This window comes from Alexandromys fortis, unplaced genomic scaffold (genome assembly GCF_014885135.2).
Source record: "Alexandromys fortis isolate MF-2015 unplaced genomic scaffold, M_Fortis_MF-2015_v1.1 scaffold_158, whole genome shotgun sequence".
Taxonomy (NCBI): domain Eukaryota; kingdom Metazoa; phylum Chordata; class Mammalia; order Rodentia; family Cricetidae; genus Alexandromys; species Alexandromys fortis.
Genome location: NW_026068039.1, coordinates 3,851,173 through 3,992,614, shown reverse-complemented (window position 1 = coordinate 3,992,614; position 141,442 = coordinate 3,851,173). Strand labels below are relative to the sequence as shown.

General features: G+C 50.8%; 4 protein-coding genes across 7 annotated transcripts in view; 3 read left to right on the top strand and 1 right to left on the bottom strand.

Annotated features, from left to right (window-relative positions):
• The window catches only part of Podxl2 (podocalyxin like 2), a 32,690-nt gene extending 14,476 nt beyond the window's left edge, over window positions 1-18,214 (top strand). Inside the window, exons 3-8 of the mRNA XM_050165463.1 lie at window positions 10,006-10,799; window positions 11,180-11,254; window positions 15,224-15,380; window positions 15,691-15,752; window positions 17,113-17,292; window positions 17,798-18,214. Of these exons, the coding sequence (XP_050021420.1) occupies window positions 10,006-10,799; window positions 11,180-11,254; window positions 15,224-15,380; window positions 15,691-15,752; window positions 17,113-17,292; window positions 17,798-18,010 (1,481 nt within the window). The 3' untranslated portion in view covers window positions 18,011-18,214. The remainder of the gene's footprint in view (window positions 1-10,005; window positions 10,800-11,179; window positions 11,255-15,223; window positions 15,381-15,690; window positions 15,753-17,112; window positions 17,293-17,797) is intronic.
• Window positions 18,215-18,573: 359 nt separating this feature from the next.
• Window positions 18,574-25,041, top strand: Abtb1 (ankyrin repeat and BTB domain containing 1). 2 transcript variants are annotated; one of them, XM_050165464.1, is made up of 12 exons: window positions 18,574-19,002; window positions 19,873-19,935; window positions 20,009-20,064; window positions 20,977-21,121; window positions 21,253-21,412; window positions 21,513-21,558; window positions 21,824-21,940; window positions 22,028-22,146; window positions 22,283-22,381; window positions 22,476-22,643; window positions 24,179-24,379; window positions 24,468-25,041. In XM_050165464.1, exons 1-12 carry the CDS (start codon window positions 18,947-18,949, stop codon window positions 24,672-24,674), a joined length of 1,437 nt encoding a protein of 478 aa, XP_050021421.1. In that variant the 5' UTR covers window positions 18,574-18,946; the 3' UTR covers window positions 24,675-25,041. The 2 variants fall into 2 exon arrangements, with proteins under 2 accessions (XP_050021421.1, XP_050021422.1); XM_050165465.1 differs by lacking the exons at window positions 18,574-19,002; window positions 19,873-19,935; window positions 20,009-20,064 and adding an exon at window positions 20,077-20,312.
• Window positions 25,042-31,794: 6,753 nt separating this feature from the next.
• Mgll (monoglyceride lipase) lies at window positions 31,795-133,772 on the bottom strand. Of its 3 annotated transcripts, XM_050165468.1 has the most exons (9): window positions 133,000-133,164; window positions 132,398-132,542; window positions 96,176-96,282; window positions 54,883-55,019; window positions 53,434-53,544; window positions 48,526-48,609; window positions 41,825-41,914; window positions 36,928-37,143; window positions 31,795-34,537 (listed from the first exon to the last, which is right to left on the bottom strand). In XM_050165468.1, the coding sequence occupies exons 1-9, from the start codon at window positions 133,007-133,009 to the stop codon at window positions 34,412-34,414; spliced, it is 1,026 nt and encodes a 341-aa protein (XP_050021425.1). In that variant the 5' UTR covers window positions 133,010-133,164; the 3' UTR covers window positions 31,795-34,411. The 3 variants fall into 3 exon arrangements, with proteins under 3 accessions (XP_050021425.1, XP_050021424.1, XP_050021423.1); XM_050165467.1 differs by lacking the exons at window positions 48,526-48,609; window positions 133,000-133,164 and adding an exon at window positions 133,608-133,772; XM_050165466.1 differs by lacking the exon at window positions 48,526-48,609.
• Window positions 112,077-113,606, top strand: LOC126515642 (guanine nucleotide-binding protein G(I)/G(S)/G(O) subunit gamma-2-like). Its single transcript, XM_050165469.1, has one exon. It carries the CDS (start codon window positions 112,360-112,362, stop codon window positions 112,573-112,575), a length of 216 nt encoding a protein of 71 aa, XP_050021426.1. The 5' UTR covers window positions 112,077-112,359; the 3' UTR covers window positions 112,576-113,606.
• Window positions 133,773-141,442: the final 7,670 nt, after the last annotated feature.

Sequence of the window (141,442 nt, the reverse complement as noted above, 5' to 3'; positions counted from 1 at the left end):
CAGACAACCAAGTGGGGTGGGATGGGGGTGTGGGTGGAGTTAAAGCAAGGTCAGTTCATTCCTCACTGCTAGTGGTAAACAGCTGTGCTGTTTTGTCCAGTCGTAGCTGCTTTCTGTTGTAGGATTAGAAGGTTCTGGAAGCCAGACCTCCACGGTGGGAAGGCTGCACCTGGGAGGGTCTTGGGTCTCATGGTCCTGTGGAAGAACAAAGCTGGAGGGGCAGGCCTGAGCTGCTGTGTGACACTAATGTGTGGTGGTGACATTAAGCCATCCAGAAGGTGGAGCTCCAGCCCTAGTCATTTATTAAAGGCTCACTCAGTCCTGTCATAACCGCAATTAAACCCGCTCCCTCCACGTAGGTAGCCCACACTGCCCGAAATCACAATCCTCCTGCCTCAGCCTCCTAAATGCTTCTGGACAATACATTTCAATGTTGAGTTTCAGAGGGGTTCAGCCCACGGCACATCGTCTCAAGACTGCCCCCGCCCCGTCACCCTCTACACACTTCCTTTTCTGTTAAGACAGGACCTGTGTTAGGTAGTGAGGTCCTGCCAGAGAGGGGCTGGATGACCCCCGGAGGCCAGCAGGTCAGGGAAATCCCATGCACAAGACTCACAGGCTTCTGTGGCAAGGGGACTCTACGGGCTTATGGGACAAGGAACAGAATTGCAGTACCAGCAGGAGACTCAACGCGCCAGCCTGGCTCTCTGGGCCATCCTGCTCCATCCTGTTCTGTTGGCTTCAATCCAGTTAGACTGCCTAGGAAAATCATTGTCCCTTCCCTAGTGACCACCATAGAAAGTGAGCTCTGTATTCCCAGGACCAGGAGCGGGTCAGGTTGGTTCAGATTGGGTCCTGAACTTTGACTGTCCTGCCCCAAGGCCAGAATTCTCTGATTGGCAAGGGCTGGGGTAGGCTACCCCTAAAGCCAGTGTGTGGGGTCCCTTAACTCCAAGAAGAGGGGAGGTGTGTCCCCAAAGGCGAAGTGTGATCACACTCACGGGAAGAGGGGTATTGGAGGGGGCACACACAGCAGTGCCTTGGGTAGAAAGATTCATAATGGCTCCACTTGGAGCACCTCATGGATTGCAGAAGCAGGGCGGCCACTATCACTGTTTCGTAGCTCAGGAAACTGGGTCAGAGATTTAAAAGTGGCACTGTATTACCCCGAGAATAAGTGGCAGAGCTAAATCTCAAGTCAGCCACCCTTCCCTAGATGGAATCTTTCTTACTAGACTTCTTTAATTACGCCTGCCTGGAATGGAGCCTGTAGGAAGCAGACTCCAAGGCAGCTGTCTGCTGGGACCTGGAGGTGGTTTTCTCCCGCAAACCCTTGCTGAGCCCTAGCTGCTGCTGCGTGGCCTGACCCCACAGTTACTGTGCCCGCATAGTCTGTTCACTGGGATGGATAGGCCCATAAGGCAGAGCCAGCTGCCGAGCGCTGGAGGGACACTTGCACCCCGACTGCAGGAATAAAGCTCTTCATTTTTATGCTTGTAATAAATACTAGCATATCAGTCTTTTCAAATGCAAACAAAAGAAGAAAATAGAATTGGGCCACAGTGTCATCTCCTAAAGGTACCAAACAATACCGTGTTAGTGTCTCTTCAGACTTTATTTCCCTTATAGGAAATAGACTTTAAAAAGGCTTTGGCATTAAACAGAGTTGTGGTACACACTCCTCTGGGGTCTAATCATTAGCATCAGTGTCCTGTGCCAGCAAGCACTCCTGCAGCTTTGCAGTGAGGGCTGATGGTGTCCCGGGGTCCAGTGAGGGCTGGTGACGCTGTCCCAGGGTCCAGTGAGGGCTGACGGTGTCCCAGGGTCCAGTGAGGGCTGACGCTGTCCCAGGGTCCAGTGAGGGCTGACGGTGACCCGGGGTCCAGTGAGGGCTGACGGTGTCCCGGGGTCCAGTGAGGGCTGATGATGGTGTCCCAGGGTCCAGTGAGGGCTGACGGTGAGCTGGGGTCCAGTGAGGGCTGATGGTGTCCCAGGGTCCAGTGAGGGCTGACGGTGTCCCAGGGTCCAGTGAGGGCTGATGATGGTGTCCCAGGGTCCAGTGAAGGCTAATGATGGTGTCCCAGGCTCCAGTGAGGGCTGATGGTGTCCCAGGCTCCAGTGAGGCACTGTCAATCTTCCCCTTGCAGGGAGCTGGAGGGGGTGTGAGGTTTTGTTTTGGATCAGGGTCTCATTCAGTATCCCAGGCTGGCCTTGAACTCCAGCAGTTCTCTTGCCTCAGCTTCCCAAGTGCTCGGTAGAGGCGTGGGCTCTATGCTTTCACTGTGTGAACCGAGCTTTAACATGGGTGTGAGCCCCTTGATTGATCTTAGGAGGCTAGAGTTCTAGGTTTAGATTTTTAATTGTATATTTTTACATATTTATTTTGTGTACATGTATGTTTTTGCATGTTCACATGGATGTGAGCATGTTTGTGTGCATGTGGAGGTCAGAAGATAGCTTTCCAGAGCCAGTTCTCTTCCTTCACCTTGTGGTCCTGGGGATAAAACTCAGGCTTAGTGGCAAGTGCCTTCACCCACTGAACCATCTAGACGCTATAGGCTATTTTCTTTTCTGTGCTGGGCATGGAGCCCAGGACCTCCTGCATGTGAGGCCAGTGCACCACCAAGTGAAACCCCAGCCTTGGCTTCTGTTTCTTTTAATACTGTTGAGCCTGGTCATTAGAAAGTCGTTTTAGTTGTACTGACGGCCTCTCTCCTTCGCCCCTATGTTCTCTACAAATCTCCTTTGGCTTTTGGGTGTTTCCATGTTAACTCTTGCTGACTCGCAGGTGCACTAAGGGGACAATTTTCAGGAATTTGACATTAACCAGAAGGGACATTTAAAGTGAACTTTCAAGGTCTCTGGCCCTCTTGTTCTAATTCCAGGCCTTGAATAGGAAAGGCAGTCCATTAATATTTCAGCTAATGTCAAATGTCTTTAGTGCAAACACTGCCCTGGGGAGTGGGCTAGTGCACGGAGGGAGAGACTTGTGCAAAGCTCAGATGCAGCCGAGGAAAGACGTACAGCATGATATATTTAGAAAGCAAACACCAGCACAGTGGTGAGGTTAAAAGACAGAAATAGAAGGGAGCAGAGGAGCAGAGTTCACAGAGCATGTTCCGGCCGCCTGTGAGGCCGCAGGCTCTCCCAGGAACTGCCATGTGGTGCCCGCCCTGCCTTTCTGCTCCAGGGAGCCCCCAGCTGGTGCGTCACACAGCAAGGTCAGAACTCATTTGGCAGGCACTGTTGGGTCTCTGCTCTTAGATAGTTCTTAGATTCAACGGTGTTGAATCCTAGTGGTAGTGGTGCACTTCTTTAACCCCAGGACTCAGAAGGCAGAAACAGGCAGATCTCTGAGTTCAAGGCCAGCCTGGTTTACAGAGTGAGTTCTAGGACAGTCAGGGCTACCCAGAGAAACCCTGTCTTGAAAAAAAAAAAAAAAAACAACCACAAAACAAAACTGTTGTAAGCGCCACATTGGGCTGCCATCTGTCGTAAGCCACCTTTTTGGGGTGACTTCTACCACAGTCCAACCCAGGTTCGTATGCTCAAGGGTAGGGGCACGAGGATTAGAAACTTTAGGTAAGAGAAACAGAGATAAGAAAGAAACACAGAGACAGAGGATAGTACCGGGAATACTGCATGCTGAATTCTGTTTTCTCCCGTGTTTGATTTCCATGCACTTTTATACCCCAATACAAAAGAGGAGGAAGAAGTAAAAGACTGCTTTAACACCACACAAAGGACATTCAGTACTTGAGACATCAAGCCGCTATTTCTTGAGTAAAGTATTTTATGTCACGGGCAGAAATAGGCAGTGAACACACCCTAGACCAAGTATCCTGTAGGCAGCCACTCCCTGTGTCAAACCTCCTATTTTAAATGAAGGAGCATAGGAGTGTGCTGGAATTCTCCGACCTTTGGTCAGGGTGGAGTGGATGGGCCCTCTTAATGTCCAAAACACCAAGTAACCACACCCTAGGCCAGGTGTGTGGCCACACTTGTCAACATCTTTGAAAGAGCAAAAATAAACTCGAATTCTCTGAACTTCAGACAAGGTGAAAGAGGTTCACATCTGTATGTGTCCCAACACGAAACAAAAAAACTCACTGGGTTTCCAAGGACAGGAATATCAACAGAGAAGCTTTACGGGAAAGAATAAGTCTAGTAGTTTGGCCTCAGGATGAGATTGGTAAGATTGGAGCAATTCAGAGAATATGTACCCCCCACCCAGGACACTTACCAGGTGCTTCTCACTAAATAAAGAAGAAATTGGCCTAAGGGAAAAAGCATCCCAGTTGGGATAAAGAAGATAGGAAGAAAGAGGCAGCAAGGAGAGAAAGGCTTTTTAAAGGCGGCCAGGAAAGTTCCAGAAGGTTCCAGAAATTGCAGCCAGTTATCCTGCCAGAGGGTGGGACTTTAGTAGTCCAGTGTTAGATGCCCACGTGGCTGGGACCACCTCATGCTAGTGGTGACTGTCACAGCTGTCCCTGCAGCCACTGCTCTCTTTCAGTGGGGTGCAAGGGGTGTGCAGTGTGACTCCAGGAGATTTCTGGGAAGGCCCAGGCAGGGTTTCATTATGATTCCTGTTGCTATACAAAGTGCCTGACAAAAGCAGCTTGATGGGGGAGAGGGTTGATTGAGGTGGGGAGGACAGGAAGGGAGGGGGTTGATTGAGGTGGGGAGGACTAGAAGGGAGGGAGGGTTGGTTGAGGTGGTGGGGAGGACATGGTGGCAGGAGGCTGGGACAGCTGGTCACATCCATGCGGTCAGGAGGGCTTCAACTCAGTTCACTCTTTTTTATGCAATCCGGGACTCCTGCCCATGGAATTGTTTGTCCAAATTTAGAATGGGTGTTCACACCTCATCTAAGTCAATCTAGAAACTCCCCCACAGTCACATGGTGTATTTCCAGGGTGGTTCCAAGTCCCATCAGGTTGGCATTTAAGATTAACGTTCACAGACTCCCTCTCATTTGTGATGTCATCTTGGGAACATTATCCCACCATGGAGGGTAGGTGTGGGGTACATGGACCCCAGGCCATCTCCCTCATTTATGGCTCCTGCCTGCATCTGAAGCAGCCCCTTCTGTGACAGCCCCCACTGTGGCTCTTCACCTGAGAAGCAAGTCCCCAGTCTATAGGGTTAGGAAATCATGTCTAGACTTAGGGAAGCGTTAGTTTCACACCAAAGCCACCAGATGGTGCTGTAACTTTACAATATTGTTCCCTAGCAGTTCCAGAAGAAAGGGAGCCTCTGGACTGCTTGGGGGGGGGGGGGGGGGGGGGGGGGGAGCCTCTGGGGGGGGGGGGGGGGGGGGGGGGGATGTCTGATCGTTCCAGATCTGCCGTGTCTTGTGACCTAGCTTGATGTTTTCGTGATGGGACAAGTCTGAGAGATCATTCACCTCTTTTGAGTGGCCCCTGCTCTGATGACTTCCTGAGCACTGGCATCCTGGGAAGAGTCCTTTGTCTCCTGGGCAGTCCTACTCGTCAGCTGTGACTTCATCTAGGTGCCTTGGGCACTCTGATGTGTCTCAGCATCAGGCAAAGGGGCTGCTGCAGGGACTCTAGTGACCTGAAACTCCTACCTGGAGCAGATGGACAAAGACAGAGCCGACCTGGAGCTGCTGCAGTTCACAGATGTGGCCCTAGAGGGCGATCACAGGCTGTGTCTGCAGCTCTTTCTCTGGCTATCCCTCGCAATTATTTGTTTTTATTTGGCTAGTCCTTTGCAGTGCTGGTGATGGGATGGAAGAGCCTTGTGCCTACCCAGCAAGTGTCTGCCCATCTCCACCTCTCTTCTCTGTAATTCTTTCGTCCCGTGACAGAGGCATCCCCTCAGGATTGCTTTAGCATCTACAAACCTGATTTTTGTTCCAGTCTGAACCATTCAGCTCTGCCAGAGCCTCCACTACCTCATAATGATCTCGCCCCATCGTGGGGCTCAGCAAAGCTGCTAGATGTCATCACCAATTTGTGAGGTCCCAACTTATCTTGGTCTGCCCTCTATTGCAGTGATGAGCACCCTGGCCAAAAGCAACCAGGGCAAGAAAGGGTTTATTTGTCTTACACTTATACATCACAGTCCTTTCTTGAGGGAAGTCAGGGCAGGAGCCATGGAGGAAGCTGCTTACTGGCTCGCTCCCTATGGCTTGCTCAGCCTGCTTTCTTACACAACCCAGGACCACCAGTCTAGGGGTGGCACTGCTCACAGTGGGACTAGGCCTTCCCACATCAATCATTAATCAAGAAAATGTTCCACAGACACAACCACAGAACAGTCTGATGGAGCCAATTCCTCAGTTGAGGTTCCCTCTTCCCATGTGACTCTTAATTGTGTCAAGTTGACAGACTGCCCAGCACACGGCCCAATCAACTTCTTAACACTCCCGTAACCGCGGTTCTATTCAGCCTTCTCATGTCGTCAAACCCTTCTCAGGCCCAATTCCCCTAGGAAAGCCAACCCTTTCCCCTTTGTCTTCCAGTTTCTGGTATTTATAGAGACCTCAGCCAGCGATAGCCAAGTGTCTACCAGGGATTGGCTTCCCTTGCATTGCTTAACTTTTGTCTGGAGGGGTGAGTAGCGACACTATTCAGTTCCTCTGCTTCCGCAGCACTCGGGCTGATCCCGTCCCCCTTCCCACAATGCACCCTCCTCCCGCCACCTCAAAAGCCAGACTGTGGGGAGCTCTTTAACTTAAGAGTCCTTTCTGAACCTCACAGTTCAGGGGTAGCACACTCCATAATCCCCATAGATTCCTATAAGCCAGTAGGAAGGGCCTGTCTGCATGTTGAGTCTTAGCGTCTCCCTTCCTCTGTATCAGAGGTTGGACCTGGAAGCCGTCACCCCTCCCTTCTGTTTCCCTCTCCTCCTCGCTGTCTGATTCTCCCCCAAGTTCTCAGGAAGAGCTATTTAGCACATACCTAATTTGTACCCCCTCTGCGCTGTGTCTGTCTGTGTGTACAGAACAGCAGCCAACACCTCCAGCTCCTTCTTCTCCCCCACCCCCACCTATTATGCCAGATCAGAGGCTAGTGCAGAGGACAGTGTCTGTGTATCCTTCCCCACTGTCATTCTTCCCTTAGGCAGGACAGTCCTTTCTGGGCAGATGGGTTAGCTTCAGTTGCCTGTCTGCTGCTACAGACTACGCAGGCTCCCATCTCGTTCATGCTGCTGCCAGGATCACCGTACACTCACTCTCCAGTCCGTTTTCTGTGTTGGGAGCGGACCCCATTCATCAAGGAGCCATTTCACTCATGCAACATAGGCAAAGGCATTCTCCCTGGGATTCCTCAGGACTTTTCTCAGGGAGCGGTCTCGGTTTGTCTAGCTCATCACAGTGCTGCCGCCCTCCCCCAAACACATCTTTGGTTTGTGTCCCTGCTCCCGAGTGAACCAACAGATCAGTGAAATGTACCCACCCAAGTCCTCCCGAGTTTAACTGGGCAACTACATCATGGAATGAGTCTCCTCCTGCAGCAGTTGTTAACTGCTTATATATTCTCAGAGTGGGGAGGGACTCGGGTGCCTCACGCGGCCTCCACTGCAGATGTGAATGGGTCTGGTACCGTGAGAGTCTACCGTAGGTAGTCACAGACACTTGGGTTTCAAGACAACAGGCCTTTCCCCTCCATACTGCCCCACCTACCCTATTCAGGGATTACTTTAGTCACCAAGTCTTCTTGGGAACTTCCTCACCTGATGGAACTGGGATGACAAGGCCTTGCTACCCACTGGCTGCCTCAAGTATTCCCTGAATATTGACAGAGCTTTCTGTCCTGCCCGGTCCCGCAGCAGTTCAGTCCCAAAGAAACACACAGAGGTCTACATTAATCATAAACTGGTTGGCCTATTAGCTCAGGCTTCTAATTAACTCTTTCTTACATCTTAAATTAGCCCATAATTCTTGTCTGTGTCAGCCACATGGCTTGGTACCTTTATCAGTGAGGTATTCTCATCTTGCTTCCTCTGTGGCTGGGTAATGACTACAGACTCATTGTTTCCTCATCCCAGAATTCTGTTCTCATCACCCCACCTCTACTTCCTGCCTGGTCACCCCGCCTGTACTTCCTGCCTGCCTACTGGCTACTGCCCAGCAACTGGCTAATTAGCATTTTATTAATACAAGACCACTTTCCCCCAGCACCTGAAGGCTCTTTTGAACCTTCCTCTGGACTTACCAGCTCTGTCAATGGCCATAGCACTGAGGTCTATCATATTCTTGAGTTTAGCTTGAATAACTCTCTGAGAATTAATGGAGAATAAACCACTTAAGTCCTTGCATGTATTAAGTGCCTTTATTTTGCAACCATAATTGAAAGATAGTTTAGTTGCATATAAAATTCCTAGTTTAGAACAAACTTCCCGGTCTGGGAACATAGCTCAGTGGTAGAAATCCGGGGTCCCCCACTGGGGCAGGGGGCATGTTCATATGTGTACACTTGGTACATACGCATATTTGTGCATGCGGAAGCCAGGTGTTGATATTGGGTGTCTTCCTCAATCATTCTCCACCTCGTTATCTCCTTTTATTCCTCTCTTGGGGTGGGCGTCTCTGAATCCAGAATTCACTGACTTGGCTAGGCCGAATGGCTAGTGAGCACCAGGAATCATCTGTCTCTGCCTCCCCAGCTGTGGAATTACAGATATACATCATCAAACTTGGCCTTTAAAAAGATTTCATTTTATAAGTGTGTGTGTGCTTGAGTATATGTGTGTACCACATATGAAGGTCCTACAGAAGACAGAAGAAGGCATTATGTCTTCTGGAACTTGACTTCCAGGCAGTTGTCAACCCCCTGATATGGAAGCTGGAAACTAAACTGCCGTACTCTGGAATAGCAGCCATTGCTTTTAACTTCTAGGCCGTCTCTCCAGCCCCATACCTATCTTTTTATGTGGATGCTGTAAAGTCAAACACAGTTCCTTGTGGTTGAATGGCAAGCCTTCTGTCTCTGCTTCCTGATCCACAAAGAAATAACAAACTGCTGCTTCCAGCTCCCGTTACTATGGAGACCCTTGTAAACAGAGACTGCTTGTTTTCCCAGCTGCCCAGGCCCGAATAATCACACAGAAACTATATTAATTACAATACTGCTTGGCCAACGACTCAGGCATATTTCTAGCTAGCTCTTACTTACATCTTGAATTAACCCATTTCTATTAATCTGTATATTGCCACGAGGCTATGTCCTACCAGTAAGTTTCCTTCTCCTTCGGCAGCTACATGGCATCTCCTTGACTCTGACTGCTCTCTCTCTATATATATCTCTTCTAGCCTGGCTTTACTCTGCTAAGCCACTGGCCAAAACAGCTGTATTCATTAACCAATATGAGCAGCACATATACAGAAGGACATCCCACATCAGACCCTCACGGCCATGGCCCTCTTGCCTTGATGATCTGAACCCTTCAAATTATGAGTCAAATTCTCCTTTAAGTTTCTTCTGGTCAAGTTTTTGATCACAGCAACGAGAAAAATGACTAATACAGTATCATGGCCTGTTTCCATCAGTCTCGTCTTGTTTTGTTTGAGAGATTTTATTTATTTTTATTTTATACGTATGGGTGCTTTGCCTGCACATATGTCTGTATACCATGTGTATGCAATACCCTTGAAGGGTAGAAGAGGATGTTGGATGGATCCTCTGGAATTGGAATTATAGGTGTTTGTAAGCTGCTATGTGGGTCTTGGAATTGAACCAGTGCTCTTACCACCAATCTACCTCTCTAGCCCCTAAGTTTGTATATTTTTATTACCATAAGGGAAAATGTGAACACCCAGCTCCCTGTGTCCTTGTGGGCTGGCTTCATCCTCCTCCCCAGCTTACTTCCCATTCTTCTCCAGTGCTGCCAATCATCTGGTATCCCTGTATCCTTCCGTCCCCATGGAAACACCACTCTTCTTTTATTCCTCAGTCCCACTTGGAGTCACTATTTGTATAAGGGTCACTCTTCCTGTGACTGATGAAGCCTTTGAGTTAGCTCTCCATCTTTCCTTAGACTACGTCTTCCCAGACCTGACTGAGAAGGTGGCTTCCATGGAAGATCCAGGTCAGGCTCAAGACCTGCCAAACTTCCCCTCCATCCTGCCCAAGACGGATCTTGCTGAGCCTCCCTGGAATATGCCTCTGGAGGAGGAGGAGGAAGAGGAAGAGGAGGAAGAAGAGGAAGAGGAAAAGGAAGAAGAAGAGAGGGAGAAGGCAGAAGCAGAGGAAGAGGAAGAGCTGCTCCCTGTGAGCGGGCCCCCAGAAGGAACCACCATGCAGGCCCATGACTCTTCAGCTAGCATCAGCAGCACCAGCAGCCAGGGTCCTGGGGCCACCAGACACAGGCAGGAGGATTCTGGGGACCAGGCCACATCAGGCTTGGTGGTGGAGAGCAGTGTGAAGCCCACCTTGTCAGTGCCCTCAGTTACCCCAAGTACAGTGGCCCTGGGGGATCAGAACTATAGCCAGGAGTTTGGGGGCACCGAGTGGCCAGCTGGAGGGCTGGGGGTACAGTCTGAGGTCACCCAGGCAGCTGGTGAGGAGGCCACCCTGGGAGCAGCTGACTTAGATGGCCAGCAGGGGGCACTGCCATCCTCCTCATTCCCACAAACAGTGGCTCCAAGTGGGACTGAGGTCCCTGGTGAGGGTCACCTTTACCCCAGAACCCCAGACTCTTTCCCACCTGGACCGCAAGACAGAGAGTCAACCCCTTCCTCTGCTACCTGGGGACAAGAAGGTCTCAGTGAGCAGCCCCTGGAGGGTCAGGCAGCGGAAGCTCACTCACTAACACCGTGGGACTCTACTCAGGTAAGACAGAGGTGCAAGCTGCCCTCCGTGTAAGAATGCCTGCTGTCCTCCGGGTCCTGTGGCTGTCAGCAGCAGTGTGGTGTGGTGGGGGCTGACCAGACCTTCCCCACCTTCATAGTCAGCGCTCATGCACCCAAGTCATCCTTCGTACACACAGGCTGCAGGAGGAAGAGGTGTCTTCAGTCCCCAGAAGTGCCAGGGCAAAAGGGCATCACCAACAGTGAAGCCTCTGGACGGGCCAACCTTTCATTTATGACACCTGTTTAGTCTTAGGCCTGTGGGGTGGGGTCCCTGGCATGGCAGTTCAGGCCTGCACCTCCTCCTGCCGTCCAGAGGCCTCTCCTGAGGCCTCCGTGCCCTGCTTTCTGTCTCCTGCACAGGTGATCTGCAAGGATTGGAGCAACCTGGCTGGGAAGAGCTACATCATCCTGAACATGACGGAGAACATAGACTGTGTGAGTGCTGAGCTGGCCATGAGAAGGGGAAAGGGCAGAGAGAGGTGCCACAGCAGGGCTCTTGTGGGGAGGCCGGCTCAGTCCAGAACTGAGCCAGCACCTATGACTTACGGAAAACCAAAAAGAGGTCTTTTCTACTTAAAAATTCTTGTTTTTTTCCTCCTTGATTCTTGTAGTTTTGAGTTTTGTTTTTTCTTTCTAGCCCAGGTTACCTCAGACATACTATGTAGCCAAGGGTGAGTTTGAACCCCTGGTCCTCCCCAGTGTTGGGATTGCAGGACTTGGTTTTATTCAATGTTAAGGGACCAGACTCTGGGGCACATTTTACCAATGGAGCTGCAGCCCTGGCCCCTCCCCATCCTTCTCTTCAGTTTGAAGGGTCTTTGTTCCTGTGTGCTACATGCCTTATTTCCTAATGAGATTGAGACTTGTTGTTTTCATCCAGAGGGTTTTGGTGAGACAGGATCTTGCTGTGTTGGTCAGGAAAACTTGGAATTTCTGGGTTCAATCACACCTCCTATGCCCACCTTCCAAGTGCCGGGGCTACAGTCAAGCACTGTTGTTGCCCAACAGTATCTTTTTCAGAGTTATTTTCGTGTGGGGTGTAGTGACACAGGCCTGCAATACCAGCAGTGTGGTAGCTGACAGAGGAATCAGAGGTTCAAAGCCAGGCTGAGCTACACAGTGAGACACTGTCTCTCACAAAGGATGTTTACCCCCTTCCTAATTGCTTCTGAAATTTGTTCTTAAGCTTTTTCATAAGCAGCATCTGTTGGTGTTTGTTCATAGCTCTCCAGGGAGGCATCAACAGTTGTTTTTGGTGTGTGTGAAAGAGACAGACAGACAGAGACAAAGACAGACAGAAATGCTCTCAAAGCCTTGCATAGCTCATGCACTAGGCCATCAGTCACGGGGCCAGTCATGCTTGGGCCCCGATGGGATGTAGAGCCTCCAGGTGAGCAAGATGGTGTACTGTCTTACTCTCTTGGGGTGATAAAACATTCAGACGAAAAGCCATCAGTCACGGGGCCAGTCATGCTTGGGCCCCGATGGGATGTAGAGCCTCCAGGTGAGCAAGATGGTGTACTGTCTTACTCTCTTGGGGTGATAAAACATTCAGACGAAAAGCCATCAGTCACGGGGCCAGTCATGCTTGGGCCCCGATGGGATGTAGAGCCTCCAGGTGAGCAAGATGGTGTACTGTCTTACTCTCTTGGGGTGATAAAACATTCAGACGAAAAGCAACTGGGGGAAGAAAGGGCATTTGGCTTACACTTTCAAGTCACAGTCTGTCCTTGGGGTAAGTCAGGGCATGATCTAAAACAGGAACTCAAAGCAGAGTCCATGAAGGAGCACTGCCTGCTCTGCCCCCACCCCCTCCCCAGCCAGGCTCATACTTAGCTAGCTTTTTTATACAGCCTGGGACCACCTGCCCAGGGAAAGGTGCAGCCCACAGTGGCTGGGCCCTCCTGCATCAGTTAATAAGACAATCCTTCACAGACATGCCTACAGACCAACCTGATCTAGGCATTTCCTCAACTGAGATTCCTCCTCTCATACCCCAGACTGTGGCTCCTAGATGGTGGCCTGGCAGGGCTGCTTCACTTGGGAGTATCTAAAGTCAGTGGCATTAGGTCCTTCCTCCAGGGGTGACTAGATTGTCCAACTAGAAGTATGAAGAGCTGTTGTCAGTGTTCTGGGAGCCAAGCAGGGCAGAGGTTGGGCGTCTCCATATATTAGATACGCTTACATGAACACCAGTGCTCATTAACTCTGGGGTGCAGGAAGGCTAACTTCCCACACAGCTGGGCTAGACATCCTCATGGCCAGAGGCACTGTGTTGTACTCGCTTGAAAACATGAACTCCCAGGGCTAAGGTGTAGCTCTGTGGCACTGCCAGCACACTCAAGACCCTGGTTTATTCCCAGGGTGGGCTGTGGGGGAAGGGACTTGAAAACAAAACAGAAAAGATGTACCTCTCCAGGCAGAGAGACAGTTTGCTATTGGTGCATCTATCTCTAAGCACCGTGTAGACTTCAGATCTCTCTCATCCAGTAATCAATTTTTCCTTTTTGACCTGTATTTGAAGGGACAGTGTGTGTGTGTGTGTGTGTGTGTGTGTGTGTGTGTGTGTGTGTGTGTGAAAAGTGGTGGGCCACACTCAGCCCCCTGTCTTCAGGAAAAGATGGGGAGGAACGTGCCTGCTGCCCCTCGGAAACAGTTTTACAAGATGCAGCTATGGTTTTCAAATTTTGCATGTGAGATCTGGAAGAGTGGTGCAGACTAGCCAGTTTCTCCTGGTTTTACCCAAGACAGAGGAGGCAGGAAGGGAGCCGGCAGAGATCGGCAGGCACAGGCACAGAATGGTAAAACAGTAAATGCCAAGCTGATCTTGAAGTTCTAGAAGCCAAGAGAATCTTTGCTCTAGAGATGAAGGATCCAATTGTTTGCTTAGCACAAGAAATACTTGGAAAAGAGACGATTGGGAGGACCAGAGTTCTGGCCTTTGCTTTCGTGCAGAGGGCTGGATTACCAGCAGGGCTGACCCAGGGGGACAGCTACTGTCCCTGAATCTGTGATTGAGTGACTCCAGGATGATAAGTAGCCCAGATCTCAGATGGAGAAACTGAAGTTCAGCGTGTTACTGAAGGTCAGAGCTAAGAAACCACAGGATTTGTACCCTGGTTCATCTAGTTCCAAAGCCAGGGCTTTCCCTTCCTTAGCTAACGCTGAGTCTGGCAGACTTTGCTACCCTGTAAGAGGTAGCACATGTGTACAGGGCAACTGAGGGCTTCCGAGCCCCAGAACAGGCAGGTAGAAGCCTGTCCTGCCCCCCCCCACATCAGTGAAGACACTGACCCCTTGGCCCTGGGCTTGCCTCATTGTGTGGGACAGAACTGCTGGCCAGGAAGCTACAGAGTGTCTAGACCTGAGATGCACCAGGCATTCACTGTGGTAACAAGGAACAAGCCCAGCATGAAAGTCAGCCTGGTGGATTTCAGGTTGGCATGACAACCAGGGGACAGGTCCTTATTCTAGGCAGGAACCCAAAGGTAGCAGTTCATCTTTGCTTCAGGTGTCACAAGAAAGGCATTGGGCCTGCACTCGGGGTGGCCTGTTGAGATGTCTTCTGACAGCCCAGCTCCCTAAGCACCCTGGAGAGCTGAGCTTCTGGGAGAGGGGTCTGGCTGGGACTCTTGGAAGAAACGGGGTCGAGGTTTTTCATATAAAAGAGGATGAGCTGCTGAAGAGGCTCTGAGGACCAAAGGAGGGTCTCTTCACAAACAGTGGATTTGAGCTTCATGGCAGCAGCCTGGCCTCCAGTGCTCCTGCACTAAGTTCCTATGGAGGGCTGGGCTCATTTTCATGTTACATTCAATAATTATGTTTGACATTATCATCTAAACAGTGAGGTAGAATCTGAGGGGAAGGAAACCATTTTGCCTCTTCTCGCCTCACCCCACTCCTTGGCCTGTTCCCAGGTACTCTTAGCCAGTTCTATGGTTTTTTAAGTCCCTGTGGGAAAGGGACTCCCATCACTCTCTCAAGGCTCAGTGCTGACCATGTGGTGAGATGACCAGCAAAGAAGCCCCGCCCACCGTTCTCAGCCTTCATGCTCTTTGGTGGCTATGGGGATTTAGTGTTGTGTCTTTCCTTCAACTTGCCATGGGTATCATGTACATATTCCAGGCCTCTGGAAGCACCTCAAACCCCAGTTTGTCATTGTCAGAGGACAGATCCACGTTCCCTCCACTTGAGTGGCTCTGGGGCAGGCACACACCTTTTCCATGTACCTGCAGATGGAAGTGAACTAACAAGCTGTAATCTATCTGCCTATCCCCTGCTCTCAGGCGGTCCCAGAGCCAACCACGCTAGCCAGAGGGCCATCTGGGCCTTTGGGAGATGGGTTGAGGGCAGATGAGGACAGACCATCACCATTCCTTGAGTTTCGTTCCTTTGAACCCCTAGGAAGTGTTTCGGCGGCACCGCGGACTACAGCTTCTAGCCCTGCTGGAGGAGGTCCTGCCACGCCATCGGAGTGGGCACCGTGGGGACTGGCACATTTCTCTGAGCAAACCCAGTGAGAAAGAGCAGCACCTGCTGATGACACTTGTGGGCGAGCAGGGTGAGCAGGAGATGGAGAGGTGTCCCACCACAGGCTCAGACTGTGGGCTCAGGAAGGAACGGACTCTGGGTGGAGCAGTGCTGGGTTCTGGTGATGAGGAGACAGGTATAGACATCACACACTATGAGGGCAGGACCCCTGAGCTACAGACACTTCTAGCATCACCCGTCACGTAGTGTTCCGTGGGAAGCAGGTCAAGCAGGGAACATACATGGGTGTGATTAGAACCAGAAGTGTAGCAGAGGCGGCTCAGGCAGGCTGCCCTAGGAGGGGTTTGGGTGCTGTGGTGATGATGGCATTTCTTCTCCAGGGGTGGTACCCACTCAAGAAGTCCTTTCCATGCTCAGTGGCATCCGCAGGAATCTGGAGGAGGTAAGCATACAGGGACTTGCCTTGGAGGCCACTGCAGCATCCTTTCCCACCCCTGACTCTCAAAAGTGCTGAAAGAATTCACAGCCTGCTCCAGGACAGGGGTATGCCCTGGCCACCCCAGATATAAAGAGCATGTGCAGGCAACCAACTGAGCAAAAGGACTGTACACCCCAGGCCATGGTGGGAGAGGGGCCAGGGCAGAGGGGATTAAGTAGGACAGTGTCTGAAGTATCATACAGAACCTAATGGAGGGTGAACAAGATAGGCCCTGTCCCTACCAGTGCCCCTCCAGGGGAACCGGAGATGCTGGGCAATGTCTGGAACTGGGAAACATCCCTCTATTGTTAGATGTGGCCCTGATCAGTTGGTCTTCTGGTCCCTGCTGGGATACAGAACATATGGAGGTCCAGATATCCAAATACTCCTGATCCTCACCCCTGCTTCTGCTTTCTCTCCCTGACCCATGACCTGTTCAGTCTTCCCTTTGGAGGGTCTCTGCCGTGTTTGATGATACTCAGGATGTCATAATGCAAAGGTGCTCTGTGTTTCTGGGCTATATACAATGCTGACAAGGTCCAGACTACACTGGATTCTCCCTTGGTCCCTTCCTCCACTCCATGGGGGTTTTAAGGATTAAATGAGGAAAGCTGGAGCCCAGAGAGGTCAGGTGCCTTGCCTGAGATCATCCAGGTTGCAAGGACCAAGCCTACCTGATAAAAAGCTTCCGCGCTACCTGGATGACTCCCAAAGCTCCCTTTCAGCCTTGAAAATCTGGGCTCCTGAAAACGAATGGCCACTGTCTTTCACACAGGGAAGAGCCAAAGCCCAGCCTCTGCCCCAGGGCTCTCAGATAACCCTCCCCTTCCTTGGTTCCCTTCTTTTGCCTGAAGCTGGTCCGCAGGGAGCTTTGCCCCTGGACCAGAAGCCCAGCCAGAGCAGTCTGCAGCAGGCAGCACGTGCCACCTGTGATCTTACCACTGAAGTAGGCGGGCATCTCCACATGGCCCCCTATGATGCCAGGCTGCCTGCCTGACACCACCTACCCCTAAGGTGGAAGCTATGCTTCAGGGCACCGACTTGGAGGGGTGGACTGGGAGGGGTGTCTCCCAGATGTCTTTTTGCTTTGTGTATTTGATGGGGACAGGTGTGGGGCCCCATCTATTCGGGCCATGATTGTCATTGCTTGGCAGGGCAGAAATCAGTGAGGGTGTGAAGGAGTTCGGATGTGGCCACTGGGAGAGGCTATTCTTAGATGAAGCAATAGAGGCAGAATAGTTTGGCCCGGAGCACAGGTCCAGGCCCAGGCCTGTTGGGGATACTCCGACTTCACTTGTGCTGAGGTCCTATTCCACACCCCCAGATTGGCATCCAGAACTACTCCACCACCAGCAGCTGCCAGGCGCGGGCTACCCAGGTGCGCAGTGACTACGGGACACTCTTTGTGGTGCTGGTGATTATTGGTGTCATCTGCTTCATCATCATTGTGCTTGGCCTACTCTACAACTGCTGGCAGCGTCGGCTGCCCAAGCTGAAACACGTGGTGAGTAGGCTAGGGAGGGTTTGGGACGGGTGGAGTGCTGTCAGGATCAGCCAATGCCACACAGCAGCCTTACCTGGTGACCTGTACCAACTCAGCTGTGCTCACTGTCAGGCTGGGACCTGCACCTACCTCTCTCCGAGGCTGGTACTGTGACGGGGTGCCAGTCTCACCGGGGTCCCCTCCTCTTCTCCAGCTCCTCCTATCCCCAGTGCCCCTCGCTCCGGGGCTTAAGAGCAGCTGCACATTTTGAGTCTCCTGTAAACTGCACTAGAGAAAAAGGACAGGCCCTGGTCATCCCGCCCAGCTCACTTGCCCTGAGTTTCGGGGAATCTCATATCTATAAAGGGCTGTTGGGAGGAATCAGGTGACTCCAGGGAGGTCACAGGGTTTACAGTGAGAGAATTAAAGCTAGAGCTGCAGGAACCTGTCTACTGGGCCCCAGAGTACTGGGGGCGTGGCGTAGGTAGCCACCGGGTGTGCCCAGCTCCCTCTCCTGCTGCCGCAGTCACACGGCGAGGAGCTGCGCTTTGTGGAGAACGGCTGCCACGACAATCCCACGCTGGACGTGGCCAGCGACAGCCAGTCGGAGATGCAGGAGAAGCAGCCCAGCCTGAACGGCGGTGGGGCCATCAATGGCCCGAGCAGCTGGAGCGCGCTCATGGGCAGCAAGCGCGACCCTGAGGACTCGGACATGTTCGAGGAGGACACGCACCTGTGAGCGCCGGGCCACGTGCAACTGCGCGGGACTGCCCGATGCGGCGGCCCCGTGCCCCTCCCGACCCTCCACGTAGGACCTCTACGCTTCCCCACCGCAGCAGGCGACCGCGGCGCAGCTCCCACCCCGTCCCGCCCGGCCCCGAGGGCTGCCAGCTCCCCGCGCCCGGACTCTATTAAAGCCGCCAAGACGCGCGGGCCACTCTGCCTCCACGCGTGTTTCTTGTTTCCCAAGGGCGACGCTCTGGGGGTGGGGCGGGGGCGGGGAAGAGCAGGCGGGGCAGGGAGGTCACGCGGGCTGGTGGGCGGGGCCAATAAGGGGTGGAAGGCAATTCTGTGGGGTTTGTGGGCGTGGCTAGGGTCTTGTGGGTGGAGTCTAGGGTGTGTATCGTCCTCTGGGGGAAACCCAGGCGGGGTAGGCTGAGCCTGGAGCTGGGAGGGAAAGGTCCTAGTGGGCGAGGCCCCGGCCTGTGGGCGGGGCCTAAGCCGCACACGGGCGTGTTTAGGGATCCCCGTGCCTGGCCTGGGGGCGGTACTGTCCTCAGGGCTCAATCAGGGCAAGGCAGGCGGGGTCTGGAGCGGACTGCCCTTCGGGTGAGGCTCTTCAGGGGAAGCGGGGCCTTGGTAGTGAGCTATTCTCTGGCGAATGGGCGGAACCTGGGGGAGTTGAGTTGTCCTCTAGACGTGTAGGTGGGGTTCAGGCTAGAGGGCCCCTAGAGGCTAAATGGGCGTGGTCAAGGTTGATGGGTGGGGCTTTGATGAGAGGTCTTCGTGACGTGGAGGCGGGGAGCAGCGGTCCTCCGGACGCCAGGCGCCGCTGCAGAGCCGCAGTCGGGCATTGCGAGGTGAAGCCGCGAGGGGCGGGGCCGTGAGTGTTTACATCCGGCCCGGCACAGAGGTCTCCAGACATCGTTCGGCCGGGGGTCCAGCCTCCCTAGCCATGGACACCAGCGACCTGTTTGCCAGCTGCAGGAAGGGTGACGTGGGCCGTGTGCGGTGAGGACCTGCAGTGCAGGAGGCGGGCGGGTTTCCTCAGGGTGCGTCGGGCATGGGTGTGCGGGGCGGGCGCCGTGGGGCTCCCGAAGCTGACCGAGCCGGAGAGATCGTTCTCCAGGTCCCTTACCTAACTCGGCGCTGGGAAAGGACTCCCCTTCACGGAGGTATCAAGCGTTGCAGATACTCTTGATGCAGCCAGTACGAGCCTGGCACCGAGATCCTAGTCTCCTTGGGCAGGCAGAGAGAACGGATACTGGCCCTCACTCTCTTTTGATGGACTCCTTTCTTCCATGGCCCTTCTTTCCTAATCCCCTTGTCCTCATCAGAGCAGGCCAGGCTGCAGCTCTGTCCCAAAGCCTCCTTAGGACTGTCTGTAACACCAGGTGTCACCTCCGAGCTAATGACCCCTCCCTCAATGTAACTGCAACTCTGAGAGCCCAGGCCCTGTCTTGATATCCTCTCTGGGCTGCCGCGTCCCTGTGATGGCTTCCTAGTTCATGGCCTCTTCTCCTCAGCATCTTAACATTGTTCTTTCCACTTCTTCCCTAGATCTGCCCCTGTCTCCTGCTCTCCACTCCCAGAGTGCCTGCACCAGCTTTTCTCTGGCTTCTCTGCCTTCACCTCCCCAGCTGAAGTAGAGGCCCCATCACCTTCTCTCCCCCAAATATTACAAGACCAAATTCTCAGCCTTCTAAACCTGGGGCCGTCACCCAGCTCGCAGTTGCCGATCCTTGTAGGCCTGTGCACTCCCAGCCCTCGCCCTTCCAGAGGGGTCTCTAGCCCAGAGAGATGTGGCTTCCTTCCCCTCTACCTGGTCTCTTCTCCCAGATCAGACGCAGTTCTGACCCAGGCTCTGTACTTCCTGCCCAGGTACTTGCTGGAGCAACGAGACGTGGAGGTGAACGTGCGGGACAAGTGGGACAGCACCCCTTTGTGAGTGTGAGCTGTGGGGTATCTGGGTGGGTAGGGTGGGGCTACGGTGCTGACAACTGCTGCCTTTTCCTAGGTACTATGCCTGCCTCTGTGGGCATGAGGAGCTGGTGCGCTACCTGTTGGCTAACGGTGAGAGAGGGCCAGGGTCTGACTGGATGTAAGCTCTGAGACCTCGCTACACATTTGCATGCACCCTTGATTTCTTGTTAACACCCCAAAGTCAACAAACAGTACTTTCTAACCCTCTGTCCACTTCCCCATGTCACCCTTGACACCAGACCAGTTCCGGTGGGGTGTCTGGACCATATCACCATTGATCTGCTAAACTGATCTCTTGGCCCCCATATTGCAGGCGGAGGATCTTTTCCACAGCAGAGGTGAAGGGAGTTTGGGAGTGTTTTGCGGGGGGAAGCAATCGGGCATGGTTGCTCACACTTGTGATCCAATCACTGGGAGAGAGAGTGGAGGTAGGGGGATTATCTCAAGTTCAAAGTTAGCCAAGGCTACCTTTTGAGACTTTGTTTCAAATAATAGAACAAAAAGACTAAAATCAGACTTGCCTGTGAAAACTCCACTGGACTCACTCCTTAGGCTCCACCTGCTGGCTGCCAATCAACACCTGGTCCCTTAGTGCCCCACTAGCCGAAGCCATCTCCTACCTCAAGTCTTTTCCATTACAGTACCTCCTGCTTAGACTGGAGTCCCTACCTAGATCTGTGCACCTCTCCCTTCATTCAAGGACCTGTACTTAACCACTGTACTGGCCTTGACAGCCCCACCATGTAGCAGCCACTACCATTGTCACTATGGTCCTGTTTTGTAATAATCGCGGCTGTCTCATACTAAAGTGCTCATGTGCCCCACGAGTGTAGGTTCATTTGGGGCAGAGATCTGCCAGTCAGGATGGCTGTACACCAGCCCAGCCGTCCAGTCTGCACTTAGGCTGCATACCGTCTGATGTGTACGCGTGAATATGCCTATGTTTAAGCGCGCGGATTGTGTGTCCTTTGCCTTCACTGACTGGTGAGCACTGCTTCGTAGGAGCCCGCTGTGAGGCCAACACTTTCGATGGAGAACGCTGTCTCTATGGGGCGCTGAGCGACCCCATTCGCCGTGCGCTGCGTGACTACAAACAAGTCACCGCATCCTGCAGGAGGCGGGATTACTATGACGATTTCCTGCAGCGGTGAGCTGGGGGTGGAGCGCTGGTGGGGGTTACTGTGCACTCTCAGTGGGTTCAGGTGGGCGGGGTGTGCTGAGTGGTCTTGATGCACCTGCTTTTGCCTAAGTGATGCATCCTTTCCTGGCTTTCCCCAGGCTTCTGGAACAGGGCATCCACAGTGATGTGGTCTTCGTGGTACACGGAAAGCCGTTCCGGGCACACCGTTGTGTCCTCGGTGCTCGCAGCACCTACTTCGCCAACATGCTGGACACCAAATGGAAGGGCAAGAGCGTTGTGGTTCTCAGGCACCCACTGGTGCGTCTGTCTGCCTTGGCTGAGAGTGCTGACCTCTGGGCGAGCAGTTAGCTTGTGCTGGGTGGTACCCTCTGACCTCTCATTTTTGCTTTGCCCACAGATCAACCCGGTGGCCTTTGGGGCTCTGCTGCAGTACCTGTACACAGGTGACTGACCCCCTGGGCTGGGACAGCAGCACACCCAGGGTGGCCTGGAGCTGACGTGCCCTTTCTGGGTCACTCACCTTTGGAGAGGAGGGGGTGTGTCCAGCATGCAAGCATCCTGACTCAGACTCGGTGCACTGACTTGCTTGCTTAGAAAGAAAACATCCCATCCACAAACTGAGCAGGCCTCAGGGCCTTCTGGAAAAGAAAACCAGGGCACTGAGTAGAAATCACTCTTGGGTCCTGATCCAGCTCCCTGTACCCCCAGGCCGCCTCGACATCGGTGTGGAGCATGTTAGTGATTGTGAACGCCTGGCCAAGCAGTGCCAGCTGTGGGACCTGCTTGAAGACCTGGAGGCTAAATGCGAGAAGGTGTCTGAATTCGGTGTGTATAGGGCCTCAGTCCAAGGCCTTGGGTTACAGCCAGTAGCACTGGTCAAGCTCTCTAAATCCCTGCTGTCCTCTCCCCTAGTGGCTTCCAAGCCTGGCACGTGTGTGAAGGTGCTGACTATTGAGCCCCCTCCAGCAGATCCCCGGTTGCGGGAGGATCTGGCACTGCTGGCTGACTGTGCCCTGCCACCTGAGCTGCGGGTACTGAAGGGCATGCTGGCCTGGTGGGCAGGAAGGGTGTCTAGGAACGGGGCTGGGTTCCCCTCCTAGGCCAGCCTGGGAAGCTGCTTCCCTTTCATGAATAGCTTTTCTCTGATGGGTACTTTTCCTCTACCAGGGTGACCTAGGAGAGCTGCCCTTCCCCTGTCCTGATGGCTTCAGCAGCTGCCCTGATATCTGCTTCCGAGTGGCCGACTCCAGCTTCCTTTGCCACAAGGTGCCTGTCCCCTCCTGTCCCCTCTTGTCCCCTCCTGGGCTAGCACCTGGGGGCAGATCCGAGCACTGGTTCCCTCTGAACTCTCCTCCCTCAGGCTTTCTTCTGTGGCCGCAGTGACTACTTCCGGGCCCTGCTGGATGACCACTTTCGAGAGAGTGAGGAACCTGCAGCCTCTGGGGACCCCCCAGTTGTCACCCTGCACAACATCTCCCCAGAGATCTTCACTCATGTGCTATACTACGTATACAGTGACCATACTGAGGTGTGGCACCCAGTGGGAGGGCAGTGGGGAATAGAGCCCTGGGCTGTCTGCCTTAGGGTTGTTAAGGTCCTTGGGGTTCTGGGCTCTTGGGTTATTCCTGTCCTTAGCTGCCCTAGAGTTCCTGACTCAGGCCTATGGGTCTCAGGAGGCAGTGCCAAGGTTCCCTGTGTTGGTGCATGTGTGTGCACAGCGCTGTAGCAGGGCAGTGTGCAGGAGAGGACTATGTTTTCATTGGTCTGAGGGACCGGGCGTCCCACTCTCTGGCCTCTCCAGGGCGTCCCTGCAGATCTTTCCTCAGAAGGTAATGTTTGGGGCCTGGTGGGCCCCATGGTATCTGCAGAGCTGCTCAGCTGGGCAAGCTGTGCTCCGGGAATGTTCTGTGTAGGAATGGTGGCCCTGACCTTCAGGCTGTAGCTTCTGTCCACTACAGCTGAGATGGAGCCATGGGAATGTGTGTACCTGTACCACTTCCTGTTGACCCCAGACCTGGCCCTTCGACTCCCATCAGCCTCCCTTCTGCCTCCTTCCCTCACTTCCTTTCTCATGTTTTGCTACTCACTCTGTGGTTGAGTCTGTCATCCTGAGTCACAAGCTTCCTCCTGAAGAGCCTTTGTACCCCAAGAACAGTTTTTTTTTCTTTTCTGCTTTTGTTTGTTTGAGACAGGGTTTCTCTGTGTAGCTTTGGAGCCTATCCCGGCACTTGCTTTGTAGACCAGGCTGGTTTCGAACTCACAGAGATCTGCCTGCCTCCGCCTCCAGAGTGCTGGGATTAAAGGAATGTGCCACCACTACCTGGCTCCCAAGAACATTCTTAATAGCTCAGAGTGGGGATCGACTTCTGAACATGGTCTCACAGTGGATTAGTCTCTTGTGAGCTATGTCATCTTAGGCAGGTTATATACATGCTCAGTGCTTCAGTGTACCCCTAAGAAGATGGAAGATAAATGTGTTTTCCTGAGTCTTATGCATGTGACCACAGGACCATAGTCAATTAGAAGGCATGGTGGCAGCCTGAAGTGTAGTGGCATTGTCCTTTTCCCCCTCTGCCCAGTCCCTGGGCCACCCAAGGCCAGGCTGAAGCTGGACCCTTGGTCTTTCCCAACCAAGACCTTAACTGTCCCCTGCTCAAATCTGTGTGGTCTCACAATGGAAGGAGCCATGCCCATGCTTGTGAACTGGAGATAGACATCTCCAGCTCACTTTACAGTTTTTCAAGGTTGTCATGAATCTCTCTACTTCACAGATGAGGAAACAGGCATGAGGTGAAGGGACTTGTCTGGAATTTCACAGCTGGAGGTGGGGTACTCAAGTCTGTGACTGAGCCCACACGGCTTTTCTTAGAAGGCCTCCAACCCTAAGCATTAGTCTGCCTTAGGCACAGGACCATCTCCGCCCAGACTCTTCTGCCCATTGCACCCTCAGGGACCTGGGCCAGCCTCCAGAGTTGTCACTCCTGTCCCCACTGGGGCCTCCACCCTGGACCCTGGGATCCCTTAGTGATCACTGGTGTCCCTGTGACCCTTCTTGTTCCACAGCTTCCCCCTGAGTTGGCCTATGATGTGCTGAGTGTGGCCGACATGTACCTTCTACCTGGTCTGAAGCGACTCTGTGGCCGCAGCCTGGCTCAGATGCTGGAGGAGGACAGTGTGGTGGGTGTCTGGCGCATAGCCAAGCTGTTTCGCCTGGCCCGACTGGAGGACCAGTGTACTGAGTACATGGCCAAGGTCATCGAGAAGGTGGGCAGGGGTGCAGAGAGGGGAGGCTGTGAGGGCAGGATCCAACCTGCGCTGGGATCCAGCCTGCGCTGAGCCTGTTCTTCCGCAGCTGGTAGAGCGAGAGGACTTCGTGGAGGCAGTAAGGGAAGAGGCAGCAGCTGTGGCTGCCCGGCAGGAGACAGACTCCATTCCACTGGTTGATGACATCCGCTTCCATGTGGCTAGCACAGTCCAGACCTACAGTGCCATTGAGGAGGCACAGCAGCGACTGCGGGCACTTGAAGACCTGCTGGTGTCCATTGGCTTAGACTGCTGAACCCTTGCCTGCAGCTAGGGCTCCAATGGTGACAAGCATGTGCAGTGTGTGCATGCAGAAACTGTTGCTCTTGCACGCTTGGTGGCATTACAGTGGACAGAGGGGACTCATTGGGCTCCTGGGGACCTCACAAGTTCTTGGGATGAGCCGCCTCCCCTAGTGCACAAATAAGCCCCGAGACTTGGGGCTGTCACCACTCAGGGAAAGCTGGGGTGTGGTAGGCTTTGAACTTAGTCCCCTGTCCCCCAGCAACCCACCTACTCCTTCCTGGCACTTGCCCAGCCCTGACTTGCTTCGGCTACTTCCATGTACAGGGTTGGACAGGAAGCCAGGAGTGTGTGTGGCAATAAAGCTTGAATTCACTGTGGAGACCCGAGCCTTTGTTGGGGTGCAGCTTGGGAGGAGAGGCTTTGGGAGGTGGAACTGGTAAGGAGGGAGAGCTGGGGACTGTGGTTGGGGGTTTGGGTATCCTCAGTGGGACACTCTGGAGGGTAGCCCCGAGGCTTGGCAAAGAGGCTCTGAGTCAGTAGGCATTTACTCCTGCTACTTAACCACAGCAGGTCTGCTTCTGTGGCCTAATTACACAGACCAAGACTTTAGAGACATACGGTATTCCCTGGATGACTTTCGGTCTATGGACCATGACCCTCTGACCTGCAATGACCCTTGCTTTGACTCCAGTCCTGGATAGCCATCGACCTGTGCTTGTTACCCTGAAATGTTATAAATCTCCCTGTCTTTGTGTTTGTCATTTTCCAGAAGTTTCTAGATCCCTCCCCCCTTTCCTTCACTAACACCTTTTCATTTGTTTTGCTCTCATATGTTGGCCATACGGAGGAAGATCTGAAGCTGCAGCTGGGACCAGTTGCCTTCAGTCAGGCTTTTCTAGGGATTGGTGCAAAGATGGAAGGCAGGTGCTCCAGAGCCCACCGCGAGCAGAGGGGAAGACTATATGGGTGACGGGGTCTCGCTGGCCTGGGGTGCTCCAAGCTGGGGAGATGAGTTTAGTGTGTGCTTATCTGAGAAGGCTTAGGGTTACCCCTGGTCTGGGGTGAGCCTGGGTGTTTGTGAAGCATCCCAGGAGCCACCTGCTGGGAGGTGCCAGCCCAGCAGGGGTGTGGCAATGACTTGCATCTTTAAGCTTGTACTTTGAAACCACAGGGACAGGGAGGATGGGGACTCAGGTCACGGACAGTTCAGGATGTGTGGGTTTAACTTCACCAGGAAAAGGGAGAGCTTTAAACTATCATGCATTTCTTTCCGTGTGCAATTGATTATTAAATCAAGTCCATCTTTTGAAAAAGATGTTATTTGAAATCAGTTTCCATTTTCCATTAGACATTAATAACATGAACATAGGAATTTTAAGTAACACAAACATAGGAATTTTAAGTACCCTGGAATCCATATTCTCTGGGTTTTTGGTGGCCCATTGAGGTCCCCATGGAGCCAGGCTGTGGATGAGAGTGGAGATGGGTTCCCCAAACACAGCACACGTGCCCAGTTCCTTATTTTAGCGTAAGGTAGAAACCCTGAGTGTTGCAAGTCGGAGACACCGGCCTTGCTACTATTATGCAATGGGATCCTTCCTGCTCTGCCCAGATAGCAGTTGTGAGCAGGTGAGATGGTCTCCAGTGGGTCATCTAGGCACTAGACTGGCAGAGCCAGAGGCTGCAGAGAGCTGGGGTCTGGTTGCTTTAGGCTGTAGAAGCAGAGAGCCAGGACTCCAGGTGCTCAGGTTGGGGACTCATTGCTCTGGGCTTTAGCCCACAGTGGCCTGGGTAGCATATAGGTCCTATTAGTGTTTCTGCTCAGCAGCTGGCCAGCGCCCTTTTGCTGAGTGCCCAGCTAGAAACCATAGGAAATGAGATGCTCTTCTAGTGTTGGTCTTGGTTGCTCTTCTTCCTCGGTGTTTGGCAACAGCTGGCAGCCGCACATGGTGCCCACTATCCCTGCAGCCTTGGCTATCACGACCTGTAGCCTTGTAATTGGCACAGCTCTTGTGTGCACCCTAGAAATCCGACTCCTCAGCTGTTAGCAGCAGCCATTGTTGCCCTCCTGTGTAGCCTGGCAAGTCTGGAGTACTTTTAACACTGTCTTGGCTCAAGGTTTGGGACTCTTGGTCCTGAAGCCAGTTCTTGGGAACTCTGCTGGTGGCCCGGGCCTGCAGTTTCTCTTCCCTGGTTCCTTCCAGCTGTTGTTCCTCGGTCTCCATTCTTCACAGCCTCGACTCTTACTGCTCCTTTCCCTGCCCGGGCAGCTCTTGAACTAATGGATGGATCGGCTGCTATGTCCCGTTTGCATCGCAGCCTGTTGACCACTCACTTGTCATGTTGCCGCTGTTGCCTCTGCCTTCACTCTGCTGGGATTTCTGATATCAGCTCACCCCACACTACTGACCGTGGACAAGAAAAGACCACTTTGAAGAAGCCCTTTACAGGGACTAATGCTGTACCACCTTGGGAGGACGTCTCCCTGCCACTCACGAGTGAGCCTGCGCAGCCTGCTTATACAGCTTGAGGCGAGCTGTTTGGGCCAAGCACAGCCCCTTCTCAGTACCAGACACTGCGGTCCGTCTGCTAGACCACCAGGGGATGTGCTTAGGTGGACATGGCCACAGGGTCTTCTAGAGCTCACCCAGGCTCACACAGGCCTGGCTGAAGCTGTGCTTCAGGAGCTGGGACACTTGCACGTGCCTGATTGGGAGGGTACTGGCATAGTTGTCTTAAGGTGTCTGTGGAATGTTCCGGATGGCTTGTGCTGACAACGGTGGTGGAGCTGACAGTTCTTTTGTCCAGAGCAGCCAGGCATACTTCAAAAGCAAACTAGCCAGTTAGGGTGTCACATTGCTTCCATCTCAAAATGTCTTTTAGGTTTTGTTTATAGGAAAATGAACATGAGAACTTATCCCCACAAACAGTGGGTTTTAAAAATATCAGTTTCTTTTGAGACTGGGACACGTAGCCCCTCGTGACTTCAAAACTGATCATGTAGCCTAGAACAGCCCCGAACGTATGATTCATTTGCTTCCACCGCCCCAGTGTTAGGATCAGAAGCAAACGGTTCCATGCCTGGCAATTTTAATAGTCTTTTAACAGCTACCCAGTGTTCCAGGAAGAGGTGCGGCCCTCTCATCTGTCCCTGGGCTGCTCCTCCTGAGTGGGGAGCTTTGTCTCTACAGTTACAGCTCAGGCCAAGAGTTCGAGACCTCGTAACCTCAACAGCACTCCCGGCACAGCGTGCACCCCGTTTATAGATCCAGAAAAGGGACATTTGCACCAATCAGGCCCACGCTTTGGCCATCATTTGTGTAAAGAGTTCCATTTGAGCCAATCACAGCTTTCTGTCGACCACCAGAGGGCGCACCTCTGAGCACTAGGAGGGTAAACAGGTCCCTGAGGTCCACGTGTCATGGAACCTGCTGACCTGCAACCATGGAGGCCTCAGCTGATGGCGAATCATTCAGCAGCCCTGGTCAAGGTGTGGTTTCAGTCCTGATTGACAACAGTGTTATCTTTTGAGGGGACCAACCTGGTCCTATAGGACAAACATTTTTGCTCCTGGGTACAGCCTCTCTCTCAAGGACAACTGTCTTCATCTGAGGGATGGTGTGCCCTGGGGGCTGTCCTGTCTTGAGGGTTGGCCTGACACAGAGGGGCATTCTGTCCTTCCGGGCTCTGCCGTTCCCGAATTCCAAAGTCAAGGCAGTTTTAGGGCAGTAACCATTTCTGTGCCTTTGAATTTGAAGTAGGTTGTTATTTATTGTTGGGGTACAGAGGTGAGCTGCCAACCAAAAGGAATGCAGTCACAGGATGAAGGCAGAGATGCCAGGCTCTCGCCCTGCTGCTCTGTGGGACCAAATGAGGAGCCAGAGCTGTTTCTGCAGACGCGGTTTCTAGAGACCTCTGACGATGAGGGGATGGGCCTTAGGATGACGGAAACACATCTGTCTCTCACTTGACAGTTCATACTGTTTATTTCATTGTGATGGAACCCAGGACCTGCACTCCTCTCCCAAGCCATACCTAGCCCTTTGTTTATGTAATGAACAGTTTTAAGGCCTTGTGCATCTGGGGAAAGTGCCTGGTTTCTCTGGTCGGACATGAATGACGGGTTGTGCAGGTCACCCCCTCTCTACAGGGTACGTGGGTACACTGTAAGAATACCTATGGTGGGCTTTCTTGGGTCCTTGGGGAGGGGACATCTGTCCAGGTCTGGGAGACAGGTTGAAGGTCCTGAGGCCTCAGTAGTTTTCTGTGATGCTGGCCTTTAGGCCTTGCTGTGGGGGCAGAGGGGTGTGTGGTTCTGCCCCGGCTCTGCCTCAGCTGTGGTTGTAGGAAATCATTACACCCTTGGGTTTCCAACTAGTCACAGAAGCCCACCACTCATGGGGCCATGGTGGGGTTCCACCAGTCATTCATGTGACCCCTTCCCCCCGGGAAGCAGAACCAGAACTCTAGAAAATGGATGGTTAGCAGCATGGGCCGACTGGCAGTCTCCTTCCCTCCAGTACCCAGAAAGGTGGGCATTCTCTTCTCTCCCAGACCCTGATACACCCATCACCTACCTCTTGAGCAGCTTTGTCCCATCTGTCAGACACTGCTGGCTGGGCCCTGCCCCGCTCTTCTGTCCTCTGCCCATGCTGCCATGCCTTCTCTCTCTGCAGGCCTCCTCATAGGCAATAGCCCACTGTCTAGTCCCTCACCCTTCCTTTCTCTGGCTGGTGCCTCATTTCCCAGCCTCCCCAGCTGTGGCCATGCCACAGGCAAGTGGTCCTATTATAAAGAAGTACTAGATGCAATTTCTAATTTCTGTTCTGTTCTTTGAAGGGTGCATGCTGACTGCTCCTTCCCCAGCGCCTCATTCTTTCCCTCTCATTACTGTGAGCCCAAGTTCCTGGAAAGAAGCTGTCCTTTCCACTGAACTTTATACACGGCTGATTAGAACGTCAAAGGCCGTAGAGAGGCTGAAACAGTCCAGAGGCTAATTTCAATTTATTGTGGGCTATCTCCAGCCTCTTTTATAGCCATTTCTTACCCATCTCTGACCAAACATCCTTGTGATTAATAGGCAAAACCCTTTGAAATAAGTTAACCTAAAAGACCAGTGGCTTCCGTCAACCAAAAGCTAAGATAGCTTCTGAGGTCTATAGCAAAGTGCTGTGGAATATTATTTTAAGATGTGTAACATTGGTTTAACCTGTGGAATATTTGTTTAATGATGCAAGGATGTGTCGCATTCTTTTATGTTGCATTTGTTTAACTCTGTAAAGCTGTCTATTTAGCCTGTCTAAACACCTGATTGGGCTAATAAAGATCTGAATGGCCAATAGCTAGAGAGAAAAATAGGTGGGGCTGGCAGGCAGAGAGAATAATTGAGAGAAGAATGAGAAGAGGGAGGAGCAAGAAGAGGAGGAGAGGAAGACAGCAGGGACCAGATACCCAGTCACACAACCAGGCATGGAACAGTAGGAAAGAAAGGTGTATAGAATAAAGAAAGATAAAAGCCTAGAAGCAAAAGGTAGATGGGATCATTTTTTCTTTTTTGGGGGGGGGGACAGGGTTTCTCTGTGTTAACAGTCTTGGTTGTCCTGGCACTCGCTCTGTATGTGAACTAGGTTGGTCTAGAACTCAGAGATCTGCCTGCCTCTGCCTCCCGAGTGCTGGGATTAAAGGAGTGCACCACCGCCGCCGGGCTAGATGGGATAATTTAAGGAAAGCTAAATAGAAACAAGCCAAGCTAAGGCCGGGCATTCATAAGAGTACATCTCTGTGCACTAATTTGGGAGTATGACACTTGCAATAGAGACTGCCCTGATCTGCTCTAACTTGCTGTTTTAGTTGCTTTTGGTTGCTGTGATAAAATACCATGAGTGACTTCATCCATCCACAGTGACACACGGCCACAGTGACACACGGCCTCAGCACCATGAGTGACTTCGTCCATCCACAGTGACACACTGCTTCCAGCAAGACTCCACCTCCTAAAGGGTCTGCAGCCTCCCCAAACAGCACCACCAACAAATACCAGAGCCTACGGGGGGCATTTCCTGCACAAACCACTACATCTCTGCACATCATGTTTCCATCAAGGTACTTGAGAAGTGCCTTGATTATGACTTTCTTAGTTTGGTTACTATAAAAACTTCATGAAACTTGAACATTGGAGCATAGAATTCGGAGTGACCTGAATCCATATTTCCAGGCCATCACCAATCCTAGTAAGCTCCATAACAAACTCTTTTATCCTCTTTGAGGTGAGAACTGTTTTATTTTTGACACTCCTTCTTTCCTCCTTGCTCACCTTCTTCCCAGGCCCCTGCATTCACTGGCAGCCATTCTCTCACCCCTGATGCTCAGTTACTTCCTCTCTGACCTTCCTCCCATTCCTTCTCTCCCTCCATCTACAGCCCCATGTCACAGTATTTCTGAGGAGCCTCTGGACAACAGATGGAACACGTGCTTCTCACCTCGCAACCCACGTGGGAGACAAAGCAGTGTGTCATATCCAATGGCACGGGGGCAGTGAGAGAGAAAGCAGGGACAGGGCACGGATAGGCTGTCTGTGATGTAGTTCAAACCTGCTCTCAGTAGGGACCTCAGCCTCTAGTGAGCTGGAGCCACGGAGGCCTTTGCATAGGGATGCCCGAGGAGGCTGCTGTTCCCCAGCAGTTACAGTGACAGTTCTGGGGAAAGTGGGGCAGTCTGAATTTGGTGACATTCTGAAATCAGAGCTGTTAGGTCAAGAGATTATGGGGAGCAAGGGGAGGTGACCGGGACACCAGCAATAGATGTTCTGGATTCCCCTCAGTCAGGGAGCAGACGTGGGTGAAGATGGGGCTTGGCAATGCTGGGCACCCAACATGTCAGCAACAGAGCACCAAGCTGTTAAGATTGCCTGAGCACTGGAGGTGCTGAGGGGATAAATCTGTGCTCCGGCATAACCTCCCCGGGAACGGATGGGAGAAGATAAAATCCATGCGTCCAGTTGGCATTTGGCCCTGGAAGGGCTGCTGAGTTCACATCAGGTGACTAGCGCATGACACTTCCAGCACAGGCCAGCAGTTCTCTTAGCGGAAGGGCTGACACACAGGACATGATGCCAGGCACACAGACACGGGTCTCTCCAAAAGCACATGGTTTATTATGGTGAGCTGTAGTGCACATCGGTTTCTTTAGTAGTTCTAAGCCGGTACAGGTTCCCCACTAAGAGTACACATGGGGAGTGACTGAGCGTGGTGACAGCAACAGACCAGTGAGCCACTGTGATCCCTAGAAAGTTACAATAGCAATCAGGAGAGAGAGGGAAGTGTGAGGTGGCCTGGGGGTGGGATATGAGTAGAGCCCTGTGGTATTAGAGCACCCCGACTGCTCTCATGGTGGTCCCCAGGACACCCAGAAGCTGAGGGGGCCATGGTGGAGGGAGGACGTTCCCCATTCTACTGAGGAACTGGGACTTAGTCGTTGAGACACCCTACTACCTGCAGGTGGCACCCTTTCCTAAAAAGCTTTTCGGGCACTAAGTCCGTCCTTGTTGGAGAAGGTGCTATGTTCTTTAGGTGCTCAGGTCTGATTCCCCTCTCCTTCACCTGGGGCGGGTGCACTCTCCTGGCCCCCTGCTGGCTTCTGCCTTCTTCAGGCCAAGCCTTGTGCATCTTAGCTTCCTCCCACACCCCAATCCCTCTGTATCCCGGTGGTAGGGTGACTATGAAGCCCAGCCTGTCAGGCTTCCTCCAGGGCCAAGGGCAGAGCCTGCACAAGGCTGGCCCAGTTCTCTACAGACAGCCCTGTGCTGGCCCCGACTTTGTCATGCAGGACATGATGCAGGGACATGATGTCCCTGTCCCCTCTTCCGGGTTTCACAAGACAGTCCCTGTTTCTGGTCTTTTGCCCCCTTTTAGTGTTAGTGGTTCTTTAACCAGATGCACACGCATCTCTGTAAATGAAGTCATGCACGAAAGTTACCAGCCCAGGTGGGGCATGTGGTTTGGAAAGTGGCATTGTCAGCATGTGCTTCTGGGAGCAGCCCTGGGTGGCTCCGGGCCCAGGGGCACAGTAGTCTGGAGTGGGGTCCTTTTTTTTTTCTTAATGGAGAACAGAAACACCCCATGCCTGTCTGCTGCTGACCAGGCTCCCTGAGCAGCCTGGAGTGCTGACTGACCCTCTTAGCACACTTTTATATCTTTATTTTCTAAAGAGATGCAGAGCTAAGAGGGGGCTCAGGACAGCTCCTGGGCCCTGCCTTCCCTGCATGAAGTGCTTGGCCCTGATGAGGGGCGTAGTGTCCTTATGGCCTGTAGTATGGCCAGCTTTTGACTGCCATGCATGGTCAGGGCCACTGGAGAAGGCACAGAACCCTCTCCAGGACCTAGAAAAAACTCTAGAAAGGACGGGACCTAGGTGGACAGGTGCCCTTCCAAGACCACAGGGCCCTGGTTGGCAGCTTCCTGGAGGATCGAGGGCCCACCCTCCCCTCCCTGCAGCCAAGCAGCTCTCCCCGGCAGCAGTGCCCCTTCCCAGGGCCCCATGTGCACTAACAAGACTCCTGAGGTAACAGCAAGCCCCTCTGCGAAGATGAAAGTGCTCCAGGAGGGCAGTGAGCCCCAGTTATTGCTGGCACTGAGTGAGGCCTGGGGCAGGCCTCTGGGCTGGCACCTGAGAGGGCAGGGGCTTGCACTTCACTGCTCCAGGGTAGCCTCCTTGAGGCCTGGCTGGGCCATCCTGCTGCAGCCTGTGATGGGGTGCAGACAGCTGTGGTCCTTGTCTGCAGGTGGTCACTGAGTGCCTTTGCTGCCCTGGGCAGGCAGCCAGCACCATGGCTTCATGAGAGTCCCCCCTGCCACCAGAGGTAGCTGTGCTACTGGCAAACAACTCCCAGTGGCTCTGGACAGAGGGACAGCCCAGGCTGCAGTCCTCTATCCCTTGTGCTTTCTCTGCAAGAAGAGCCAGGCAGTCTTCAGTCAGGGGACTGGCCCTCGGAAGACCAGCCCTGTGTGGGGTACCAGTTCTTCTAAAGCTGTCCAGGCTTCACCCATCCACCCATATAGTCTTTATTTTAGAATATACCATATATATTAAACGCTTATCTTTAAAGCCACCCTCCTCAGCATGGGGTACTTAGTGACCTGAGAAAAGGTGCCTCTCTGGATACACAGACCTGCTGAGGGTAACCCAACTCCCAGCCCGGGGAAGAGTTGTGTGGGGAGAATGGCCTCCCTCCCTCCCCACAGCCCGACTTCCATCTAGAAGTCGCTGACCAGGTCATAGGGTGGCTGCCCATTTTGAGGAAGTGCCTCAGAGGGGCACATGAGCCTAAGGAGCTAGCTCTGGGGACACAGGCCACCTCGTCACATGCCAAAGAACAGCCCGTCAGAGAAGGCTTGGGAGAGGAGGAAAGAGACCTCTGATTATTGCAGGCTGGGACATGGGACTGTAAGAGAGTCCCTGAACCCCATGGGAGCTGGGAGAGGTGGGCAGAGGCTGAATTGTTTATTCATAGGACATTCCAACACAGTCTCTGTGTAGAAAATATACTCCTCTTTCATAAAGTGCCCACCCTCTCAGGTGGTAGAGCCAGTGGCCAGTAGCCGTATATATAAAAAATTAGCTTTTTTTGTCAGAGTAAATTGCACTAGGGTTCCCTCCAATTTGCGATTATTTTTTTTTTCGAGCCAGTCAGCACTGCCCTTCCTCTGCCTGCTTCCCCCAGACCACAAGCTGGTTGCCTGGCTGGCACATTCAGGGTGGGCACCCAGCTCCTGTCGTTGCTATCCTGTGAGAGACCCACGTATTTATTTCATGGAGGACAGAGTTGGTGACTTCTGGAAGCTCCTTGTGGAGAACGTGGTAGGCACCTTCATACATCTGCAATCAGAAGAGCCAGGGAGTTAACCCCGTGTGTGGGATAGGCAGGGCCCAGGAGTGCGCAATGTCATACTTCTGAGCTCACGTGGCAATCATTCCCAACGTTTCCCCTAGTTCGTTTTCAGGCAGAGCACTGCCATGTTGCTTAGGCTAGCATAAATGTCTAACCCTAAGTCATCCTCCCACCCTGGGCTGCTGGTGGCTGAGAAGGCAGGTATGGCTCGCCTCTGCCCTGCTCCAGCCAGCATTTTCTAATCACAATTACAATTCTGCCACAGTCTGGACATTCCATGCTATTCCCAGGGCTGCTGGTACAGCTTAGATCCCCAGAACCTTCCTGCCAGGAAGCTCTGCCCATCTTCACGCCCCCACCTTCCACCACTTCCTTTCATTCTCTACTCCTCCCTCCCCACAACCCAGAGCGGTGGCCCTTGGCAAGGTCTCCAGGGATCTCACTTGCCCTACTCAGAGCCACTTGATGCTTGAATAACTCTGGACTTCCCAGCAGTGTCCAAAGGCAGACCAGTGGCCCTCAAACACACCGTGGCTCTGGCCTGTCCAGGTCAGCCCCCTCCCTTGCCCGTGGCTCCTATAGTCCCAACAGTCTAGAAACCACTCACTGATTGGAAACCCTGTACCATGCAGCTGACTAGGATGTCCCTTCGGTCAGCCCTCTTCAGAAGTGAGACTTAGCTACTTGCCATTTGTCTTAGGATTTCTTCCTGCTATCTGCTGAGGTCACCTGTCTCGGAGGTGAGTCGCCTGCTTTTAGAGACCCCAAACCTCAGGAGCATCCGTCAATACTGTGTCAAGCAATCAACATATCCTTTACTTCTCTGTGCTAAGAATACTCAACATGCCTCTTCTGTTCTGAACTATTCAGTGGGCTACAGAACCTCAGGACATAGCCACCTGACTGCATTTGCCTCTACCCTACCAGTCCTCCTGCCTCTCCCTCCTCACTCCCCCAGCCTTGGGAATTGAAATTTAAATGTTTACAGTGCAGGCTTTGGGGATTTAGTTTACACATGTCCATAAGTGCACGCCACTCTTGGCTTTCCGAGCCTGCCTCATTTTGATTTCGATACATTTACCACCCTCCAGAAGCCTCCATGTGGTGCGGGCATTCGCTCTTTAGGTGGGACTGTGCTCCAGCGGGCACAGGCGTCTCCCATCTGAAGGCGACACGCTTGTTTCCTCACCTCAGCTGTGAACAGTGTTTCTCATGAGCGCCTCCTCCTGTGCCAGCCTTGTTCTCATAGCTGCTCCCTGTGCCAAGACCAAGGGCCTCCCCCCCCATCCCCACTTCCCTTGCTTGGTTGGTTTGGAGTGTTCTTCCATGGCTGCTCTCCCTCTAAGTCCATGGGAGGGGAGTGCTCCGGCATCCCTCTGTCCTGCAGACCCCGAGCCCTATCTGCAGCCGTCCTGAGGACCCATTTGCTCTTGGCTCACCCACAGGAGTACAGGCTCCAGGGGAGGGGAGCCTTTGTCAAGACTGTCCTCAGGATCTCCACCAAGTCAGCACTCAAGAGACAGCAGCTGAGCGAGTGAAAAGCTAATTCTCCTGGGAGCGTGGAGCTGGGCCCCTTGAACGAGGCCAGAGCTCCGCCACTGAGAAGCCCCTGACAATTTGCCAAGATACACTTCTCTGCCAGAGCGGTGCCAAGCTGGGAGGGACTGCAGACTCAAGCCCAAGGACCTCAGTTCAAATACTGACTCCACCACTTCTGAAATCACCTGTCTCTGTAACAGTGAGGATATAGTCCAGATTCTGGGGCACCCCACCCCACACCTGCCCAGGCCAGGAGCCCAACCATGTGGACAAGAGGGTGGGTATGCTTCAGTTTCAGGGTTCCACGTTGTCTGACTGGTACCTTGGGTGGGTGCCTCCTAGTTCGATGGGACAAAAGGCAGTATATCTGGACCCCAAACCCTATGTCTTGAAAGCCACTGAGTGGTAGGTACTCTGACTGTTCTCTGTGTCAAACAGGTCACATCATTAAGTTGTGGCCTGTCCTCAGAGACCCCAACCATAGGGCCAACTCCTGCAGATGCCCTTGCAGACAAGACTCATCCAAGTGTCCAAGAACCTGCACTCCCTGACCCCACAGTCCCTGTGTGTCCTGAGGCCCCAGGACCTGTGGACTCTGGGCAGGTACAGAGGCACTGGGGCATCGCAGGGAGCCCTGAAGCTCGGAGAAGACAGTGTCTCCTGTGCCCAGCTACACGCCTTTCTCCTGCCCATAGCATCATATTATTCTCTTCCTCTGTGAGGGTCACTCTTGTGAAGCGAGGGGCTGGGGACCAATGCGCTGTCAGAGTTCATTTGCCTCTAACCCCGCACCAGTGCTTCCCAGCCAGGCTGGGGGGTCATGTCTTCTGTCCCTTACCTTGAGTGTCTTGTCCTGACTCCGGGATGATTCCATGAGCAGGTAGGCACCTTTGCTATCGCACAGCCGGTCAGCAGAACCCTGCAGCAGCAGGAATGGCAGTGTCAGCTTGGGCATTGCGCGCTCCACTCTCGAGACGGCGTTCAGCAGCTGTATGCCAAAGCACACCTTCACCCCTGCGCGGCAGTTGAGTGGGTCCGAGTCGTATATGTCCACCTGAGAGGAGGAGCGTCTGTCAGTTTGTGGGCTCCAAGAGGGTGTCCTTCTGCCTGCCCAAGGGTTGTGGAGACTGGCAATGTGTTCAGCTCCTGGAGAACGGGGGTCTAAACTGGGTTCAGAACCTCTGCACTCGGACCTAAGTTTCCTACAATCTGACTCAGCGTACACTGGGGAGCAGATTCAGAATCCCCAAAGTCTGAGATGATCAGGTACCCCATGTAGTTTGATACGTATTGTCTGAGTAGAGCCTCCACACACCCTTCCCTATGCTTCAGTCATCTCTGGAGGCTCAGATGAAGGCCACGGTCAGCACTAGAGGAATGCAGGGCTTTGCAGGACAGATAAGAAACGGCTGTTTGGATTCTCCCATATGGAGTCCAAGGATATGGAGGGCTGGCTGTCTACAAAAAAGTCTGTAGAAATTTTCCAATACTAAGGTGGATTTTTACAAATCGGCAACATGGAGGTGACACATGCTTATAACCCCAGTCCTTGCCAAAGCAGGGGGAGCTTAAGTTCAAGGTCATATTGACCTTGTCTCAAGTTTAAAAAAAACACACACACACATACAAACAAAACAAAACCAAAACACAAGAACACTGTGTCATCTACTCGGGTTATTTGGCTCGAGCAGCTCTGAGGTACCAGAGAGGGTTTTCTTGTCCCCATTCCCAACACTGTGTCTATACAGGGTAAAGGGCTGGGGATTACGGGTTGGAGCAGAAAGTCCCCCTCCCATAAGTCTCTTAGGCTCCCAAGAATAGCTGTGAAGCTCTGACACCTGTTGCTTAATTTTCTCCTCGCAGGTAGACTCTGAGCAGGTTTGGGACAACCAGATGGTGGGACCAGCGTGAGGGGAACGGAATGCTACTGGGCCCGGTACGGCAGGGGTCTCTGAACCCTGACTTAAGATCATCCACTTCTGTTGCCACCCCTCTGAAGGTGGCCTGGCTAGAATTCCAGACCCATGGACGAAGGGCCAGGCTGTCCTGCAGTCACCCTGGTGTCCTGGATTTGAGCCCCACCAAGCTGACCATTTGTGCTGAGCTGCACGAGACAGATTAAACGCTTCTTGCAGCTGAGCTGGCGAGAACCCCACAGAGCCAGGCCATCTGTTCAGCAGGCTAAGAGAGGACTCGAGTCTGACGGAGCAGTGCAGGGGCAGTGTGGGGAGAGCTGGCCATGGACCCAGGCCACCATAGGTCTCTTTCAGGGACTCCAGGGAGTCCTACCTGGAGGAGGGTTATGGGGACACCAGAAGAACCCTAGACTTGAGGTTGGCAAAGTCTTGATGGCAACAGTAAGAGTGGCAGCAACAGCTGTGCCACCTATCACAAACACACCACCATTGGCATAGCCTGGTGTTGGGGGTGCCATCCAGGCCCCCACTGTGTATACAGCTCAACAGCTGCCATCTCAGCTCCTACAGATGCAATGCCTCACAATGGAATCAAGGTGCTGACTACCCATGTGATACAGGCGAGGAAACTAACGTACTGAGAGGTCTACTGGCATTACTGCCTCAACTCCTGTTTTCCTTATAGAGCCCTGGGCATTGGGCAGGGTACATAACCTCTCATTTAAAGAATACACATCTCAGCCTCCCTGGCAGTTAGATGTGGTCATGTGATCATATCCTGGCCAATAAGAAGCAAGTAAAGGAACTGGCCATGTGCTTTGGGTCAAGGATTTGCTTTCTTCTCTAAAGAGTGAGAGGAAGTACTAAGGCGAGGGTCACCCTTAGGTGTGTAGAGCAAACAGAAAGGGTGTCTTGACTCTGAGAAGGCAGGGGGCAAAAGAATGAAAGGAACCAGCTCCTGCCTCCCAAACTACTGCTTCTGAATACGTTCATGTTGCATCTATGCTAATCTCTTCCAGGAGCTGGGGATGGTGACCTTGTGGGCTCCAGTCCACCTGATGTACAAAGTTCACTATTAATATCCTTCCAGAAGTTTCATCCTGCACCCCGGGGTGTCCCAATAGGAATCTACTCCTGGGTTTAGCTGCTTCATGGCCCCAGCCACTTCCTGATCTTGGCTTTGTTTCTATTTCCTGGTCACACAGACATTGTATACACAATGGCACCTTCTGGGGAAGGAACACCAGCAGTGTCAAGGAAAGGCAGGTCCCAGATAGAACTACAGCAAGGACACGAGGGAGGGAGATACATGTGCCATTCAGGGAAACTGAGGGAGGCTCCGAATCCTTTGGTCTGGTCACTGTGTGGCTCTCTTATGGCTCTAAGAGTGGAAGTCAGGGCTTCACGCCCATCTAGAAAGAGCGGCACTGGGTCAGCTTGGCTAGCATTTTGGAAAAATTCATGGTTGTCAGGGCTAAAGATGGGCTGAGCACGGGCAGGGTGTGACTAGCTAGGGTCAACACCCGGCTGAACGTTGTCCTTCTTGTTGTGGGCTGCAGGGTGACTGACACATGAAATGTTGGCGTAGCTCAGTGATTTTAATAAAAGAGCCCCCCCCCACATCTCTCTCCCTCCCTCCTCCCCCATCTCTCTCTTGATAGTTATGTTTTTGTTCCCAATGTGTTAGTATCAAGCGCATTTGGCCCAGAGATAAACTTGGGCTCAAATCCTGACTTCCTAACTGTGCTGTTGGGTGAGTGATTTGCTTTCTTTTGACCCAGGCAGGCTTCCATAACTTCATGATCACCAGGAGACAGAAGGGGCTATGGTGTCCAGAAGATGTGAAAGGAAGATTATAGCTTCAGGAAGCTCCACGGAGAACAAGACTCAGGGCTGGCCATAGTAAAGCGGCACTAACAGCATTGGGTGGGCTAGAGGATTGTGGCATGACAAACCCAAGGAAACATCTGCTGTCAAGAGAATCACCTGCTTCTCCCAACCTCACCTTCTGCCCTTTCGCCTTTCCTCCTGTGCTATCCCCCAGCGCCCAGCTTCAGTCCTTCAGTCCCCCAGCCTGCACTGGCCAGTTAGGGGAGCATTGTTTGGTGTTTGGAGGCTTTCCTAACTGTAGGGCGCTATGGGCGATGTGCCCTACAAAGTTGAGCCTCAAGACTCCCTCTGTGCGCTGCTGGGTGGGGCCTCTTCTCGCCGTTCCTCATGGGTGGGTGGAGTGGCTATTTTTAAAGCTCAGCACAGGTTGAAAGGCAGCGAGGAGGCAGAGACTCCAAGGATGGGGGCCAGGAGAGCTCTAGCCACTTGAAGGCCGAGATCTCCAGGCTGCCCAGCACCCCCAGTCCCATGTCCCCTGCAGGGAGACATCTTAAGTTCTCGGCTGGCCCAAAGTACGCAAGAGGCAACTGGGAGCTGTGGAACCTGAGAGCACCTCCACAGTATCCTACATTCTCCATAAGACCTCAGAAATGACTTGCTGCTTTTCAAGAGAGGGCCTTGAACGATTTCTTCCTCCTTTCTTTCCCTTTGCCATTTGTGTAGGAAGATAGACAACCCGGCTATTTGGTGCAGACGTCCAAGGGAAGCCCCTCATTGCCACCCTCTTTGATTGGGCTCACCAGCCAGCACCAATTCAAGCTGGGCCCATTATTTGAGATGCAGGTCAAGGAGTCCCTGCCTGCCATGAAACCCCCTTCACACAGTAGTCTCTACCACAGAGCAAAGGCCCCTGGAGTGGGCTGAAGGGCCCAGCACAGCAAAAGGAACAAGTTTTAAAAGCTGATGCCTATTGGTTGGTGTTGGCCTCTGTAGGTCTTTTCAAACATTCAGAAAGACTAAGGGTCATACAAGCTGCCCACCCTCTTCATCCCCTGGCAGTTAAATTTGGCCCCAGAATGTGGGTTTGAGAATCACTACAGGTTTTTAGAGTAAAGCTGTATTAAAAGTTTAAGGGAAGATGAACAGCTCTCTGAACCGAAGCCCTCAGGTTTCCTGGAATGCCCCTGCCCTGAGCTGAGGATAGGAACCAGGGTTTCTTGCTCTCCACCCTGTGCAACACCCCAGCCCCCTACCTGTCTCTTACACAGCTGGCGGGAAGCCTGGGGCTTTCCATTTTCCAGCATGTCAAGGGCATTCTCTGCCCCCAGACCTTAATGTGCCCCAGGGTGGAAGCCGACCAGGAAGCCAGAGTCTGACTGCCCTGGAAAGCAGGCCAGGGCACAGAGGTTGCCAGAGTCCTCACCCTGGTGGGAGGGGTTTAGGGTCTTTGGGGAGCTTGTGATTCAAGCTCCTAAGGTAAGAAAAGAAACAAAGGCAGAAAAGTGGCAACCAGTTTGCTTAGTTGTCAGGGTAATTCTGGTATCTTCTACATATCCAGGGTTGCTCCTTCAAGCCTTCAGGTTTTCACGATCAATCTGCCAGCGGGCACTCCCAGCAGGATCTCAGGCTAGCCCAGCAGTGGGACCCCTAAGCAGGCCCTCCATCCTAACAGCACAACGTGTCCTCCATCCTAACCACACAGCGTCCTCCATCCTAACCACACAGCGTGTCCTCCATACAGCATGCCCTCCATCCTAACCACACAGCGAGTCCTCCATCCAGTTCTCTGGTTGTCTGGAGTGGAGTTGAGACTCTCCACCTTCCCCTAACCCAAGACAAGGACAAAACTTCTCACTCCACTGTGTCCCCATCTTCCTACCACCCAGAAATGGCAGCAGAGTGGCGAGGATAGAGCCTAGGTCAGATCTCCCTGGGCCCTGCCTTCATCTGCGTATTGTTCCCAACATCCCAATGTCCATCTGCACTCACTTCCGACTTGTTCCGAGACAGCACGCTGGAGTCAATGCGCCCCATGGACATGTTTGGCAGGACAAAGTTGAGCACTTTGGCAGCAAGGACCTGGGCAGGGAATTAAAAAGAGAGTCATGAGTGCAGGCCATCCACGCTGGAGGGCTAGAGTACCACCTGGGCAAGGAGCTGGTACTCCTGCTGAGTGCCCTGGCCTTGATGCTCCGGACGTGGGTCCCGACGCAGGGCTGCTCTCCTGTGACCACCGCGTCTGTTTTCTTGCTCTGGATTCTGTGCAGATATAACCACGCATCAGATGTAATTGTGAATGGCTTCTGAGAGCCACTGATGAGGCTGTGCCCTGGGATGCACCCCTTCTCCAAGGCACCACAACGACGCAGCAGAGTTTGAATCATTGTATCAGCTGTCAGCGAGCAAAGAAAGCAGGGCAGCTCAGATCAGAGAGAATCGCTTGCATGTTATGTTCCACCACATGGAAAACAAACCATCACCAGCCTGAACAGGAAGTCCTGTGGCAGAGGGAAGGAGCCCCCTATCTGGTTCCCAGCTCTGTGAGCCAGGAACATAGGCTGGGACCTCAATACTGAGCTCTGTTGGCACAGCTGCCGGTGAGGACCCTGTCATTCCCCCAAACAGACCACAGGGAAGATTAATAACATTCTGTGTGATAAAGCCTGGCATTCTATACATGCCCAGCCAACAAGATGAGCCTGACTCGGTCTCAGCCTAGCCCCCCTTTGGAGCTCAGATATTCTCAGTCTTGCACGTTTGCCTTCTGAGAGAGGCTGTTTAATTTCACGTCTGCAATGAGTGCAGACACTTCGGGCGAAAGAAGCTATGTCAAAAGTGAAATGCTGAAATTAGGAGCTGGCAAAGGGTGAGTTCTTAGGTGTGGAGGGCGCTTGGCACACAGGTTGATCTCTTGATGGTGGGTGAATTGTTTGTGGCACGGGAAGCCTCCGCTAGGTGATATTGACTAGATCCTTTGAGTGAGGCTTAACTGTCATCCAGCATTTATAAAAAAAATTATTAGAACCTTGGGATACTGGGACAATGGAGGCTTGGCCTCCCTGTGGTCAGGAGGGCCAACTGGAAACACACCTGCCTTTTTTTTTTTTTTACTGTGCCTCCCTTTCTCTTCCTGCCTCTTTTTCCATGATAGCACCTGAGCGTTCTAGCTCTTCCTTCTGATGCCTGCAGCAGCCACTGATGTTCTCCAGACGATGCTGTAGCCAGGACTCCCTCAGCCTCATTCAGCCAACTTGCCTCCTCTGACCAGGCAGAGTAAGGACACTGTGCTGGAGTGTGATCTGAACACCCTATCTTGCCTGACCATAAAGGGCACTGCCAACTCCTACCTCTGAGGATATCTTAGCTCAATGCACTCTGGACGCACCTTGGCATCCAGGCAAACAAAGCTCACTGGTGTTAACTGCTGCTGCTGCTACTGTGTCAGGGTGCCAGAGCCCTGGGCTCCAGTGCCGGACAGTCCAGTGTAGACACAAGAGGACTCCGTCGGTACACCCTGTGTCAGGTGTTAATAGGTTTCACTCTGTGAAGCCATCTGGGGTGGAAGTATGAGTGATTAGTGTGTGTGTGTGTGTTTGTGTGTGTGTGTGTGTGTAAGAGATGGGTTTTATGCAGCAGTTCAGCACTTGTGCTGAAAGGGAAGGGATTAGGATCTGGAAACGCCGACAAACGCTTGGAGGAAACATCTGTAAAATACAAGAAGCAGGGGCTTTCTTGGAAGCCCGAGTTCTGGAGTTGGAAGCTGTGCTTTCAAAAGTTACAAAATCTAAGGACAAAGTAAAAACAGCCAGTAAGTGCAAGGAAGCTGTGGGCTGCGGCCTTGTGGCCTTCACTGAACTCAGACTGAAGCAAAGGGGTGTCCAGGGCCACAGCCTCCTTGAGCACTGGAGTCCGATAGCAGCATTGCTACGGGGAAATCTTCACACTACCATCAAGTTTCATAGAACTGACTTCCAGACACTCTGCTGTTCTCCACGACTTCCGTCCCAGCTCCTGAATCCATGTGAGGGCTGATGGCTGGTCCCCTCTATCCCTGCCAAGGTCCCAGGCTACAGAAAGACAGGTGTGCTTATACCACTATCCCAGGCACTGTCCCCTTCTGCTTGATCCAAATGATTTTTTTGCCACAGCCACAAGCCAGGGAACAGCTGGCAACCCACTGCAAAATCCTTCCTGCAAAATGGATGGATCAATTGATAGACCGCTTGACTGTCCACCGTGTCACCACAGGGAGCACTCGTGGTTGCAGTGGTTGACTGCTTATATATGGTACAGATTAGCGCTCTCGGCCACATTCACGGGAGACAGTGAGACAGGACCAGGAAAGAGGGACAGCAAAGTAGAGGGGCAGAGACGGCCTTAGCACTGGCCTGAAACAGAGAGAAACCGCACGGTGCCTCTCCCTTTTGACAGCTCCACCACCAGATCCCTCTCTCGCTGCCATGTCACCTGACTCCATGTGGCCCTGGGCACAGAGCTTCCGGTCCTATTCGGTATTGCTCATGGAACAGACAGGGCAACCTGCTGTGGCCCCACCTAAACCAAAGCAGGATGCCTCCAGGTACTGCGGCCTCCACCCCAGGCTTTCAAGCAGACAAGGACATTCAAGATGGAGACAAGGGCTGGGACAGCTGGAGCCATTTCTAGTTCCACAAGGGGCTGCAGAGAGGGGCTCTGGTGCCAGGCAATCTGCCTCCAAGGGAGAGTCACAGTGAAAACATCTCTTGTCTCCTCTTGCTAGCCAGCAGTCTTCTTCCTCCATTTGCAGGGAACATTTGGGCAGCTAAAGGAAGCTTTTTGGGAAAACTGAGGGGTTGAGGGAGAGGTCACTACCTCCTGAGATGTGTTGCTTTAAAATAGGCTGCCCCCCCCCACAGAGATGAACAGTGGACTGTGGCCTCACCTCCCTTCCCAATATAGAGGCCGTGTCCTGACAGTCATTTCCTTTTCCCCAGCAGCCTAAAGCCCAGTGGGAAGATGTGGTGGGAACACACCGGGCCTGGCCTCAGCCTGTATGGGGGAGGTGATGCCATAGTGGCCGCTCAAACACAGTCGCTCCTGCCCCCTGGAGTTACTGTGCTAGCCCTCAGGATGGGGGAGTACACTGCCTAAGCACCAACTCCTAACAATGAATGTCCAGTGCTGGCTGTATAGATGAAGATGCTGGTGTCCTAGCAACAGGACTGGCTGCCCACTCACAGACATGAATGAGGGCCATAGCCTGCAGGGATGCAGCCTTTTGTCAGGGTCTGCCCCACGGGATGCCACCCAGAGAACAGAAGTGTCTCAGTATATTGGTGGCTGTGGGAGATCTGGGTACGAGCCAACTCTGGAGAGAGAATGGCAATGCCCGGGGCAGATGCCCCATTCCTGGACAGGGATGGAAGAGAAAACTTTGAAAGAGGGGTTTGCATGTGTCGTGGCGATGTGACAGTATTTATTCGTTGTCAACTTGACAGCATCTAGAATCACCCGTGAGACAGCCCCAGGGGTGTCTGATAGGGACTGTCTTCATTGNGTGTGTGTGTGTGTGTGTGTAAGAGATGGGTTTTATGCAGCAGTTCAGCACTTGTGCTGAAAGGGAAGGGATTAGGATCTGGAAACGCCGACAAACGCTTGGAGGAAACATCTGTAAAATACAAGAAGCAGGGGCTTTCTTGGAAGCCCGAGTTCTGGAGTTGGAAGCTGTGCTTTCAAAAGTTACAAAATCTAAGGACAAAGTAAAAACAGCCAGTAAGTGCAAGGAAGCTGTGGGCTGCGGCCTTGTGGCCTTCACTGAACTCAGACTGAAGCAAAGGGGTGTCCAGGGCCACAGCCTCCTTGAGCACTGGAGTCCGATAGCAGCATTGCTACGGGGAAATCTTCACACTACCATCAAGTTTCATAGAACTGACTTCCAGACACTCTGCTGTTCTCCACGACTTCCGTCCCAGCTCCTGAATCCATGTGAGGGCTGATGGCTGGTCCCCTCTATCCCTGCCAAGGTCCCAGGCTACAGAAAGACAGGTGTGCTTATACCACTATCCCAGGCACTGTCCCCTTCTGCTTGATCCAAATGATTTTTTTGCCACAGCCACAAGCCAGGGAACAGCTGGCAACCCACTGCAAAATCCTTCCTGCAAAATGGATGGATCAATTGATAGACCGCTTGACTGTCCACCGTGTCACCACAGGGAGCACTCGTGGTTGCAGTGGTTGACTGCTTATATATGGTACAGATTAGCGCTCTCGGCCACATTCACGGGAGACAGTGAGACAGGACCAGGAAAGAGGGACAGCAAAGTAGAGGGGCAGAGACGGCCTTAGCACTGGCCTGAAACAGAGAGAAACCGCACGGTGCCTCTCCCTTTTGACAGCTCCACCACCAGATCCCTCTCTCGCTGCCATGTCACCTGACTCCATGTGGCCCTGGGCACAGAGCTTCCGGTCCTATTCGGTATTGCTCATGGAACAGACAGGGCAACCTGCTGTGGCCCCACCTAAACCAAAGCAGGATGCCTCCAGGTACTGCGGCCTCCACCCCAGGCTTTCAAGCAGACAAGGACATTCAAGATGGAGACAAGGGCTGGGACAGCTGGAGCCATTTCTAGTTCCACAAGGGGCTGCAGAGAGGGGCTCTGGTGCCAGGCAATCTGCCTCCAAGGGAGAGTCACAGTGAAAACATCTCTTGTCTCCTCTTGCTAGCCAGCAGTCTTCTTCCTCCATTTGCAGGGAACATTTGGGCAGCTAAAGGAAGCTTTTTGGGAAAACTGAGGGGTTGAGGGAGAGGTCACTACCTCCTGAGATGTGTTGCTTTAAAATAGGCTGCCCCCCCCCACAGAGATGAACAGTGGACTGTGGCCTCACCTCCCTTCCCAATATAGAGGCCGTGTCCTGACAGTCATTTCCTTTTCCCCAGCAGCCTAAAGCCCAGTGGGAAGATGTGGTGGGAACACACCGGGCCTGGCCTCAGCCTGTATGGGGGAGGTGATGCCATAGTGGCCGCTCAAACACAGTCGCTCCTGCCCCCTGGAGTTACTGTGCTAGCCCTCAGGATGGGGGAGTACACTGCCTAAGCACCAACTCCTAACAATGAATGTCCAGTGCTGGCTGTATAGATGAAGATGCTGGTGTCCTAGCAACAGGACTGGCTGCCCACTCACAGACATGAATGAGGGCCATAGCCTGCAGGGATGCAGCCTTTTGTCAGGGTCTGCCCCACGGGATGCCACCCAGAGAACAGAAGTGTCTCAGTATATTGGTGGCTGTGGGAGATCTGGGTACGAGCCAACTCTGGAGAGAGAATGGCAATGCCCGGGGCAGATGCCCCATTCCTGGACAGGGATGGAAGAGAAAACTTTGAAAGAGGGGTTTGCATGTGTCGTGGCGATGTGACAGTATTTATTCGTTGTCAACTTGACAGCATCTAGAATCACCCGTGAGACAGCCCCAGGGGTGTCTGATAGGGACTGTCTTCATTGTTATAGCCCCCAGGGGTGTCTGATAGGGACTGTCTTGGTTGTTATAGCCCCTGGGGGTGTCTGATAGGGACTGTCTTAGTTGTTACAGCCCCTGGGGGTGTCTGATAGGGACTGTCTTCATTGCTATAGCCCCTGGGGGTGTCTGATAGGGACTGTCTTCATTGCTATAGCCCCTGGGGGTGTCTGATAGGGACTGTCTTGGTTGCTATAGCCCCCGGGGGTGTCTGATAAGGACTGTCTTGGTTGTTATAATTAAGATGAAAGACCTGCCTCCTGTGGACGGGACTTTCCTAGGATCTGCTTAAAATGAAGAAGGGAGCTGAGCACTAGGGAGCACTAGCAAGCTTCCCTTGCTGCGCTCTGCTTCTTGACTACAGATGCAGCACAACCAGCTCCCTCGACCTCTGCTGCCATGTCTTCGCCACCATAATGGACTGTAACCTGGAACTGAGTGCTAAATAAACCCCTTCTCCCTTAAGTTGCTTTAGTCAGGATAGTTTTCTTTATCACAGCAACAGAAAAAGAAACAAAAGACAGTGATGTCTGAGGACCAGGGTTCACACATACCCAGGCTACCCAAAGATCTCTGACCTCTGGTCCCAGGTATGGCCCAGCAAATCCCACCTGAATCTCCTGAAACCTCACTGACCCCAGCGCACAGGCAGAGTAGGAGGCATATACCAGCCCCCTTCTGCTGGGCAGGCTGATGCTTGCCCAGTGCTGGCCACCAACTTTCTAACATGTGTCGGAAGGTCTACATAAGGTTTCTAATGGGACCCGTTCAGAGGGGAGACAGCCTTTGGACAACAACCACCACAGGGCATAAAGAGATTAGGTACGTTAGCAGCTGCTTCCACCAGGAAATCAAGGCAGGCAGAGGGCTGTTCCTGAGACACAGGGCACCAAGCATCTGCGAGAGGCCCTTCCCCACCCTGCACGCAGCAGGGATGGAGGCTGGGAGGAGGAAGACCTCTGCAGTGAAAGGGGGCTGACGGGATGAAGGACAAGAGGGATGAGCGGCAGACAGGGGCCCAATGCCGAGGAGGCAGAGAGAAAGGCGGCACCACAGTAGATCCCACAACCTGGGGGGCGAGGAGTCAAGGTTGCTAGATGGCTCCTGGAAAGCAGCTGTGATCACATCTGTAAGCCTTGGCTACAGAGCGAGCCATGCTCCTAATTTCCCCAGGAGGTGGAGGGTGGGGTTGTGCTCACCCACAGGTGGAAGGCATACGGTATCCAAGCAGTCGTCACTTTAGCTGCCTTTTCAATAGGGCTCTTCACGTACTTCAAGGTGTCCTGCAGGCATGGAGACAGCCGTGGGCCCAGCTCAGGAAGAGGAGACTATGAGCTGCCTGCCTTCCCCACGATCCCAACAGGCAAGCTGGACCCAAGTTAGTCAATTTGGGTGTAAACTGTGGGGCTGAATCCTTAAGAAACTCTCTTTAACAACTTTTATTAGTATATGTTAGCATATAGTCATTATAAAACCTGCTGGGTTTTGTAGACATTTCATTCAGGTAGACCATGTATTTTGCCCCCATTTCTCTCCTGCTCCCACATTCCTTTATTCATTTATTTATTTATTTATTTATTTATTTATTACTGAACTCATTTCTTTTTTTCAATAGTACCCTTTTTCACATTATATGTGTCTGCATATACATGTGTATGTGTGGTAGACGCAACCCTGTGTATATGTGTACATGCATATGTGCATATACGTATGTGCATGTGTTTATGTTGCATGTGTATGTGTGTGCTATGTACCAGTATATGTGTATATGTGAGTAAGAGTCTGTGTGGCTGTGTGTGTATGCTGCAGGTCTTGTATACGAGAGGAAATGTGACATTTGTCTTTCTGGGTCTGGTTGATTTCGTTCCACATAATGATTTCCAGGCCCATCCACTTTCCTGTGAGTGACATAATTTTGTTCTTTGGGGCCGAGTAAAACGCCGTTGTGTGAACAGACCACACTTCCTTTACCTAGTCATCTGGTGATGGGCATCGAGGCTGGTTCCATATCTTGGCTACCAACTACTGCAGTGGCGAACCTGGTGTGCAGATGTCTCTGTGATAAGCCAACTTGGATTCCTTTGGGTAAGCTCCACGAGGGGTGATGTCTAGATCACATGGTTTCTTCATTTGTCAAATGGGGTCAGTAAAGGCCACCTTAAGGATTCTTGGGGTGTTTCTGAAGACTGACCCCCGGCAGAGCTTGGCCCTTGGTCCTTGCTTCTCAATTGAATGAGAAGCAAACAGCACCCCTAGTGGAGACTCTGGAGACGTGTATGACCTGCAACTTTTATGCTCATAGGGTAGCTCAGGCTAGCCTTGAACTCACTACTCTTTGTCTCCATTTTCGAGAATTGGGGTGGCAGGTGTGCGCTCCCACGACTAGCTCTGTGGCTGAGCTGCCGGTCATGATGCAGCCCCTATAAACAGAAACTCCGCTCCCACGACAGGCTGCTCTCCTGATGAGCAAGGCCTGGAGGAGGGTGTGTCCTGAGTCCTGTCACACCCTGGGGACAGCTCTGAATCAACTGCAGTGCCCGTCACTGTAAACAGCAGAGACATGCATAAATGCCTTTATTGATCCAAAGGCCTTAACAGCTCCTGCGATCATTTTTAAGCTTCTGCCTGTGAAGAACTTGCTGTGAGAAGTAATTGTGGCCCCTTCGTTCTGACGTGGTTCCCGCAAGCTGTACTGCATTCAGGAGGCCATGGGATGGCGCATCTGTGATCTGGCAAGGCTTTCTAGGGTCGTTTCAGGTCGTTCTGGGGAGGAATGCAGCTCGCCAGGCAATCGTGCAATAGAAATGTAGCCGTCCCATGCTTTTCCAGGGACTCAGATGACTCCAGGGTGGAGAGCTTGCTTTCAAGACACAGGTCTGGAGATCTAAGCCCCAGCTCTCAGAGAGCAGGTGCCCATGAGGGGTAGTCACACTGAGAGCTTATGGTGGCTGCTCCATTGGCCCCAGGCCACTCACCTGCAGCCCTGTCCCATCCCCTCTCCACTCCATACTCTTTCCAGCTCACTGGATGGAGTCCACTGCCAAAAAACAGGCTTGGCGTGTTCAGATGGGAAGTAGGATCTAGTCACAGGAAGATGACCGAGGTCACGGTTTAGGGTGAAAGGGGGCTCAGTAGCAATCAAGCTGACCTTGAGGAAGACAATGGCCTCACTTCCTCTCCTGTGAATTAGGAGTCACTTCCTGTCCCAGCAGCTGGTGTTCTCTGGGAGACACAGGGGCTCCTGGAGATAGCCCCTCTCCATACTTTGGCTAGGGACCCTGCAGAGCCCTTCTCTGGACTCCAGGGACCTCAGGCAGGGACATGGTTTCCACTGATGACAGTCCTGGCAGCCCCAGCCCAGTCCTGCCTAGGAGTTTTGCTTTCCTTGAGGCTCCTAGAAAAAGCAGAGATCCTAGAAGACACGCGAGACTGAGGCGACAGCCGGGGCAGCGGCTCAAACTTGTTCTCTGCAATTTTGGTCTCTAAATTTCTGCTGCTGCCGTTTTCTCTGTGAAACCACTTCCTCAGCAGAGAGCGCTGGGCGCCGCTGTCTTTGTCCCCAGTCTCTTCCTCAGGCTAAATATATCCCAGCTTGTCCGAACAGAGCCTCAGTGGAAAAAGCAGATGGTTGTGACTGGGCACCCTCCCATCCCAGGGGTGAAGCTGGTCACCTTCCACACCCACATGCTTACAAAGACGGAAGACGGATGCTTTATCTGGGACCAGCCGAGGTTAGGCTAGTACTGGCTGGATGATGCAGTCTGAGGACCTGGGATTTCTCTTCCTGTGTTGGGTTCCGCTGTGCGGGTCCCACATTCGCTCGCCGGAGGCCAGTGCCCACCACCAAGCTGCATGCCAGCGCCATTAAGTGAGCTCAGGATCCGTTTGGCTCTGGGGCTACTCCCAGGACAAGTGGGGAAGCTCCCCCTCCACCCCTACCCTTCAACTCTGAGTCCTCACTTCCTCCACCCCTCAGAATCCCCTGCCTGTGAACCCCACCTCCATTTCATTTCCCAGAGCACAGTCCATCTGTGAGGCTCACAGGAGCAAGTGACTAGAAATGGGGGGCGGGGGGGGGGCAGGGGACTAGTGTTTGCTTTTCCGGGAGCTCTAAGCCAGGATCTGAACCTGTTGGTAGATCCCATTCAGATTTTGATGAAGAAAGACCACCAAGACATATAACAAAAATGACAAAACCAAACCAAACCCCTCAAAGAACAAGCAGACCAACCAAAGGAACACGTAATAATATTCCCCATGATATGTGGAACAAGCCCCCATCTGCAGCCAGAACAAACGACGCATGTGCACACCAACTGTATCTCCTAAGCGAGCTCTGTCAGCATGACTGCTGCTCGCTCCCTGAGGCAGGCTTTTTCTCCATACCTTTCCCCACCTTTTAGTATTTGAATTCTGAATTATTCTTCAATATTTAAAATTACACTGAGAAAAAAAAAGATGTGGTGAGTCCCTCTCAGGGAGCCTGAGGAGAAGGCCGTGTGTGGAGATCAGCCGCATGACCCAAGCAGGTGAACCGGGAATCACACTTTGTGCCAGTCCAGGCTTCTTGCTGAAGCCTGGAGGCAGCAAGAGACATGGGTGGGGTTGGCCCTTGGCAGGCCAGGGAAAAATCTAATTTGTCTTGGTAAATCAGAGGAGACCTGTGTCCCCCTAGAGACCCTGGCTCCTGATTTGACAAGGTGATCTATTAGTACCAAGCCTGAAAGGTCACCAGCTCAGAAGTGCGGCCACTGCTGGTCCTAGACGGAGCCCTAGGGGACCCTGGGAGGAAACCTTGGCGGCCTTCCTCTGGGCACAGCTGCTGTGGTGCACTTTATCTAAAAGGCTCTGTGGATTGTCTCTAAGGGGAAAAACATCCATTTTCTTCTCTGTGGGGGCAGCCCCACCGGGGCTCACATCTACCACTCACTAACCCTGGCTAACTACCCCTTCCCAAGCCTCAGTGTCCCTAGCACACGGGTCTTGCCTCTTCCCTAGTCTGGGACTGTGGGTGAACACACAGCTCCACTTGGCAACTCCTGACACAGTTGGAGACTCCTTGGTGCACAGGCCTCCAGAATGAAGCCATCAGGACACAGTAGAGCCTTCCCCTCTCACCTCTGTCTTACTCGAGTTGGAACAGTGCCTCAGACTAACTTGGCCTTGCCCCATAAAACCACAGCCACCAGGGCAGATGTGAAGAAGGCCACAGCCTCTGTACCTTTCCATGATGCTACTGCACTGCCTGGAAACACAGACAAGTACCAGCTTCCCCTGCGTGGGTCCCAAGAGACGGGGGAACAAGAGGCTACACCGGTATTGAAATAGCCTCCTGTCATCATTTGATGGTGAGACTATAGGCTGCCCAGGTCACCTGGACCCAGGACACATCACCTCACCCTCATTCCCCTCCTAGCATCCTGAGAGCTGGCCCAGGCCACAGCAGCCTCTGCCAGGGCTGGGGTACTCCTTGGGTGCTTCTCCTAAGGACAGATCTGCACTGAGGCCACATCCGCACTCCCTCAGAGCGACTGGCTTTGGCTCCTTTCTTGGAGTGGGGGTAGATTCAGTTCTAGGTGTTTCCTTGCCTCGTTAACCTTGTCAAAAGGGGTCAAAGCTCTAGCAACGGCAGCAAACTGTTATACAGCACGTTATACCCACAACCCAAAAACGATGCATCCGTTCATCAGGGTGGAAGCGCTCAGAGATGGAACGGAGCAGCCGGGAACAGGATCCGCAGCTGCCGCTCCACTTCGAGTTCACGTTCTGCTGAGGCTGGCAAACGGGTACAGAAGCTCACACTTGCGTGGGACTTGTCAGCAAACGTGACTCCGCCAACTCGAGAACAACTGTAACCTTTCCTTCTCTTAACTCTTAACTTTGGCCAGCACAACATGCACAAACAGGAAGCCTTTTCTTTTGTGTTGAGGGGAAAGACATACCTGACTTCAACTTAAGCCCTGGCGACTGTCTGACGTCAATCCGTCACACAATAGTTTCTGAAGTTGAGGAACAACAGTGGGGCCTTTGACACAGATTCCAGCTATAAGGGGGTGCATCACACTCAAGAAGCTTCTGGGTCCCTACAGACTGCAGTGTCCTCTTACCTTGAAAGTTGATGCAGATTCTGGACTGGCAAGAACCAGAGGGGAGATCAGGACCATGCCAGAGAAGTGGGTTGGTCTCTCTGCAGCCGCAAGGATGGAGATGGCACCACCCTACAAGGCAAAAAGGACAGAGTGGCACCAGCTTCTAACCAGCGTGACCCCGACCCCCTCACCTGCTTCCATGCTGGCCAAGAGCATGAGTGTGGACCTGGAGCAGACTCCACCCACTGGCAGGCAGATCACTCCTTCCTTCTTTCCTCCTCTTCCTTCCTGCTTCTCTCTTTACCTCCCTCCCTCCCCCCTCCCTCCCTCCCCCCTCCCCCTTTCCCTCTCCCTCCCCCCTTCCTCTCCCTCCTTCTCTTTTCTTGCCCTTTCCCCTTTGCTATTTTTTTTTTTTTTTTTAGTTTTTCGAGACAGGGTTTCTCTGTAGCTTTGGTTCCTGTCCTGGAACTAGCTCTTGTAGACCAGGTTGGCCTCGAACTCACAGAGATCCGCCTGCCTCTGCCTCCCGGGTGCTGGGATTAAAGGTGTGCGCCACCACCGCCCGGCTCCTTTTTTTTTTTTGAGACAGAGTCTTACTCTATAGCCCAGGACAGCCAGAGACTCATGACCATTCTCCTGCCTCAGTCTCCAGAGTGCTGGGATTATGGGAGTGAGCCACCGTGCCTGACTCTGTAGGGTTTGATTGCACATTTCTCTTCTCTGGGTTTTCCAAAGCCAAATATTTCAGACAGATGCAAAGAAGGTTCCCTGCTTGTGGGTTACAAATGTACAATGCATTGCTTTCTAGTCTCAAGCCCAAAGCTAGCAGACCCACAATTCATCTCTTCTGACAAGCTTCAAATGTGTTGCTTCCTTTCTTTAGGGGGAGTCCAGTTAGAGTAATAGATGGATACGTGTGTGTATGTGTGTGTGTGTTCGGTAATGATTCTAAAACTCAAGTTCCAGGAAGAATATCCAGTCCTGAGTGGATGTGGATGGAGCAGGAGGAGGAAGCAGCAGAGGCAGTTTTGTTTGTCTGAAGCCCAGAGGAAACTGACAGAGAGACTTGTAATCTCCAACATTTACAGGGGCCAGGCAGTGAGGAGGTGCCCTGCAGAGCAGTCCTTAGGGTCTCAGCCCCCTGCTGCTAGCTTTCCTGCTGGAAGAAATGGCCTGGGGGCCGCTGTGGTGATGTCATCTGAGATTAAACTTGGTTCTTGGAGCTCAGAGATCTCCAAGGGAAAGGAACTCAAACTGCTTTCAGGTCTGCTACATGGGATGTTCCCGCTCACTGTCATCCATCCAGCCCTGAGCATGAGGACCTCCAGGAGCTAGTTCAGCTTCTGAGTGCTGGGGGTGCAGGGGACTCCACAGATAGGGTCTGTGAAAAGGACATTCCATCCAGGCCGAGGCTAGTGAGGCAGGAAGGGACTAGGCTTGCTTTGAACTTCTCTCTGACCTGCTTACCATAGAGTGGCCTAGGAGGAAGACAGGGACCCCAGGGTAGTCCTTCTGAACGGTGTCTACGTGCTGCAGCACATCTCTGACAAACACCTGGAAGTCCGACACCACCATCCTCTCTCCTTCACTCTGCCCGTGGCCAACTGGAAAGAAACGGGAAGAGTTTTTTTTTTAGTCCCGCCCTCAAATGCCACAGGCACATCACATTTAACCGGGTTTAATCACTCCTCTCCTGTAAGCACAAAGCGCTTAAGGAACTTGCCTCCTAGAGCACTGCTAGAAACACCAGGCAACACCCTTCCTTGGAGGAGTTTTCCAAGGAAGAAGGGAGGGGCAGGAGGCACACAGAGTAAGCCTTAATGAGGCTCAGCTATTTTCCTGCATCCCCAGCTCCTTGGCCCTTAGAGTTGTGCCTCACTGGTGGCTTTGACCAAGTGTGTTCTGTCTCCTCTCCTTTCATCAGGAGACCACACATCAAATCAAACAAGATGGTCAAAGGGTGCTTGCCAAGGCTCTCAACAGAGCAGCATCAACGGTAGGCCCCATCTTCTTCTGGGGTTTGTCAACCTATCACCTGTCTGTGCAGCTCAACTCCCCTTTCTCCTCTGCTTAGGGTCTCTGCACTCCCCCCCACGGTTGCAAAGGGCATCAGTTGCTATAGAAACGGTGGCTGGCAGCTGTGGGGAAAGTTTGGAAACTGTAAGATGGACCGGCTTCCAGATAAGGCGCCAGTGCAGAAGGCTGTGGCTGCACCAGGCTGCCAGGAGCTGGCAGTGTTGCTCACAGAGCCTGGGTCATCTATTCAAAGGGACTTTGCAACTATGGAGCAAAAATCACTCTTTCCACAGCACAAGTGGGGAGAGGCTAGCAAGCCTAGAACCAACTCAGAGACTCTGCTGTGGTCAGATCCCTCTTTGACACTGACGTCCCCCTACTCTCCCAGACACTTTCCGGCCAATGTGTCTTACCATTGGAAGGAAAGCTTCCAAGTCTCATGCCTGTCTAGGGTGTCCCTTCTTTAAAATTTATTACATTTGGGTAAATGCGTGTCACAATTTCTAACCAGCTCAGTGGCACCGAGGGTGTTCACAGCATTTTGAGCCTACTATTTACCACCAGGGCACTGCCATCTTCCCAGTGGCCTTTGTATAGCCTTCGTCATCCCTTCCTCCCTTTGCTGAAGTCCTATGCTTGCAGGTGAGGACTTTAAAAGGTGATCAAGTTAAGATGCTGTGATCTGGTGAGACTGATGTCCTCATAAGAGGAGGACATGTGGATGTCGGTACACAGAGGGACAACCATGACAGCAAGATGGTGCCCGTAAACTGAGGAAGAAGGCCCCAGGAGGGCCCACACCTTCACCCTGGAAAAAGGAGTGCTTGTTATTTAACAAAGATTTTATTTACTTTTATTACTTTTGATTGTGTGTGTGTATGTGTGTGTAGGGAGTGTGCACTTACATGCACGTGCGTGCCTTTGGTGCTCAGATGATGTGGGAGTGTCATATATCAATCTGTTGATTTCATTGGTTAAGTAATAAAGAAACTGCTTGGCCCTGATAGGCTAGAACATAGGTGGGTGGAGTAAACAGAACAGAATGCTGGGACAAAGAGGAAGTGAGCTCAGAAACCATGCAGCTCCTCTCAGAGGCAGACACGATGAAGCAAGCCGCCAGGTCAGACATGCTGAATCTTTCCCGGTAAGACCGGTGCTACACAGATTATTAGAGATGGGTTGATGGGGATATCAGAATTAGCCAGTAAGGGCTAGAGCTAATGGGCCAAGCATTGTTTAAATGAATACAGTTAGTGTGTTGTTATTTCTGGTGTAAAGCTAGCCGTGTGGGAGCCGGGTGGAACACAGCCCACAGCCCTCTACAACACTCAGAAGAGGGAATCAAATTATCCTGGAGTTGGCATTACAGGCAGCTGTGAGCTGTCCAACATGGGTGCTGGGAACTGAATCTAGGTCCTCTGCAAGAGCAGCAAGTGCTCTAAATCACTGAGTTGCCTCTCTGCCCCCTCACCCACTCTGTAGACTAAGCAGTCCTTGAACCTGTGATTTTCCTCTCTTGACCTCCCGAACATCTAGAAACAGAGGCATGAACCTCCAAGTCCAGTTTTTGCTGTGTTCTCTATGTCCATTCCTTAGATAACACGCTTCATTCGTTCACACAGTCATTTTTAAGGCAAAGAGTCGCCCTTCAAAAGATCAGTCTCATGATTCACAAACCGAAGCCGCACAAAGCTGGGACACAAGAAGGGTTCCTCCCAGTGCCCCCATCTTCCGCCCATCCAGCCATCTTCCCCTAAATGTTAGCATTTCTGCCTCTTTGCAACCCTCTGCAGATGTGAGCCTGCTCTACAGCCTCCTCCTACACAGGCAGAGCACAAGGAACCCACCTGTAGCTCCATGAAGCACCCTTGCTATCAATCCCCTACCCAACTTTTTCCTCAACCTTTCTGTCAGAAAATTTTCAAATACATAAAAATTTTGGAAGAATATTTCCATATGTATCTGAATTCCTACAATCTTTACCCATAACTTTGTTGCTATTTTACTTTCTGTCTGTATACATGTGATGATTAACAGTGACGTCAATTTGGCTGAATGTAGAATCACTTTGCAGAAGGGCCTCTGGTGTGTGTGGGGCGGGGTTGTCTTGGTTGTCAATAAACATAAATTCACTGAGGTGAGAAGACCCATCTTAACTGTGGGTGAGACGGTCCCTAGCATGGGATCCTGGACTTCATAAAGTAGAGAAAGCAAGCTGAGCAGTAGATGGCTATGCCCACTGCTCTCAGCCTCTGGCTGCCGATGTGATGTGGCCAGCTGCCTCAGCTTCCTGCTTTCCTGGCCTTCCCCACCAGAAGGAACTGTCATCTGGAACCATGAACTCAAAGAAAGCCCTTCGTCCTTAAGCTGATTTTGTTTTGTTTTGTTTTCTGAGCGTTTTATCACTGCAACAGGAAGAGAAGCCGAGGCAAAACTTGTAAACAAAAGATGGTTTAGTCACTCAAAAGTAAATTACAGATTTTAACAGCTGGGAAGTCTGGATCATGACATCCACACCCGTGACCTCCAGATATGACCTTGAGCCTTGAGGTTTTTCATCTTTCCTCTGCTTGGGTTGGTAGTCCCGGTATTCACATGAAGTCACCCATGTGAGTCCCAGCAGCTCAGCAGCTTTTCCATAAATGCAATACTGTATATGGAACAATCAACAACTCTTAGTCCCAACACCCAGTTCTCAGTTGTCCTAGCAGAAGGTTTGAGAGAGACTTCTCTCACTTCCTAAATTGTGATGTCGCCCTGATGTTACAGTTCCTGTTCCAATTGAATCCAGCCTATTTTTGGATTTTATTTATTTGTTTTCAGTGTTGAGAGATGAACCTAGGAGAACATTGCTCACACTGGGAAAATGCTCTCCTACAAGCCCACACCTCAGTGTCCCACTTATTTTAATGATTGATGGATATGCACATATTAATGCAGGTCCTGAAGAGGTTAGAGGCATCGGATCTCCTGAAGCTCGAGTCACAGAAGGTTGTGAGCTGTCTGACATGGGTGCTGGGAAACTGGTGTAGGAAGTTCTTCTATGTGTTGCTTTTATTGGCTAATGAATAAATCTGTTTTGGCCAGCGGCTTAGCAGAATGGAGGTAGGTGGGAAAACTAAACTGAATGCTGGGAGAAAGAAGCCGAGTCAGTGAGAAGCCATGTTGCCCCACAGGAGACAAACACCTGAAGGAACTTTAGCAGTTAAGCCACAGCCACATGGCGATACATGGAGGAACAGAAATGGGTTAATTTAAAATATAACAGTTAGCCAGAAATATGCTTAAGCTATTGGCCAACCAGTATTTGCAAATAATATAGTTTCTGTGTGGTTATTTTGGGTCTAGGCAGCCAGGAATGAACAAGCAGTCTCCCCCAGCTGGAATGAACCCAGGTCTTCTGCAAGAAGTCGTCTTTCCAGCTCTCCAACACCCCACCCCCTTTAAAATGTTTTCAAAAATTTTAATTTATTATTATTTTTATTTTGTACACATGAATATTTGCCTGCATGTGTCTGTGCACCAAGTAAATGTCTGGTGCCAGTGTAGGCCAGAAGAGGACATCAGATACCTGGGACTGTAGCTATAGATACTTGTGAGCCACCAAGTGGGTTCTGGGAACAGAATCAAGGTCCTCAGCAAGAGGAGCCAGTGCTCCTAACTGCTGAGCCATCTCCCCACACTTCCTCCACCACTTAAGACACTCCTCACTAAGGTGCCCACGCCGGACTTGAACTCGGTCCTCCTGCCCAGTAGTTGAGACTGCAAGCCTGCACCATCACATTCAGTTTGTACACTGCTTCTGGATTTCAACTCAGTTCCCCTGATGAGTTCATGAGCTACTCTCTCACCGAGTGTTACCTCTGCCCTTATCCCGCAGACCTCACATCCCACAATCCCTCTAGGTCATCCGGTCTCCAAACAAGGCTGGCTTTAGTTTTATGCTTCCATCCATCCCATCTTTCCCTACCCTTTGGTTACGGGACCCCAGGCTACCAAGTCAGCCTTCATATGACTGCAGGGTTGAGAGCTCTAAGCTACCGGTGCCTGTCTCCTCCTTTTCTCCACCAGCTTCAAAGTGGGGGCTCCGTGCCCTCACATCTCCCTTCGCTTCAGAACACAGTCCTCACCTTCCGGTTCAGCCAGCATTCTTGACTCCGCTGAAGGCTCCCACTGGCCTGAGGCCTGCTAGCTAGCACATTCCAAGGCACCTGCCCACAGTTCCGAGACATGCCTACATTTTCCTGCCCCGCCCCTCTGATCAGGCAGCCCATTGGTCTTGCACAGGCCTAGCAGAGGACAAGAATGTGATGGATGTTCAAAGTGCTGTAGGAAGAGAGCTGTGAAGGCCCCTTGCCAGAGAGACTCAGCTGGCTGGTGTATGTAACTTAACTGCCCTGTGAGCAGGCCCCTCTGGGCAGCAGGCTCTGCACTGTTGCAATGAGAACCCTGGCCGGAGCTGCAAGCTTCAGCCAACTTCCAGGATCACTGGTGCAACTGCCACACCCAACCCAACCATGCTTGTCATTTTCAGTCATCATTTATGGATTTGCAGGCTTTTCTTATGCTGGAGGGCTCGGCCCTGCCCCTTGCAGGACTGGCTATTACTGGAGAGGTAACCAATTGCTTGTGAGCTAGCCTTTAAGCCGTACCAGGCTGCAGGAAACCACAGCCACAGTCACCACCCTTTATCAGGTGCTTACTCGGGGATCTCCTTCCTGCAATCATCTGTAGGCAAGAAGTCAGTTAGGGTCAGTCCCATGCCTAGCAGCCTTGCAGCTATCCCACTCAGCCCATCTGAACCCTGCTCATCCTGGTTCAGCCAAAGTAGGCGCTCCCTGTGGGTTCTCCTTGCTCCCCCTCTGCCTCCTGGCTTCCTATGGGACCCTCTACATGGCACACGCTGGTGTTAGGTGTGTGCTGGGTATCTGTGCAAACCAAAGGGTCTCCTCACCTCTCACCAGGTCTCTGCACACACCAGTGTCTCCTCACCTCTCACCCCTGTTCCTCTTTAGGTCCCACTGGACTCTGCAAAGTGGCCTGTCTCCATCTGCCACCAAAGCCAGTGCCACGGACAGATGGAAGGGCTGATGGTGGAACAGGCCTTGGGCCTGGCCTTGTCCCAAATGGACAACTCAGGATGGAGAGAGCCATGTGCTGTGGGCTCGCTTACCAGGCTGTCATGTCTGTGCACTTCACCCAGGCCCAGGCCTCCTGTCGGGGTTTATTTTGATGAAGTCCACAGGGCTAGGGCAACACTATACTCTAGCTAACTGGCCTTGGCTTCCAGAGACCATCTGGCTGTCAAGATGACAGGCATTTATTTCCTGCCCCTACAGTCTGCATTCCCAGACATCCCACAAGAATAGCAGGCACCAGAGGATGGGATACTGCAGGACCTAAGATCAGGCCAGAGAGCTGGTCCTGAGAACTGGGAGGTGGACCTGGAAGAGATGGTTGTGGGAGCCTTTACTCCTTCAAAGGACAGTGAAGTCCTTTGTCCATGAATACCACAGTGAATGAGGAGCATAGGGGGAGGCTTGAGTGTGTCCCTACTTCTAAATCTAGGGGTTGCCACAGACTCACAAGCGCCCCAGAGATGCACCAACTCCACCAATGCATGGTGTCTCATAAGCTTGATGTCCAGCCTGGCAATTCACCCCACCCTGAGACAGTCATCCAAGGGAACTTCCTGGGATGCAGAATAACTCGCAGGCTGCAGCTGCCACTGGGGCATTTAGACGTCACAGCAAAACGATTACTAGACGACAGCCAGGAAAGATAAAGGAAAGACGACTGGGGGAAATCTGAGAAACCCAGCACAGACAGGTAAAGGGCCATCACAGAAACTGCACATGTGCTTCACCATGCTGAGAAGCGAAAGCGAAGAGCCTGTGGCTCAGACCCACGCCTCGGAGCAAGCACAGAGCAAAAGAGCCAACCGGGAGCTCCTGGTCACTTCCTGTATTTGTCTGTTTGCTATGATTGTTATGAAAACCATGAGCCACAGGAACTTAGAGACAAGAAGGGTTTGTATCACCTCATAGTGTATATAGTCCACTAGGAAGGGTAGTCACGGAGTTAGAAGGGAACTCAAGGCAGGAACTGAAGCAGAGGCCATGAGAAGCACTGCTTCTTAGCTTGCTCACCAGCCTGCTTTCTTATACAGCCCTGGACCACCTGCCCAGGGGCGTTACCGCCCACAATAGGCTGGACCTTCCAAATCACCAGCAAGGAAATGCCTCCACAGACTTGCCTGATGGTTCAATCTAATGGAGGCAAGGCTTCAATCGAGGTTCTCACTTCCCAGACGACCAGAGCTGTGTCAAGTTGACAAAAACAAAAACAAACAAAACGAAACTATCCGAGCAACTTCCCTGTCTTTAAATGGGGAGATGTCTACATATGTCAGAGAGTCACTGAGGAGCAGGCCATGGTGTGGGTCTGACAGCCTTGAAGCCGTCAGTGAAGGTGACCAGCCTGGCTGGCACTGAGCAGGTCTCCCGCAGCGACAGCTTTTGGCCCCTTCACACTGCTCCCATTCACATGTCATGTTAGTGGACTTTCTCCCTCGTCAACAGTCTCCTTCCTCTGGCTTGTGTTTCAGACATACGAAGGATTTTCCACTTGTTCAGCTCTCCAAATGGAAGCGAGAGAAGGCCCCGTCTGTGTCCTTAGTCACCCCAGCATCTTTCTCAGGTCCACCTATCAGCCCAGTTCCCTCAAAAGTGTCTTCATTGATCGCGGAACAGATCTCTGTGGGCTTTTTCCTTCATAAATATTACTAGATGAGTTGTACTGTCCATAAGACTGCAGAAATTCCCAACTAGTGCTATCGTGGGTCAAGCCTGGGATTGGTAAAACACGAATGAGAAGGATAAGAACACAGAGGCTGGAGCAGGGCATAGCAGCACACGCCTTCATTCCCAACACGGACCGGCACATCTCCATGAGTCAAGGCTAGCCAGGTCTACACAGTGAAACCCTGTCGTCAAAAAAAGGAAGGGAGGGAGGGAGGAAGGAAGGAATACAGCAACTAGGGACTGGGTATATAGTATTGAACACCTGTAATCAAAGTACTTAGGAGGTAAAGACAGGAGGATTGCTGTGAGTTCAAGTCAGCCTAAGCTATAATGTGAGGCTCTGTCTCAAACAAACAAGTAAATAAAAGTACAGAAACCCAAGTTTAACCCCTGTTGAAACTGTATTAAGTTTGGCATTTGAAAAAATAAGGCAAGCTTGACTGTTCCCAACACGCGTGTCTGCTCCTGTTACTGTGCACTGTATCCATAATCCGTGCCATTATGGACAACTGTTACATGCTAATGAAGAGAACTCATAAAGGATGGGGCTGGAGAGATGGCTCAGCAGTCACAGGTGAGTACTGCTCTTAAAGGAGACACAAGTTTGGTTTGTAGCATGCACAACTGTAACTCCAACTTCTAGGGATCTGATTGCCTCTTCTGGCCTCCGAGCTCACCTGCACTCACACATGGACATATCCACATGGTGACACACACACATACACATGCACACAATTAAACATAGAAAAATATTTAAACATATATTAACAAAAGCTTGTATTTCATGGTAGAGCACTTGCCTTGCAGGTGTGAGGCCCTGGGTTTCATCCCTAGCTGCCCAAACACTACTTCTACTGATACTATTAACCAAGGTCACTTTCCAAAAGGACACACGACTTTCGGCTTCTGTAAAATAATTACTTAAAAAGGAGCGGGGTGGGGCAAGGCAAGCAAAGCACCCGGCAGAGCAAGCTGCTTTAGAAAGATATGCAGATTTGATCTGGCAGTCCAGGATGGGAGGCATCATGGTTTTAATGGTTCAGTAGGACTTTCAGAAGGCCTAGGAGATGATGCTCGCAGCTAAAGCCAGTGAAGCCAAAGGACTTTCACATGAAAAGCAGGGACTAGGGGATTGGGGTTAAGGGTAGAGGTGTCTATGTGGCCTTGGGCAGGTGACTCACTAAGCCTATGTCATGGAGACTGTGAGATTAACAGGCAAGTGAATGTGAGGTGGTTATTATGGTATATAAACACTCAGTGCAGTCACCATCCTCCTGAAGGTTCCCCGTGAAGACGTGGGGCTCAGACAAGCCCTGCATGTTACACACGAAACTAAAACTAAACGACTCCCATCCTCCACAAGGCTGGGGACATCCATGGCCTGACACGGCTTCACTGTGAGAGGAAGGAGCACGAGTTGTCTGACATCTGACAACTTATGCTTTTAAGAACCGCAGGAAAAAACCATTTGTTTTCAGTGGGCTCATATATATTGTATATCGAAACACAGAAGGCTCGAGTATGAGAATTTGTTCTCAATGGTCATAGAGGTGAGCCCCACCCTCACTCTGGTACTGGAGATTAAGCTGAGGACCCTGAATACTCCAGGCAAGGGCTCTACCGCTGGGTTATACCCCAGATATAAAACAAACAACACAAACCAACTGTTCATTTTGAGACAGAGTCTCAATTAATTGCCTAGCCTGGCCTTGAAGTCACTCGGCAGCCTCGGCAGGGCAGCTTGGCAGGCCTGGAAGTTGCGATTCTCCTGTTTCAGCCTCTTGAGTGCTGAGATTACAGCTGTACACTACTGAGTCTGGTGCTCAACGCCTCCTCCCGTCCCTCTTCCTCTCTCCTTCCCTCCTTCCCTCTCTTCTCTGTGGTGCCTTGTACATGCTAAGCCAGTGCTCTGACCCTGAGTCACAGCCCAAGCCCCACCTCTCTTTGTTAAGGGCAACTGATTTCTTTGCCATTGGTGTGACAAGAGAGCCATAGAGTAAATAAATAGGACCCAAAGAATGGGCCACAGGATACCCCCAGCTTTAGGCCATCTGAAGTCCTGACACAGGCAGATCCATAAGATTGCCTGGGCCACATCAAATGCCCCCAAGAACTTTTTTTTTGTTTGTTTTTGTTTTTCAAGACAGGGTTTCTCCGTAGCTTTGAAACCTATCCTGGAACTAGCTCTTGTAAACCAGGCTGGCCTCGAACTCAGAGATCTGCCTGCCTCTGCTTCCTGAGTGCTGTGATTAAAGGCGTGTGCCATCACTGTCCGGCCCCTGAGAACTTTTGACATAAAATCCTGCCTATGTGCCAGGAAGAGCCTTCCAGCTCCAGCCGTGGCCCTGAGACTGTTTTGATTTCTGACTCCAGCCTTTAATCTCAGCTTTATAGGAACAAGGACACATCCTGTGTATCCTTTCTTCTCTCTGTGATGACTTAGTAATAAGCTTTCAAAACATCAGACGTCACAGTTTCCCACTGTTTTCTATTTGGTGTCTCCGCCCTTCTGCAACATTCAAAAACAGAGGTTCCAGGAGCACACGGGGTTACGCACCAATATACGAGCCACTAAAACCAGTAACAAATTAAAATGCAAGGGGAGTCATATATTCATTTTTGCCATCAAAAGGAAAAACAACAAAAACAACAACAAACAAAAACAAAAAATTGCCATCCATCAGAGGACACATTCAAACAGTACCACAACCAACAATCCTGTTAGATTCCAAGAGCAGGGAGTGACCGAAAGATTATAAGTCAATGGGAGAGGAGAAGGGCGTCGGTATATGTAAGGCAAGAACTGTGTGCCCGTGTGTGGCCATCCTTTTTGCCAGGGCAAGGGATGTCACACAAGCAGGCAGGTTGCTTTTCTCTCTCTCGCTGACAAACACGCAGATGGCAGAAAGACAAAGGCCACAGCTTGTCGGCCTGGAGAATGGTTTGTTTCCCTCAACAAAAGCCATTTCCTCTTCTCTGTCTGTTGAGGATCCAAGTTTCTGTCCCAGGGCACTCAGCACAACCTGCTTCAGTCTCTGCAGCCACCCCAGAACTGAGGTACCTTTGCTGGAAGAAAACTATCACCTTGGGCAGCTCCCTGAAGCATCTAAAACAAGCTCTGAATCACAACAGAGATCAAGGCAGAAATTAATTTCTTTACTAATTGACAACAGCTTGGGAAAGGTATAAAGATGCCAGAATTCAGCATATGGGCTATGGAAACACATCTCGACTCAGATTTTATCTTTTTTTTTTTTTTTTTTAAAGCTGTTACAACATGCTTTATAATGTAACCAACTAAAAGGCTGTTATCGGTGCGCATTTTCAGAGTCGTGCATTCTCAGAATTTCTTATTTAGAGGATTTATTTGAAAACATCCTACACTCCACTGTATAAATAAGAGGAAACAACATGACAAAAAGCGTCATAACTGCCATGCTTGGTGTGTCTAGCAGGACCAGCTTCCTTTTGTGTCGTGCTATAGGATGACAGTTTGGAGAACAAGGGAGGCAGGATCTGTGGGATGGGCACTCACGTCCCCGTGTTCAGGCCTCTCTCCTGCTAGGCTTCTCTTTCATGAAATGGCAAGGCTCTGGGAAACGGTGCAGGCTGGCCAGAATCACCCCGGAAAGCTATCCCTTTGGCTCACGTCTCCTGATGGGAGTGGCCCTGGCTTTGGAGCCAGCAGCAGCTGGGAGGTGGAGAGGCGTGTACCACTAGAAACTTCCAGGATGCAACACACCAAGGAATGAAGTCTGCAGCAGAATAACAGGATGCTTGAAAAATCCAGAGAGGGCCAGAGGCCAACTCAGCATTTACTGTAAGCAATCCCAATGGCCTTTAAAAATTCAGGAATATATTTGGTTATTCCCAAATATATTGGTTTCCCAATGACCATTATTTGTGTCAGGAGTTCAGGAAGAAACTATGTTTTAGATATTTGCCCCTATGTCATAAAGCCACGGGCAGTTTCTGGAAGGCAGCAGAAAGAATACAGGGTTTGGTATGAGATGCAGGCTCCACCGGCAGGGCGACTTTTTAGCTGTGTTACCCGACACATTTCTTTGCCACTAAGACCCTTGATATTTCTTTCCACCAGTGACAGCTGACACCAGGGTAATTCTATTTGTTTGACAGATTGTTCAAAGGGTTAAATGAGAAAGCACCCTCCACAAAGCACCCTGCAAGCCTATCTCAGTATTTATTTCTTACAGGCACAACTAACGAAGCCTGGCTAGGCACTTCTGAGTTCCGGGTGTGGTGGACATACATAATCCAAAACACAATCTGACTGCTTGGGAGAAACCAGGCTTTCAAGGAGGTCTGGACCTAGAGCAAAGCTCAGCCTCGGGGCACCGTTTCTATGGCAACCCACCCTGTGTGTGCAGGCACAGACAGGCAGAACAGGGGAAGAGGCAAGAAGGCAGGGGTGTGTGTGCTCTAACCCCTTACTAGACTGGATGAGAAATTTAAACTTTTGCTAATGAAATCATTTTGACTTTTCTAGAGTAAAGAGAAAGAATAGGGTGTTGAAGGATAGAGACTCAGGAGCCAGCAGCCCACCAGGGCTGATGGGACCAGACAAGACGGAGAAGAACTCTGGATGATGGTGAAGCTGGGTCCAGATGGGTGGCAGAATCCCCTTGACCTTCCTTCTGTGTAAAACAGAAACCACAGTTGTAGCCGTAAGCACTGTTTCTAAAGTGGACACCACATGTAGGTCTTTCCTATTTTTCTGGAAGTTACTCTAACCATTCATTGTGACACTGCTCTGAGTACCCAGGCACCAGGCCCTGCCCACCCTACTAGGCATGATGCACGGCCCTTCCGGCATCCTGCTGTCTGGACCACTTCTCACTCCAGGCCCTGCCCACCCTACTAGGCATGATGCACAGCCCTTCTCACTAGTGTCAAACAACACACTCATCCTGCCCTCCCTTTCCACTGTTCTCTGGCCACCTAGAATACACAAATCTGGTGCCATCCTACCTAGCACGATGCTGCCTCCGGTTTCATGACACCACATCTCACTTGACTAGTCCCAGTGTGTGGAAAGTAACAGGCTATGGCAGATTTTTGGGAATTAAGCCAGAGAAAACGAGTGGTCACTAGACAAGAGGAGCTAAGGCTCTCGGGTCCAGCCCAGTCCCCCAGAGGAGACAGGCACAGAGTGTTCTCCCGGGACTGTCCAGAGACTGTAGAAAGGATGTCCAGGCTCTCTCCCAAGCACACCCATCTCAGCTCCATCATATCCCACTGGAGACTCTAGAGACCGCTTCAGGCTGCAGCCTCTGCCCCCTCTATGATCCCTGGGCAGCTGAGCCAACCGAATCCAAACAAACAAGGGTTTGGTCACAACCCTGGAGCCTGGGGGACTGATCCTGAAAACCAGCTGGAGTTCCTATCTTGTAGAGATGAAACTCCACAGGGAAGGGCCCTGGGTCATCCACTTGGAGTAGAGTTAAAAGTAACCGACAAGAACAGGCAGGGTGTCCTCTGTGCTTTGGCTTTTGTTTTCCCTCAGTGCTAAAGATCAAACGCCTGGCCTCACACAGAAGCCACTGCTGCCCATGACAAGTGTCAGGAGTAATCTGAGACAAATTCACACCGGGTGGGGGTCCCCAGGGCAGCAGGGTCCCTGCTTCGGTTTTCTCTGTAAGCAGAAAGTCTCCATACCACTCCCATCGAGCTGCACGCCCATTCTCCAATTTCAGAACATAGAAGGAAAAACGAGCGGCAATGCTAACACGGAGGGGAATGCCCCAAACAGCAAGTGGAGGCTGGACCCCAGGGCCTCGTAAGGGGCCATCTGTCCACACTGTGTGGAGAAAATCACTGGCTTGCCCCCCCACACACACCATGGCTTGCCCCCCCACACACACACCATGGCCAACTGGACAATTAAAACTACTTGATGTTTTGTTCATTTCCCCCCCATATTTTTCTAAAATTTCTGTGGCTTTAATGGTAGTTTTTGTTAAAGGGAGATGTGTACAGCCTGAACAGGGCATGAACCTGAGGGGCCGTCAGCCTGCAATCAGAGCTGCTGGGTGGCTGTCATTGGCATCTGATCGCTTGTGCACTGCACTGAGGTGCGGGCTGTGGTGAGGTGTTGAGCATATGAAAATGAGCCTGCTAAGTGGATGTGAGGGGCGGGGGAGCAGGGGAATGGCAATCAGCGTCAAGAGCCCCTTAATAGAGGCAGGATGCTCTGCTGGCCTGGATTGAAGCCATCAAGACAATTCCCTAACTGCTAGAGAGGCATGCCTGGGACAGAAAAGGCAATTACCACAAAGAGTTTCACGTTTGTGATCTCAGCCACCCAGGCAAGCCATCATCGGGCATTTGGTAGGCTGACTGCAGAAATGGCTCAGGCTTTGACCCCCATACGCACTTCTCTGCAATGTGCCCGGGCCTCTCCAGCAAGGCTAGATTAGAGCTCGTGCCTTTAGCCCAAGCCAGTGATTCTCAACCTTCCTAATCACCTTCCTAATGCTTGACCTTTAAATACAGTTCCTCATGCTGCGGTGCCCCCAAACATAAATTATTTTTGTTGCTACTCCATAATTGTAATTTTGCTACTGTTATGAATCTTAAGTGTCTGATATACAGGATGGTCTTAGGTGACCCCTGTGAAAGGATCACTTGATGCCCCCAAAGGGGATGGGACCCACAGGCTGACAGCCACTGGAAATGTAGCATGTTCAAACCTCAACTGAAAAGGACTTGTGTGGGCTCCCAAGACACTGTTACTTCCTGACAGCCATGTGTTCAGCCCAGGACCTTTCTGGTGACCACAGGTGCCCCGACTGGCACTGCCCTCAGAACACAGAGCTGCCCTGCCCAACTGCAGCTGACAACGCATGCGTGAGATCCTGGATGCAATCCCAAAATTATCCATCCAGCTCCTGCCACTCGCACTCACTCGTGGCATCAAGAGCCAGATAACTAGCTACTGTCTCCAGCTACTACACTTTAGGGGTAGTAACACATTAGCTTACTGTTGCACAAATGCACCGCGCTACATCTCATTCTGGAGCGTTTCATTCTAAAACATGACAGTCTGGCCAATGGACTATCCTCCTTTGATGGATGTCTGAGCTTTCTGATCTGCAGTGAAGCCTTATGGAAGTCAAGTCCAAAGAACCATATATGACAAGTACCCAGCAGCCACTGTGCCTACTGATATAAAATTAGTATGCCTTTTAAAAGACAAAATACCTGGATAGGATCCTGCTGCTTCTCTGGCAACTGGCCCTGTCACTTCCCCAGATGTTTCTGTACACACTCATGCCTGTTTCTGATCTCTATGCAATTCTGCTAAGTGGTCTTCTGTCTGCCTTCCATAAGCAGATCTATTTTCCCCCTTAGCAATGTCTTGGACACCTTTTTATAGCCAAGTCACAATACGAGCCAGACATGGTGGTGCACACCTGTAATCCCAGCCCTTAGGTGGTTGGTAGAGGCGGGGGGGAGGGGTCTGCTGTGAGCGTGAGGTCAGCCAGAGCTCCACAGGAAGACCCCGTCTCAACTCCTTGCTTAGAGTCTTGGGGAGATGTGAGCTTGCCTTGGCGTGGCTGGGTTCCACAGCTGGCCAGCACGTAAGACACTTTCAGAGGTTCAGGAACAGGGCTGTTCTCCAGAGCAGATATGGAGGAGAGGCATCACTGACTGGCGGATGTTTTGAAGGGAGCCTAACAGACTTGCCTTTCCCAAATGCATGGATCAATGAATAGAGGCATCTGCCCCAAACCCACTGAATATCTGTGTTTAATAGGTTTGTCTCAACTCCCATTATCCTCTGGGCCCACTCTACCCCACCCCCTCCATACACACACCAGTCTTGGGTAGTATGGCTTATCAAGGAGAGAGACTGCTCTTTCCAGCTTCAATCTGAAAGGAACACACAACCCGTGGCTACCTTTTTCCTTGTTTGTTTAATTTTTATGGGATCACAGGTGTGCACCCCCATGCCTGGCTCCAGCAGCTGCTCTTTGCCTTGTTCTGCCTATGGTTGATTTTTTTTTTTTGTCCCAATGCTCTCTGTCTCATATTGAAAAAGAACAGGAATTTCCACTGATGTTTTATACAATGGACAACAGGCTCCTGTGGGAGGAAGATGAAGGAGTGATTGTATCAAAAGGGGGGGGCCACACACTCAGAAAGTAGAAAAAAGGTGCCCCTAAGAAAGCAATAGAGGAGGGGAACCACAGAACAAATCTTGAGGCTGGTTGTGGTTGTCAACTTCACACACCTTGGAGGAACTGCCTCCATCAGACTGGCCTGGGGGCATCATGTCTGTGGGGCCTTTTCTTGACTACTAAATGGTATGGGAGTGTCCAGCCCACCACGGGCAGTTCCATACCCTAGGCTGGTGGGTGTGAACTGTTGAAGAAAGGTAATTGAGCATAAGCCAGACAGAGCAAGTCCGTAAGCAGCATTCCCTGATGGTCTCTGCTAGAGTTCCTGCCTCAAGCTCCTGCCCTGGCTTCCCCCAACATGCAAGCTGAAATAAACTCCCTACGTTGCTTTTGGTCTTCACAGAAACTGAAAAGTAGCCAGGACACAGATCTACGTGTGTTCCAGGTGTCACACAGAAGACAGGTGAGTCCTCTGCTTCACATCTGGATAAGGACACATGTTCAGTGCAAGCCAGGGTCTGCAGGCACTGAAGGTGGAGGACACTGTGCCACCTCTGGCGGGTCTAGGCTTGGAGGCCTTCACTTTATATTCTGTTAGAACACTCTGTGGGGCTGTGACCTCTACACAAGGTGACCTAGGACCCTGAGTTCCCACACGGCAGGGAATCTGCCTGTCTTTAGAGAAAATGTGACAAGCCAGGCCAGTGAGACCCAGGGGTCTGCTGTGTCTGCCACCTCAGTGCCGGGTTTATGAGTGGGCATCACCATTATGCCTGGCCTTTTCATATGGTTGTATGACTCAAGTCCTTGGGCTTATCAGGCAAAGTTTACCAACAGAGCCATCTCTCCTGCCCTTCCCAGGTCTGCCCTGTGTCATTTTTTCAGCACTTTAGGCCTCCCCAGGCCTTAGGGAAGAGTTGGTTTACAGTTACCAGCAGGGCACAACCTCAGAGAGAAAAAGAGAAGAAGGAGGAGGAGAAACTAGCTTCAAATCACCCAGGGTAGGTTCAGATCAAGACTGCGTTCACAGTGCCATGTCTTTGAGCGGGGAGAGGTTGTAGGGGGAATGTTTCAGAACACATCCATAGCTCTCCAGAGAGTAGGACAGACACTTCTCCCTTACCAGCCCACTCAGTGGCCTCCCTCCCATGCCCAGGAGGGACAGGGAATGTCAAGTGTATGCTGTAGGGTTTTCTGTTTGCTTGTTTTGAGATAGGGTCTCATATGTAGTCACAGCTGGCCTGGAACGCCCTAGGTAGATGAAGCTGGCATCAAACTCACAGAGATTCGCCTGTCTCTGCCTCTCTAGTGCTGGAATTAAAGGCGTGTATCACACTGGGCTTTTGAACAAGCTCTAACACAACAGAACAGCTGCTTTGGAATATACGTAGGCGGAGGCATGGCCACAAGGATGGAAGGCGACAGACAGCCTCTTGCACAAATGTCCTCTGTCCCTCTGACTCCTGACACACTTGCTCTCAGAGGTCCTGTGTAACACGTCCGCCCCTCCTCTTGGGAACCGTGTGTAACAAAGCACCCTGCGCTGTGCTGGCCTCTGACCCACTGGCCTTGCTAAGTGGTCACACTACTGGATTCTCTCCAGTGAGAAAAACAAACTTTCTTCTGGTTCAACTCACAGTTACATACAAGAGCAACTGTCTCCAGGATGCTTCCTATGGTGGTGTGAATAAGAACATCCTCCATAGTCTCAGATATTGGAACCCTTGGTTCTTAGCTGGTGATGCTGTTTGGGGAGGTCCTGGAATCTTTAGGGAGTGCAGGCTTTTTGGAAGAAACACATCACTGGGTAGGGGTGAGTTTACAGTAACAAAAAGTAACCATACAGCACCCCATGATGAAAAGGTCAAGGTCAGTAGCAGGGGCATCCTAGGGGACACAGGTCCTCCCTGCCCCTCCCCCATCAATGTGGCTCGTGACCACGTGACTTGCTTTCAGTGTGATGTGAGCAGAAACAATACAGCTGAGCTTCAGCTCTGAGAAGCAACACTTGACTCTGTCACCTTCAGTGGCTTTTGCCAATGTTCCGGAAAGAACAAGACTCAAACCACCACCAATCTGGTCTAAGCCGAATGTGAGACACAGAGAAACCAGGGCCAGTCAAAGCTCGAAGCTGAGCCCAGGCTAGTGACTAAGTCAGTAAGACAAAGAAGACATACCTGTTGCTACAAGGGGAGCTTGTTACACAGTGCCATCCTGGTCTTCGCTGACCGAGTCAGTCAGCGTAGAGCAACCTACAACTACTGACTGATCCCTCATTGCTTCACTATTTACCCCGAGTTCTCCTATTTATTAGAAACTGCCAGGTGTATTCCCGTTGCTCCTTACAGTGCCACTGTGCACACAGAGCAGCAACCTAGGGGCTTCCCTGGAAGCCGAGGCTCGCTCCCTCAGCCCTGCCATTTATCCGACATGAAAATCACAATCCACAATTGGAACTCTAGTTCCTAGTGGATGCAAGCTGCATCAACACGGAGCTGAAAAGCACAAGTAGAATCATTGTAAGTTGGGGAGCATCTGCCACAGGGACACCCACAGACACAGAAACAGGACTGTCAGATGGACCCCTCTTCGAGGAGCTTGTGTCTTGGCTTTGGGGCACTCTTGGGTCACCAGCTACCCAGAGCACTCTCTGACCGAGCCAGGGTAGATCTGAGCATAAGTGCAATGTCACCGAATCAAGCTGTAATCAGCAGAGGGCTGGCTGAGCACCACCCCCACACGTGTTAGGAGCCTACGGCCGGGCGCAGCCATGGCAGGTGCCCATTAGAGAATGGATGAGACTGGGGCATGTACAGAACCTGCAGAGCCACAGCTAGCCCCGCTCGGCGTGAGGTGGAGCCTGTGGGCCTCACCTCTAATTAACTGGCAGCCCGGCTTCTCTGTGCTGGGGCGCGGAGCTGAAAGACACGGTGTCAATCTCTTCTTTAATAGCTCTGTTGTAGGGAGCGAGGAGGATGGGGGAGCCACCTACAATTTTCTCTCTTGCTCTTTCAAATGACCTTCATAAGGAATCAGATATATATTAGCGCAAAACAATGGGAGAACCAGTCAACCTGCCAAGTCACGTCAATGACAGCATTTGTTTGAAAAAGTGCAAATATGCCCTGGCCGGGAGGGCAGCAACACTCTGGGGCTTTGGGGGTCCTTGAGGCTCTTAATATCTCTCATTATAAAGAACCAGCTCTGCTTGTGGTTCCAACATGCAGTGTCTGGGAGAGTTCAGCCCTCAACCCCACCAGGCTGCGATTCACCCCCAGAACCATCCTCATCTCTCACTGGGTCCCCTTCCCCTGTCACAGGTGTGGCCAAAGCTCCCAGACTCTGTGCCACACACAGAGTACTCTGTAGAGCTGGCATGCCTTCTTCTGGACCATGTGTCATGGGCATCAGTGACTGTCACTGGCACCCAGGGTTCCCTGCTCGCTGGGAGGAGCGGTGCTCCCAGGAATGACTGAGGACACCGAAGCAGCACCTCTCCACAGACTCGCTGTGCTCCAGGGGCCTCAAGGCCCTTGGTTCTGGGTGGGCCAGAGCATCAATCTGTGCCAACTGAGTACACCCCAGACTCTGTAGCCTGTCCTGCTTCTCCATTTGACTCAGGGCTGCAGAAAATCTCTCTGCCTCCTGTGAAAACAGAGCAAAGGATTCCTCTCCTTTTTTGGTAAAGAAAGTTTCTACTGAATAAACACCCTTAGGTTCTCCCAATCTGCACAGACAAGTAATTGCCAGAACAGTGTGCTAAGTGGCCCTGTGTGTCTCTGATGGGGGCCAAGGAGCTCTCTATCACCTCTGCGGTTCACCTCTGTGGATCACCACTGCGGCAGTCCTCACCCTGAAGGCCACAGTCAGGCTGGGATATGGGTTTTAGAAGCAAAGCAGAGGCAAGGCAGAGTCCCTGGCAGAAGTCACGTCTGACCTGCTGGGTTTGTGTTCTGCTGTAAAAAGAGTCTCAGGAGGAAGATAAGCCAGTAAGGCACAGAGGCTCTGAATCCCCCACCAGCAGATTCAGATACCAGAGAAGCTGAGTGTCAATAGACAACTGGTCCCTCGGGGGCCCAGGCAATGTAACTGCCACAGGACGCAGAGGCACTGAGAATCAGGAGAGGACTATCTTTTCATTCCAGTGATGGGCCCCGCTTCTGTTTCTGCCTCCCAGCTGGGTTCAGGTGACACCTCGGGGAGTTGGAACATCTACAGAGCCTTGGCAGAAGATGGGGAGCTGGCACCACACCTCACCAGACTGCCTGTCATGAGCTATTCCTGGAGTCCTCCTGTCACGTGGTGCAGAAACCCAAGGCCACTTGCTTGAGGGACTGCACCCAACCAAGCCAGGCTTCTCAGAGGCAGGCCCTAGTGGAAGTTATGGCTGCAACTCCAAAAGCAGCTACCTAAAATTAATTGCAGCAAGGTGAAGCGGTGTGGAGAGTTGAATCTGGCATTGCCACACTATGGCTGTGCCTCCTGGGACAACTTTCTTAATGTCTCCGAGCGTGCTTCCTGCAAAGGGATACTGAAGGAATAAACAGGCCGTTTTGAGGAAAGAGTAACATGTACCATATGATGGAATTTCCAGTCAGGAAATAGTTGTTCAGCTTTCTGTAAACACAGGCCATCTCTGACCCCAGTTTATACTCACAGGTGTTTGGCTCCCAAGTCTGACTTTCCCCACAGCCTAGGAGAACCCTCAGCTCCAACAACTGTTCACCAAACAGCTATTAGTGCTGGGTGCTTGGAAGGCAGAGACCAGCAGGCCTTGGTCGCCGTTCCCAGCACGGTGATGTGGTTAGAAGTGGAGGATCTGGCTCTAGGGCCCACTGGCACTGAGACAGCAGCTGTGCGTGGGAGGCCCCCCAGAGTCTTGTGATTGAATTCCAGGCTATGCTGAGCCCACTGGGTCGCTGGCTTCTCCCACAGGCTCTGTTTCCTAGAGTGGTCAAGGTGGTGCTGGGCTACGTTGGGGGTGAGGTGCTTGTAGTGGGGCAAGGGTCTCTCTAGACTTCTCCTGTACCATCCTCCATGGTACCAGAGCCCACATGGGAGCTGCAAGGTCCCGAGGACATCAGCCACTCAAGTTGTTCGCGCAGCTGCCTCTAAGTCGACGGACTCAGGCCAGAGCTAGCAAGCTGCTTCTCACACTTTCTACAGGCCTGTCTGTGCTCATAATGAGCAGAGTGGGGGCAGTTCATGCCAGCCTGCTCTTTCTAGGGTCCCCATGAGTCCTTATCAATCACATCTCTGGCAGGAATCCCTGAGGTCAAGCTCTCTTGCAGGCCTTGAGTGAAATCCATGCATTTAGCTTCTCTTTCAGATGTCCAGTCAGGTCCTAAGGGCTCTTGGTACCACAAAGTGTCTGTCACACGTGAGGCGAGGGTCCTCTTACCACGATGGGAACAACAGACTTGGCCCTAAGAATGCAGCCGCACTCTGAGAGCTGGTCCTGTCTCGACTTGTCAGGTGGGGGCAAGGATCCTCCACCTGACTCCCAGTCAACTCACAGAGCGGAAATCAAACAAAAGCTATGAAGTCCTGAAGAGCACATGTCACCCCAGTGCTACCTCCAAGTTGAAGACATCATCACCAGAGGCCTAGGAAGCACCCTTCCTACCCAGATGCTGGACTGGCTCTTCCACTTGAGGGCCAGCTGGGTACCACCCCACCCTCTCCCTCCAGCCCTTCACTTACTCCTGATTGTCCTTAGCATTGGCAGAGGCCCAGCCATTTATTTTTAGTTGTTGTTGGGCTGGCCCCTTCCTGGTCACATGCTGCAGTTTGAGCCCTGTCACAGAAAGGCTCAGCTCGCAAAACACCCTATCCCCTTAGCAGGTCTTCAGCTTGCACTCCACAAAACCATGCAGGCTCCTCCAGGGTAGCGCCGTCTGCTGCAGGGTCTTGCTAAACCAAAGGGAAAGGCAGCTATTGCAAAGCAAGGAGCCTGGTGCTCATACCCAGGGCCAAACCTGTGGCTTCAGTTCTTGGGGACTTGAAGACCATCCTCACCCCAGAGGATGAGAAGGGGAGGGGCCTCCTTGTAGATCCACTCTGCAGAAGGAACTGAACACGGAACCAAAACTCCCCCCAACATACAGGAAGTGGGGACACAGACACAGGCCCTTGCCTGGTGACAGGAACAGTGGCATTTTCTCCCAGTTTTGGCCTGGGAAGCTGCCCCCCATCACCTCAGCAGCTTCCCTCCCCCTGCCTCCTCCTCAAGAGTGCTAGAATATCACATTGTGTCCCACTGATTGGTGACTGAGGACAGACACACGCTCCACCTTCTGTGACTGTCTTTAGGAAATTTGTCAGAATTTAGAAGCAGCAGCAGAGTCCAGGTCCTTGTTACCTAACCAGGAGGCAGAGGGTTTAAATTTAGATGGTGTCTGGGCATGGTGTGGAGCCAGTTCTGCGGAGCTGCAGCGGCACACAAGTAGCCACAGGCAGAGCCTCTTCTGAGCCATCCCAGCAGCCAGGGGACAGTAGAGTCCTGCAGGAAAGGGCTCCACAGTGCACAGTGCCTCCAGGGTATATGTCTGATATGGTCTGGCCTGATTTTAATTTTTTTTTTTTTGAGACAGGGTTTCTCTGTGTAACAGTCCTGGCTGTCCTAGAACTCACTTTGTAGACCAGGCTGGCCTCGAACTCACTGAGATCCTCTTGTCTCTCTGCCTCTGGAGTGCTTGAATTAAAGATGTGTGCCACCACTGCCTTGCTTAATTTTTTAAGATAGGGTCTCACTCTGTAGAATAGCCAGGCTGGCTATGAACTCCTGATCCCCTTGCTTTGGCCTCCTGAATGCTGGGGTTATAGGCGTGTACCACCAGGCCACTACAAGAAAACTGAATCACAGCTCCATATTACACCCTCACCCCCTCAACGTGAAGCTAACACACCTGGCCAATGTCCCACTGCTATGGCTGCCCAGCTCCCCCAGAACAAGGTCAGCTTAGAACTGGCCAGAACTAGTCAGAACTGGTGGCCCCAGAGACGTACATAGAATTCAACCTCTGCTTACTAAGCCTGGAGTCAGACTGTCTGGTGGGTTGGGTCTCCTCTAGAGACCTAGACACTGCCAGAGTGACTCCATTTTGTCCAAGTTTTAGCTAATTTCATCTTGTGCTTTGCCAATTGCTCCCTAGTCCCCACTGACCGCATCCTGCTGAGTAGCGCATTCTCATACATTTGCACTTGAAGTTTTGAAGAGTCCATTGTTTAACAATACAAAATAAATTGTTTTAGTCAACTGAACTGAATCTTTTTAAACTTCTGCTCCTGGCCTGCCTCTTGTGTGATGTAGTTGCGGTTTTAGCTTTAAAAACCCTGCCCTTCCCCTTGTCGGAGTGGAGAGGTCTTTCCGGAATGAGCCTGCTCGCAACAGACTTTACCTAGCGGGATTCTCCATGTCTTGTGTGGACACATTTGGAGGCCACTCAAGGGGCTAGGCCTTACTCTGTGTCTCTGTGGCTTGGTAAAATATTACAGAGGAGGTGACCCTGAGACATTCCGGGTCCCAGTAACTCTTACTCCAGGGCCAGAGAATTCCAGAATGATCACTGTGTTTCCCAATACCAAAACTGACCAAGCCCTCTGGGCCTCCTAGGAAACAGGTTTTGGTGTTTCTGTCTGGGTTAGTTTCTAGTATGGGAGTGAGTACGGACAGGGGCCCCTCCCCAGCACCTTCCTCTGGGAGTCAAGACACCAAGGAAATCCTGGCTGCGAACTTTTGCTTAAATCCTTGTCTTATCTCTATCTCCTTGGATGCCTGAGTGAATGACTTCACGGTTCAGCTTGTTTATTCTCGCCCCGCTATTGCTCTGTGCCTTTCCGTTTGTCCTTGTATTTTGTCAGGGTTTTCTAGAGGAACAGAACTTACAGAATAAATCTCTCTCTCTCTCCTCTCTCTAATAAATTCCACAAATATCTCTCATGTATGTGTGTATAAACACACAAATACACAGAGGATTTATTAGAATGACATACAGGCTTTGGTCCAGCTATTCCAACAATGGCTGCCTATGAATGAAAAGTCCAAGAATCCAGCAGTTGCTCAGTCCACAAGGCTGGATGGCCCACTTGTCTTCAGTATGTGCCAGAATTCCACAGAAGTGGGCTCTAATGCTGACAAGGCAGGAGAAGCAGTCAAAGAGAGCAGGCTTCCTTCTACCATGTCCTTATATCGGCTGCCAACAGAAGGTGCGGTCCAGATTCAAAGTGGTTCTTCCCACCCAAGAAGATCTGGATTAAAGGTGTGTCTTCCCACTTGAAATGATTTAATTTAAAAAGTCCCTCACAGGTGTACCCAGCCATTTGAGTTTTAGTTAATCCCAAATGTAGTCAAATTTACTTCCAAGAATAGCCACCACAGTTCCTTTCCCTGGTTTCCCTGGGGACCACAGAGCCAGCTCACTCTCTGAGTTCACTATGGCTTAAAGCCAACCCAGGTCTCCCCTCCTCTTTTGGGAAGAGTTTCTTGTGGTCTATGCTCCATGAGCAGTGCCAACCTCTTTTCTGACATGGTATTCATGCTACTCCAAGTCTCCCCTCCCACTTGGCTCCTCCCCCTTTCCACTGTCCACACCTCTCTGATCTCAAGCCTTCTCATCCCTGCCACCCAACTCTGCCTTGCAGTCATGCCTAGAGTCCAAACCTAGTCAACTCCTGCTCCATTCTCCCAAGGGCTTCCCCAGCCATATGGGAGCGGGTCATACAGTCTTGAGGCTGAGCCCTGTATGGCAAGGTCCCAACCAGGGCAAAAGAGCCTGGTGTGCAGGGCACAGGGTGGCTGCGGAAAGGTACCAGGGCAGGAACTAAAAGAAGGACAGCCACTAAAGCTGCCTTTCTTTATCACCGGGGAGACCCCAGACATCCTGGCAGTGAGCATAGGATCCCACCTCAGATGGCCAAGGGGTATGTGGCCAGTTTTCCTGTGGGGGAGAGTCCCTTGGCTGCACGGCTTTGGCAGGAGACTGGAGATAAAGGCTATGTTGGGTCCTCTCTCCTGCATCTCCAACCCAGCATCCTTTGAGACAGGATGTTCTTTCTGTTCTTGGCTCTCCTTTGCCCTCTGCCTGCTGTCTGCCTTTGTTAAGCACCATCAAGCCTGGATACTCTTGCTTTTGTTTCTACCATTTTCTGCGTTCCTTAGATGTCTTTTTTAGGATTTTCTATTTAATGGCCCTAGCTTACAGCACTTATAAGTTTAAAAGGGCCAAGTTGAAAAAAAATATTAGAAGGTTGACCCACAAAAGAGCCAAGATTTCCCTGTTTTATAGAATCATTATAATATCCTGCAAATCGATATCTTTTTAAGATGGAGAAAACTTACTAAACTTCTCAGGTTATCTGGCCCCATCTTCAGACACACATAAAATTGGTTATGGGTACGTAGATCATTGGGTTCAGTCATAGAGAGAAATAATTGCCTTTTGGGTGTGGATAGCCTTGAAAAACTGTCATATTCTGATTTAGCTCATGGGGAAGTTGGCTCTACAGACAGGATTTGGCTGCCCACTTCAGACCAAATATGTTTGTGTCTGTTTCCTCCAAAGGCCCTGTCCTGCTGGCTCCCCCGACTCTGTGGCAGGGGAAAAAAGAACAACAGAACAGTCCAGAAAAAAAGCATTGTGTGTTTGAGAACAGCTAGAAGGCTACTACTGCTTATCCCATGGATTAAAGATGCCTATAATAAAACCAGCTAACGAGACGCTCATACATAGAAAGGATTAAAGAGATTCCATGTCTAAAATCTCTCCATAATAACTCCTGCATCACAGTCAGCCAAATTCTGTGAGATGCTGTAAACATCACTTGAATGATGTTTGCAATAAATAACCAACCACAGGCTGCGTAAGTCATAAAGTCTGTCTTATGTTTTTTGTAAGGTTTATCCAGAGACTTACAAGGCCCAGTGGTTTAGCAGAATATAGACAGGTAATACTAATTTACTTCATTACCCTACTGCGGAATCTGGATTCAGCCTTTTATTATTAAGATGATGTTGCCTAGAAACTTCTAAGCCGCACAACTGTCATCTTCATAACTCCAGCTGTGCCTGCTCAAAATAATCACAGCTGGGCTTATGCAATGTAAGTATTCCCTCAGGAAGGAGGAGGTAGGCAAGGTCACTGGCCCCTCACCTGAGCATCCTGGCACAATTCACAGCTACTCACATGCAGTTCGGCCCTAACTGCATAAAGCCTCAAGGTCTTCTGCAGAAAGTAGGGCATACAGGCTAGAAAACTCAGAACAGAGGGGATGTGTTCACCTCTGCAGCTGTCGGAAAGCCGCTACACATACTGGGTAAAGGCCCCGAAGACAGATACTGCCTAAGTCCCCCCAACCCCTGCTTTAGGGAAAATTTCTTAGAGCAAATGGTAATTGCTAATGTTATTATGCCTCGTGGTATTTATCCATTTTTAATTGTTTAATCAAGGGGATTTATAGGTAAAGGTTAAGATGTAGTTACAGATGTCTAGCTCTTTGGGTAACCCCAGCCCCCTTCTTGGTTCTTGTTTACAAAAACGTTCTCTCATCCAAGATCACTGGTATTGCTCAGTCTCTTACTGAGATGTAAACTTTCTCTCTCATTCAAGGTTACTGATATTGCTGAATCTCTTACCGAGATGTAACTCTCTCTCAGGATCAGTGAGACCATAAAAATGCTAAATTATTTTAGATAAGATAAATTATATAGAGACAAAACCATAAAAGCTTGAAGCCAATCACAAGAGGTGTGAATATGTTGTACAGTGTTTATAGGAGAGGAGATTTAAGGTGAAAATGCTTAATGGCTAAAATCTTTTAATGTTCCCAAAGTTATAATGATCTACTTATGTAATAACAGCTGACTTGAAGATGCCTGGTCATTTGTGTCTTTGCTAACTTTGTTAAACCTGAGTCATGACCACAGCTGCAGTTACGTGTGCACCTTTTTATTCTTGTAAATGTCTCCTATGGAAACCGACCTTCCTGTTCTCTCCTGTAATGATACTCTTTGTGAGAAGATGAGCTACCTAATACTAAAGATCTGTTAAACTGATTTAGATTTTGTAAGAGTACAGTATAAAAGGATCACGAAAATAAAATTCCCAGTTTTCCCACAAACTGTATTTTTGGTTTAAAGTTTGTTTTGCTACTAAAAGAGCATCAGTTCAAACTTTGTAACTTTCAAAACTCAAAATCTTAAAAGAGATAAACTGCTCTAGTGTATAAAAACCCTGTCCCATGATAGTTGCTAGTTTATTGTAAACCATTAAAGCAAAAAATAAATAAATAAATAAATAAATAAATAAAAGTTTATTATCACTCACCCTATAAATAAGTAAATTCCCTTAATATGCCCAGGATTATGCTTGTGGTCACACGAAGTACAAATGTAATTCATTTACAGGGACAAAGCTGGAGGGAGACACCAATTTATATCACCCATTGTGTATCTTCTGCATACGGTATCAAAGTTAAGCCTAAAGTGGTAACACAAAACAAGTTCAAAAGCAAGTTTAGAGTTTGTTTAATATAAAATAGTATTTAAGATCTGATGTATTTTAAAAACTGGTTATGGAAATTTTAATACATGTAAATGGGTAAATTTTATAATACACTTACATGACAGGCCATCCCCAGGCTCAAGAAGTACCATTTTCCTTGCTTGGGACACAGGTCCCATCACTGTAAACTGCAAGTCAGCCTCTGTTCAGGGAGGCATGGGGAAATCAGACTTGCCAGCGTCTGCTGTCTCTGGCTGTGCAGATCTGGCTAGGAAAGCTTCCTCCTTGTCTATAGGGAATAGAAATGTCTCCCCACATCTCCTATGGCATGGGTAGGGTGGGAGTGAGGTGTGGGGGATGAATTGTCCCACCCAGTGGAGGATCTGCATCCACATCCTAAATGTCTCAAATAGGTAAAGAACAATGAGTCTTCACTCACTATCTCCTGGGCTTGAGGTTGCTGTGAACGGGGTGGGGGGGAGGTGGAGGAGTGAAGGGGGTGGGCTGTGCCCAAGCCTGCCACCAGTCTGCTATGGGAAATGCTACAGCTCAATAGGCCACGCCCTTTCCCCAGCCTTTCAATTCTCCTCCTCTTGGCACAGCTAATCCCAGGGCTCAAAAGTCAACATCTGATTTGGTGAGGAGTCCCCAGGGGAGTTTTACATAAAAGACAGAGGCTCTGCCACAGGGCCAGTCAGCACAACAGGCTGAACTATGGGTACTCACTTTAAAGCTAAGTTACAGTTGTCATTGTCTGGCCCAGCTCTTCAGCCCTGTTCCCCTTGCAAGCCTGGATGCCAACAAGTCTATGCACGGCTGAAGTTTGATAATGCTTCCGGTATGGTTAGCCACACCAGTCCCCCAGGCCTGGACTCAGACTAAAAAAAAAAAAAACAAAAAAAACCAAAAAAACAAAAAAAACTGTTACCTGTTACTAGTTCTGCTGTATCTGGGAATAATATGTCATTTAAAAAAAAAAACCCAACTCATTTCTTAAATGAATTACGCCTGACTATGCATCCAAATAACAGTTGGTCCTTGTAGATGATATAAATATTTTCCTAAAAATAAATAGAGCCTTACAACTCTGCAAAAGGCTCAACTCGACTAGCTGCTGAAGAGATGCCAACAATTCCTGATTCTGTAGCTGGCCTGATGGAATCATGGCTGACCACCTGACTGCCGGGCCTCACAGGTCCTCTTTCCCTTCTCCCCTGTGTCTGATGATCAGTCCCTCCTTATTTAACTGGACAGCATTTGTTCAATTAACGTACCGAAGGACCCAATGTAGCCCCTGTATAATGAGTCAACGATTTGATTCTCCCTGAGACCGGCGGGGAATGAACTGCCCAGAGTGACTCCATTTTGCCTTGTTTCAGCCAGTTGTATGTCCTGCTCTGAGCAACTGCTCCCTGTCCCTGGTAAGCGCAGCCTGCAGAGGAGAGCAGTCTCATGCAGCCGCACCTGCAGTTTGGGGAGGTCTATTGTTTTATTACATAAAGCAAGCTGTTTTAATCAACTGAATTAAAACTTCTGCCCCTGGCCTGCCTCTGGTATGATGTAATTATGGTTTTGGCTTTATAAACCCTACTCTCCCTCTCTCCTGGGTAGAGCTCATTCTGGGATGAGCTTGCTCTCAACCGCTGACAAATGACAGCCTCTTCATCTGACTTTTGTCCAGTGGTATCCCGTGTCTCAGGTGGACACAGCACCTGCCCGTATCCAGCTGTGTCCAGCTGCATGACTCTTACTATCCACTCAGCCTCTGTGCTGAGCTCAGCCCCTAGAGTCCTCCCCTGCACCTGCCCCTTCCCTCTCATTGCTCCTCATTCTCAAACTCATCCAGAAATGAAACCCCAGCTGTGGGAAAGTTGGAAATGAGGCTAACCCGAGGACAGTGGTCCTCAGGGAGGAGGTCAGTTTATTCGTGTCACAGATGCCATTGTCCTCCCTGGCCTCAGTGGCCATAACCTCAGTGGTGAAGGAGGGAGATGGAAAGGTAACAACACCGGAGGAGCCACGTTTAGCTGGGAAACGAACATATGACCAGGACACTAAAAATACACCCTTCGGTAAATGCCATCCTAAAGCAAATTAGGGATATGAGAGTCTGGAGCAGGTGTGTGGTGGTGGTGGTGGGTACTGAGAGAGGTGTGAGCTGGACTCCACTATGCTGGCCAGAACATGGACGTTTCAGGGAGGCTGGGTCAGTGGAGAGGCTGCTGCCCAGTCACAGCCAGCGTTAACTCTCAAAAGTTCTGCCACTTGCATGAAGCTGTGTGTTGGGAAAGAGCTGGGGCACCCTGGCCAGGCACCCCAGCCATCCCCAGCAACTGCTTAAGGTAGAAGTAGGAATCCACGGCGGGGGCAGCAGCCAGCGTTCTCCCTGACCCCAAAGCCCTCCTCTGGGACATCCTGATGGGTTTGCTGGTAGGAGCTAGCCAAGCGGTTGGCATCAGCACCATCCTCCTCCCCCTGGGCTGTTTTAGACATCTCCAAACTTTTGACACACCTGTCGTCAAGCCCATGCTTCTGTATGCCACCCTGTAGTGGCCTCCATCACACGCCATTAGGAGACGAGCCCTGTCTAACCATGGGGCTTCGGCCTGGCTTTGTCTCTTCCAGGCTGAATTCTCCACTTTTGAGTGGAAGCACATGCCCAGGGTGTTTGGCTTGCAGCATCGCCACTAGCTCTGGGCTCATTCTGGGCTGAGCGGCCTCATGCTGTCTTTCTGAGGATCTCTGTCACCGCTGTCTCTGCAGCCCCTCATTCCTCGCATTTTTACACCATGTTTAGTTATGACTTTTCAGTACCCAGCGAGCCCAGCACTATTGTTGAGGTCAGTAACCCCTCCCCAGTAGGCCTCTCTCTACTCAAGGCAGAAACCCACTTTGACGTGCCCTGGGGTGAGAGCATGCTTTTCCTTATGGATGGATGACCCGCTGCAGCTCCTTCATGCTCCTAAAGCCTAAGGGCCTGGGGGAAGGGAAGCAAAGGAGCTGCCCAGGCAGGGTCAGGGGGGCCGCAGAGTAGGAGTGGCTTCTCCTCATCTCCTCCACTTCCTGTGTGATGGCTCCCTGTGCTGCACAATTGGCCTCTGGGTGGCTTAGCCACAGGCCTGGTACGCAGAGTACATGGGCCAAAGGATGGGAAGTCCTGGAAGAGCTAGAGAGCCATTCCAGGCCATAGTTAAGAGCTGAGCATTGCTGTGGGGTACGCAGGCCTGTATTTCATGAGCTGTGTGCCCCTCTGCCACAGTAACTGGACCTTCTCCAACGACGTCATTAGTCACATAAAACAAGGTTCGGAAGGCTCCTTGCCAAAATAATCAGGAGTAAAATAACCATTAATAAAAAAAAAATCATTTGGAGCTGAAGAGATGGTTCAGTGGTTAAGAGCACTGGCTGCTCTTCAAGAGGACTCAGGTTCAATTCCCTGGACCTACATGGCAGCTCACACCTGTCTGTAAGTCCAGTTCCAGGGCTTCTGATATCCTCACACAGACATATATGCAGGCAAAACACCAATGAAGATAAAATAAAAATAGATTACATTTAAAAAGAAGTATCACCTTGTGCTATGACGGGTCTTATTTTTAAGTAAAACATGAACTCAGGGTTCAAAGGATTCTCCAGCCTTAGCACCCTAGGGAGCACCTGGGGAGGCTGAAGAATCACGTATGTACCACTGTGGTAAGCAACCTGCACAGGCTGTGAAAGGGCACACACCATAAGGACCAGCTCATTGTATAAACTGACGACATGACACCAGTATATGGCTAAGGGGATGGTTTTTCAGATAGAGGCATCCGGAAGAGTCCAGAGCCGAGAGAGAAAGTAGTAGATTGAACATGACCAGGAGAGAGGCAGGAGCAGAGCAGAATACATGTGAGAACGAGGAAGAGAGAGCAAGGAAGAGGAAGAGAGAGAGGAAGAGAGAGAGGAAGAGGGGGGTAGAGCATGGGGAGGACAGAGTGAGGGCAAAAGAGAAGACAAGGAAGAGGGCACAGCAGAAATAGCAGGGCTACAAGGAGGAGGAGGAGAAGCAGGGGAGTCTATGAGCTAGGGAAGTTTAAGGAAGTAGGGAAGGCAAGAGGGGCTGGGGAGAGCAAGCAGGCCAGCATCAACTCTGAAATGTGTAACAGCTTCTGAGGGAGCCTGGAGGCCAGCAAGCACTTTGGTACGCTAACAGGCACCACAGACAGCCATCTGTCCCTTCTGCCAGTGATGAGGGACATGGCTCCTTTGTGGAGGAGACCCTGCTTCACAAATTCCTGAGGAATGCTGACTTTTGTCGAACCTCCAGAATTTTGGGAAATGGACTTTCCTCTGGACCTGATGCACATGGCTTCCAGTAAAGGGACATGTAGGGGTCAGACTTCTCCAAGCCTAGTACGGAATCGCAGCCAGGATCAGAAGGGTTTCCTGGGTCAGCCATGCTCCATGCTACTGACCCCGGGGGACTAAGAGACTTGGGGTCCTCTCCTGCAGAGGGTGGGAAAATAGGCTCAGAGAGATTCGGTGATCTGCCCAGGGTCACAAAGCCAGTAGTTTATGGGAACCCAGACCTCAGAGTCTGTGCTTCTTCTCTTATACCTGGGTGTAACCCATAATATGCACGATAACAGATATAACCCATGATACATAAAAGTATTGTGGGTATAACCTATAACAGGCCAAGCTTCCTCACTCCCAGGACCACAGAGAGCATCATCTCTGGAGCAGGCACCCTCCCTGCTCAAGCTTTCTTTCGACACAGAACCACGTGTAATCTTGCTTTCTCTCCTCCTTCTACAAGTGACTCATTTAAACACTCCAGAAACTGCCTCTCCTAGAGCCCTAGAGTGATTCTGTTTTCTTTTTCGCCAGGAAACCTTAAATATTTTCATCTGAGGGACCACATGAGTAATTCTGGACCAGTGACTATGTCTTCAGGGTAAATTCCTCTTGAAACACTACAAACAGAAAAATCACTCGGCAGCTCCCACAGCGTCCAGGGAAGATGGCCTGCCCCTGCTCCACCCCCCAACTCAGCTGTCAGAGCCCCAAATAGCTGCCACCAGACACACACCCTGCAGGTTCCTGCCATTCCCATGTAGCTGAGCAAACAGGGTGCCTGATTCATGGGCAGCTCTTTGGGATCACTTGCTGCTCGTGTGTCCGCGAACACAGTTGACGTGGCCAGGTGAGATGGCTCAGTGGGCACCGGGGATAAAGACACTGGCCAGCAGACCTGACAGCCCTGGGAACTAAGGTGGGAGGGAAAGACCTGCTTCCCAAAGCTGCCCTCTGCCCTCCACATGAATGCTGTGGCATGCGTGTGCTCTAGCGTGAGCGCGTGTACACACAAGCACAAATAAATGTAATAATAATATTACTGAAGTTTGTGCCAGGCATAGTGGCACACACCTTAAATCCTAGCACTAAGGAGAGTGAGGCAAAAGGTTGTGAATCTGGGGTCAGAAGGTCAGGAAGTTCTAGGCCACACACGGCACCGACAAAGAAGGATGGAGTTAGTGACAAGGGACAGCACAGGGATGAAGACGGCAGCAGTGGAAGCCTGCAAGAATGGTCCCTGGGTGGCCTGGATCAGTTTCCAGAAAAAGCAAGAGACTTAATCAGCTCTAATGCTTCACTTTCAAAATACAGGAGAAAGATCTCTGTGAGTTCTGGAAGTCGGCTGGGCTATAGTAACAGTGTATGGTAGTTGTTGCTTTTTAGACAAAGTCTCACGTATGTTGCCCAGGATTGCCTGGAACTTGCTACATAGACCAGGCTGGCCTTGAACTCCTAGCGCTACACTTGCCTCTGTCTTTAGCGTGCTAGGATTAAAAGTGCGCACACCCTCCTCCTCCCACCCCCAGAGCATGACAGTCTCTGTGGTGAGACTTTCGGAATGAGCCCCCCTTTTTTTTTCTGATACAAAGCCTTGCTTGCTTTTAGCTGTTGCATCAGGGCCCATCTGCTTTGGGGCTTTTTCCTCCAACACCACTATTACGGTCAAGCTGCCCTCTATGAAGATCTGCATACCGGGCGCCACTGTGCACAGACTGTCCCATCTTATGAGATAGAGCAGGAAGGCTCTGAAATCTTCCTGAGGTCACCCAGACAGTAAGCAGCAAGGTCAAGGTTTCAGGGGCAGTGACACACGCCAGGCAGAACAGCCATACAACTCTTTACTTCACTGCTGATGGCAAGGAGGGAACACAGGGAAATGGGAACTTAAACTGCAGGGCCCTGGAGGGCTCTCGCCTAGCCTGCACTGACCCTCATGGAAAGCACTTCATGTGTTTCCTGAGTGGGCACATGAGCCAACTAAAGAGATTCAAGACCCTCTGAGTCCTCAGGGCCTCTGTTTTATAAGACAGAAAACTGTGCCCCAAAGAAAATTTGTAGCCACTCTGTTTAGCTGTAGAAACGAGCCAACATCAGCAATTCGTAACTTAAGAGCATCAGAGTGATGCCAGCTCAGGCAAGTCTCTGCTGTCAAGAGACGGAATTCGAGACTGGATGTGGTTTCAAATGCTTTAAAAGCCTTGTGCCAGGCAGGCCAAGGCAGGGAGACAGAGTTCTTGCCAGCCTGGGCTACATAGAAAGACTCTGACTCAGAAAAATCACGTAACAACAATTCAACATTTAGAATTTGTCAGTTGGCAAGTAGCTGAACCACGGGGCCTGAGGCTACCAAGAACCTTTAATGCTGGATTACTGTATTGCTGTAGCCAAACGCCCAGGCTTTTCAACTTACAAAGAGGAGATGCGTATTTTTGGCTCATGGTTATGGAGGGGTCAGTCAGTCTCGGGTATTAGGCTTTGTTTTTGTCTTATGGGAGGTAGCACATCGTAGTGGCCGTGTGTGATGGGGCAAAGCTCCTCACCTCCTGGCTGGAGAGCTAAAGAGAGGCAAACCTTATCCCCCACCCAGGACCTCCCACTAGGCCTCACCTTTTTAAAGCCTCCACCTCCCCCCAGCTGAGGACCGAGCCTTCAACACATGGACCTTTGAGGACATCTTGGAACCAAACAATAGCAAACACTGTACCAGAATCTTTGGTAACAATTCCATCTGCACTAAGAACGGAGATATAGCCTGCCACCCATGCACTCAGTAGGCTGAGGCAGAAGGATTGCGAATCCAAGGCCAGATCGTACTCTATATGGAGAAACAAAAACAACGGCACCCCTTCCATTCATAGAGTGTGGTGACAACGTAATCCACACTCTAGTTCAAGACAGACATTTCAATATTCCGTTCTCTGGTGAGGAAACTGAGGTTTAGCATGTTCGAGTAACTTGTCCCTGTTCCCAGCTGGTGTTGGGCATGCAGTCAGACAATTACCAGTAGTAACCAGTAGTTACCAGAGAATGAAGGCCTGGGATTCCCCACGTGGACCCTGCTAACCATCCACCTCTCCTCCATAAGACATCTTTTGAAATCCCGCCCCAAACTCTTCCCTGTGGCTCCTCCCTGACCCTGCTTCCTCGGACATGTGCAGAGTCTCACACGGTGCCCTTGTATGAGTTAATGGCTCCCACAGTGGGTCCAAGGCCAGCAGCACTGGCGTCAAGGGAGCCCATGTCCATTGGCGTGCATGTGCCCAGATCCTGACAGGTTGGCCGAACCTGAAAATCTAGGGGTGCTGGTGCTCCCTGAATGGCAGAGCTGGCTTGCTCACAGACTCAGCACTGGACATTTTTCTTCTTGTTGCTGCCCTCATTTTATGGATGAACCAACAAAGGCTGGCAGGGACCTCATCGTAACCAGGAAAGAGGCAAACAACTGCATTTTGATACAGATTCACATCAGAGATTTACACAAAAGCCGAGGGTCTGGATGTGTGTCATCGAAAGACGCAGCATGCCATGAAAGGGGCGGGGCAGGAAGGGGAAAACACCAGGGGCTGTAGGTTCCCAGTGCTCTGAGGGCGGCCAGACCAGCGGCCCTGCACCTCCTCCTGTTCCCTGCCACCCCAAGTCAGCTGGGCCTCCAGAGCATCAGCAAACAACTTCCTCTGTTATTTTCACTCTTGTATTTACGAAGGCGAGAAATGGTGTCAACACATTCTCAAGAATTTCTGACAGACGTGCATGACTTGCAGCTGGCGGCCACCTCCTCTGTTAACAGAGTACATCTCACGAGGCCGCGAATCAGCTCTGACTCCTGCGTGGAAACCACCACAGGTCACCTTCGGGTTTGCCCCTGAATTTTCTCAGTGCTGTGGGTATCCACACGGAGTCCACCCCTGCGTAGTAGAATGTCATCGCCAACACCCACAGCCAACCCTTGAAACTTCCTCTTTTCTCACAGCCTAGCTGAGGGCTCGGGGTTTGTGTTTTTTTTTTTTAATCTTCCTTTAGCACTTTCTCTCAAATATTTGCAGATAATTAATTCACTGTTAATTTGCCAAGGATGCTTTCTTTATATTGTGTAAATAGAAAGCCAGACCCAGTAAACTCCCTCAAGTTTCCTTCCTCCTTTCTATCCTTTCTCCCTCCATTCTTTCCCTCTTGCCCCCCCTCCCCTTTCTTTTCCCCACCTTCCTATTTTTTTTAAAGTGAGGCTAGGATAGAGCCTAGGGCCTCACACACAGTGAGAGGTGCCCTGACGTTGAGTGACACCCTGACAACTGTGTATTTTTAACAAGTCCTGTTAGAGACAGAAGGACACTTGCTGGGAAAGGCGAAATGCTTTAAAGAATGAGACAAAAGTGCCAGGGTGGTCGATTCCTGTTGCCTGTTCATGGCAGGCACTGCGCCTCCTCCCTCTGTCTCCGCAGTCTAGCTGGCCAGCATGCCCATGTGAAGGGCCGAGGGGTTCTGAGTGAGTCACAGGAGCAGCTGCAGACCCAGTGACTGCATGCACACCCACTATGGTTTCCAATCGCTATGTTTAGAAGGCCACAGGAAACTCCCTTCTGGTGTCTCTACCTGTGCGGCATCCCTCTACCTCTGCCCACCTGCACTGCTTCTTTCTGGGCCTTGTCGTGGGTCCCCTCCCTTAGGCCAGGCTCAGAGCTCTTCCCAGCAAGGCGCGCTCCTCTCAGCTTACCCCTCCACAAGGATTCTCTATAGGTCAGAGTTCAGTGCCCAAGGCTCTTTCTCCTTCCTGTTCCTCCCTGCTTAGACTTTAGGGCCTGGCTAAATTAGAAGATGCATGATCCTACAGATCAGAGGGGCTTTGTTGCCTCCCCTGCCCTGGCTCTCAGCCTGGACTGCCACAGACTCAAATGCGGTAACTAAGAACTGCAATGTCTGGGCTGTGCCGAAGACCAAAGACAGCGGGGGCCTGAGGATGAGGGAGGCAGACATCACTCTCCATCCAGGCTCCCCAGGGGTTTCAGTGGTAGCCAAGGCAAAAGCAGGGTTCCCTGTGGCCAGTGTCCTACTCTGCTAGCCAATTTTTTAAAATTAATTTTTTATTGAGCTCTACATTTTTCTCTGCTCCCCTCCCTGCCTCTCCCCTTCCCTTTTACTCCCCCCCCCAAGGTCCCCATGGTCCCAATTTACTCAGGAGATCTTGTCTTTTTCTACTTTCCATGTAGATTAGATCTATGGGGTCCTCATTGTTGTCTAAGTTCTCTGGGATTGTGGTTTGTAGTCTGGTTTTCTTTGCTTTTATGTTTAAAAACCACCTATGAGTAAGTACATGTGATAATTGTCTTTCTGCGTCTGGGTTACCTCACTCAAAAAAAAATGTTTTCTAGCTCTATCCATTTTCCTGCAAAATTCAAGATGTCATTATTTTTTTCTGCTGTGTAGTACTCCATTGTATAGATGTACCACATTTTCCTTATCCATTCTTTGGTCAAGGGGCATTTAGGTTGTTTCCAGGTTCTGACTAAGACAAACAATGCTGTTATGAACATAGTTGAGCACATGTCCTTGTGGTACGATTGAGCATCCTTTGGATATATACCCAAAAGTGGTATTACTGGGTCTTGAGGAAGGTTGTTTCCCAATTTTCTGAGAAATCACCACACTGACATCCAAAGGGGTTGTACCAGCTTGCATTCCCACCAGCAATGCAGAAGCGTTCCTTTCCCCCACAACCTCTCCAGCATAAGTTGTCATCAGTGTTTTTGATCTGGCCATTCTTACAGGTGTAAGATAAAGGAATCTCAGAGTTGTTTTGATTTGCTGGCCAATTTTATGTCAACTTGACACAGTCTATAGTCATCTGAGAGAAGGAAACCTCAGTTAAGAAAATGCCTCCATAAGATCGGGCTATAGGCAGGTCTGCAGGGCATTTTCTTAATTAGGGGCTATCTGTATACCTCAGAGACACTGATCATTGCCTTGGCATCCAAATATCAGATCTGTGGCTCTCCTGTTCAGGACATACACTCGCCTCATTCACAAGCTCCCCTGGCCCCAAGCCACCAAACTCAGGAGCTCGGGAGCCACCAGACCCACTCCACAGTGACAGGTCCTGACAGTGACCCACTCCTGCGGAGACTCAATGTGGAAGTTCTACAACTCAGATCTGAAACACTTCTGTCTCATTTAATGTGTGTGACAAATTCTTCTAGCCCTTCAACAAACACAGTGATGGTTCTAGTGCCCGGGCTACGTGTGGATGATTGGGAGATTCTGTGGCTGAGAGAGGGGCTAATGAACAGGACAATGAAACTTGAAAATGAGCTTGGCTCAACTGAGGGAAGCCATCTCTCCTGGCACGACAAGCACCACACACACTGTTGGAGTAGGGCTGCTGGACTGAGGGGCAGGCTGGGCTATAAGTTACTGTGCCAGTGTACCCCTCTTTGCACAACACCCCACCCAGAGCAAATGTGCAGTTAGGAGCTTGAGACCATATGACTGGCGATGCTTGTAATATCTGTCACCTCTGACTTATGGCAAAGGATGGCATGAGAGACGGCCTTGTGACTTAGTAGCGTATCCAGAATATACCCACAGAGGAAATGCCCATAAATGTGGTGTGGTACAGAGGACGCCAGCCATGACTATTCTCTCCCTCCTTCTTTCTCAGCATCCCTGATTGGATTAGCAGTTGAGAATTTTATTTTCTTGACTCCCTTGCAGCTAGCTAGCACCATGGAAGCATTTCTGGCTGGTAGGATCAGGCAGGACCTGTTTCAGATCTCTCAGAAAGGTCTGAATGTAGCCCCTCCCTCATCCTACTTAGTACTCCTTGTAGGAGGTCATGTGGCTGAAGCAGGGTCCATAGGGGCGAACAGTATAGACAGGTAACATCTGTGGGGCAAATCTCTGGACAAAGTCTGGGGCATTGAGAGTACCTTGCCATTCTTGCCCTGCCTGTCACTGTGGCATGAGAGAAACCAGACTTCTTTAGGCTGCTGTGGGATTTCTGTCTCACACAGTGAACCCATATATGGTCCCAGTGCAAAGGAAATATCGTCCTGGGTTATCCTACCTTAGATTTCCCACCTATGAAATAGAAATAGTAACCTCAATTTTTAGAAGGAATTTGCAGTTAACATAGGAAAAGTGCCTCGAGAGGGGCTGGCAGGCATCAGTGACAGACAGCATCATGGTTTCCCTTCCGGTAATCTGTCCAAACCCACGAGGCCATTCTGGAAAACTCCAGCAGATAAAATAGAAAGCACAGCTAAATTTCTGTCTGCAGGCAAGCTGAGAAAAATGGACAGATAGATAGCTCCGGTACAGCCCCGGGGGGTGTACCTAATGAGAAGTCAGCAGGTGGCTGAGCAGAGAGAACTGTGGCATCACACGGCATCAGGATTACAGACGCCGGCACTTCTGGAATGAGCTCTGTGGACGGCAGCATTGAAGCTGCTGTGGGTCGTCTGTCCAGCTGCTACACTGAATGTCTCCTGTCTATGGCTTCCCTTTATCGCCCCATGGCCTCTGCAGGTCCGAGACGACCCAGCTGAAGGCAGCAATGCCTGGATAAGAACTTCCCATCCCCAGCTGAGCTGTTCCTGTTCAGAGTCTTGGGGACATGACCATTTGGGGACACGGCACAGCAGCTGGTCTACCCTGGGGGGGCGGTTCCCCGACCCCCACTAGGCCCTTCCTCTATGTTATCTCAGCAATCCGACAGCATCATGGTCCACACGGAAGGTGAGAGAAGTGAAGGATTGGGGATGGCTCAAACAGGTCCACGTTAGATGGCTTGTGGGACTTGGACCCGCTGTGTGTGGGGCCGTGCCCTTGTCTGGAGAGAAAGCACATGCATGTGCACATATACACATGCTCAGTTGGGTTTCCGCTGACACGTGCAGAGGTATTTTCAATGTGTCATTCTGGCAACTTGGAACAGGTGAACCCAGCCATCCCTGCCCTCCATTTAGAACATCATAGACAGCCCTGCCTCAGCTCCAGATTTATTTATTTTTTTTTTCCTGGCAACATCAAAAGCTGCTTCTTTTCTCCCTGAACTCAAAAAAAAAAAAAAAAGAATCCTTTAAAAATGGTTTTTCTAAGCACCGCAGTCAGGCAATATAAACAAAGCCTCGCATTGACTTCATCTGGCCTAGTTTATCTGATAAGCGGGCTGCTGCTGAGCTCGAAGACAGATGCCAGAGATTCAGGGTGCTCAGTTCTCTCAAGATGTCCCCAGCACATAACGACAGCCACAACTGATTTTAATGGAGACGAATGCAGCAGGACAAAGCATTCCTGTCTTGGGATTTTCTAGTGAGCAGCGTATTGGGCTTAATAATGACAGAGTCCCCATCGCAAAAGCCTTGGGGATAACCCTGGAATATTATCTCCCAAACAACAGGCTCACCAATATAACCAGGGCTGACTGCAGAGCAGCAGAGAACATGGCAGCTGTAATAGGGAAGAATTTAGTTAATAATCTCAATTACCGGGACGCGTGCATACATCTAGCTTAAAAGGAGCTCCTGGCAAATCAAATTCACAGATCTTTGTGGACAAAAATCACCTAGCAGGCTGTTTTTCTCACACGAGCTTCTCTGTGTGTGGCTGCAGCTCTCTCTCCTAGGAGACTCAAGTCACTGCCACGACTCCCCTGTCCCTCCTTCCAGCGACATCATTTAATTATCTACTCTCGTATCAGATAGACAAAGTAGCCTTTCTGAATCTGGGCAGAATGGCAGAGAACTACACAGGGATGTGGGGAAATGACCACGCTGTCACTGGGAGCCCAGCTTCAGAGAACACTACAAAAATAACTCAAGGACTGCATACTGGGTTGAGGGGACAGCTCAGCAATATAGTGCTTGCTTGCCCAGCATATTTGAGACCTTAGTTCAAATCCTAGTGCAACAAGGACTGGAAGTCACATACTGACTTGGGCAACGAGCCCAGCACTGTTGGCAGTAGGGTTTTTTTTGTCACATGAAAAAAAAAACCATTTATTTAGCCTGGAGGTATCTGTGCATACCTGTCTGCTTGTAATCACACAACCTTTACACACATGTGTGTGTATATGTGAATGTGAGTGCATGCATGTGTGTACCCATGTGTGCTTGCACATCAACACTCCCACACACCTATGGGTGTTAAGTGTGCATTGTGCAGATGCGACTGCACGTGCACACCATTTGTGGTCGTTAATCTTCATTGTCAACTCGACTGACTTGAGAGGTTTTTAGAGAACAATTCTGGGTGTGTCTGAGAACACTTCAGTAGAGGATGAGCTAAGTGGGGAAGACACCAGTGGGATGTGGGTGGTGCTAACCCCTAGGCTGGGAACCTGACAGAATAGAGGGGGAGGAAAAAGGGCCTGAGTGCAGACTTGTTCTCTCTGTTTCTTGGCTGCTTTGAGTTGCTCTGTTCTGTTCTACCATGATGGACGAAAACTTCCGAAATCATGAGGAGCCAAAATAAGTTGTTCCTCCTAATCTGAACAGTGCCGTGTATGTGCATACGTGTGTATGTGTGTGTGCACACACATGTGCAAACACACTCAAGACGTTTCCTGTGTGCCCAGCTTGAGGCACTTTATAAACCTCTGCTGGTTCGTATGAGATCAAAATTTGACGTAATCTGACTTATTGCATCCACCTGAAGTCCTTTGGGATAGAACCAGTGTCCACTTTGAGAGAAAATACCTTATAGACATACAACAGGACTCCTTGGCCCAGGTGGGCTCCCGGAGAAACAGGCCCAGCTTTGGTTTCTCAGCCAAGCTTCCAATAAGCCTGCGTGCAAACTCTGATTTGACAGTGACGGCTGGCCACACATCGTCCCACATATAACAGCACATGTAAATTTTAACCCAGAAAACAGAATCAGACAAGAAGACGGCAGGGGTGGGGCGGGGACAAGACAGAGTAGACAGGGACCTCTCTACCAGCCTTTGTGGCATGCTAGAGGTACTCACCATGGTCATGGGCGAATACCATCATGTCCAGCCCCTTCAGCATCTGAGCCAGCTCATCGTAACGGCCGCAGTGCTCCCCAGCGCCATGGGACACAAAGATGAGGGCCCTGGAGGGTAAGAAGGGAACAGTTAGGAAAGCCACAGGAAAGACTGCTGGAGCAGCTGGGGAGCCAACACCAAATCAGCAACGAACCAGAGCCCAAACCCCAGCTCCCTGTGCCATCCCTAAGTCAGGGGCTAGTGTTAAAATGCAGTTCCAGAGTGACGGGACAGCCCACAGCCTGGCTCGCCTTCTGATGCGCTCTTAGCAATGCCCCCTCCCCAGGCTTCCCCTCTTCACCTGGAAAGCCTGTCCCTGAGAGACCATGGGAGGTCATAGGCCATCATGACCTATGCCAGGGTCAGGCAGTGAGCTAGCACCTGGTGGGTGGCACCCTCACCAGGACCCTTTGCTTCTGGGTGACAGCACAGGGCATGTGGATTCTGAAACACACAGTTTTCAAGCAGAAAACCCAGAGTAGAGCCCGAGAGTCCCCTTCAGGTAAGGAGTTCCTGACCATAATGACGGTGACAGCCACAGCCGCCATTGCACCTGGCCTTAGAGCCTGTCAGTCCCTCTGACAACTGCATATGGAAGGATTTTAATGTTCTGTTGTTGTCTCTACAGATGACAGCGGAATTCAGAGAAGTTAAGCCTAAGCTTCACAGAAGGTTAAAATAATGCCAGTCAGAATCTGTCATCTCCGGCCATAGGGACTCAATACAAAACCCACCCAGCCCCTCTGCAGGCCCTTCTGCACAGCCCAGCCCCATCGTTCACCACAGGGAGTGGCGGCATCAGCCGTGTGTGTGCTTCCTAACTTCCCTGTCACCAGAGCTCAGCTGAGGTGTGGACCTCAGATCTACCCCAGCCTTGCACCCTGGGCCAGCCCCTATCCACAGGCTGGGTAAGCGACCAACGGACTCAAAAGCTGGGTGCTTTCCACAGTCCCTCCCAGTCAAGCCATGCAGGCTGCTAACAGTGTGGGTATGTTTCACCTTGCTGCATATTTTAATCTTCGAGAAAATCACCTTTGGCATACGTGTGTCCTGCCTCTGCTGAGACACTGAGACCTGCTCCCCCACCTGTTGTGTTCCACAGATACGCAGGTGCTGTATTCACCTGGACATCAACGGGCAATGACACCTGCCTGCTTGACATTCCTGGGGTGAGCAGACAAATGGTTTCCATGTTTCTCTCTGCTGTTGGGGTGTGTGCCTGGGATCCCAGCATCCCCCATCTTCACAAGGTATTCACTTCCCAAGGGATGGTTCAGGGGTGCCCATTCTTGGCACTATGGGTTTCTATGGTGACTCAGTCCATGGTTACTAACAGAAAAGTGGTCAAGCTGGATTTTGCAAACGCTTCAGCTCCTTGCCAGGGACCACAGCAGAGGGCTTCAGAGGGGTCACTTGGGGTCTAAAAGAACAGTACAGGTACCGTTTCCACGCTCATGACAGCACCCACTCCTGGCTAACACGTGACAGCAGTGACACTTGCTCTGCACAACTTCCTGTCACTCCAGCCACTCGCGACCTCAGCCCTATCTGAGCATCACTGGGCAGCACCTGAAACCACTGGCAGGAGGGTCCGTCTCCAGAGACCCCGGGTGTGACTGGTCTGGAGCTGGAGAGGCTCCTCATGGCTCATGCACAGCCAAGGCTGAGAAACACCTGCTCTGGTCAATGGTCAAGATGCTGTTCGGAGGCTCTGGGAGACTCCATAGAGGCAAACATGCAGCCACTGTGGATGCTTAGCAGCTACTTCTAAGTCACAGCCTTCCCAGGTTGAGCCATGGCTTCTGTCCACAAAGGCACGCAGCTTTCAGGAGCTTACTGCTGTCACCTCCTGGGAAGAAACTGACTGCGTGGCTGTCCGTAATGAGAGCAGGGTCGACGACTTCTCTGTACCTGTCCACTCCACTGCAGTCCCAGTGGGGACTCACCTGGTGGGCAAGCTTTACTCTGTTAGATAAAGTGGGCTATTCGTAGCTCCAGGTCTCAGATCTGCATGGAACCCATTTTGACATGTCAACATACACACACACACACACACACACACACACACACACCATGCATACATTTTATATGTTTGTTGGGTCTTCAGAGATCTTCTTCATGACAGAAAAACTCTCAGAAGCACCACCTTCCTCCGAGCCTTTACTCTCGAGAGCCTTTAGCTTTAGCTTCCTTCAGGTTCCCCGACATGCCAGTCAGGGCATGTTACCAGGGCAAGCTTAGCTGGGAAAGCCTCCTGCCTGACCATCTCCTTAGTGTAATGGCACTCCCCACAGCTGGTGTTCAGCTATTAATGGATGTCCCTAGACACTCAGTTCAAAAGATACCCACAGCTCCCTCTCCCAAACAGGTTTGAGCTGGCCTGAGGGCCTTCTTCCCGTATGCGTCCACACCTGCACCACTGCACCTGCTGAGTCTTCCTGCTTGCCTGCCATCTTCACCTCTCAGCTTCCTCCGCTCTGAGGTCTCAGACTCAAGGGACTCCCTCCAGTGCTTGCCATCACCATTTGTCACTTCTGGGCACAGAGGCCCTGCCTGCCTTTCTACTGTGATCTTCCCAACTGTGATGCCAATGCCCAAAGCAGCGGTGTAGGACCTGATACCTTGCAAGAGAACTCCTCCAGTATATCTGGCCTGGATTCCTCTGTCATGGCAGTTTCAGGTTTAGAACACAGGATAAAGTAGGGCCTGTGGCCCCCTGCCATCTGGCTTTCCTGGGGTACTGCTCCTCTACATACATGCCTGCGACTGTCCCTAGAACTCCCTCTGTATGCCTCGCTAGGCCCGGTGGTTTTATGTCTCGGTCCATGGTTCTACTTTTATGTGGTCATTTAAAGTGAAGGGCCAGCCCCCAGCTCCAGGATTGTTAGCGGCACATCCACAGTCACCCCTGGAAGCTGCCACCACTCACAAGCTTCTCTTTTGGGGTTTCACAGAGCATTGGGATCAAACTTCTGCATGAAGGGATCTGTGACAGAGCAATCCAGTGCTGCTGAGCAATGCTCTCTGGGAGGAAGGGCAGCCCAGTTCAGGGAGCAATGCTCTCTGGGAGGAAGGGCAGCCCAGTGCAATGGAGCAATGCTCTCTGGGAGGAAGGGCAGCCCAGTTCAGGGAGCAATGCTCTCTGGGCCCACAAGACTGGTGTGATGCAGAAGTCAGAGAAGTTGTCATGACCTGACAGACGCCCTCATAAGATCAGGCCTGTGACCATTTCCTCAGAGGAGGAGTGGAAGAAGGGTCATCAGACCCTCACATAAGAGCCTAGAATCTTCCTGCTATGCCCACACAGCCACATATGATGCTGCCCTGGCTACACGTGGTCTCAGGAGGTGCCAGAGCCCAGAGGTAGAAGGTTAGCTGAAGGGGGGACACCATGGTGCAGCTTCCATGAGGTTGTAATTCCCAAATAGGAGGGAACTCTTGGGTGATACAGTTGTTCTAAGGTACCCTACATGCCTTTAACTCCACCCACAAATTCTTGTAGCTCCCATAAATTCACTGGCTCTACATGCTGGACTCCGCCTCTTGTGAACACCCTATTTAGACATTTGGTCACATCTCAAGCTTGGTTTGATTGTTGGTAACCATTGGTGACCCTAGGAAAGTCCTCGGACTACTCTGACCCTCAGCAGGGATAGACAGAAGCCACCATTGTACCTAATATGGCCCAGAGGTACGGGAGCTTATTAAAGCCAGACCCTGGAAACTCTGAGATAAATGCACAATACTGCCCCAGGCTGCACACAGCTTCTTAGCCGAGCAGGAAAGATGCTCAGCAAAAGGGGACAGACATATGAGGGAACAGGCAGAAGAGCCCTACTTGGTTTCAGTGGACTGGCCTTCGAAGGAAGGCCTAGGACAAAGTATCTGAGAAGCAAAGCCCAGGCCTGATGAGAGCACTCCGATTACAGGGACAGGTGCACGAAATTCAGGCACAGGAAGGATGCCTAACAGCATCCAGGCATTGCTTGGTGGTGGTGACGGAGAAAGGAGGGGCTCCAAGGTGTGGGCAACTTGGGGGAGCTGGGAAGCTTCTCTAAGAGAAATGGTACCAAGCAGGGTAGTGACCTGATATGACTTCTGTCCTAAGCTCTTGGGGCTGCTGTGCCTCATGGAGCCAGGAGCCAGGAGGATGCTTGTCAGGGAGCTGATGCAGCCAAGCTCTGAACAGGTGCCAAGGGAAGCAGTCCAGGGCCGTCCCGCCTCCCCTGGCATCCCATATCCTCAACAAAGGACCATAGCTGAGCATCAGCAGAGCTGTTTGTGCAGACAAGGCAGGACCCACAGCAACAAAATTTAGGTTGCAGAAGAGGCCGCATAGATCTTTCCCCTGGAACTTCCCTACGGCTGCAGCCAGACGGGAGCCAGGCGTTCAGGGGGAAGGCAGTGGCTGTGGGAGGGGCAGCAGGCCTCAGAAGCAGATGGCCTGCCTGGCACACAGCCCCGCGAGGAGGGGCCACCCTGGAAACCATTTGGAACCTGAGATAAAGGAGCCAGAGGCTCAAAGCTTGTCAGAATGAGTGAGCCCTCACTGGGTGGCAAGGCTCTTCCTCCCAAGCACAGTGAACTTGCCCCTTCCTAAGGGTTCAGGTGGTCTAGTCTTGCTGAGTCTTGTGAAGCAGACATGAGCCCACCACCACACACCTCAGATGGCGCTGCTGGTAAAGGAGACGTAGATGTGCAGCCTACATGAGGTATAAAAACCTAGACTCAAGTTCAGGGCTCTCCACAGCATACTCCTAGGCCTCCAAAGACCTTGCTTTCTACACCTGTGACAAGGGAATCCCTGAGTTTTTGAGGTGGAAGGAGATAAGGGCCTTGTGCTGGCTACTTTTCTGTCAACTTGATACAAGCTACAGTCATCGGAGCGGAAAGAGCCTCAGCTAAGACACTGCCTCCATAGAAGCAGGATGTAGGCAAGCCCATAGGGCATTTTCTGAGTGATGCAGAAGGGCCCAGACCTTTGTAGGTAGCGTCACCTCAGGCTTGTGGTCCTAGGTTCACAAGAAAACAGGCCGAGCCAGTCACCATGAACAAGCCACTAAGCAGCACTTCTCCATGGCTCCTGCTCCAGCTCCTCTCTCCAGGTCCCCACCCACTCTGAGTCCCTGCCCTGGCTTCCCTCAGTGGACTGTGTGATTCAGGATGCACATCTGTCTTTATAAACCCTTTCCTCGCCAACTTGCTTTTGATCATGGTGTTTTTTTCACAGCAGTAGCAACCCTAATTAAGACAGGCCCAGAAAAGCGCCCAAAGACTCTGAGTACCCTCTGCCTTTGAAGCATCTCCTCTGCCTCCCCTACCCCTCGGTGACAAGAGAAACAACCTGTGACCATAAGACTTGTCACAGTCTTATCCTTCCTCACCAGCCACCTGCTCCAGGAGCCCGAGCAAGACCCCTGGGAAGTCAGGCAACAGGCAGCAACCACAGTCACCTGGGGACACCGAGCCCAGGCTGAGAGAACCAGGGCCCTCCTTCCTGTTCCCCACAGGACTTTGGACTGGGTGGGCCCTGCTTCACCTGCTCTGCCTGTCTGTGGAGCAAGGCCTGATGCCCTCCTAGCACTAGGTGGGGAGACTTGGCTCCATCCCGCCCACACGTGTGCTCCAGGACAAGGGGAAAAACAGTAGGATGGGAGAGACTCTCTGCTCATTTGTCAGGAGGGAGCCGGCAGGCAGAGGGACGCACAGACACCAGCGCCTGCCCCACCCCGCCAGGGCTTCCCCTGAGGAGGGTGATGTGTGCTCTTCCTTCCTGTGGGTTCCCTAGCACCCCATTCACTCAACTGCTCGCTTCATCATTCACCTCTTAAGCTGCAGCTTCCCAATCTAACAGCTATACAACACGTAAAAGATGCGTCTCTGGTCCTCAGGTGGGACTGTGAGAGTGAGCCGGACTCCTTCCGGACTCTGCCGAAATCCAAATTTAACTCCTGTTCCCTCCTTGGAGTTCCAGGAGGCTTGAGCGCCTCCATGCCTCTGGCAGGCCTTCCCAGTAGAAACAGGGCAGGGGATCAGGACAGGTCCGCACCTGCCAAGGGCCACACAATCTAGAGGAAATGGAAATAAACTTGGCCTCTGCTACCCGGATAAGTACCAGTGATCTCACTAAGGGGTGAGACCACGGGTTGAGGAGCCCGGCGTGATGACGGGAGAGAAGGGATAGGTCTGTAAGACAGCCATACTGACAGCTGCCACTTGTCTGGATGGGTACTGGTCTAAGAATATCATTGTGAGTTGATTCGTTGAGCCCTCAAAAAAGAAAAGGAAAGCCCACCACATGAGGTTTTAATCTCCATTCTGCAGATGGGGGGAATGAGGTTCAAAGAGTCTAACCAAAGAGCTTGCTTGAGCTCATATAGTCAATAGGCTTTGGACATAGTCTCTTCTGCAATCTAAATTTTGTTGCTGTGGGTCCTGCCTTGTCTGCACGAACAGCTCTGCTGATGCTCAGCTCTGGTCCTTTGTTGAGGATATGGGACGCCAGGGGAGGCGGGAGGCACTTGACCACTTCCCTTGGCACCTGTCCAGGCCTTGGCTGCAAGTCTGCCCTCCTGAACACCATATAAATGAATCACAAGAAGATGTCATGTCATGGTGGGTGACCAGGTCGGGCTACAAAGCTCACCCTACTCCAGTCTGACCACTTATTCCTCTGGCCTCCTGTCCCTGCTCTCCCCTTTCCCACCCTGTCCTCCAACCACTCAAGACATACATCTGTTTTTCCCTGCACCAACTCGATCTATGCCCTCCAACCTGGTGTGAGCTGACCTCTAACCCTATGAACATAAAAGTCCTCAGTAGCTTCCCACACTGGATGATCACTCCCTTCAGGGGCCTTAAAAACTCTGTCTTTATTTGGGTCATCCAGCATCAGTCAGGACCTGGTATAAGCAGATCCTTTGTTCCTTGAGGAGAAAGACCACACTCCACAGACTCATCTTGGTATCCCATACCCAGGAGCATGGCCTCTGAGCCATAAATGTGGGTGGATGAAGAGATGGATGGGTGGACAAATGGATGGATGACCAGGTATACAAAGAAGGACAGTGGAAAGAAGGAAGGAAGGAAGGAAGGAAGGAAGGAAGGAAGGAAGGAAGGAAGGAAGGAAGGAAGGACGAATGGGCAGAACTCTCAGAGCATCTGCTCAAGTCCTAGCGGTATCTCCTACTGCTATTTACTTAACTATGCAAAAAAGGACCCAGTTCCTTCAGCCCATCTTGCCCCAAATGCCTCCTGTCACCTACAGATGACCCTGTTTACCACACAGACAGACACTTCTATAGAGAAACTGAACAGGGAAAGCGTGCAGGTGGGAACCACCAGCACTGGGGCATTCAAGGCAAGTGTGAAGCTGTGTGGAGACGGGGGCTGGAACAAAGAAAGGCAGAGGCCTTGAGGGCTGGAAGGGAGGCCTGAGATTTTGCAAACACGACAGGAATTACATGAATCATCCGATTGAAACCCAACCTTCATTTCTTACTAAAAAGCAGAGGCGTTTTTCAAGAAGAAAACAAGATTGCAATGATAGCAGAACCACAGCCAGTTTTCTGAAAGCTTTCCGCCACTTAATACACTTTCAAAACAGAGCACTTGAGACCCGCAGCAGCCTGGCCTCGATGTTTCTGCCTCTAGTACTCCTATCCACCCAAGCTGTGCACTCTCAACTGCCACCCAACACTGAAACAGAAGACTGAGGAGGGTCCAAGGCAGGGAAGTCAGCAAAGGTCACTGAGGAAGACATTGTCACCCTGACAATGGCACTAGCAGGCAGCATCCTGCTAACCATGTACATTGCCCCCCTCTATCTACATTGGCATTGATAGCGACCTTGGGGTTCGCAGCCATAGCTGTGTGAGGCTCCATTCTCCTGCTGTGCCCTGTCTACTGGAGAGTGCAGATGAGGTCCCCATGTATCTCCAGCCGTCTCCCCAGTTCCCAACAGTCAGCAGAGGATAACCTAGCACAAAGTGTGGCTCCCCTCTGCTCCCTCAGATGTGCACACACTGGTCCCCATAAGTGTTACCAGAAGGAGAAGGCAAGGGGAGGTTGACATGTACCCTACCTTCTGGGCTGGGCTGGTCCCTATGAGCCTCCCTGGAATCACTGAAATTCTAGAAGAGTCTATCCATGGTGCTAGAGCGCTAAGAATGCCTGCCTCCTCTCTGCCCTCTTTCCCCTTCATACTGAAACTGGGAGCTCCTGGGCCTCTCCTGATTATTGCTACATGAAGCAAGCACAGTTCTGACACATGGGCTAGGTGCCTTCTGCTGGTCTGACGGATGACACCACTGTAGACTCCTTTAAGACCAGGGAACAGTACACTTAACTACTTGGGTCAACTTGAAACTCAAGAGACTAGCAGAGTCTCCTTCCTCACTTTTTAGAGAAATTCCTTATGCTACAATTGCTTTATTTACTTACTTATTTATTTATTTTTGTCAAGGGCAAAGAAGAGTGTGTCCCTCCCCTTTGCTGTACGAGGCTCTGGAAGCCACTCACTAAATCGCCATATATTCATCTAGTTTCCTCGCCACAGAAATCTACACCTGCGGGTCCAGTTTTAGGCACTTGTGTGGGCTGTAATGTGAGCCAGGTGGGACTCTGCAACATGCTAGCTCTGGCAGCTCTCATCTAAGAAGCAAGGCAACCAGTGTTCCAGGTGACCTCCACCTGACTGGATGCCCAGCTTCCCTCAGTGCAGGTTACCTAAGCCTTCATCTGCACCCTGTGGTGTCTGGAGGGGACACAAAGGTCAACCAGACCAGGCATGGTGGCACCAAGGGGGTGATTCAGAAACGCAGATGGCTTGGCTCTTAATAAACCACAATTATTATTAAAACATTAGAAATCCACGTGTGTCTGTGTTATAACAAATATAATTCCAGTTTTAAAATGATACCGTGTTAAATGCTTAAGTATATACCAGCTACAGGGTTTGGGCCTCCATGGGCTCAGTTCATTTCCCCATTAGGAATCCCATAGGCTTGAATAAGCTTTAAATAAGGTTTGTTCCCCTAAAGCTCCATAAAAGGCATGATTCCTCTGAGGCCACAGTGCCGAGGAGAAGTCAGTCCTGTGCTCCTGGATCCCCACAGCGATGAGCTGAAGCAAACCTCCTTCCATTACAAAATATCCAGGCTCCAGCATTCTGCAGCAGAATACTGAGACAGACTAGGAACCGCGGGGTCCTTGAGATGGCAGGTGTTCTTTCCCTGCTTCCTGACAGCGTGTTCCTGCTCCACGGAAGCCAAGCCTCCTGAGTTCTGCTGGAAGTTACTGGAAGTTTCTAAATGTCTTCAAATGAGATTATGTCATAAGCAAACACTGCCATCTTCGGCCCAATGCCCCTCTTTGAGGCTCTGATGTTGAGTAAGCCTCCCGGTGCTGTGACACATGCCTGAGGTAATCGACTTACGTCATTTTGGCTCGCCACAGCCCCACCGCTTTTAGCCAGCAACAACATGTCATGGGCAGGAGACAAATGGGCAAAGGCATTTCAAATTTACCTCGCGGCCATGAACAAAAGAGGGAAAGGGAGAGCTGGAGTCCCAGGATTCTTCAAGGGCATGCCCTTGGCCCAGAAGACCTCTGACCACCAACCCAGCAGCTCCCATAGAGGGGCTGAGAAGAGCGGAGGAAGCCTTCCCTTCTTCGGGGACATATATTCAAACCACAGCAGGTGCCTTTGGATTCCCAGTGAACTCTCACCTTTTGCTCACTCTTTGAGGTCAAGGCATTAGAACTGGAGGAGGCCATGGCAAAAGCCGCTGTCCAGATCTCAGCCCCAAATAAAACAGCAGTTTGGAGCAGCCCTTAATAGCTATTTCAAATTTAAGTCAGGAGGAGTAATTAATGTCTCCTATGAATTTATGAAGTAAAAAAAATGCCACAAAATCCCCAAATATGTAATATTTTTTTAAATGCACACACCCACTCACACTTAATTTATGCATGCTTGAAAAAGGAATGTGGGTCATTGCAGAAAAATAAAGACAGACATAAAGGAAAGAAAAGCTAAGCACTGTGAGCATCTAGATCGACTTCCTTCCAGCTTCTTCCTTGCTACATATATTTAAATTTGTTTTTATGATTCAATTATATAGTCATAAGTAGAAATCACCATGTAATTAATTGTAATTATGTTGTGTGCTTCATTTTTGCCTCCTGCTTTCAATTCCTTCACATTGTTCCATGAACATTTTCCTGTGGAAACAGCACCATTACTTATTTCCAGAGTTGCTGCCTCTGGGAACAAAGGAGAGAACATTGGAGAAAGCCCCTAGCACAGCATCAGGGACCTGGGAGGCCTAGAAAATGCTAGATTACTGAGATGTGATGCATGAGCCCCCAGAGCAGGCATCACTAACCACAGGCTCTTGAACTCAGAACAGACATCACTAAATCACTCAGAACAGACATCACTAATCGCTCAGAGCAGACATCACTAATCGCTCAGAGCAGACATATCACTAAATCACTCAGAGCAGATATCACTAATCACTTACAGCCTCTTTAACTTGGAGCAGACATCACTAGGCAACCACAGCTCCCTTTCCTACCAAACCCAGACAGCCTAGGAGCCCTTTGCAGTGCTGTGCCCTAAACAGCCACACTGGGTCCACCTTTGAAACGGCCACTTTTAAGCAGCTCCAAATTACAATCCCCCCTAGGACTAAGTTATCATTGCTTAGAGCATCCACTTCTAGCACACAACGAATCCAGTTGTATTTTGCTAGGACATTCACTAAAAAGCTGCAGTTTTCCCCAATTCCTAGGCCTTCGGAATGTAAGAATGCCATCACACTATATTCACACCAGCTGCGGGCTGCAGGTAACGAGCCCTTGGTGACTGTCACAATGTCTGGCATTGTCCATTCCTCTGAGCATGGACTTCAGGACAGCTTCCAGCGCACGGGTAATTACATTCCAAAGTGGGCCCACCCCGAAGTCATTCAACTAGAAAATTACAAGCCACTGCAAGGATGTGCTTCCATATGAACGAGCAAAGGCAGATTCAGCATTCAGCAGGCTGAGGTGCCCGGCAGCTCGATGCATTTTACCACATGACCTAGCATGCTGCCAGCGTCTCTCAATGAACATTTAACTCTCCCCCACCGTAGTCTGCCTGCCTAATCTAGCCTGCTGAGCTTGCAGGTTCTGAAAAGCTGATGCCCCCACCCCCAGCTCTCTAGAACTAGCCACAGGAGGCCTGCAGTCAGTCGGTATGCCTGCAAGCAGAGTAGCAGAGACCACACCAGACCATACAGTCCCCAGGCAAGGGACTCATTCCTGCCGCCATTGGCTGCAGGACCTATCAACACCATCTCCCCATCGACTCTGGTCTGATCCCTACTTCCTTGTGGAGCACCAGTTCCAGGGTGGCTCCCCACTAGGATCTTGGAACAATCACCCTGGTCCCTGATGAGCCCTCCTCACAGGTTCCTCCATTACGCACGGCTGCCCTGGGGAAGACCCAGGTACAGCCTCTAGCCTGACCTTCTGGAAGCAAAGGAAATCCCCACGGTGCCCAAGAGCATGTTGTCTCCCAAGTAGTATTTTATCTTGACTGCTCCAGAATTATTTTGCACAGCGTGCTTCCTGAGTTGGAAAGTTAGGGTAGGTCATGGAACAGCCTGCCTCCATCTTAGGCTGGAAAGCCATCTTATAGTAAAGACAATCTAGATTCATTCCTATTTATTATTAAACCTGTTTCTCAAGGACTGGGCTATGCCGTACCTATAACCTTAACAACAAATGGTTCTGTGCAGCCTATTCCAGGAAATGGCAACCATGTTCTTGTTTCAAAAAGTTGTTATAACCATCTTGCATCCCTATTTTTATTTCAAAGATTATTATAACCATTTGTTGTTATGGCTACCTTGTTATGACCAGCAAGGGTGTTATATTTTGCTCTTGTAACCCCACATATTTGTCTGGTAACACCCCCATATTTGGAATCTCCCCATCCCTGAGCTATTAAAACCTTGTCTTCCTCACATCTAGTGCTGACCTCTTGAACCCCATCTTAGGTGGAAGCAGCCTGTGTACACGAATAAACAAAGCTTGCTTTAATTAATTTGATCATGATGATTTGAGGCTATCATTGCATCTTTGGGATTATCGTGGGGGCAAGAACCTAGAGCAAAAAGATGGAGTTTGGGGCTGGAGAAATGGCTCAGTGGGTAAGAGCACTGTCTGCTTTTCCAGAGGTCCTGAGTTCAATTCCCAGCAACCACATGTTGGCTCACAACCATCTGTAATGAGATCTAGCACCCTCCTCTGGCGTGTGGGCATACATGGAGGCAGAATGTTGTATACATAATAAATAAATAAATCTAAAAAAAAAAAAGATGGAGTTTTCCGGACTGCAGAGCCAGCTCAGTGGTTAAGAGCACCTGCTGCTCTTGCAGGGGGCTTGGGTTCCCAGCACCCACATGGTGGCTCACAGTCATCTGTAACTCCAGCTCTAGAGGATCTAATACCCTTTTTTAGCCTCTGCAGGCACTGTACATGTGGTACACACATGCATGCAGGCAAACACTCATACACATTAAATAAAACATTCTTTAAAAGATGGATATTTAGCACAATTCTTTTCTTCAAGCTGTATTTCCTTATTTACATACCTAAAACTTTACAAATACCCTAACACATTTCAGAGTAGGAAAAATAACATTAGGGTATCAAAATTCTTTTTTTCCCCCCTCTGATAGCAAAGAAGATGAACCGAGGGTCTTATGTATGCCGGCACATGCTCTACCACTGAGCTACATTTCCAGTTCTGTTTACTTTCTGAGACTAAGTTGTCCAGGATGGCCTTGAACTCATTCCATAGTCCAACCAGATCTTGACTTCATGATCTTCCTGCCTCAGCCTCCCAGGTAACTGGGCTTACAGGATTGTACCACCAGGCCCAATTCAAATTCCATATATAGCCTAAGAGAATCAATGTGTTCACAACCCTTATCTCCAAATCCACACAGGCCAATGTTACATAGACTGGCAGGCCTGTGTGATTTCTCAATGTGAACCAGCCATAAATAGCAAAAGGTACAAACAGTCCTGCTATCCTGCTTGAATGGCCATGACGCAGTGAATACCACCCTCCACGTCAGCTGAGGGAACAACAGAGGCTCATGCCTCTTGGTCTCCACCTGGAGCAGCCAGGGTCCGTCTTCTGTGATGATTAATCATTTTTCCGCTTTTCTTCAAAGTGTCCCCTACATATATAGGTAGATAATAACATGTTTAGGGCCACATGCATTTAAAATTTCCACACCCAGGGACTTATCACAAGGGACGTTACAGCCAGCTTCCTTTTAACGTGCTTTGGGTCATGTATTCACTCTGTAGGAATCTTCTACGATTTCTCTCTCCATCCTCCCTTCTCAGAATGCATGGACCATGCCCAGCTGGGTGAAACACAGGTCCCATGGTTTTAGACGGTTTTGTGCCTCCTGGTGATGGCGACAAGGTTGGGACATGCTTAACATGGAGGAATCAAAATGAACGTGCTTGCTTGTATTAAAAATTAGGGCAGAAACCTAGGAAGTTTCTTAACACCGTGCCTGATAATGCCCACCCCAAAAGACTCTGCCGGAGCCACAAGCTTGTACAGTGGACTGAGCAGCCTCATGCAGAAAGGATTTCTTCAAGGGTTTCTGCCTAGCCACTGTTTGTTCAACCTGGGGCTGGTGCCACATGGGTATTGTCATTGTGACCAAGGATTACTCCTTTAAAATATCTAAAGCAACCCTCATTCTTATCTTTAAAAATGTCCCCTGTCCCTCCCTCCTGGAAGACACACATGGTTCCACTGCAGTGTTCTGTTCTTCCCAAATAAATGCCAGTATCCTCCCATTGCTTTCAGACAGGTGCGGTCTAGCGGAATGGTCTGTGTTACCGGATCCGGACAAACTGCTTTCTAAGGAGCACCGATTTGCTCTGCTGCGTGCTGGGGTGAGGACGCCTCGACTCACAGCATCAATGCCCAGTGACACCAGACCGACACCAGACCTTCTGCTCTGATAGCTGCCCCTCATAAGGACAGTGCCACAGAGAGGTTGGGATGCAGGAGTCTTCTGGGTCATGCTATCTAGCATTGCATTATGCTGTGTATCCCTGGCCTTGGCCTCAGGTGCCCTCTTTCCTATGCCCGGTGAGCATCCACTCAAAAGAGCAATACCCAGGGCTCTGGGCAACAACACCCCCTTCCATCTCACCCAGATTTACCCAGACTCTCGTCTCTGGGTCCCCATGCTCCTGGGCTTGTTAGTACCCGTTGTCCCCCGCCCCCTACCCTGCCCGTTCCATGTTCTTCTTCCTCAATCCTCACTTCCCCGTATAGGACAATACTAGTCCTAGAGCAGCTGCTCGGAGTGCTCGTTGACTGATTTCATCAGGTTCGGAGAAACCTCTTTCCCAGCGGAGTTCAAGTGAAGAAAGTGTAGATTTAGATAGAATGTCAGGCCTGGACATGTTCCCAGGTCTGCATCAGCGTGATACCCACAATGAACTCTTGGGCTGCCCTGCTATGGACAGTGTGTCTCTTTGAATCCTGTCTTGGGCTGCCCTGGAATGGATGGTGTGCATCTTTGGATCCCGTTTTGGGCTTTTAGCTCTCTGTTTCAACTTGAACCCCAAGTCCCGAGCTCTTGAGATCCCAGTCTGGACACTCGAAGCTCAGGGCTTCCTCCCCACAAAGCTCTTCCCCGAGTCCACACAGCTCGTGCATCCCTTCTGACCAGAGCACACAGCAGCCTCCTAACTCTGACCCTTTCCTGCTTCTTCCCCTCAAACCCGGACTCCCACTGCTCCAGCTCTCTACTCAGCAGACAGCCCGGCACGGCTGGCACTTGGCTATGCTCTGGCTTTGCCGCTTGCCCTTCCACCCTCACCTACACTGAAGCGCCCATCTTAGAAGGTCCCGCCACTTGCCATCCTGGGTTCCTCGGCCATTGAGACCCTGAGAGGAGGATGGAGGAGGCTTGTGGTCCACAACAAGCAAAGACAGAGAGCAATGTGTCCTTGCTGGAGGGCACCAGAGGGGACAGAGCAGGCCGGAGGCAAGATGTGGAGGACCAGAAATTCCCATGGTGGACTAAGCACCTCAGGGCCAGGGGGAGCCTCCTGCCAGCTGCCCCCAAGTCTACAGACTCATTCGGCAAGTTCTTGGGACATCATAGACTGTACAGTGCAATTGCCAGGCACCACAAGCTCTGCAAAAGCCAGAGGGGAAAGAAAACCAAGGGAGCATCATCATCTTAAATAAACACATCATCCCAGAAGATATGCCCGATCCTGTGGGCACACACTGTGCGGTGCCTGACTAAGGTGACTTAGGAAGAAAAGGGTTTATTTACTACACAGCTTTAGAGTCTGAAAAATCAAATGGCACAGCGCCAGCCCTGGCTGCATCACCTCATGGTGGACAATAAGGCACAGGAGTTGGAATCAGAACCTGGAGCTGCCTGGCCTTGACTTGGTGCTTTGACTGCTTTGCCACAGGACCTGAGAGATTTGCCTGGTTCTTGCCCACACCCATGGCTCCCTGCCCCTGGCCTGACTCCCTCAGGGTGAGTAGAGTCTGAGGGATGTAAATGTGTGGTCTGTGTCCACAGGTCTAGGCCTCGAGCCCTTCCCACAGTGAGGCAAATCAGTGAGGGTGGAGGAATGATCAAATCCATAGTGAGCTCCGCCTTGTCTCATGGCTGCTGTCCCGCCTAACCGCCATATCACACAGCCTGCCCACCCCAGAGGGACTGCAAAGGAATGCCTTTGGTGTTTACTAAGTGAATCAATGTGCTGCCAATGGGATGTGAGCCGAGGAAAAGCAAAGTCTCCACAACCCTTGCTTGCACGCTGCCTCAGACCTGTTCATTACTTTTGCCAGTTAAGAGCAGCTTTGGTCACTGGGTCATATCCTAAGGAATGACCAACACAGTGGAGGGAGACTGGGACAGTGCTATCTTATCAGCTTTAAGAGTTCACCTCCAGACCCATCAGCTCCGCCAGAAGAAGCTGCTCTCTAACCAAGCTTCCGGAGCCAAGCAAGTCAGATCTGCCAGTGAACCTCCGGCCTTGAAAGTTGACTAGAGTGTCTGATAACCCTATCCAGCTCCTCGATGGCCAGTAACAACACCGCTAGCATAGCACAAGCCAGGAAACTGGTGGAGCAGCTGAAGATGGAAGCCAACATCGACAGGATAAAGGTGTCCAAGGCGGCTGCAGACTTGATGGCCTACTGTGAGGCACACGCCAAGGAAGACCCACTGCTGACCCCAGTCCTGGCCTCAGAAAACCCCTTTCGGGAGAAGAAGTTCTTCTGCGCTATCCTTTAAGTCTCTGAGAGGAAGATGAAGACCGCCGGGCTCCAGGGACATTGATGTAGAGTTTCTAGCAAAGTGGGCGCCTTTCTGGTCTGCAGCATTTAAAGAGAGGAAGGAGAACCATCCTGGACACTCCAGGCTGTGCATGTCTAAAGAATTGTCCCCTTGTGAGAATGGAAGCCAATTCCACACCCAGCTTTAGAGATCTGACCCTGCAGACCTGTCTGGAGGAGGGCAATGTATAAAAAACAAAATCGGTGTCACTTCTTTCCTGCTATCCCTTTAAGATCTTACATTTCTGCTTCATATTTAAAAAAAAAATTAAAGCCAGTGTCTTGAGCTGAGATATGACTGACCTTCTGGGAATGAGAATTGTCTTTAGATGCCCTCTGATAAACTGCTGTCTCATGTAGCCACAGTTCTACTTAATGGCATCCATGTTTAGTCCTTCGTGCCTTGTTCTTTTCCTTCCCTTTCTCTTTCTCTACCCCTCCCGATTGGAATATTGTGGAGATAAGTCTAGGTTTATGTGTTAAAGTGAACTCTAAGGATAAGTGAATAGCTGTGATGTTTAGAAAGATGTTCCCCATAGTCTGTCTCCACGAGAATAATAATAATAAAAAGAATGCACACACACACACACACACACAATGCCGGCTGTCTGTGTTCTCTTACCACTGTTCCTAATATTTGTATATAATAGTTTTGATTCTGCAAGTAAATGTAAATCATGTGTTGTGAAAAAAAAAAAAGAGTTCACCTCCATCTCACTGGAGCTGCTACGTCCTAAATGTCTTTTTGCTACAATGCCAACTTGCTAGTCCTTAACAAAAGCAAAGCTCGCTAGTGAGATTCCTCAGGTGTGGAGGGGCTAGTGTACCCGGGATCACCTACTTCCCCACTCCTTGCCACACATATGGCATGAGGGGTGACAGCATACACTGCATTGGGAACTACAAGACAGGAGACACACAGTGAAGCTGGCAACCACTGTGTCCCTGTTGATGAAGCCCTGGCCCCATCTGCTAGTCTTCCTGAGCCAGAGGAAGCAGCTCTCATGCTGATCACATGTGGTAACATGTCTTCCTGTGCAACTGCCCTGACCACCTCTTTATCTGTTCCAGTGCAAACCACTGTCAAGTGTGGGGGTGGAGGTTACCCACACTGGATCTGGGAACCAGTGATAGCATGGCTTCACCCAGAGGGCCTGAGATCTGCAGCTAATAAGAAAGCCCCAAGGAACTGGAGCTCGTAAGACCCTGGTTGGCCTCAGTTGATGAAGAGGAGAGGAGAGCATAGGAGAACATGGGCAAGGGAAGAGAAGGACAGGGGAGGGACCCTGGTACTATGCTTGGAGTCAGATTTATCTCCTTGATCTGGTGTGTAAACATTCCACCCTGCAGTAAGCTCCTTAAGAAAGAAGGTAAACAACTTAAAACAGCTTCAGGAAGTCCCTGAAACTGACAAGATTCACTAGGCTCCTCCCTGTCAGAGTAGGCACTAACAGCTAAGAGTGCCTCTCAGATGGACAGAAGCTGAGCTGCACTGAAGACTCTCAGGAGAGAAAAGCTGCAAAGACTCCTGAGACCAGACCAGCTGCCCGGAAGAAGCAGAAACCAGCCAAGTCGCCTGGGTGAGGTTCAGGCCTAATGAGGCACCAGGACACTCTGCAGGCTATGCAGCACGCTCCAGGTTCCCAGCTCTGTGAGCTGCCACCCATGCTTTTGGTGATGCAGCTGTCTTTGTTTCTGCTGCGGCTGTAACCCCTCACCCATATCCCTGTAAGCAACCCCAAGAGAACTCACTGATTCATCAAAGTGGACTTTTGTGGCATGTGTACTTTGGTCTGTCATGGGATCCCTATCTGGGGTGAGTAGATGTGTGTGCTGTGTTCCCCCACGAAAAGTTCTGGGAGTTTCATCTCCACGGTGACAGACTGACTGGAAGGGTGGACACAGCTCGATGCTGGTGATCAGTTTGAGGCAGGAGACCATTAGGTTAGCTAGGGCCAATGAGGTGGGATTACCAAAGCTTAGAAACCCTATAAGGAGAGACCAGAGACACGGGTGCTCCCTGGCTCTGACCCAAAGCCAGCAGCAGATGTAGCCCTTGACCCTTGGACTGGAGCCATGAGCCAAGACAAGCCTCTGTTTAATAAGGTCTGTGGCATGCAATACTGCAGGATGAGCTATAGCCATAGACTCCTGCAGCTAATTAAAAAAGGTGGTATTACAAAGTTTGAATGTGTGTATGAGATATGTACTACACAGGCAAGGTTTTCTGAAGCAACTGTTTCTTCTTAAAAAGACAAAAATGCAAACATATATAACATGTCTTAAGTACAATATGTATTATAATATGGCAAATACATTTTTCAATTATGTATAAATGTGTGTGTATATATATATATATTCCTCCCAGTGGAAATGAAGCCTCAGGCAAGTGACCAGAAGGCTACTCTGGCTACAACTGCGACCTGACACAATGAACAGACATACATGTCACCCGCCCAAACTGGACAGCTCTCAGTCCTTTGTTTCTTTGCTAATAAAAACTGGCTGAAGGGCTAGGGATGTGGCTCCTTGGTGGTGCCTTTGCCGAGCATGCTCGAGGCCCTGACTTCCTGTAACTGGAAGAGGGGGAAATGAGCCACTGAGGACTTTGATCAGGAACAGGTTTAGGCTCCGAGAACACGCTTGAGTTGGATAAAGATCTCCCTGTGTGGGACCCTGCAGCAGGGGAGAGGAGAGCTGACAAGCTGAGTGCATCAGGACACAGGGACATTGTGTCTGTCCCTCAGGAGTAGTGGGGACACCGGAGTTTAAAGAAGTGACACAGAAGTGATTTCTGCGGCAGTGAAGGGCTGTCTGGTTCAAGGGGGCTAGTTTTGATTTACATACTAGTTTTGATTTTCTTTCCCTCCCTTCGGGGTCCACCTAGTCACTGCAGTAAACCGCACTAGGCAGTGAGCAGCCCGAGAGTGCTGGGGCCCCAGTGCTATAATATGCAGAGGAGCTGACATCCGGGTTCCCTCATTAAGCCTAATTGTCCTCTCCACATTTCTTTCCTCCTGTAGTCTCTGAGAGGTGCAGAAAACACGTCAGTTCCCGTGAAGGGAGATGGGTAATTGCCTTCCATAAGCCAGCTTAGAAACTTGTCTGGAAATTATTACTCTTTCACTATCAGGCGTCTCCTGCCTCAAACCCATTAGGTGTGTTTTGGGGATGCAACCTCCTGAAGTGGTCTGTCTTTTTAGAAGGTGGCTCTGCACTGATTTGGGCTAGGAGACCAGACCCCTCATTAGCATGTGGAATCTCTTCAGAGGGCTCACCAGGGCTCTGGCTGGCTCCAGTAAGGATCCGATGCCAAAGGGCTCCTCGGAGCCGCATCCAGATCAATACTGGGAACTGGCCTTCTGGGAAATCACTAATGGTCTGTGGGAAATCACGTGGTGCATTAATGAAGAGCTTCACAGCTGTCCTAGGATCCCGAAAAAGGATAGCCAGAGGCCAGGTGTTGGGACCGAGCAGCTCCTTCCCAAGCCGAGGGCTTTTCTTGCTGCATGGCAGGAGGATGGGGGCCATCCTCGCCCTTGCATCTGCCCATCTCCAGGCTAGGAATGAGGGGTGCCCTGGCCCACCTGTACCTCATTTTCCCCAGACACCAGCCAACCTCACAGCAAACCACAGCTGACGTGTGATGCATCTGAGATACTCGTACTACACAGGATATGTGTATGAGACATGGACTACACAGGATATGCGTATGGGACATGTACTACACAGGATATGTGTATGAGACATGGACTACACAGGATATGTGTATGAGACATGGACTACACAGGATATGTGTATGAGACATGTACTACACAGGATATGTGTATGAGACATGTACTACACAGGATATGCGTATGGGACATGTACTACACAGGATATGTGTATGAGACATGGACTACACAGGATATGTGTATGAGACATGTACTACACAGGATATGTGTATGAGACATGTACTACACAGGATATGCGTATGAGACATGTACTACACAGGATATGTGTATGAGACATGGACTACACAGGATATGTGTATGAGACATGTACTACACAGGATATGCGTATGGGACATGTACTACACAGGAAAGGGGCGACACACACACATGGGGTAGCTTTTGAACAGAGAGAGCTGTGTGAGGCAGGGCAAAAAGGAGAACTGGAGGCTCAATCACTTGGAGGGCCCCCGCCTCTGTTTTGTCTAGTCCATGTGATGAACCATCACCACAGCAACACCGTCTCTCAGCCTCTAAGATGCCCACTGTCGGTTGTATTTTGGTCTGGCACTGCAATACGGCAGGAGAATGCTGTTTATGGCCAGGTTCATCCAACGTCTAGGCTCTTAGTGAGAGGGGACGACGGCAGGTGCATGCCAGTGTGGTGTTTGCAGAGGACATGAGATCCTGTGATCACTTCAGAGTTACAGGTGGTTGTGCACTGCCCGGGGTGGGTGCTGGGAACCGAACTCTGGTCTTCAGCAAGTGCTCCCACCACTAAGCCATCTCTCCAGCCCCATTATTTCCTTCAAAGACAGATTTAGGGTGTGTGTGGGGGGAGAGACAGAGAATATAAAAAGCAAGCAGACATGAATAGCACTGACTCAAACCAGCGGCTGCAAAAGTCACACACAGGCAGGTGAGTACTGAGGTCAGGGCAAAGTTCACATGGAGCCTTGTGACAAAGTGACAGACCAAAAATGGCTAGATGTGAGTCCAGCCTACTAAGTGGCCTCAGTGACCTAGGGGGATGAGGAGCCAGAACACCTCATTGTCAATGAACTTCAAGGCCTGCAAAGTCTCAGGGCCTAGCTCAGCTCTGGCCGGCGGGTTTCTATCCAGAGGCAGCTCAAATGTCACTTCTGCCCAAAGCCGACCTGGCTGCCACCGTTGTTGGCTGACCCTCTCTCCCTATGTTTGCTATTCCATTCTCACAGCTGCTCTCTCATTTGCCAATCGCCACCTCCCTGGGGACAACTCCCTTCCCCTGTCACTGTCACCTGTGTGTATACAGGAGGAAGTCAGGTTTCCCCGCTGCACCACTCCCCCGAGGAGGGGTTGAACTGGCTCATTTTAGGAGAGTGTGGGACCTTAGCAACCATTACCCAAGCCAGTAAGTCTACCCATTTATCAAGGATTTGTAATGAAAATGTTCGTAAAATATGGAGGTGGTTTGAGGTGGTTTTACTGGCAGCAGCGGCGTAAAACCGCCCCAGAGAAGGTGCAGGAAGGGCGTCTGGAAGAGGAAGACAATGACAGCTGGAGGGCCAAGCCAGCCTCAGGAGGCCCTGGGAGGAGGTGGTTGGAATCTCTGGGTGTATGGGACCCTGGAGGCCATCCCCACCCCCAGAGAGGACAAAAACATCCAACACAGAGCTCAGAGGAACGCTGGTGAGGGCGGGTCTGTGCCACACAGATGCTCCCTGAAGGTTCTGCCGGGGAGACAGGCCCAGATTACAGAAGCAGTGCAACTCAGGAGCAGGATAACAGGAGAGCAGGTAGGGCTACTGAGCCTGATTGCATCAGCAGGAGGCTCCCTGCCATCCTATAAGAAGGTGCTGGGCTTCATCTTATGTAATTTTTTTTTTCCTGGAAGGAAAACAGCATGAACTCCCCAAGGCTGCAGATGGCTCCAAGTTCTGGGTGGTGAAATGCCAAGCGGATGGCAGCGAGCAATTAGGAATTTATGGAGCATGCAGGAGAGGTGGGGAAAATGTCCCCATCTAGACACGTGATGGGGCGTATGAGCTCAGCTGTGACCTAAGTGGGCAGCTGCATTAGGCCGGCCTCATGAGAGCAGATGCTGGATTTGGACACTCATGCAGGGTGGACAGAGTGTGGACCAACAGGTTGTCCAAACCTGCCATCCCTAAGTGTGGGACCTCAGTCACTAAGTCTTTTCAAGCCCCAGTATTTATAAAATGGAACTTGAGGACCACAACTGGAGAGGTGGCTTAGCAATTAAGAGCTGCTCTCCCAGAGGACCCAGGTTTGATTCCCAGCACTCCCAAGGTGGCGCGCAACCATCTGGAACTCCAGTTCCAGGGGATCTGACACCCTCTTCTAGCCTCTGCAGGCCCTGCACACATGTGATGCACATATATGCATGTGGGCAAAATATTCATACACATAAAAATTTAAAAAAAAAAAAGAACCTTAAATGAAACTGTAGTGCCCATTTTTCATCTAGGGAATAATATGGCCCACAGTGGGTCACACATACAGTTCTGGGAATGTATTCATGTGGCAGAGCCTGGTGTTGGAGAGAGAACGGGGCTTTTAAAACTGGTAGCTATGGGCTTGGGTTGCATTGCTGCGACTTAGTAGCCTGTGCCTGAGACTTACTTCCTACAGCAATAAAATAGAAAGAGAATTATGTTAATTACCCATCAGGCACCATGTGAGCCAGAACCAAAATACCCAGCAGCACAGCATGCACTGGCCTGTGTAGCTTCTGTCACTTTGCCAAAACTAACACAGGTTTAACTAAAACCTGATACAGAAGGAGTCTAAGAAAGACATGTATTCAAGGAACATGTGCCTTCTGCACCTCTCTGAGGTGAACCGTGGAGGCTCTCTGAAGTTGTGGTCTCAGTGGAGAGAGCTCACCCATTCTCACTTTCGGTGTGCAGTGCACCAGACAGGCAGACAGGGTATGAGCGAGAGACTGTCAAGATCCCTCCTCTGTGATGTTCTCCAGCCTCTCAGGACAGATAGCTGATCGCGATTCCAGATCCTGGCATGGGCACCAGTGGCTTCTCTACCTGCCTTTCTCCAAGCTGAGGGCTCTCAGCAGAAGGTAGGGCTATGTGGCCGTCAAGGTTTCTACATCCTAAGTCCCAGCCCAAGGTTTGTCATACAGTGGATGATTGCAGAGGGCCATGGGGGTACACAGCTGGTTGACAGCTAGTGTTCCATAGGTCGACCCACCAGACGCATGACTCTCTGGTGGGGAGACCTGCTGAACCCTAGTTGTCGCCTGCTGTATACCCCCATGGCCCTCTGCATGCTCCTCCTTTTTTGCTTAATAAAAAGAATCTACTATTTTGGCAGTGGGATCTCTGCTTTTCTCTCTGGTTCACTCCTACTGGAAGTCTCCAATAGAGGCACACGAGAGGCCATCTCCAGCCCATCACTGGCTCCAGCCTTTGCTTCTGCCCTCACCAGGCCTCTGCTGCTGTCCAGTCCCCAGGGGAGCACATATCCCCTTTCGCTCTGATCCCACAATCCTTCAGGCCTCGTTCTCCTATACGGCCCTTCAAAACCTTCCCCTACAGTGGTCCTTTGGCAAAAAGTTAGAAATACAGAAAAATCTGAAAATTAGAATGAAAATTACTCACTGAAATTCCACGCCCCAGAGATGACCACCTCTGCCTGCCCATCTCTTTCCACCTGTATTTAAAGCACAGTTACTGTCTTAGACGCACCGCCAGGACAGCCGGTGGAGGAGCCACGGCCTAGAGGCAATGTGGTGAGAGGCAGCCATCTCTCCTCATGCCTCAGCTCAGGGGAAAGGTGTGGGAGGGGCTGACATCAGTTGTGGGGTTCTGGTGCTGCCTGTTATCAGGTTGGGGCAGGTCTCTTCTTTCTAGGATATTTGGTGTTTTAAATATTCAAGTTATCAGATCTTGTCAAATGCCTCTTCCATATCAAGATGACCATGGAGTTTCTGTTTCAGATGATTAATCTGTTTAGTTGTACTTTTTCAGACATTAAGCAATCTTTGCATTCCTGGGACACACGTCGCTTGAGATTTTTATCTCCTTATTGTTTTTCAATGTTGCTGGATTCAGTTTGCTGGTTTTTATTTATTATAATTGTGTGTGCGTGCTATGGCACATATATGGAGGTCAAAAGACTAACTCTGCAGGGTTAGGTCTCTCCTTGAACTTTTACACGGGTTCTAGGGATCAAACTCAGGTCATCAAGCAGCATTCTGGATTTTATTTGTTTTTTTCCTTCTCTCTTCATAGGAATGCTAACCCAGTTTTCTTTCCAGGTAATGTCTTTAGCAGCAATGCCAGCTCCTGGGAATGAGTTGGGAGAGTTCCCTCTCCTGACTTGGTTGGTGGTGGCTTGATGTTGCTCTTTAGGAAGGTTGTGAAGGGCAGGCATCACTTCTTGTCTGCTGATTTCAACAGGTAAGCCATCTGGGCCTGGGCTTTCCTTTGGGGGTAAATACTTGTTACCTGTCATAAGTCTACTGAGATTTCCTATTTATTTTTGAGTCAGTTTTGGTAGTTTGCATCGTCTTATAAATTTCTTCATTTTTGCCTAAGTCATCTAATTCATTGTTTTATGTATTCTTTTATAATTATCTTCATTTTTAAAAATTTGATAGTAGCCGGGTGGTGGTGGCGCACGCCTTTAATCCCAGCACTCGGGAGATAGAGGCAGGTGGATCTCTGTGAGTTTGAGTCCAGCTTGGTCTACAAGAGCTAGTTTCTGGACTGGCTCCAAAGCTACAGAGAAACCCTGTCTCAAAATAAATAAATAAATAAATAAATAAATAAATAAATAAATAAAAACAAAAAGAAAAAATTAGTAGTAATGTCCTCTCTCTAATTTCCTGATTCCATTATTTAAGATTTAAGTCTTCTCTCTCTCGTCAATTTAGTGTAAATCTCGTCAATTTTGTTGAAGATTTCAAATAGCCAACTTCAGGTTTATTTTCTATCTTTCTCTTTAGTCTAATCGCTTTCTGACTGAATCTTACTGTTTCCCCCTCATCTTGCTTTGGTTTGGCATGCTCTTTGCCTGGTGTCTTAAGAGAGAATTTCAGTCCCATGAGTCTCTGGTTAGAGACTCTCTGAGTGACAAGGAGAGAAGGAAAACACAGGAACACAGAACTGTTGGGGTGCCTCTCAGCCCTGTGGCTGCCTCAGCACTGACCTCCCTATAGAAGCCAACAGCCTCATAACGATCCTCTCCACGCCTCTTGTCCCGGGCGCAACATGACTCCGACCTGCTGTCCCTTTCCTAGGCCCAACATGGCTTCCCAGAGCTCAGGCTGGCAGACTCCCCTCCCTAGAGAGCCATGGGGTTGTCTCACCAACGGCTGCCTCACACAGCAGACTTGCCCATCCCTGACCCAATCACCATGGCCAGGAAAATGAAAACCAGGAAGGGCTAATTTTGTTACACGATGATGCTCTGAGCAGGCTGGGTGAAGGCCTCAGAAACACACAGGCCGCAAGTGGAGGAGAGATACCCTCTCGATGTCACGCACTGTTGTGGGAGAAGGCTCAAGGGACAGCAGGGGCACGTATGACCTGCTGGAGTCTGTCCTCAGTGTCTGGCATCACCCTGGTTATCTGTGCTCAGCCTCCAACATGCCAGGTGTGCCCTTCCTCTTCCTGGCTCATGCTCCTGAGAGCATTAGGACCATGAACATTTCAAACTCCAGCAGCCCCAACACTCCCGCTCACCTCCATCACTTGGCTATCCCTGGCCTAAAGCGTCAGAGCCCAGTGGTGGCTGAGATGCACAGCTAATTCCAATCTCTTCATGGGGACTGAGGATTCCCGGCCCTTTCCCACTCTGCACGGCACAGCAGTCTTGTGCTCATGTGACTGTCACGTGGGTGCTGCAGCCTTGAGTTATGGTGTGGCTGGACCCAGAGACGAAAAGGAAGGGAGCGTGTCTGGGAACCCTCCAGAAGGTTCTCCCACATCTGGTCAGCTATCACTGAACCTGACAGCTAGCCTTGGCTGCAGACGACACTGGGAAAGAGAGGGGAGAACTATGTCTCATTAGGAGCAACCCCCAGTCCTGCTCACCTCTGGGGCTGAAATAAGTCAGAAGGCATGGGGGAAGAACCCCAGAAAGGCCAAGTCAGGGGCCTCACTCTCTACAGACAGGGCTGACTTTGGGAATGTTTTCTCTTCTGTCAGCTGCTGCCCTTGGACTGAGACTGCACAAAGCAAGGGACAGCCCCACAGGCTGGGGTTTCCCCCAGGGTCCCCCTAAGAAGCACAGATGTGGAAAGGCAGGCTGCTCATCCAAGTCTAAGAACCCAGCCATATGGAGCTGGGAAGGTCCACCCAGTTGGTTTGGCTGTACAATGCCGTCCACAACATCCAACCTCAAGAGCCCTGAGACTCTGACAGCTTCCACTAAGGCCCACACACCAGGCCCAGGTCAGCGCACAAGTTAAACAGGCTGTTAAAATTAAGCAGAATTAACTAAATGTGCAGGCCAAGGACACAGCAAGAAGGCTGCCTTCTGTACACAGGGGCAGTGACCTCGGAGAAGCCAGCCCCACCCACAACTTGATTTTGGACTGCCAAGCTCCAAAACTGTCAAGAAATCAATTTCAATTTTTTTTTAAGTCAACTGTGTGTGGCATTTCAATAGAAGGATTCAAGCACTCAAACGCATCACCCATTCCAATCTGGGCCCCCAAATCAGCCACTCCATGCTCACCTGCTGTGTAGTGGGACTCATTCCCAAAACCCTTTACAGTTTCAGAGTCCCATATCTTTTCCCACGTCCAGGTCTGTACAAAAGTGGTTTCCTGTTGACTAGAATGATCCTTTATACCTCCAAGACCCAGCTGAAACCTGTCTGAATTCCTCCCTCAAGCCCCCACATAAAATTCCCGACTTTTCCAAGCAGACTCCACGGGGGCCTGGCACTGCCTCCCTGATCAACATGCAGGGCATCTTCAAGGCAGAGATGGCATCTTTTGTCTCCACGGAGAAACCAAGACACAGGTGCGGTGCCCAGAGAAAGCTGTGCCATAGAGGATGGTCCAGGGTGTCTGTGGGCCCTCCTCTGCTGCCCTGGGAGTTACATGTGCAGTCCACCCCCAGGTCTTGGCATCCATGTGGCTCCCAGGCTGAAGTGGAAACAGCCTTCATCTGCAGTTCCACAAACCCTGCATCTTCCCAGGCAGCCTCCCACGCATGTCATAGCGAGGTTGGTCAAAGTGCTGCTACCTGGAAAAGGGCTCTTGTGGATGTCCCCGCTCCTGAAATGACAGCCATGGGCTAACCCTTCTGAGAAAAATGTCTCCTTTCCTAAAACTCCGTTGGGGGCTCTGGGAATTGCCCGGGTCCCTAGTCACCCCACTGAGAACATTGGGAGGCGGACTCACGATGGCAACAAACATTTTGGTGTCTTATTTTGTTCCAGAAGTTGGGGGACACTGGAGACGATGGAACAGAACATGAACAATGACTCCTTCCCTGGAGAAGCTGACAGCGATGAGCTCTGTGCTCATCATGATACTCGTCCTGACGCGCTGGGCTCTCACAGGCCCGCAGCAGCTAGACCAAGAGACCCTATACCGAGACTTGGGTGAGCCAGAATAATTTTTTTTTCCTCTTTTAATTTTATTTGCCTCAGAAATTTGACACGGCAACAGGAAAATGGCTAACAGACCCTGAAACACTGCTACTCCAAGCACAAATCTGAGCTAGTCTGAAGGATGGGGCCAAGTGGAGCAGCACTGGGGTGATCCTACCACAGCCCCCCACTGCTGGGCATGTGAGTAAAGCCATCTTGACCAGCAAGCACCCTCCCAGCCTGCCATACTCACACTCATGCTGCCACCACAGAGACCTGCCAGGTGGTGGCCCTCGCAGACCCACAACTTCCGAAACCATGCACTGAGCCACTGCAACAGAACCTGAGCGAAGACACCCTGACCACTCGAGACCTGGTGAGTGCACTGTACTGACAGCCTCACCCCGTGCATCTCCCAATAACAAAGGAGAGAAACTCACATGCAGACCGAGAGTGCTTAACACTGGGCCCACTGAAAATCAGTTTCTTTAGGCTAGCCTTGACTGCTAGGTGTGCCTCTGGGAGCTGTCCTGGTCTCCTTCCAGGCAAGAAAGATCACACCAAACCTCACAGATGGGACAAATAATAACAACAATGAAAATAAAAATTAACAAGATACAAATGCCAGCCACCTTCTCTCGGTAGGAATATAAATGAGTGTGGCCAATAGAAAATGATGTGGGCCTCCACTAGACACCAGCAACAGAACTGTGCCCCGTCTCCTCGAGGTACCCTGCAGAAGTCACTACAGCAAAGACAGACCCACAGCAAGCTCCTGTTTACTGAACAGAATGGACAGATAAAGAAAATAAGGAAGTGATTCAGCCACGAAAAGGAATAAAATTGTATCATTTGTGGCACTGTGGATGGAGCTGTGGGACACTGTGTTAGATGAAATAAGCCAGGCACAGACAGACAAGTTCTAAATGTTCCCACTCCCATGTGGAAGCTAGGAAATTTATTTCATAAAATCACAGAATGGGCTCACTAGGAGCAAGCCGGGGGGGGGGGGCAGAGTGTGGGGAGAAGGCAGTAACCAGGGGCAGGAGTAAACACAACAGACTAGCCATTACTGTGGTCTCTTCAGGTCTGTGACCAGTGCCATGAGGGAAGCAGAGGATGATGGGACAGCTGTCTACAGGCAGCGATGTGTATGCACAACCTGGAAAAGGGACCTGCTCTGCTGCGGGTACTTCAGCCAGAAGCAGTTTCCTCACTTCCTCCACCTTCCTGTCCATTAACTCCACCCCTGTGTCCTGCTTCACTCTCTAACTCTGTGATAAACATCACAGCCAAAAGCTTGGGGAGGAAAGGGTTTCTCTCATCTTACCATCACTGAGGGAAGTCCAGGCGGGAACCTGGAGGCAGGAACTGAGGCAGGGGTCATGGGGGAGAGCTGCTAACTGGCTTGCTCAGTTTGCCTTCTTTTGCCTCCCAGGACCATGGGCTCAGAGGGCAGCACTCCCCACAGTGGGCTGGGCCCTCATCAATCATTAATGGAGGGATGCCCCACACACTCGCTTATGGTCAGTATGATGAGCCTCAGCCGAGGCTCCTCTTCTCAGATGACCCAGTGTGTGTTAAGTTGACAATCAAGCAGCACACTCCGTGACTATCCATCCACAAGCCTCCGGAAGTCCCCAAGCTAAGGGAACCTGTGATTACAGGGACATTCCGTGCTGGAATCTGTTCTTCTCCCAGCGTTTATGTCCCGTTTTCCTTTCTTCCTTTCCCCTTCCTCCCCCTGTATTTCCTCCCTCTCTCCCCCTTTCCTTCCTTTCTCCTTTCCTCCTTCCCTCACCCTTTCTTCCCCTTCCTTACTTCCGGTGGGCTGATAGGGCTAAGATCAAATGTGAAGAAGCTAGTGTGGCTCTCACTGGGGACCGCGACAGGGACCATGAGGCATGAGCTCTCATCACCGCACCTGCAAGCATCTGTGGAATGAGAGCAGAGCCGGGTGGCCAGGAGCACCAAGGCATTGGGAGGCATGGCAGGGATGCCGGTCTTGGACAGCTGCGGGTGGAGCTATGTGTGTCTATGGCACACGGCTCTTTATGAAGCCCTCAAATTCACAGAGCAGAGTGTCACCCCAGTTTCACCCATGATCACCATGTAGTACCATCCGACCCCCACAGCACCAGGGCTCTGAGAAATGAAAGGAGCCACCTCCCAACAGGAACCTTGGATGACTCTAAAATATAGAACAAGGGTCATCTTGTGACCTCAGCTGTGAAAACTTGCACCACGAAAGGACCCCCCCCCAACTGCACAAAGACATCAAGAGCCTGGCTTGCAGGCACAGACAGAGTGCTCCTGGGATTGCAGTCTGAACCCAAAGGTGCCGACAGACCATGGAGGACAAGGCGTCCATTAACAAAGGGGCTCATTTTGCTATCTGCCCTCTCAGACTCCGTCACCAAACAAAGCCAGATTTGTATCTGCAGAACATTCTTACAGCAACTGGGAGAATTTATCCCTTAACGAAGCCGTTGGGAAAACCAAACCCAGAACGGCAGCAGCCTCTACTCTTCCCACCAGAAAAATCTCTGCCATTCGAAGAGTCTTTAAAAAACAGCCCAGAAGGGACGGCCTACTTAACAGCAAGATGGTTTGCTAATGCACAGGCAAACACACCAGCAGGAAAATAACAGCTTCCTGCGAGGGAAAGAGACTTGTGGAAATTCTTAAAATAGGCCAAAGAATAGAGAGGTGCTTCTAAACGGAGGTAGGGGATTAAAAATAGCTGTGCCGCCGGAATGTGCACAGTAGGGCCCACGTTCGCTGGGTTGTGGGGTAACAACAGGTGCTAAATCCTGTGGTGATGAGCTATGAGGGCCCACACTGCTCTCCTCCACTTCTCCCACCGGCTCATTCCGGATCTGCTCCTGCAAGTGTCCCAGCGCTTCCTAAACAGGGACTAAGTGGCCAGGTGACACTGTCTGGGCTCCCTGGGCCCTTGGGTGGTGAGACTCCGTGGATGACCTTCCCTCCCTCCACACACCTGGTCTTCATCTCCACCCTCTGGGACAGCCCTTCTTCTCCTCACTCACATCTCAGCCAACACAAGCAGCCGGCCAGCACTGAGGGCTGCTGCTCTGCCTTTCTGCTTGGCACCTCTGCCCTGTCTGTCCTTCTGGAGGACGGACACTGCAGAGGACAGTGGGTAAAAGAAAAATAGCTGAAATCCAGCCCACACTCTGCTTACCAGCCTTGGATGTGAAGGCTGTCCATGGCATGTGGCTTCACAGGCTCCCTCTGTCTAGCCTTTGCCACACGGTATCTTCACACACACACACACACACACACACACACACACACACACACACACACACAGTCTCCTCTCTGTTTGGCAGAGTGCCATGGCCCGCCCTCTCCCCACCTGCTCATATGTCTGGTGAGTGGGAATGGCCATGCTAAGTGACCTGGGAGTGAGAGCCTGGGGGTAGAGAAGAAAAAGAGGGGAGACCCAGTGCAAGCCTGAGTTGCTGGAGTTCATCATAGAACTAATTGCTAGAGCTGAGCTATGGAAACCTGGCCATCTTGATTCTCATGCAAGTCACCAGAAAGCAGCACAGAATAGCCATGGGAAGGCACCCCAGGTAGGTGTCAACTAAGATGCCTAGCCCCAGGTGTACAGGGAGACGGAGACATTAAGACACAACCTGTAAGCAGATGCCCTGAACACAGAACAAGCAAACAGGGAGGCAAGAAAGGGGTAACGACCTGGCCCACATCTTGTTTGGAGACCCCAACAGGAGAGAAGGCTGACCTCTAAGAACAAAATTTCTGCTGGGCCATTCCAATTCTTCACCTCCCTACCTGCCTCCAGATGGCTGGAAGGGACCCATATCCTTGACAAATGCATACCCAGGGTGAGGAGGGTGTTATGGGGCGGGCCAGAGGAAGTGACATCTGAATAAGCTTCTAGCAAGTGGCTTCTTCCCAGATAAATTTGCATAGGTGGGAGGAAGTGTTTCAGGTTGGCACTGGCAACATTCCAGATGGAGAGAGACCACAAAGAAAGGAGGATTCAAGCTGTCTAGGTCAGGGGGCACAGAGGTCCCTCAGTAGAGCCCCACTGAGGAGCTGGAGAAGACCAGCAAGCAACCGAGCTCCAGCTCCCCACAGAGCACCAAAGAGCATGGCATGCGCACACAGGCGTGAGCAAACATCACCCTTGGCGTCCATCACCAGTGTATGCCCCTCATAGCCCCACCCTACACGCCACATCAATAGAAAATCTTGGGGACGGTGCAGGTGGCACATGGTCTGAGCCTGGCCTTGCTGGGAAGTACCAGTGGGGGGGGGCATCTCTAGCAAAGACACGAGAAGGCTTGAGTTCTGGAGTCCGAGTGGTGTGGACATCTAGAAATACTGATAACAATGGAGAGATTCAGCACTTGCCAAAACCCAAGACTGGGCCTTACAGCCAGATGTATACCAGCTCACTGGTCCATGTGCCTCAGAAAACATCTGAGACTGGAGTGGTCACGTGTGAAGGCTCCCTCAATTAGGGTCACAGTGGCCACAGAAAACAAAGCATGAAGGAGCAAGGGCATGGATGGCCAGCAGACCATCAGGCTGGAGAAGAGAGTGCTGGGGTCTGTCCACTCAGCTTCTCCTCCAGCAGATGAAGAGAGGCACTCCTGCCTGGAGCCAGCAGGTGGGGCAGAGCTGGGTAATCCTGTAATTACAGAGTAGACTCCAGCCTCAGTCACAAGAAGCAGATGAGCACTTTAGGGCCCCATCACCAAGTCAGCACTGTTCTCAGAACAACAGAATCCCCACCCAGGGCATTCATTCTCCTTGAGAACAGCTATGTGACTCTCACTCCTGATTCAAAGTTTAACTTTGTAGGACTGACAGCCATTTGGTAAAAGGAACAAAAAGGTAATCCCAGGGCATGGCGCAACCATGAATGTCAGTTCAGGAGAACGCATGGCCTCCTGACCTGCTCCACAGGCCAGTGGCCGCGGCCCTGCCCATCAGAGGGAGCTTGCCAAAGAGCAGGCAGTTGACCTTGCCAGCGTATGGAGTCAGAGTGAAGCAGCTTGTCACCTGGGGCGGTATGAGCGCTTCTCTCCTAGTCTTTCCCCAGGACAGACATATCTTTAATCAACACGCCACTTATGATGTGTAAATAATTGTGAATTACTTTCCCTTTTCTTTTCGCCCTATGAAGTGATCTTTATTCTAACCCCCAAAATGTAAGACTTAATTTAGAGAACACCTACCAGTAAGGTCAACGTTGGCCATGACTGGTGATCTGTCTAGAAGAGTAACTGACAGAGGATCTGAAGAGTCTAGAGCAACCCAGCAGGGGCAGTCACAACACCGTGTGTTTGTGTTGGGTTGGGGGTGAACGTGGGTCTATATGCACTAGTGCACCTATGTGTAGAGGGCAGAGGCCAACCTTGGAAGCTGCCCATCTTGGTTTTTGAGACACATTCTCTCACTGGGACCTGATGCTCAGTGCACAGAGCAAGGCTGATTGCCTATCTCGGTCCCCCACGGCACCAGAAACACACATGCCTGACCACTACACCGCTCCCAGTTTTTTACAGGGTTTCTGGAAAGAACCCAGATCTTCACTCACGCATCCACAGTGTCACTGCATCGTCTCCACAGTCTGCTAGAGGCTTTATAACCCCGGCTCTCTGCTCCTTCCTGGGAAAGCAGCCACAGTAGCAACTACGCTGCTTCCCTGTGGACTAGGTGGGCATTAAAGAGATCAGAAATGGACAGGGCCTTGCCCAAACTCTGACCCTTTCTAGGTCCTCCACAAAATGAGATCCACAGTAACACCATGGCTATATTAGTTATTTTCTTGATTGTAAATACATCTGGATGCGTAAGGCCTGCCTTGTCGTGGGAGTAATGATTAATGGAACCCAAGATTCCAGCATGTTTGCACATTCGCAGTGTAACAACTATCCCAAGAATGTGCTCTTCTTCCTTAGGGTCTGGGGAGTTTACCACACATAAAGACATAATCAGCTTCCCCTGTAACAAGTCTCTCAAGAGCAGCTCGCTCTCCTCTTCCTCGCATGGGAGTTTTAACCAACTTCCAAGAAGTAGGTTGGGCAGGTTTGCCAGCTTGTGGCCAGCAGACTCCTTTAACTTTGTTGCCTGGGAACCTGCAGAGCCAGTCCTCCAGGTAGTGAGGCCACTCAGGTAAAATATCCCAGCAGGTGCTCTGGGAAGGCCCAGGGGATAGGAGGCCAACTGATGAGAAAAGCAGCTTAACAAATGCCAAATCTCAAAGGCAGACACGGGCTCCTGTGGGAGACAGGCCCCAGGGCTCCATAGGCAGGGCAGTCTTCTGAGGTTCCAGGTCACAAAGAAGCAGGTGCACATCACGTGGCTAGTGAGACAGGGGTGGAGGTTCATTCTCTTTGTTCTTTTCTCATCATTTCTTCCCCTCTCTCCTCCTGACTGGGAGGAGGCCTGTTAAGCAAGAGGAGGCCCAGATTGCACTGAGGGAGGGGAAAGGGCCTGGGGTAAGGGTGGGCTGAGGTACCCTCTCTTCCTGCCAGCAAGCGGGAAGTGCTATGTGTGCAATGGTATTTTGGGGTCTCTCAGACCATGAGAGACCAAAGCTTGCCAAGCAGCCGCTCCTGTGGCTGAGACCTGGAGACTTCTGGTAGCCCCCTGCCTTAAGCCCCACTTCTCTGTTCCACCATTAAGACACTTTCTCCTGGACCACTAAGACCTCTCCAAGGTCCATTACTATAAGGAGCCTTCCAGGACAGTGTTGTCCCAACTGGTCTCAGCTGGTTGTGAAATGTTTCCAAGACTGGCTCAATCAGAGGCAGTTTCCCAACCCCAAAGGTAGTTCAACAACTGAATTCTCTCCAGGAGGTGGTGGCAAGCCACGTGGACATTGGGATCCAGAGAAAACCAGCTGCGTTACTTGTGAAACCATAGTGGGACCCCGGACCTGCCTATCCTCCCTGATAACACAGAGCTAACAGCATGGGAAGTGGCCAGGCCACAAACGGTAATGGCTCTGTGGCTCTGTGGCTCTCTTTAGTTCATGCCTCCTGCCCTTTAACTTGTTTTTTTCTGGTCGCATGTTTCTTCCACATCTTTGAGCCCAGTAGCTGCCAATGTCCAGGCCTGTTTCTGTGCCCACTGCATCCATCACAAGACAGATGCTGACTTCCCAGAGCCAGCTCAGTGGAAGCCAAGATGTTGGGTCGCTGTCTCTAACTGGAGCAAAAGCAAGTGAGCCGGGAGCTGCCTGCATCGCAACTTCAGTGGGGAGAGTGTGAAAACCACCCACAGCTAAGGCGAGGGCAGCCAACTTGGCCATTCCTGGCCCAGTCCACCTCCCTTCCCCCCGCTGAAGACTGCAGGCTCTGTGTTTCACTGTGAACTGGGGCACTGTCACTACACCACCAACAAAGCCTCCAAAGGTTGAGGGTGGACATTAACGACGGACTTTCATTCCCGGCTTCCCCTCCTGAAGGATCAAACTGCTCGCTGTAGAAGGACTTGTTAGAAAGTAAAACGAACGGAAGGTGCTGGCGCTGGTTAAGTCAGAGTGAGAATTAATGATTAATGGGGGTAGCAACGCTCCACACACCACACACCTGCACACTCTCCCCTACCAGCCTGTGCACCACTGCCCACTGTGGGACACACAAGGCTGCAGCACAACTGGTGTGGCTGCCCTGAAGCTATGACACGAAAAGTCACTATCTTTGTGCTGTTAACAGGAAGCCAGCTGGGCCGCACGCACCTGGTTGAGAAAGACACCCAGAGCCCCCGCGGGAGACACACACATACCCCCCAGGGTCCCACGGAACAAGTAAGCCTCCTCTGACACTGGGAACAGGAAACAGGAACAGTCACCAGGCCAAGGCGGCCACAGATACTCTCTTCCCTGAATAACACAAATGAGCAGGGCTTTTCCTGCTTCGCCCAGAAGGAACGGGGTGGCCAGAGAGCACTGTCTGGCTGTGTTCGGCCCCAGCCTGTTTCTACCAGTGAGACAAACCCTGGATGGAAAAGCAGGGAAGGGACAGAGTGAACTGTTTGGGAAGGAGCCAGAAGGAGACACCAGAACCGCCTCACCCCAACTAGCTGGGTATCATCTCTGAAACCCAGAATTAAGCAGGAATAGACAGCAAAGGGTAAAATGTACATACACCCATATAATTTTAGGTTTCTTATGAATTCAGTGGACTTTTTTTAAAATTTGGGTTTGCTTGTAAATGAATGCTTCCAATAGGAAATTAATTCCAATAAGAAATTTTTAAAAAGTCATGTGAATCTCTGAAGAGACAGCAGAATCCTATTGTAGCTGTAGTGAAAAGGAGAACTCTTGACCCCTCATCTTTAAGAAAATCGTCTGTTAAGTACAGCTCTCAACTTCGCTAACACTGCTGTGCCCAGGTGTTAACACCACGGGAGACAAGTCACAGAAAGGGTGGACCCCACGATGACCAGGGAAGAGAGCAGGTGCCACGAAGGAGGAGCCATAGGGAGAGGACTTACTTGGGTGTGCCACTGGGCTTCCAGTACCTACAAAAGAGGTACTGTCCGTCTGCGTTGACCAGGTGAGGCAAGTCCTGGTAGGGAACATTCTGTGGAGTTCGCCTGGGAGAATTTGCCTCAGGCATCCTGCTGAGGTCTCCTGGCCCTTGGAAGAAAGGTGGACATATTCTAAAGTCAGAAACACACTCATGCCCATTTGGGAGGAAAGGAAGCGGTGTACAGAGTCAGGACTGTGGCTTTTTTTCTAAGCACCTCAATTTGATATATATTTTTAAAATTACATACATTTCTTGCAAACCTCTCCAAGACTGAAAATCCCATTTGTCCTTAAGAAAATGCTCACTTTATTTTTTTTAAAGTGCCTCATTACAGCCACTCCCCTATGTGTTTATTTTAAATCATCTCAGGAAACTTCATCTTAAAGACTGTTTTAGCTGTAATCAAGCGGAAATTATAGTCAGTTCCGTGGGTACAAAGCCCCAGCTGCAAGGACCCATCTCTCCTAAAATCTCCACTGAGTGGATTCTAGGGGGGCATAATAAGTAGGTGACGCGTCCCCGAGCGATTTTTCCCTTCTGAATGCTAAAGATGCCATGACAAACCTGTTTCCATTCCGTCCTGGCTTTCGCATTCCACTACCGCCACAGCCTCGAGTATCAGCGCCAGGCGAAAGAGGGCTGTTCCCTCATCGCGGCCGCAGGGCAGCACCGCGGGGTCTGCGCCCTCCCCGCCTGGGCTGCAGGGGTGCGAGCAGCTCCCTCCTGCCTCTCCAGCGCTAGCTCATGTCACCACTTTTCCAGAACACACCCCTGAAGGGGTTCCGGGAGCGAGGAACAGCCGGTCCCCAGCTCGGAGCTGCAGCGAGACGCGCTCCGCGGCACCGCGCATTCGCGCAGATGCGGGTCCCCGAGCAAAGTCACCCCGATTCTCCGACAAACTTTGCCTCCTGCCCGCCCGCGACCGCTTGGGGAAGCAAGCCCCGCGGCTGTCATCGGCACGCCACACGCGGCAGGGACTTGGCCAGTGTCCCCACACCGGGCTGAGAAGATGTAGTTGACTGGCACAAGTCGGTTTGGGGGTTGGTGCGAGGGCGCGAGGGGCGCGCTCACGTGCATGAGCTGACACGCGCGCACACTCGTGCGCAAGCACACGCGCGCAGGGGACCCCTGGCGGCGGCTCCTATCCTGAGGCAGGGGCGGGAGGCAGTTACCCGGGCCACGAGCGCCGCTGTCACGTCCCCCGAGCACCACGCGGGTCCGGGTCTGCGGCGGGCTAAAGCCAGACTACTGCGCGCGGCCGGCTGCGCGGCGATAGGGCGCGGCGTCTGCGCCGCCACTTTATCCCCAGCCGCTCGGCGGCGGGGGCGGCCCGCTGGGTGGGGACGCGCGGGGAGGCGGCGCCGGGGGCCCACGTGTGCCTGGCCCCCGGGGAGGAGCGGGGCACCGCCCGCCAACCTGCCACGCGCTCTTCCAGGCCCTAAGCGGCAGCCGCAAGGGGAGTGTTATGGGGCCCTGAACCGAACTAAGGAATTCTTCTAGCCCAGGCGCGCAGGCAAGAGCACTGACCTACACACAGGTACCCCGAAGCAGAAACATGCTCCCAAGTACTGAATGCACTTGTTTACAGATGCACACGTGTGAGACTCATATTCAGATAGCACAGGTGCGGGCACACCCAAACGGACATAAGGACACATCCTGAGGATTCTTCCCCCAGATGCTAGCTGTAAGCTGCTATGCTTACTGTGCTGCACACCGGGGCACGCATGAATGCCACGGTTACATGAATACAGGCACACTCCCTAGACATTATACACACAGATAAAAACAATACACCACGTGCACAGTGTAGACTCGAAAACTACAGCTCTTATCTTAAAGGGAATAAGAGGTTATTCTGGAGCCATTTTCGTGACCATGGCCTGGGAACACAGACTTAGGTTACCTCAAATTCCATGTTCCAAAATGGAAGCAGTTTCAGGAAGTTTTTATGGTTTTACAGAACAGAAGAAGTCACAAATCAAGGCAAGTTTAAAATACATTCGAGGGGTACACCAGAGAGACAGGCACCAGAGATGGGGGAAGTTTCCTACAGGTTCAAGATGCTCTCCCAAGGCATTCTTGGCTTTTGGGTTGGCAGAAGCTAGCTGTCCTGTTAAGTCTGTAGAGTCTAAAAGGGTTTTATCTATTGTCACAGATGTTAGTTCCGACAAGAAGGGGCAAGGAAGGAAGGAATGGCTGTTCCAGAGGACCAGAATTTCCCCCAAGAAAGGGTAATTCCTCTTTGAACCTGCAACATTTCAACCTCTCCCGCAGTCGTGAAATGCTAACCAGTCAGTCTCTGCAGACAGTTTCCTTTTAGGTCTCCTTCACAGCCAGACACGGCGGCTTCTGTCGGGAACAGAGATGAACAGCACACTGCACACACACACCAAGACAGGCATTCACACACAAGTTCTTAGAACCCCGGAGAAGGAAACAGACACACACACACACACACACACACACACACTGCACACACACACCAAGACAGGCATTCACACACAAGTTCTTAGAACCCCGGAGAAGGAAACAGACACACACACACACACACACACACACACACTGCACACACACACCAAGACAGGCATTCACACACAAGTTCTTAGAACCCCAGAGAAGGAAACACACACACACTGCATGAAGCCTCTTCTCCTAGGTGCCCCAAGAGCAGGGTCCCACCAGCACAGCTGGCTATGTGGCTGTGGAGAGTCTGGAATGCAGCCCTAAATTTACAGCCTGTCCACTGTGTCCTAGGCCTGACACCTGTGAGTGACAGCTGCAGTGGAGCCGGAGGGATGACCCTGACCCCTACCCACCTCCACAGACCTTCCAGAGCTTTCTTTTAGGCCAACCACTTTGCCAAACAGCAGTATTGAATAGTACCACTGTTGTGTGACTCAGTGGTAGTGACCATGGAAGTGAGGCTGCGGCAGAGCCTGCAAACTAACTCGAAGAGAGGACGGTCTGGTTGTAAACCACACACCGTGGGATCTAGGCCACCCTCTGCCTTAGGCGGGTCTCCAGGGTTTGGACAAAGAAGGAGTGGCTAAATGACTTCTTGGGCTGGGGCTTTTTGTTTTGTTTGTTTTTTTCCTGGCAGGCTAGGGTTAGGGGCAGCAGCCTCAGGGGAGGGCCTGGGAGCCCGTCTCAAAGCTGGATTGGGCCTGTTGGGTACACACCACTGTTCACTTTACTGGAAGGGTGGCTAGATCCAGTAGCACCAGTTTTTTCTGACTTTTCAAGAGTTTGAAGTTTTGAGAAGAGAGGTCACTGGGGCCATTAACAGTATCTCTCCTGAATCCAGAGCTGCTCCCACCTGAACACCGAGATTAGGGCCTGGATGCAGTGCCACACCCTTAGTCTGGTTATTCAGGGAGTGCATTTGGCCATCCCTAGAGGCCATAAATTCCTTCCCATCCCGAGCAATAATGGTTTTACAGAGTTCAGATTTGCCAGAGGAAAGACCATAGATTTGAACCAAATTATAATTAAATCATTTTATTAGTTATTGCTAGCAAGCTGACAGCCTTAAAACCAAAGAGGCTAGGGGAAGGAGGTTAAAAGTGGGCACCACAGTCATCTCGTTTGTGTGGAGTGAAAGTTGAGTGAGAAACTTCATTTATTCCCCTTGGTTGTGAGGCACTGTCTCTCTTACCCTGTATACACCGATAAAGGAGCTGCCTGGTGCACAATGATAAGTGTGTTTACAAAAGCCAGAGCAAGCAGTGAATCATCTCACAGCACTTTTACATTTTGGGGAAGGGGCAAGGAGTCAGAATTTCTGTGAACTTATCTTTTAGGAATTTAGAATGGGTGCACAGAACAAAATGGATTCTCCCTTAGCCATCACAGTGGGACCCAGGGAGAGGGAGGGAGAAGCTAGGTTAGCTGCCTCTAATGGTAATGTCTTACAAAACTACAGTGCAATATCATGGCGATAGTGGGTTTACTTTTTATTTTTTATTTTATTAATTTTTATGAGACAGTGTCCCACTCTGTAGCCCTGGGTGACTTGGAACTCAGCCACCTGCCTCTGCCTCCCAAGTGCTGGGATCAAAGATGTATGCTGGTGCGGGACAATGGTCTATATCTTGTCAATTATGTTTTAAATAAATGCTGATTGGCCAGTAGCCAGGCAGGAAGTATAGGTGGGACAATCAGACAGGAAGTAGAGGCGGGTCAATGAGGACAAGAGAATTTGGGAAGAAGGAAGCCCATTCCTCCCTAATTCTGTCCAGACATTGAAGAAGGAAAATGTGACCTACCCCGCTGAAAAAGGTACTGAGCCATGTGGCTAACATAGACAAGAATAATGGGCTAATATAAGTAATAAGAGTTAATAAGAAGCCTGAGCTAATGGGCCAATCAGTTTATAACTTACGTAGACCTCTGTGTGATTTTCTTTGGGACCTAAGGACTGTGGGAACTGGCAGGACTGAAACCTCTTAACAACAGTATGCCACCATGCCCACACAACATTGGATTTATACAATCAATAAAGGGTGTCTCCATCCACTGAGACCCCTCCTGGCACTTGTTATAGCCACATTTCCCTCCCTTTTCTCTTTTCCCACAACCTCTGGCAGGCATGGCTTTGTTTCTATTTTCTAAATTTCTGTCATCTCAGGGTGTTTTGTTTTGGAATCATGAGGTAGATCTGAACTATCTGGCCTCACGTTCTGGCTTACATGCACTACAGAACTACCCAGTTCACCTGGTAAAGGACAGTTCATCTGTTTGGTTTCTAGTTTACAGCTAGTTCTGAATGAAGTTACTGTGTACACTGGCTAGGCAGTGAAGCAAGCTCACCGACCTAGCCTTAACACAGGATTACTTGGAGTTCAAGGTCAGCCTGGTCTGCACAGCGAAACCCTATTTGTCTCAAATAAACAGGAAAGGAAAAGGAAATTGCTTGCTTAGTTTTCTAAACAGCTGATAAAAGTATATTTTCCAAAGTGAGTATATCTGTTTACATTCCCACTGTTATTGCCATGAAAATAATGTTTAAAATTTTTAAAAATTTTATGTGTATATAAGTGTGCCTGGGTATATGTAATGTGCACTACATTTAAGCAGGAGCCCAAGTAGGTCAGAAAAGGGCATTAGGCCTCCTGGAACTGGAGTTATAGATAGATGGCTGTGGACTGCCATGTGGGTGCTAGGGACTAAGCCCGGGGCCTCTGCAAGAATAGCCAGTGATCTTAACTGCTGAACCATCTCTCCACCTTCCATCCCCATTTTTTTTTAAAGCCCATCTGTTTTGCGTCTTGTGTTTTTATTTGCATTTGCCTGATAGCTTATGTTGCTACATGCCTTTCCAGGAATCTGTTTTCTCTGTATCCTAGTGAAATGCCTCACTGTGCCCTCTGACCACAGTCTTATTGTGTGTTCTTAAACCATTGAGTTCTGAGTCCTCTGGATGTATGAGAGATGCCAGTCCTGTGTCAGACATGTGATTGGCATGTATTTGCTCCTGATTTATAGCCCATCTCTTCAGCCTCTTCAGAGGGTCATTTGCAAAGCAATAGCTTTAATTTGGGTCATAAACAAATCTTTAGTGTTTGCTTTAGTGGATCATGTATTTAGTGTTGAGAGAAGTCTTTGCTTAGTCCTACATTTGAGAGTATTCGATCATATTGAGAGTTATATTGTTTTACATTTTATGGTTAAGGTGTGGGATTTAGTTCAAGTTTTTTGTTTTGGTTTTGTCCACATATATCAACATATAGTTGTTCCTGCACTTTTAAAAGGGTTAAAGTTTTTCTTCCCATGAATTATTTTTCTGCTTTTTTCAAAATTGGTCTTTCTGTATGAGTCTGTTTCTGGCTCCCCCTTCTACCCCATTAGTTTGTGTCAGCTTCTCTGGCAATATCATTGATAACACCATGGCCTTGGTTGTTGAAGTTCTCTAACAAACTTAGACTTCTTTATACTGATATTTCACAAGATTGGTTCAGTTACTCTAGTTTCTTTATCTATTTTTATTTTATTTTATGTGCATTGGTGTGAGGATGTCAGATCCCCTGGAATGGATTTACAGACAGTTGTAAGCTGTCATGTGGGTGCTGGGAATTAAACCCAAGTCCTCTGGAAGGGCAGCCAGTGCTCTTAACCACTGAACCATCTCTCCAGCCCCCCAGTCATCTCTCCAGCCCCCTCAGTCATCTCTCCAGCCCCCCCAGTCATCTCTCCAGTCCCCTTCTTCACCTATTAATGTATATTTTTGGTCAGTGTTGTCTATACCTACTTTAACAATCTTGTTGATATTTTGACAAAAACATGAATATCTATTTGCCCAGAGTTGACATTTTCAAGGTTAAGGCTTATAAACCATGAACATTGACACATCCACCTACTTCTTTGAACACAAGGCAGTAGTTTTAACAGCATACAAGTCTTACACAAATGTTTTAGATTCTTTTTTTTTTTTTTTTTGAGACAGTATTTCTCCGTGTAGCCCTGGCTGTCCTGGAACTCACTCTGTAGACCAGGCTGGCCTCAAACTCAGAGATTTGTCTGCCTCTACCTTCCAAGTGCTAGGATTAAAGGTGTGTGCCACCACTGCCCCAATAGATTTATTTAAGTAATTGTAAATGTCATATGTAGTTTCTCTCAGTGTGCATAGGTTAATTTCTATGGTGATAAAATTGATTTTTGCTTCCCAGGCTTGTAATCTGTAACCTTGCTCAACCTTCTTATTATATATAATGTAGGTGGCTTGAGCCTCCTTGGGGGTGTTTCTACATATACTATCATTATACTTGAACTGAATGTCTTGTAGACACATGTAGTTGCATTTGGATTTATTTATTTTTTAATTTTATTTATTTGCCTGTTTATTTTTGACGCAGGGAGTCAACAGCAAAGGATTGGTCAGCTGTGGAAATTCTCTCGGTTTGTTGCCATCTCACACATCTGAGAATGTCGGGGACCCCTCCATTCCCGGAAGCAGGAAGAGTGAGGCAAGCACATCCGCCACCTTTGCCCAGTGCAGCAGAGAGATCACTACCAGGTCCTTGGCTCTTTTGTGCCCATAGAAGCCTCTAGAGCAAAGACAGCTCTAGACATAACCAGGTTCCAACAATAAAATATAGAAGTCAGTGGCAGGTTCTTCTGCAACTATCGTGAACTGGCTAGGTGATGATTGAGGAGAAATGGCGACTTGCTACTGCTCAGGAACTCTGTGTATGTGACCTGAGATACTAGGCTGGAGAAGAGGTCAGGCTGGAAATGCGGTGAAGAAGGGGGAAAGAATGCTGCGCCACGTTAGAAGGCAGAAAGAACACCTAGTGCGTCTCTCATTGAAACTGTGACTGCTCTTCTCAAGTCTTCAGGGTTTTGGTAGTCGCTTGTGCTTGGAGGAAAGTGGAGATCAGGAATAGAAACTGCTTAAAGCAAAGAAATGTAAGGCTTTGCCTGTGAAGTCGGGGAAATTAAAGCTGAGTAATTTGGACCTCAAAACCCAGCAGTGCTCGCTAGCTGGGTCACTTCCTGGTAAGTTTCTTCACCTCACAGACTTGCCTTCTCACCTGAGACGGGGGAATACCCTAGCCAAGACCATGACCGTGGTGTTGGTGGCTTAGCTCCATGAAACTGGAGGTGCTAAACCTGACACAAGAAAAAGAACTTTTGCATATAAAGTTTTTTTTTTTTTTTGAAACAGGGTTTCTCTGTGTAACTAAATGTTCTGGAACTCACTTTGTAGACCAGGCTCGAACTCACTGAGATCCACCTGCTTCTGCCTCCCAAGTGTTGGGATTAAAGGCCTGTGCCACTACCATCTGGCTGCCTATGAAGTTTTTAATGTGAATTTTAGAAATTGTTGATTGCACATTGCAAACCTAGATTTCCTGTGCTGGACATGTGAGGCATACAATGTTGAGGGGACAGGGGACTTCCTGCTCTGAACTGTAAGGGGATGTGGCTCTCTCTGCAGAGGCAAGAGGTGCTGAAGTGGCAGCAGGCTGTGGGTCTGGAATTGGAGAGGGCTCAGGTTGGGGACTGAGGCTGAAGTAGCCCAGAGGCAGTCCCTGGGGCTGGGAGGGCAGCATTCTTGACAGAAAGATGGCAGCAGAGGTGTGGCCTGGCAGCCTCCACACTGCACCTATCCTCACAGGACTTGGCCTGTGAGCACTTTACAGTATTTGCATTGCTAACCAACATCTAACAATCATGACATCACACCCAGTAATGCCGGGCTGGGTTTCCTCTAAAGACAGAGGCCCCAGAGCAGGCACATCTTGCCCACTCATTTCAAGCAGTGTGCGCCTCTCCCTACTTCCCACCCCTCTTTCAGCCCATCTCTAAAATAACCAACTGGGATTTCTGGGTTGTTTGACTGGGTGGTGCTTTCCTGAGTTGCCTACAGGGAGGAAGGGAGGAGGCTTGGGAAGCAGGGTCAAGTTCAGTGTGGACTTTTGAAAAACAGTGTTGATCTCTCTGGGGAAGTCAACCGGGAAGGCCTGACAAGGGTAAATAGGAGGTCAGAGTGGAGGTGAAGGTTGAGGAGTTGCCATTCGTGAGCAGTGATGTCATAAGCATGCTGTACACAGGGAATGTGATCTGGGAGGAGAAATGGCCCTGGGGAGATTCTTGTGAGGAGGAGAAGGAAAGAGGAAGAGTTTGCAAAAGTGATGGAGACAGACACCACGAGATCATGATTCATGTGCCAAAGTCACCGCATACTCCCACAAAGACCCTGAAAGTCCCCAGAAGCCAAGCAAAAGATAATGGAGAGATACACAGTGGGGTCAATGACACTGCAGAGTTGGAGAGAACCCTGCTCACGATTCACAAGGACAGACATCAAGTCACATTATTTATGAAGTGATTGGAAAGTATCTTCTGCGAAGAATAGGGCAGGACAGTGTGAGGCCACTGGACCCTAGAGCCTGGTCACTTGGATTAAGACTCTAGCTCTGCTGGCCTGGAACTCTGGGTCACAAGCAGGTGATGCGGTGGAATATTAGCTTAAGAGTTTGATTTCCACCGCTTACCTAAAAAG

Coding starts and splice junctions, on each gene's coding strand:
- Mgll (XM_050165468.1), bottom strand. Junction 48,610..53,433: donor AATCTGCATCAACTTTCAAG/GTAAGAGGACAC, acceptor CCATGCCTGCAG/GACACCTTGAAGTACGTGAA. Junction 37,144..41,824: donor TGTCTCGGAACAAGTCGGAA/GTGAGTGCAGAT, acceptor TCCTCCTCTCAG/GTGGACATATACGACTCGGA.
- Abtb1 (XM_050165464.1), top strand. CDS start 18,947: ATGGACACCAGCGACCTGTTTGCCAGCTGCAGGAAGGGTGACGTGGGC. Junction 22,147..22,282: donor CCCTGCCACCTGAGCTGCGG/GTACTGAAGGGC, acceptor TTCCTCTACCAG/GGTGACCTAGGAGAGCTGCC. Junction 24,380..24,467: donor TGGCCAAGGTCATCGAGAAG/GTGGGCAGGGGT, acceptor GTTCTTCCGCAG/CTGGTAGAGCGAGAGGACTT.
- LOC126515642 (XM_050165469.1), top strand. CDS start 112,360: ATGGCCAGTAACAACACCGCTAGCATAGCACAAGCCAGGAAACTGGTG.